This window comes from Scyliorhinus torazame, chromosome 13 (assembly GCF_047496885.1).
Source record: "Scyliorhinus torazame isolate Kashiwa2021f chromosome 13, sScyTor2.1, whole genome shotgun sequence".
Lineage (NCBI taxonomy): Eukaryota > Metazoa > Chordata > Chondrichthyes > Carcharhiniformes > Scyliorhinidae > Scyliorhinus > Scyliorhinus torazame.
In genome coordinates this window covers 26,304,818-26,438,404 of record NC_092719.1, presented here as the reverse complement: position 1 = coordinate 26,438,404, position 133,587 = coordinate 26,304,818, and the positions used below count along the sequence as shown (strand labels likewise).

The window sequence follows — 133,587 nt, the reverse complement described above, 5'->3', positions numbered from 1 at the left end:
TTTTAAAAGTTAATCCACTAATTTTCGATCACTCCTGCCAAAATTGCAGAGGGGGGAGCTTGAGTACAACAGACTTCCTTGTGGATCCTGAACCCCTCATTTTCTCTTCCATGTGGCTCCTCCATGCCTTTTCTCAACAATACTCCAGCTAGGGCCGAACAAGATTGTTTGAGATATTGAATTAAGTTTGGTGTAAATGAGAGCTTTTAGTGCAGTAGTTTGCAGACACAATGGGCTGACTAGCCTCCTTCTGTGCTGTAACAATACTGTGATCCGGTGAGTTTCCTTTTGACAGGTTCACTGAACAAGTAATTAAACTGCTCGGAGGAACAAAGCTTAGTCAATCATCTGTTTCTTTTTGCCTTTAGGCCTTGAAATCCCGATGGGAGAAATATATTTACTGAACAGCTACCTCTGCTTGTGAAAGAGTGCTCCTGTTTCTCCGCAGCGTCATACCATCACTCTGTCCAGAGATTTTCAATGATACACACAGTGCCGAGATATTGGGGCCCACATTGGCCGGTATCGGTGGGGACCAATCAGAGGTCTGGTAACTGCATTCGCTGGTAGGCTCAACAAATACAAATGAGCCTATCAACAGGAAATGCAGAGCGGCATCAGGCTGATTCGTCGAGTCTCCTTCGAGCGGGAAAACAGACTGGTCTGAATATTGAGGCAGGCGTGGGAACGAGAGGCGACAAGGTGAGGAGGGAGAGAGGCAGAGGTAGAAGATCCTGTGTTTTACGTTTGTGAAAAGATGCATCCAGCAGGTTTCCCGACCCAGGGCTGAGAGCAGGCCAGCCAGAATCAAGCCATACTAGCGTGAGAAGACAACAAGTGAGGCAGGTGGCTGGCTTGAAGACCCCAGGCGAGCGAGGTTAGTGAGATTGTGAGAATAGGAGTGAGGAGTGTGAGGACACTGTGAAGGGAATGGGGATGGGGTGGGGCGGGGGAAGAGTGTGAGGGTCATGGGAGACCAGGGAAGGAAAGTGTGTGGGGGGGGGGGGGGGGGGGTTGGGATTAGCAAGGGTGTCATACCTTTAGGGAGGGTGAGTGGGTAGGACAGCACGGTGGCGCAGTGGGTTAGCCCTGCTGCCTCACGGCGCCGAAGTCCCAGGTTCGATCCCGGCTCTGGGTCACTGTCTGTGTGGAGTTTGCACATTCCCCCCGTGTTTGTGTGGGTTTCACCCCCACGACCCAAGGATGTGTAGGTTAGGTGGATTGGCCACGCTAAATTGCCCCTTAATTGGATAAACTGAATTGGATGCTCTTAATTTATAAAGAAAAAACAAAGGGGGAAGGGTGAGTGGGTGAGGACCAGGTTGCATTTTGGAGGGAGGAAAGGTTTGTGAATTCGTGAGGGGGGATGGATAGAAGAGTAAAGTGAATGGTGTTTGAAATCAAGAATCTCAGCTTCATAGTTAAGAGATTAATCCAATTTTTGCAGAGCTTGAACTAACATGGGATTGGCTGAGCAAACATCTGCTCTTTGAGTAAGTGCATTAAAATCAAGATCAGTTTCTTTAGCAATAATATAATAATAATCGCTTATTGTCACAAGTAGGCATCAATAAAGTTACTGTGAAAAGTAGTTGCCACATGGTGCCTCTTCGAGGAGGCTGGTATGGGAATTGAACCCGCACTGCTGACCTTGTTCTGCATTACAAGCAGCTGTTTAGCCCACTGTGCTAAACCAGCCCTACAATATGAAGCAACACTATCAATCTGGCTGTCAAAAATGGAAAGAATTGGAGGCAAGGCTCCAATTTTTGCCTAAGCTAGGCAAAAAGACAGTTTGCCATTTTACTTTAAAAAGTAAAATACGATAAAAAGTGGCGCGGAGTAACACAGTGGTTAGCACTGTTGTTTCACAGCTCCAGGGTCCCAGGTTCGATTCCCGGCTTGGGTCACAGTCTGTGCGGAGTCTGCACGTTCTCCCTGTGTCTGCGTGGGTTTCCTCCGGGTGCTCCGGTTTCCTCCCACAAGTCCCGAAAGATGTGCTGTTAGGTCATTTGAACGTTGTAAATTCTCCCTCAGTGTACCCGCCAGAGTGTGACAACTCAGGGATTTTCATAATAACTTCATTGCAGTGTTAATGTAAGCCTACTTGTGACAATAATAAAGATTATTATTTTAAAAAGTCTTAAACAGTGCACAAACTGCACGTTTATCCTCACCCACTAAATGTATGGGTGAATTATCTGATGGCTTAAACTTGCCAATTTTCAGAGATACCATATCGCCTGAAAAAGTTGAAACAAGAAGTAGGGCCCAATTCAACTAATTGGGAACAAAGTGCCATAGCGAGCGCGTTTAGCCATGTGTTTCCCAATGCTCGCAACGCCGAGAACCACATGGGCTATACAACGTGAATCGCGTTGTAAAAGTGGCATTCGGTGTACATTTGCTGGTAAGACCTTACACAGTGGTCTTTCCCCATTGCACCTTGGCGGCAGCTGCCCCAAGCTTGAGTGTGTCCCTCAGCATGTAGTCCTGGCCCTTGGAATGTGCCAGTCTGCAACACTCGGTCGAGGACAATTCTTTGCACTGGAAGATCAGCAAGTTTCGGGCAGACCAAAGAGCATCTTTCACCAACTTGATGACCTTCCAGTAGCAGTTGATGTTTGTCTCGGTGTGTGTCCCTGGAAACAGTCCGTAGAGCACAGAGTCCTGTGTCACAGAGCTGCTCGGGATGAATCTTGACAAGTACCACTGCATCTCTCTCCAGACCTTCTTTGCAAAGGCACATTCCACAAGGAGGTGGGTGACCGTCTCATTTCCCCCACAGCCACTCCGAGGGCAGCGTGCAACGGCGCTGAGCCTTCGGATGTACATGAAGAATCTGACAGGGAGGACCCTTCTCACCACCAGCCAAGCTAGGTCTTGGTGCTTATTTGAAAGTTCTGGTGATGAGGCGTTCTGCCAGATGACTCTGACAGTCTGCTCAAGGAACCATCCAACGTCCTCCACAGTCTCCTTTTCCCTGAGGGCCTCGAGGACCATACGTGCTGACCACTGCTTCATTGCCTTGTGGTCAAAGGTGTTTTCCTTCAAAAATATTTCCACGAGGGACAGGTGATACGGCACGGTCCAACTACTTGGAGTATTCCGCGGCAATGAGGCCAGGCCCATCCTTCGTAACACCGGGACAGGTAGAACCTCAGTATGTAGTACACGTGGTGTTTGCGTACTGGGGGTCCACGCACAGCTTGATGCAGCTGCACACAAAGGTGGCCAACAGGATGAGGGAGGCGTTGGGTACGTTTCTCCATCCCTTCTCCAGAGGTTTGTACATGGTGTCCCTTTGGACACGGTCCATCTTGGATCTCCAGATAAATTTGAAGATGGCCAGGGTGATTGCTGTGGCGTAGGGTCGGGTAATGGGCCAGACCTGCGCTACGTACAGTAACACCGAGAGTGCCTGACACCTGATGACCAGGGTTTTGCCCGCAATGGAGAGGGAGCGTTGCTCCCACCAGCCCAGTTTCTGTCTTACCTTGGCGATGCGCTCCTCCCAGTTTTTGGTGCACGCCCCATCCGCTCCGAACCATATCCCCAGCACCTTCAGGTAATCTGACCTGACAGTGAAAGGGACAAAGGACCGGTCGGCCGAGTTCCCAAAGACCATGGCCTCGCTCTTGCCGCGGTTTACCTTGGCTCCTGAGGCCAGTTCAAACTGGTCGCAGGCATTCAAGAGTCTGCGTACAGACGCGGGATCCGAGCAGAAGACGGTGACGTCGTCCATGTACAGGGAGGCCTTGACTTGCACGCCTCCGCTGCCTGGGATCGTCACTCCTCTTATACCCGGATCCTTCCTGATGGACTCGGCAAAAGGTTCTATGCAGCACACAAACAGGGCAGAGGAGAGAGGGCAGCCGTGCCTGACTCCAGATTTGATCGGGAACTTTTCTGAATCCCACCCATTGATTGAGACTGCGCTATAGATGTTTGTGTAGAGCAGTTTGATCCAATTGCGAATTCCCTCCCCAAACCCCATTTTGGAGAGCACATCCATCATGTAGGTGTGCGATATTCTGTCAGAAGCCTTCTCTTGGTCAAGGCTGATGAGGCAGGTGTCCACCTTCCTGTCCTGCACATAGGCGATCGTATCCCTGAGTAGCGTGAGGCTATCAGAGATCTTCCTGCCGGGTATAGCACAGGTCTAGTCAGGATGGATCACCGACTCCAGAGCAGACTTGACCCGATTGGTGATGAGCTTGGCTAGAATTTTATAATCCACATTCAACAGTGAAATGGGTTGCCAATTCTGAATTTCTTCCCTTTCCCCCTTCTGCTTGTAGATGAGGGTGATGATGCCTTTCCTCATGGATTCTGACATGCTGCCTTCCAGGAGCATACTCTCGTACACTTCCAGCAGGTCAGGGCCCATCCTGTCCCACAGAGCCGAATACAACTCAGCCGGTAAGCCGTCGCTTCCGGGGGTTTTACTCGTCTCAAAGTACCTGACGGCCTTTGTCAGCTCATCCAGAGTTAGCGGTTTGTCCAGGTTTTCCGGCTCGCTGTCGCCTAAGACCTCCGTGATAGACGACAGGAAGGTCTGGGAAACAGTGATATCTGTTGGCTTCAGATCATACAGTCCAGCATAAAAGGATTGGCTGATCCTCAGGATGTCAGACTGCGATGACTTTACAGAGCCATCTGCTTCCTTCAGACTGCTGATCACAGAGGTCTCTCTGTGCACCTTTTGGAAGAAGAAGCGTGAGCACTTTTCATCCTGCTCCACGGAGCGGACTCTGGAATGGAAGATAACCTTAGAGGCCTCCGAGGTGTAGAGCGAGGCTTGCTGGCTCTTCACCTCTTGGAGATCCTCCTTGACATCCACCCCCATCGACTGCAGCTGGAGCAAATTCTGCATACTTTTCTGGAGCCTGGACATGGCCCCTCGTCTCTCTCTCACCTTTTGAACGCCCTTGAGGATGAAAAACCTTTTGATGTTCCCCTTGATTGCTTCCCACCAGAGATGTGGAGACTCAAAGAGGGGTTTCACGGTTCTGCAGCCTTTGTAATCCCTCATGAGTTCCTCGAGGTTCTCAGGGGTCAGCAGTTTTACATTCAGCTTCCATGTTCCCTTGCCTACCCCCTGGTTTTCCTGCAGGTGGGAGTCGGCCAGTAGGAGGCAGTGGTCAGAGAAGAACACCGGCTTAACATCGGTGGACCTGACCGTAAAAGCACGGGACACAAAGAAGAAGTCTATCCTGGAGCGGACGGACCCGTCTGGCCGTGACCATGTGTATCTACGCTGCGCTCCGTCTGCAGGGTTGCTGCAGATGTCGAGCAGCTTGGCGTCTTTTACCGTTCCCATCAGGCGTCTGGACGTAGCGTCTAGTTTGCTGTCGACTCTGCCGGATCATCCTGCCGCATCGATGATGCAGTTGAAGTCACCACCCAGGATGACCGGCTTGGAGGTGGCCAACACCAGTGGCAGTTGCTGAAGGACTGCCAGCCGCTCACTCTTTAAGGCCGGGGCGTACTCGTTAATGAGTCAGAGGGACGTTTTTGTATTTTGATGTCTGCTACGAGGAGGCGCCCGCCCACCACCTCCTTAACGTCGGAGATGGTGAAGTTGCCTCCCCGCAGCAGAATACCCAGGCCGGAGGAACGACAGTCGTTTCCTCCTGACCAGATGGATGGCCCGTGGGACCACCAGCTCGACCAGCGCCTGTAGTTGCTGAGGTGCGGAATTCCGCACTCCTGCAGGAACAGTAGATCGGCTTTCACGTTTGCTAAGTAGTTGAGTGTGGCTACACACCGCAAAGTATCTTTAATGCTTCGCACATTAATAGATGCAATTTTAAACCCCATTTTAAAAAGGTAGATTTACCAGTCTCAGAGTCCAGAGTCTATGCAGTTGGGTGTTCCAGCAGTTGGATGTTCCCCAGCATGCCGGTGATGCTCGCAAACTGTTGCATGGTTGCAGGGCTGAGAAAGCTGTCCTGGTCCGCACTGGGCCCGTGAACTTGATGGAGATGCATTGGGGGGATAGTGTAGCCCTGGCGTCCGTCGTGGCATTCAGTGGGTGTTGGAGTTGCAGGCCGGTCTTCACCTGGATTGTTGCTGCTTGTTAATTTCTGGAGTTGGTCTGTGACCTTGTTTTCAATGTTCGGCGTTTGGTGGCGATTGGTCATATTACTGTTCCCATCCACCAGAGGTTGATGATCTCGGCGTGTTTTATTTTCTTCCCTGTCTGTGGTCTGGGGGGGTCTGTGTATCCCGTTCTACATTGGTGCTTTGCCTCTTTATTTGAGGCCGATTCATGTCTTGTTTTCCCTGATCGGAGGAGGTGTCGGCGCTAAGCCCGTTGGCTGAAAGGTGCCGCCTTTTTGTCATTCCCCATCGGGGGTTTCTTCAGTTCATATTTTTGTTTCCGCTTTCGTTTGTCCCTGTTCACCGTTTCCCAGGGCCCTTGATTCTTCGTTCCGTCCTCTTCTATTGAGTCTTCCTCGTCAGATGAGGTTGGGGTTGAGTTGTCAGGTTGAGCTGGGGCCTCCACTTTTTGTTGAGGGCCCTTCTGTTGATTTTCAGCATTCTGTGCTGTGGTGTCTTTGTCGATGGAGGGTGCATGAACCTCCTCTGTGGTCGCCTTTTTGACCCAGTGCTAATCAACACTTGCCTGAAGTCTCCAAAGCGAAGGGGATTAATTCCAAAGCCTCAAGTACCTCTGGAATCTGCACATTAGAGTGAGACTAGCTGGCTCACTCTAATATGCAGATTACCCAAAAGGTGATCCCGCCCACAATGAGCGGGGTTTACATTGCAACGTCTCGTGAGGCGTTGTGAGTCGGGTAGATCCTGGGAGTGGAGCCTCCTGGCTTTTATCGACCATCCTGCGCCGCACGAGCTGCTTTCGGACGCAGATTGGTCATTGGTTCGCACCCGTGGACTCTGAAATGGCAATGGAATTTAAAGATATTTCTTTTTAAAATAAATTTAGAGTACCCAATTAATTTTTTCCAATTAAGGGGCAATTTAGCGTGTTCAATCCACCTACCTTGCACATCTTTGGGTTGTGGGGGCGAAACTCATGCAAACACGGGGAGAATGTGCAAACTCCACACGGACAGTGACCCAGAGCCGGGATCGAACCTGGGACCTCGGCGCCATGAGATTGCAGTGCTAACCACTGCGCCACCGTGCTGCCCTGAATTTCAAGATATTTCTGATTCTTTTGTTGAAGTGAGGAGACAAACTTACCCTGAAGACATTGCCTTATGGCCAAAATCTGTTCCACTGGGTGTGATAGAATATTTTGTACTAAATAAACCAGAATACATGGGTAATATGGAAAATGTGAGACGGGATTGGAGGCCAAAAGCAGTTTAGAAGTCTTCATAAGTCCCATTTTCTGAAGGCGAGGAGAAATGAGATGCCGAAAATGAGAAATTCCATATCCATAGAATCCCTACAGTGCAGAAGGCCATTCGACCCATCGAGTCTGCATTGACCTCTGAAAGGGCACCCTACCTACGCCCACTCCCCTACTCTATCTCTGCAATCCCACCTAACCTGCACATCTCTGGACTCTAAGGGGCAATCTTAGCATGGCCGACCCATCTAACCTGCACATCTTTGGGCTGTGGGAGGAAACCAGAGCATCTGGAGGAAACCCACGCAGACACGGGGAGAACGTGCAGATTCCACACAGACAGTGACCCAAAGCTGAAATTGAACCCGGGTCCTGGAGCTGTGAAGCAGCAGTGCGACCGAGCCGCCCATTGGTTGATTTTCGGAAGCCTCAAAGGCCATTTGCTGTTATGTTTGCAAATTATTTCCTGATCCTAGTAAAGGAAACAAGCATTCGTTGATGGGTACTCTGGCTGTAGAAATGTTGGAAGAGATATTGCTGATCATGAAACTTCCAAAGCTCATTTTAAAGCTATGTGTGCTTTCGTTCAAAGCTGTCAATGATCTGGAGGAATTGGTTCTGATAGGAGTGTTCCTGTTGGAGGAAAGTGCTGAGACATGGTGTTGCCACAGGCAAACTGCTGTCTTCTTTGGGACTACCTCTAAGAGGAACTACCTCTAAGTGGGGCCGGTTTAGCTCACTTGGCTAGACAGCTGGTTCGTGATGCAGAGCAAGGCCAGCGGCACTGATTCAATTCCCATACAGGCTGAGGCCCGCCTTCTCAACCTTGCCCCTTGATTGAGGTGCGGCGATTCTCAGGTTAATTCACCACCAGTCAGCTCTCGCCCCATCCTCAAAGGGGAAAGCAGCCTATGGTAATTTGGGACTATGGTGACTTTACCTCACCTTACCTCTAAGAGGGCATGGTGAGCCATCACTGTCAACTCGAAGAGCAATTTTTCAGCCTGCCTTGAAATTCTCAGTGAATGTGATGAGCTTCTCAAAGTTCATTTAAAAAGTTAGCAATATTGTGACTGGATGTTTTAATGCACCAAACCCACAATGACTTCATCACTGTAATGGCAGAGCTGCTCAGAAGCCAATTCACTAAGGCGATAAAAGCTGCCAAATACAATTCCATAATAGTTGATTTAACAGCGGATGTGAGTCATGTGGACCAAGTAACATTAATTTTAAGATATGCAACGAGCAATGGTGAAGTTGTAGAACAATTTATTTGTTTTGTTCAGATACAATTCTACACTTCTGAGTGTCTGAAGACAACTGTTTTGGAAATCATTGCAAATTTAGGTTTGGACATGAAATATGGCAGGAAGTAATTCAGGTCGACAATCAAGACTGCACAATGCAAGCCCTGTGCATTATTCATACACAGAATCCCATTTTTGATAATAATAATCTTTATTAGTGTCACAGTAGGCTTACATTAACACTACAATGAAGTTACTGTGAAAATCCCCTAGTTGCCACACTCTGGTGCCTGTTCAGGTATACTGAGGGAGAATTCAGAATGTCCAAATCACCTAATAGCACATCTTTCGGGACTTGTGGGAGGAAACTGGAGCATCCGGAGGAAACCCATGCAGACACGGAGAGAACGTGCAAACTTCTGCACAGTGACACATTTAGTCTAATGGGTCTGCACCGACTCTCTAAAACAGCACTCTACCTAGGCCCACTCCTCCGCCTTGTCCCCGTAACCCTGTGCATTGATCATGGCCAAACCACCTAACCTGCACATCTTTGGACAGTGGGAGGAAACCAGAGCACCCGGAGGAAGCCCATGCAGACACAAGGAGAATGTGCAGACTCCACACAAATCTCCCAAAGCCAGAATTGGACCAGAGTCCCTGGCACTGTGAAGCAGCAGTGCTAACCACTGTGCCACCATGCCACCCTCTGGAGAAAGAGAAGATCATCATTGAGACTGTCAATGTTATTTGTGATACAATAATGGTACAATTGCAGAGTAGAAGTGAATCTCTGAAGAAAATTTGATTTATTTTTCGACAGAAGTTTGGATGAGAATGGTGAAAACCACTTCAGTAAGAACTTAAGTGAATTCTACTGGGAGGACATAGACACAAAACCTTTTGTAGATGAAACGAAACAATTCATTCATTCATTGCCAATGATGAGCTCTGTGTTTCGAGACCATCAGTTGATTTGTACAGACTTGAATGTGATGGTTTGCAGGCAATCTTTCCAATTGTGGAAATCATTCTGAAAATATTTTTAACAATAACTATCACAAATGCTTCTGGTATACGTTCTTTTTCTGGATTGAAAAGAGTTAAAAATGGTTTCCGAAGTACGATGAGTACGACAAGTTCCGCAATGTTGATGATTGAAAATGAATCTTTACAAGATTTCAACCTACAATAATGTAATTAATAAGTTTTTGAAGAAAAAGTTTAGAAAAAATAGCCATCTAAATTGCCACGCCAACAAGGGATGAAGCAACACAATCTTAAAACATCTGTCCCTCTTCTATATTCTCTTGGTTAAATTCTGTTTTTCAAATGGACCATTGCTGGGCTGATATAATGGCTGCAACTGGTCACATGCTGCCCACCATCCTTCTCAAGACTGGCCTCCAAAAAGTCTCTTCTAGGGCAAAGAACAGAATCCCGCACACACAGCCACTGATATTGGACTTGGACTCACTGGGCACTCCACTCACTTCAATCTACGGCTACACCTTTGATTTTATGAGAAGTAAGGAAGTTAACTCTTGAAACTGAGTTAGACTCTGAATGGCAGCATATGCATCTTGTTGGTTGGAGTATTTGTTCCTGCACTGGCTTGTGCGGCAGTGATGTATTCAGCTGACTTTTTCCATCTCGTTGCTTATCATCAAGTTCCATGTTTGCTCGCCTCAAAACACACATCGTAAATTGACCATCTTTACCGTCATTCTGAAAAAGGTTAAGCCTGGCTTGCAATTCAACAATCATCCATACAGGTATGTTTTTACATGTGAAAAAGCACTAAAGCGGTGATCAATTTGTGTATTTTTGTGACTTGCACCTATGTGGGGTGGGGTAATGAGGAGTGTAACGTCATGGGAGGGGGTGGGCCAGGAATGGAGGCGATCACGGAGCCCCACAAAGTTTAAATCTGCCTCTGACCCTATGTATTTCTGAAATTAAGGATTGTACCAGCCTGCAATGCCTCTTTACGGAAATTGAGATAGTAGTGCATTGGTGTGGTGCTATTTTGCAGAGGCAAAGTTAGAGTTGGATATCTTGCAGGTCACACTGAACTTTCTGGAGAATTCCATTAATTCAACCTCCATATTCAAATCTTTAATTTAAAAGAAACACACTCTCTTATTACATTGGTTAGGCCCAGCTAGAATATTGCATCTAATTCTGGCACAACAGTTAAGGAAGATTTCAAGGCCTAGAATAGTCCCAACAATTCGTAACTTCAATGCCATGGAGAGACTGGAGAAGCTGGGATTGTTCTTTACATCAGGGAAGAGAAGAAACTATTTCCACTAGCAGGAGGATTAGTAACCAGAGGGCACATATAATTGGTGAAAGGACCAGATGTGAGATAAGGAGTATTTCTTTACGCTGCGCGTTATAATGATCTGGAACTCCGAAGATTGGAGGATGCAGATTCAATAATAACTTTCAAAGGAAATTGGATAAATACCTGAAGAGAATCAAATTACAGGGTTATTGGGAAAAGACAGTGAATAATTGGGCAGCTCTTCAGAGAGGTGGCATTGACATGGTAATTCTATGCCTCCATTTATCTCCCATTCCCTTTGTTGTAAACTTGACTTGACAATAGTCAGTTGGAGGATCTGGGTTCTAGCCTCTTGAGAATTGAGCTCACTAACTAGGCTGACACACAGAGCAAATTCATTCTCATAATATAGGGATGTTGATCTATCACTGGGGGATTTTAAGTATTTTAATCAAAACTTTATATTGTAAATTGTATTGACCCTCCTGACGTGCTTTCAGATGACATCTCAAGTTGGTTGCAGTTGGCATGGAGAAGTTATTTGTATATCAGGTCACTGGGGAGTAAGGGCTAATATTCACTGAGCAAGTTAGTTAGGACAAATTATTATACTTTAGTATTGAAAAGGAAACATTTGCAGGCTGTGCACGGAAGTACCTTTTTAGATAGGCACTGTTATGTAGGGAAACAAGGCAGTCAACTTGCACACAGCAAACTCAAAGATGAACATAGGAACACAGGAATTAGGAGCAGAAGTGGGCAATTCAGTCCTTTGAGCCTGCTCCGCCATTCAATCAGATCATAGCTGATCTCTTCTGGGTCTCAAATCCACCTTCTCTCCCCGCCCCCCCCCCCCCCCCCTCCCTCATATCCCTTTAACCTGTGTTTTTTAATCAGAAATATATCTATCTCCATCTTGAAACCGTTTAATGATTCTGATTCCACTGCACTATGGGGCAGTGAGTTCCACCAATTCATCACCCTCTGCGAGAAGTAGTGCCTCCACATCTGTTTTAAATCTACCGCCTCTCAACCTGTATCCGTGACCTCTTGTTCTAGATTGCCCCTCAAGGGGGAACATTTGGTCTATATTTACTTTGTCAATCCCTTTTAGTATTTTATATATCTCGATCAAATCCCCTCTCATCCTTCTAAACTCCAGCGAGTATAAACCAAAACAGTTTAATCTCTCCTCATACGTCAACCCTTTCATCTACGGAATCAATCTGGTGAACCTCCCCTGATCTGCCTCCAATGCCACCACATCCTTCCTCAAATAAGGAGACCAAAACTGGACACAATACTCCAGATATGATCTCACCAAAACCCTAGACAATTGCAACAATACTTTTCTACTCTAGTCCTTTTGCAATAAATGCTAACATTCAATTTGTCTTTCTTATTACATTTTGTACCTGCATGCACTTTCTTTGATTCATGAACAAAGACACCCACATCCTTCTGCCCAGGTGCATTTTGAATCTACTTTCCATTTAGATAATAATTTGCCTGACTATTTTTTTCAGCCAAAATGGATAACCTCACTTATCCACATTAAACTCCATCTGCCAAATTTTGGCCCAGTCTCCTAGCCTATCTATATCCAGCCTAACCTCATTAAGAAAGTTTGAACAGGTTGGTCCTATACCCACTGAAGTCAGATGAATGAGGTGACCCTATTAAAACATTTAAGATTCTGAGGGGACTTGACAGGGTGGATACTGAGAAGATGTTTCCCGTGAGCAAGACTTGAACTAGGGGGCACGGTTTAAAAATAAATAGTCTCCCTTTTAAGACAGAGATGAGATTTCTTTACTCTGAGGATTTATAATCTGTGGAATTCTTTTTTCCAAGAAAGCAATGGAGGCTGAGTCATTGAATTTATTCAAGGTTCAGTTAAATAGATTTTTGATAGACAAGGAACAGTCATAGAATACCTTCAAAGAACAAAGAAATGTACAGCACAGGAACAGGCCCTTCGGCCTCCAAGCCCGTGCCGACCATGCTGCCCGACTAAACTACAATCTTCTACACTTCCTGGGTCCGTATCCCTCTATTCCCATCCTATTCATGTATTTGTCAAGATGCCCCTTAAATGTCACTATCGTCCCTGCTTCCACCACCTCCTCCGGTAGCGAGTTCCAGGCACCCACTACCCTCTGCGTAAAAAACTTGCCTCGTACATCTACTCTAAACCTTGCCCCTCTCACCTTAAACCTATGCCCCTAGTAATTGACCCCTCTACCCTGGGGAAAAGCCTCTGACTATCCACTCTGTCTATGCCCCTCATAATTTTGTATACCTCTATCAGGTCTCCCCTCAACCTCCTTCATTCCAGTGAGAACAAACCGAGTTTATTCAACCGCTCCTCATAGCTAATGCCCCCCATACCAGGCAACATTCTGGTAAATCTCTTCTGCACCCTCTCTAAAGCCTCCACACCCTTCTGGTAGTGTGGCGACCAGAATTGAACACTATACTCCAAGTGTGGCCTAACTAAGGTTCTATACAGCTGCAACATGACTTGCCAATTCTTATACTCAATGTCCCGGCCAATGAAGGCAAGCATGCCGTATGCCTTCTTGACTACCTTCTCCACCTGTGTTGCCCCTTTCAATGACCTGTGGACCTGTACTCCTAGATCTCTTTGACTTTCAATACTCTTGAGGGTTCTACCATTCACTGTATATTCCCTACCTGCATTAGACCTTCCAAAATGTATTGCCTCACATTTGTCTGGATTAAACTCCATCTGCCATCTCTCCGCCCAAGTCTCCAAACAATCTAAATCCTGCTGTATCCTCCGACAGTCCTCATCGCTATCCGCAATTCCACCAACCTTTGTGTCGTCTGCAAACTTACTAATCAGACCAGTTATATTTTCCTCCAAATCATTTATATATACTACAAAGAGCAAAGGTCCCAGCACTGATCCCTGTGGAACACCACTGGTCACAGCCCTCCAATTAGAAAAGCATCCTTCCATTGCTACTCTCTGCCTTCTGTGGCCTAGCCAGTTCTGTATCCACCTTGCCAGCTCACCCCTGATCCCGTGTGACTTCACCTTTTGTACTAGTCTACCATGAGGGACCTTGTCAAAGGCCTTACTGAAGTCCATATAGACAACATCCACTGCCCTACCTGCATCAATCATCTTAGTGACCTCCTCGAAAAACTCTATCAAGTTAGTGAGACACGACCTTCCCTTCACAAAACCGTGCTGGCTCTCACTAATACGTCCATTTGCTTCCAAATGGGAGTAGATCCTGTCTCGAAGAATTCTCTCCAGTAATTTCCCTACCACTGAAGTAAGGCTCACCGGCCTGTAGTTCCCGGGATTATCCTTGCTACCCTTCTTAAACAGAGGAACAACATTGGCTATTCTCCAGTCCTCCGGGACATCCCCTGAAGACAGCGAGGATCCAAAGATTTCTGTCAAGGCCTCAGCAATTTCCTCTCCAGCCTCCTTCAGTATTCTGGGGTAGATCCCATCAGGCCCTGGGGACTTATCTACCTTAATATTTTTTAAGGCACCCAACACCTCGTCTTTTTGGATCTCAATGTGACCCAGTCTATCTACACACCCTTCTCCAGATCAACATCTACCAATTTCTTCTCTTTGGTGAATACTGATGCAAAGTATTCATTTAGTACCTCGCCCATTTCCTCTGGCTCCACACATAGATTCCCTTGCCTATCCTTCAGTGGGCCAACCCTTTCCCTGGCTACCCTCTTGCTTTTTATGTACGTGTAAAAAGCCTTGGGATTTTCCTTAACCCTTCAGTGCAGGAGACCATTTGGCCCATTGAGTCTGCACTGATGCTCTGAAAGAGCAGCTTACCAAGGCCCACTCTCCTGCCCCATCCCCCACCTAATCTTTGGACACTAAGGGGCACTTTAGCGTTGCCAATCCACCTAACCTGCACATTTTTGGACTGTGGGGGGGAAACCCACATAGGCACGGAGAGAAAGTGCAAACTCCAGTCACCCATGGTCAAAATCGAACCTGGATCCCTGGTGCTGTGAGGCAGCAGGACCAAACACTGTGCCATCATACCTCACCAAGCCGGGTTTCATGGGGGTTCGACATGCAAAAACCAGGGAGGCCCTCCTCACCTCGATTCTCACTAGGTCGAGGCTGTGCCATCAGCTCAATCCCCATTTCCGCCCCCCCCCCCCCTCCCCTCCCCTCCCTCCACTCATCACACTGACTCCTTCCGATTAACCTGTTACCCCATTCCAAGGGTCTGTATAACCTCACACCAGGGTGATGGGCCTGTGTTGGCACTGTCACGGGGTCACCATACAAGGCAAGCTCGGTGCTAGTTTCTGCTAAGGAAATGACTCATCTTCCTGCTGACAGTGCGTTCACACCCATCCACTGAATGGGATCTGCATTGGGGATTTGAGATCTTGGACCCACTGTGCCCAAGACAAGGGGCAAGGAAGCAGGGGGTGGGAGTGCGAGAAGGCCCGTTCTGAAGATCAACATGATAAACCTCACGTGTAACGGTTTTGCTGAAGAGGAAACATCCGTTCCATCTAACCTTGCAATCCAACAGTATAATAGACAACATGATTCAGACCTGTACCAGTGCTCTCTGCAAGCTTGGGAGTGGGCGAGGATCCTTTAGCCTTGCGCTTGCCAACCTGAATCTAGATTTAGATTGAATGTCAATGTGGCTTGGGAAGGGTTGCATGGGTTTTATTTTGTTTGGAGACTAATGCCTGGTGATTATTTTTGCTGGTGTACAAATGCCCGACCAACCAAAGGTGTAACACATACGAATTATGTGAGGTCATCAATGGTTCTGTCTGAAGATAATGGAGCATTTGCACATCAATATGCCAGGTTGTCAGCTTTCTTAAGAACTCCCATTTGGAGTTCTTAACTAGCATTTTAACCTGGTGCTTTGCTTCCCTCACCTGCCATTCTTGAGCCATTACTCATGAAGGCCCTAGCAGCCAGGTTTCTGCCACTGAGCCTGGCTCTGTGGCTCAGAAGGGGGGGGGGGGGGTGGAAAGAGAGAGAGAATAGAGAAGCAATAGTGATAGGAGACTCAATGGTGAGGGGAACAGATAGGAGATTCTGTGGTCGCGAACGAGACTCCCGGAAGGTATCTTGCCTCCCAGGTGCCAGGGATGTCTCGGATCGAGTTTATAGGATTCTTAAGGGGGAGGATAAGCATCCAGAAGTCGTGGTGCACATAGGCACCAACGACATAGCTAAGAAAAGGGATGAGGATCTAAAAAGTGATTTTAGGGAGTTAGGTTGGAAGCTAAAGAGCAGGACAAGCAGAGTAGTGATCTCTTGATCAATTAGGCCAGTGGTCCGACGAATGGCAGATGGAGTTTAATTTAGATAAATGTGAGGTGATGCATTTTGGCAGATCGAATCAGGCCAGGACCTACTCAGTTAATGGTATGGCGTTGGGGAGAGTTATAGAACAAAGAGATCTAGGAGTACAGGTTCATAGCTCCTTGAAGGTGGAGTCGCAGGTGGACAGGGTGGTGAAGAAGGCATTCGGCATGCTTGGTTTCATTGGTCAGAACATTGAATACAGGATTTGGAACGTCTTGTTGAAGTTGTACAAGACATTGGTACGGCCACACTTGGAATACTGTGTGCAGTTCTGGTCACCCTATTATAGGAAGGATATTATTAAACTGGAAAGAGTGCAGAAAAGATTTACTAGGATGTTGCCGGGACTTGATGGTTTGAGTTATAAGGAGAGGCTGGATAGACTGGGACTTTTTTCCTTGGAGCGTAGGAGGCTTAGGGGTGATCTTATAGAGGTCTATAAAATAATGAGGGGCATAGATAAGGTAGATAGTCAACATCTTTTCCCAAAGGTAGGGGAGTCTAAAACTAGAGGGCATAGATTTAAGGTGAGAGGGGAGAGATTCAGAAGGGCCCAGAGGGGCAATTTCTTCACTCAGAGGGTAGTGAGTGTCTGGAATGGGCTGCCAGAGGTAGTAGTAGAGGCGGGTACAATTGTGTCTTTTAAAAAACATTTAGATAGTTACATGGGTAAGATGGGTATAGAGGGTTATGGGCCAAGTGCGGGCAACTGGGACTAGCTTAATGGTAAAAACTGGGCGGCATGGACTGGTTGGGCCGAAGGGCCTGTTTCCATGCTGTAAACTTCTATGATTGCTACCGGTGCCACGTGCAAGTGAGGTAAGGAACAGAGAGCGAGTGCAGCTGAACACGTGGCTACAGGGCTTGTGCAGGAGGGAAGGCTTCAGATATGTGGGTCATTGGGATATTTTCTGGGGAAGGTGGGACCTGTAGATGAAGGACGGATTGGACCTAAACTGGAGGGGCACCAATATCCTGGGTGGGAGGTTTGCTAGATCTCTTCGGGAGGGTTTAAACTAGTTTGGCAGGGGAATGGGAACCAGAACTATGGATCAGAGGATAGGGTAGCTGTTGAACAGGCAGAAATAGTATGCAGCAGGTCTGTGAGGAAGGATAGGCAGTTGATAGGACAAGGTTGCACTCAGTGGAATGGGTTAAAGTGTGTCTGTTTCAATGCAAGTGGTGTCAGGAATAAGGGAGATGAACTTAGAGCATGGATCAGTACTTGGAACTACGATGTTATGGCCACTAAGGAGACATGGATTTCGCAGGGGCAGGAATGGTTGTTAGATGTTCCGGGGTTTAGATGTTTTCAGAAGAATAGGGATGGAGGTAAAAGAGGAGGGGGCGTGGCACTGTTAATTAGGGAGTGCATCACAGCTGCAGAAAAGGAGGTAGTTGAGGAGGGTTTGTCTACTGAGACAGAATGGGTGGAAGTCAGAAACAAGAAAGGAGCAGTCACTTTATTGGGAGTTTTCTATCAACCCCCCAATAGCAGCAGAGAGATAGAGGAACAGATTGGACGGCAGATCTTGGAAAGGTGCAGAAGTAACAGAGTTGTTGTCATCGGTGACTTCAACTTCCCTAATATTGACTGGAACCTCGTTACTGCAAATGGTTTGGTTGGACCGGATTTTGTCAGGTGTACAGAGGAAGGATTCCTGACTCAATATGTAGATAGGCCGACTAGGGGTGTCATGAGAACATCACTTTAAGAAATGTTTGGCTGCTCATGTTACTACAGTGATGTCAGAGTGTGGGTGGAACTGAGCTCTGGCTCCGTTTTTAGTTTCACTTTGAGAGAAGCTTGGGTGTGTCTGTGTCTTTTTGGTTTCGTTTTCAGTGTTGGAGCTGAAGCCAGACAAAGCAGGTGTACTGCTGTTCTCTCTGCCATAAAAAGACTATCGCTTGATCATTTGGTGAATTCAGAATTATAAATGTTCTCAGTAGTTACTTTAACCTGATGTGCTTCTGTTCAAGGTTATGTTTTTTGTAAGTTTTCTGGATGTTAAAAGGACAGCATAAGCATTACTTAGTGTTGTATTCTTTGGAGGTTGTATTTGAATTGATGGTTGCTAAGATGTTCACTGTATGTTTTAAAAAGGTTAACTTGAGTTCATAGAATAAACATTGTTTTCCTTTAAAAAAAAGTTCCCATTTCTGCTGTACCACACCTGTAGAGTGGGCCGTGTGCTCCCCATACCACAATCTATTAAAAGTGTGGGTCAGGTGAACTCCATGATAAACTTTGGAGTTCTCTAAACCCAGGCCCATAACAAATTGGGGGCTTGTCTGGGATAAAAGTCTATCTATTGGATTGGCTTAGTGAACTTAAAGTCAGTGAGGGCCGAGCATATTGTGGGTGCTTTTCAGGTGTGGTATTCTAGTTTAAGTAGGGAGTGAGTTGTGGACAATGGCTCTTTCAGAAGCTCAGAAGTTTTTGGGGGTGGAGACGGCCACATGCAGTACCTTACGGACAGAGACTAAAAGCAGACTGTTAGATTTGGCAAAAACATTGCAGTTAACATTACCTGACAAAATGTGAAAAGATGAGGTAAATATGGCGGTGGCTAAGCATTTAAAGTTACCTGAGATACAGTTTGACTCATTGGAAATGGCAAAAATTCAGTTACAAATTAAACAAATGGAACATGAGAAAGAATTAAAGCAGCTTGAATACGAAAGAGATAGAGAGGAAAAAGAAAGGGAGATCAGGGAAAAAGATAAAGAGAGTGTTTGAACTTCAAAAAATGGCCATGAAACAGTTAAAATTGACAGGCGTAAAGGGAAACGTACAGTTGGATGATAGTGATGAGGATAGTAAGAAAGAGCGTCATAGTCGAAGGCTTGGTGGGGATCGATTTAAATATGTCCAAGCATTGCCAAGGTTTGATGAGAAGGAGTTAGAAGCCTTTTTCATTTCATTTGAGAAGGTAGTTAAACAAATGAAATGGCCACAGGACATGTGCGTATTACTGATTCAAACAAAGCTGGTAGGTAGGGCTAGTGAAGTGTTTGCATCACTATCAGAGGAGGTATCTGAGTCGTACGAGGTAAAAAAAAATCCATATTAGGAGCATATAAACTGGTGCCTGAAGCCTACAAAGGGTTAGAAGTTTAAGGAAAGAACCTGTACAAACATACAAGGAGTTTGAAAAGATCAAACAGAGTAATTTTGATAGGTGGATAAGGGCTTTGAAAACAGACCAAACGTATAAAGCTCTCAGAGAAATTATACTTTTGGAGGAGTTTAAAAGTTCAATTCCTGATGTAGTGAGAACTCATGTGGAAGAACAGAGGGTTAAAACTGCAAGGTTAGCAGCAGAAATGGCAGATGATTATGAATTAGTTCATAAATCAAAGTTAGGTTTCCAACATCAGTTTCAGCCTGTGAGGGATAGAAACTGGGGACATGAGAAATACTCAAGTGGTAAAAGTAAAGGTGATCTGATGGGTGATAATAAGGAGAGTGTACCTCAGATTAAAAAAGAAATCCAGGAGGGTGGAAAAGAAATGAAAAGTTTCAAATATTTTCACTGTAATAAACTAGGCCTTGTAAAGTCAGTGTTGGTGGTTGAAGAAAAGCAGTGGGAAGGCTGATGATAAGGGGCTGGTTTAGCACAGGGCTAAATCGTGGCTTTTAAAGCAGACCAAGGCAGGCCAGCAGCATGGTTCAATTCCCGTACCAGCCTCCCCGAACAGGCGCCGGAATGTGGCGACTAGGGGCTTTTCACAGTAACTTCATTTGAAGCCTACTTGTGACAATAAGCGATTTTCATTTCATTTCATGTGGTAAAACAGGATAAGACAGTGGGGTTTGTTAAAAGTGGTAAAGGAAAGCCCAAGTGAAGCGAAGGAGGTGCAAAAGATTGTACAGCCTAATCAAGAGATGATTGATAAGAAGGTGCCAGATCTCTTTAAAGAATTTACTTGTGTGGATAAAGTTTACTCGTGTATCAGGAGGAGCAGGTAAAGAATTCATAATTTCAAGAGATACGGGAGCTAGTCAATCTTTAATGGTAAGAGATGAGGAGTTATGTAGTTTGGGAAGAATGTTGCCAGAAAAGGTGGTGATATGTGGAATTCAGGATGAGAGTAGTGTTCCAATATATAAGGTAAGGTTAAAAGTCCAGTGAAGAATGGTGAAGTGGTAGTAGGAGTAATAGAGAAACTATCTTGTCCAGGAATACAGTTTATCTTCGGTAATGATATAGCTGGATCGCAGGTGGGAGTGATACGAACTGTGGTGGATAAGCCAGTGGATAACCAGACAACAGAAGCGTTGAAGGACGAATATCCTGGGATTTTTCCGGATTGTGTAGTAACAAGATCGTAAAGTCACAGGTTAAGACAAGAGGAGAAATCAAAGAGTGAAGATGAAGTTGAAGTGCAATTATCAGAAATGATTTTTGATCAGATGGTTGAAAAAGAACAACAGGTGGAGGATGAGGCGGATATTTTTAGTTCAGGAAAATTGGCGGAGGTACAACAGAAAGATGTAGAAGTAAAACGGATGTATCAAAAAGCATACACGGAGGAGGAATCTGAATGTATACCAGAGTGTTATTACCGTAGAAGTAATGTCTTGATGAGAAAATGGAGACCTTTACATATGCAGGTGGATGAAAAGTGGGCAGAAATTCATCAAGTAGTATTGCCGGTAGGGTATAGAAAGGAGGTGTTGCGAGTTGCACATGAGGTACGAGTGGGAGGTCATTTGGGAATAAGGAAAACTCAAGCTAAAATCCAAAAACATTTTTATTGGCCTGGACTACATAAAGATGTAGTTAAATTTTGTCAATCATGTCACACATGTCAAGTGATAGGGAAACCTCAAGCAGTGATAAAACCAGCACCCTTAATAACAATTCCAGCATTTGAGGAACCTTTTACAAGGGTCCTAATTGAATGCGTAGGACCACTTTCTAAACCAAAAAGCAGGAATCAATATCTTTTGACTATAATGGATGTGTCTACTAGGTTTCCAGAGGCCATTCCAGTACGTAATATTACAGCTAAACAGATTGTGGAGGAGTTCAAATCTTTACTAGATATGGACTACCCTCAGAAATAAAATCGGATCAGGGATCAAATTTTACCTCAAGGTTATTCAAAGAAGTTATGGATAGCTTAGGAATAAAACAATTTAAATCAACTGCGTACCATCCAGAATCGCAGGGAGCATTAGAAAGGTGGCATCAGACATTAAAGGCAATGTTGAGGGCTTATTGTAAAGATTATCCAGAGGATTGGGACAAAAGAATTCCATTCGTACTGTTTGCAATTAGGGATGCACCTAATGAGTAAACCAAATCCAGTCCTTTTGAACTAATTTTAGATCATGAGGTAAGAGGACCACTTAAATTGATTAAGGAAAAATTGGTGAGTGAGAAATCGGAAATTGCATTATTGTATTACGTGTCAAATTTTCGGGAACGATTAAATAGAGCAGGTGAATTGGCTAGACAACATTTGAAAGTTGCACAAAATGTGATGAAACGGGTCACGGACACAAAATCCAAAGTTTGTAGTTTTGCCAGTGGAGATAAAGTTTTAGTATTGTTACCAGTGGTAGGTGAACCTTTAAAAGCAAGGTTTTGTGGACCTTATCAGATTGAAAGGAAATTAAGTGAGGTGAATTATGTGGTAAAAACACCAGATAGAAGGAAGACTCACCGAGTGTGTCATGTGAATATGCTTAAAAGGTACTTTGAAAAGGTAGGAGAGAAAAAGGAGGAGGTTTTAATGATTCTAACTCAAAGTGACAAACCAAATCCAGATGACTTTGAATTTGACATACCTCAAATTAAATTGGAAAACGAGAATATTCTAAGATTGGGATAAATTGTTGAGTTACCTACTAGAGGAAAAACAAACTGACCGAAAAGAGTTATTGATATCACATGGGCAAGTTTGTGGAGATAAACTGGGAAGTACTAAAATGGCTATACATAATGTAGATGTGGGAAATGCTGTTCCAATCAAACAACATCCATATAGACTTAACCCTTTAAAATTGGCACAGGTTAACAAAGAGATTGAGAGTATGCTTAAAAATGGCATAATTGAAGTGGGTTGCAGCCAATGGAGCTCACCCATAGTGATGGTACCTAAACCAGACGGTTTAAAAATACTTTTCCGTTTTTGCTGTACCACACCTGTAGAGTGGGCCGTGTGCTCCCCATATAACAATCTATTAAAAGTTGTGGGTTTGGTGAACTCCATGATACACTTTGGGGTTCTCTAAACCCTGGCCCATAACAGGGGGGAGGCCATCTTGGACTTGGTGCTGGGCAACGAACCAGGCCAGGTGTCACATGTCTCGGAGGGAGAGCATTTCGATGACAGTGACCACAACTCCTTGACCTTTACCATAGTCACAGACAGTATGGGAAGGTATTTAATTGGGAGAGGGGAAATTATACTGCTGTTAGACAGGAGCTGAGGAGCATAAAGTGGGAACAATTGTTCTTGGGGAAATGCACAACGGTAATGTGGTGGTTATTTAAGGAGCACTTGCTGCGAGTGCTGGATAGTTTTGTCCCACTGAGACAAGGAAGGAATGGTAAGGTGAAGGAGCCTTAGATGACAAAAGAAGTGGACCTTCTAGTCAATAGTAAGAAGGAAGCTTTCATAAGGTTGAGGAAGCAAGGATCTGGCATGGCTCTAGCGGGTTACAAGGTAGCCAGGAAGGAACTCAAAAATGGACTTAGGAGAGCTAGAAGGGGGCATGAAAAAGCCCTGGCGGGAAGGATAAGGGAAAACCCCAAGGCATTCTACATTTATGTGAGAAATAAGAGGATGATCAGAGTGAGAGTAGGGCTGATCAGGGATAGTGGAGGGAACTTGTGCCTGGAGTCTGAGGAGATGGGGGAGACCCGAAATGAATATTTTGCTTCAGTATTCACTAGAGAAAGGGATCTTGTTGCTCAAGTGAACAGTGTGAACCAGGTTAATAGACTCAAACAGGTTGATATTAAGGAGAATGTGCTGGAAATTTTGAAAAGCATCAGGATAGATAAGTGCCCTGGGCCTGACGGGATATACCCAAGGTTACTACGGGAAGCGAGGGAGGAGATTGCTGCGCCGTTGGTGATGATCTTTGCGTCCTCACTCTCCACTGGAGTAGTACCGGATGATTGGAGGGAGGCGAATGTTGTTCCCTTGTTCAAGAAAGGGAATAGGGAAATCCCTGGGAATTACAGACCCATCAGACTTACGTTTGTGGTGAGCAAAATATTTGAAAGGATTCTGAGAGCTAGGATTTATGATTATTTAGAAAAACATAGTTTGATTAAAGATAGTCAGCATGGCTTTGTGAGGGGCAGGTTATGCCTTACAAGCCTCATTGAATTATTTGAGGATGTGACGAGACACATTGATGAAGGTCGGGCAGTGGATGTGGTGTACATGGATTTCAGTAAGGCATGTGATAAGGTTCCCCATGGTAGGCTTTGAGGGTAGACTCATTCAGAAAGTTAGGGGGCATGGGATACAGGGAAATTTGGCTGTCTTGATACATAATTGGCTGGCCGAAAGACAGCGAGTGGTAGTGGGTGGAAAATATTCCGCCTGGAGGTCAGTGACCAGTGGTGTCCCAAAGGGATCTGTTCTGGGATGTCTGCTCTTTGTGGTTTTTATAAATGGCTTGGATGAGGAAGTGGAACGGTGGGTTAGTAAGTTGGCCGATAACACGGAGGTTGGGGGAGTTGTAGATACTGTTGAGGGCTGTTGCAGGTTACAATAGGACATTGACAGGATGCAGAGCTGGGCTGAGAAGTGGCAGATGGAGTTCAACCTAGATAAATGTGGTGATTCATTTTGGAAGGTCTAATTTGAATGCTGAATACAGGATTAAAGGCAGGATTCTTGGAATTGTGGAGGAACAGAGGGAATTTGGGGTCCACATACATAGATTCCTCAAAGTTGCCACCCAGGTTGATAGGATTGTTAAGAAGGCCTATGGTGTGTTGGCTTTCATTATCAGGGGGATTGAGTTTAAGAGCTGCGAGGTTTTGCTGCAGCTTTATAAAACCCTGGTTAGACCATATTTCAGCAGGACGATCAACAAGGCAAAGGCTATATCTGCCATTGCACCCGTTTCCAACCATGGCTGGTCCGACACCCCGAATATGGCCTCCCGGGACCCAGGTTGTTTCACGCGCACCACCTTGGAAATTACCCTAAAAAACTCCTTCTAGAACTCCCCTAGCTTTGGACAGGACCAAAGCATGTGAACGTGATTAGCGCTCCTCCCCCCGCGCAACGCTCACACACTTCTACTCCTTCAAAAAATCAGCTCATCCTCGCCCTCGTGAGGTGCACTCTATATACCACCTTCAGCTGCATCAGCCCAACCTCGCACATGAGGTGGAGGCATTCACTCTCCGGAGCACCTCACACCAGATCCCCTCCTCTATATAACCTCTCCCAGCTTTTCCTCTGATCCCTTCCAGTGGTGCCTTATCCTCTTCCACAATAGCTCCGTACACCGCTGACACTGCCCCCTTCTCCAGTCCCTTGTCGTCAGCACCTCCTCCAGCAATGTGGAGGCCGGTTCCTCCGGGAAGCTCTGTATCTCCTTCCTGGCAAAATCCCGAACCTGCATGTATCTAAACACTTCTCCCTGCTCCAGCCCATACTTTGCTTCCAGTTCCCTCAATCCTGCAAACCGACCCCTAAGAAACAAATCTTTTAGTGTCTTAATCCCCTTCTCTTCCCATTTCCGAAAATTTCCATCCCACCTCCCTGGCTCAAATCTGTGGTTCCCCCGAATCGGCATTTCCCTTGACCCTGCCCCCAACCTGAAGTGCTGATAAAACTGCCTCCAGATTTTCAATGAATGTTCGCTGACTTAATTGGTTCCTTGTGCAGCAAATAAAAATCTCAAATTTCAAATTTTCATCCTTGTGGTCGAATCTCTCCATGGCCTTGCCCCTCCCTATTTCTGCAACCTTTTCCCGCTGTACAACTGCTCAAAATTTATACATCCCTCCAATTCTGGTCAATTCTGCAGCTGATTTTAATTACTCCACCGTTGAGAGCGTATCTTCCGCTGCCAATGCCCTCAGCTCTGGAATTTCCTTCTTTAACATCTCCGCTCTGTGACTCTACCCATGATCTCCCTTTCCTCTTTTAAGCTCCTCAAAAACTGACATTTTGGTGAACTGCCTTAATATTGCGTGTGGTTTGATGCCATGTTTTATCCAGTAATACTCCTGTGAAGTGCTTTTTGAGATTTTACAGCAAAGCAAACACGAGATGAAGTTAAGGAATACAGCTCTTCATTTCAAGCGTATCAAGAGGCCAACTTCGATTGACAAACATCAAAGGAGAAACAAATGAGAAACTGCTGATGACAACAGAAGGAGACTGGAGGTAGATGCTCACTGCCGTGAAGTGGCAAAGAACATAAGTGGAACTAGTAAATAAAACCCATATTCTTCTGCCCGTTAGTAAAGCTCCCTCTGCACTATCCCATCAAACAACTGCTCGTCCATTTCAAAGGGCATTTAAGATATCATGTAGGCCAGACCAGGTAGTGACGGCAGATTTCCTTCCCTAAAGGACATTAGTGAACAAGATGGGTTTTTAAAGAAGCGTTTCATGGTCATCAGGTTTTTTAGCGAAGTCTAATTTCACCATTTGCCATGGCGGGATTCGAACCAGGATCCCCAGATCCTGCTCTGGGTCTTTGAATTACTAGTCCAGTGACAATATCACTATGCCTCTGCCTCAGAGACTGGTGATGCAGACGGAGTTGTAATTAAGGTTGTCAGCACACAAAAATACAAAATTCTTCATTTTCTCTGCATTCCCTGCTTTTAATTTCAGATTTCCAAAGTTTGCAGCTCCTATTTTTAAGAGCGGAGTTCGCAGTTTTGTTCTGTGGCGTGTAATTGGTGAAACACAGTCTGACCCTGCACAACCAGATGAAAGTGATTCTTGTCACTCAAGTACTGCTGGATTTACGTAAGGGCTGTGAACAAACAAAAACAACTGTTCAAAACCAAACTGCATTTATTCAATTTCGTTCTGTTTTCGGTCTTTACAGGCATTGAATTGTGTTAGATTTCTCATTAAGTTTCATCCAACAGCATGTGGCAGAAGTGACGTATTTCTGATCCATATTCAATTCTGTTGAGCGTACACTTGTGGCTACCGTATCGAAGAAATCTCAACTTTCAGCTGTGGGCATGTAACAGGCTAGAGATGTGCTTGGAACAATAGGGGGGGGGGGGGGGGGGGGAGAAGAGTAGTTGAAATGTATTGAAATGGGAAAGAGAGGTGCGATTTATTCAGAGTTGTTCTATTTTGGAGGATTGTCCCGCAACTCAAACAAACAGAACTGGGAAATGACGCATGAAGTACAGGCCCGGGATACCTTCTCACCTCCCAAACCAAACCCTCTGTTTGGTGGTGTACAGCAGTGTCCAAGGAGTGCCTCCAATTCTTGACACAGGGAAGTGAGACTTTCAAGCACTCATGTAGATCAGATGTTGTATGTCCAGCATGCCTCTGGGAACTTGAAAATAGTAAACAGCCTCCCCAGCCCTTTCAAGGCGTCACTCAACTGCCTCACTCCCTCACTTTTTGCTATGCAGTAGGGAACTAATTAAAATGACAAAACAAATCATTGCCATCATTAGGTAATTCTTCAACTGTTGTGTATGCATCAGGGAGGACTCGACAATGTAAAGCAGAATCTCCCTGAACTGCACTCCCTCCCCCTTTGGTTGACACTGGTTGTTGGGATTGAAGAATCTAATTTCTCCACCCCTCTGCTCCATACACATATATTATTTTTAAACAAAAATACAAATACTTCTGGTGACAAAAAGGACGTCGCAGCTCAGGTCTGTTCAGTGAAACTATCAGTGAAATCTTGCTATAATTAGCTTTATGCCAGGCTCATTTCCTGCCCATGGGTAGATAGGAAGTACATAGCAGTCACATCGACAACTCGCGCGCTCTCTCCGGGTGCAGTGGTGACGATGTTGCTTTTCCTCTCTCTTGCTACATTCTTCACAGCTCCAGGTTACAAAAGTCCAAGAACAAAAATAAAGGAATTGTGCATCACAAGCCAGGAGTCACAGAGCGAGGTTGCTGTCTCTGCGTGAGAGGCAGGAGGTGGTGTTCAGGGGCCCCTATGCGATTTGACAGCCAGTGGGGAGGGGACATTGGGAGCCATGGCCTGGTGGGCAACGCCTCCCTCTTCAGTGAAGCCGCTTCTCGTAACTGAAAGAGAAAATATATATATGTATATATAAACACAATAAGATGCTTGGAAAGATCAGCGCAATACCACTGTAGCCTGGATAATGAGGAATGGTCAATCATCCATCAAACTCCTCTCTTCCATCGTCCATGCGTAACTACCTCAGTCTCCCATTAACTGCTAAATACCTGGCCAAAAGATTGGTCATACATCTCATTGCTGACTGCGAGATCTTGCTGTGTCAAATTGGCTACTGTGGCTGCCTACATAATATGTGGAAATGGTGGCATAGTGGACTGGTAATCCAGAGGCCCAGGTTAATAATCTGGGGACATGGGTTCAAATCCCACAATGGCAGTTGGTGGAATTTATATTCAATTTAATGAAAGCTGATCTCAGTAATAGCGACCATGACTGCCAACCATCATCGACTGCTGTAACAAAAAATCATCTGGTTCATCTGCCATTCTCATCTGTTCTGGCCTACATGACTCCAGACCCACAGCAATGTGGTTGACTCTGAAATGGTCCAGCAAGACACTCAGTTCAAGTGTAATTAGGGATAGGCAACAAATACTGGCCTTGCCACATCCCACAAAAGAAGTAAAAAAAGTGACTGCACTTAGAAAATAGTTCATTGGCTGTGAAGCGCATTGGGACGATTGGAGGATGTAAAAGGTGTTGTATGAATGCAAGCTCGTTCCTTATGCCTTCTTTCTCTCAGCTGTTGGCACTAGTATGATGCTGGAAAGAGTCTCAACGTCCAAGCTCTGATGCACACACCATCCAGAGTCACAATCTACTCATCATCTTAGGCAGCTGTTTCATGCGAGGGTTATACAACGTAGGGCACTAGCTAGAAGACGGGCCTCTGGGAATTTCTCCACAAGTCACGTGGACAAATTATGAAGATTACACCACTTACAGAACACTGAATCCTCAATGCCTCGACTAAAAAGTCCGTCACCTCGACTGAGCAAGATTTAAGGTTGTTATGAAAAAGGACAAAAGATGGACCAGAAATAGTTCTGAATTGGGAGAAGGCTGATTTTAATAGGATAAGACAGGATCTGGCAAAAGTGGACTGGGAGCAGCTACTTGTAGGAAAATCCACATCAGAGAAGTGGGAGTCATTCAAAAAGGAAAGAGAGAGAGTACAAGACATCATATGTTCCTGTAAAGAGTGGGACCAAAATGTCCAGAGAACCCTGGATGGTCAAGGGAAATACAGGAGTTGATCAGGAAGAAAGGGAGGCTTAAGGCAGATACAGATGGCTGAAAACAATGGATGCCTTAAGGGAGTATAGAAAGCGCAAGGGGGTCGCTTGTAAAAGAAGCCAGGAGAGTGTTGAGGAGGCATGAAAAAACACTGGTGGGAAAAATAAAGGAAACTCCAAAGTTGTTTAATGTATATTAAGGGCAAGAGGGTAACCAAGGAAAGAGTCAAGCCTATTAGGGACCAAAGTGGCAATTTGTGTGTGGAGCTGAAAGACATAGGTGAGGTATTGAATTAGTATTTTGCATCTGTGTTCACTGTGGAGAAGGACGATGAAGATATAAAAATCAAGGAGGGGGACTGTGATAATTGAACAGATTAGCATTGAGAGGGAAGCGGTGTTAAGTGGTTTTAGCGAGCTTAAAAGTGGATAAATCCCCAGTCCCAGATGAGATGTATTCCATGCTTTTGTGTGAGGCAAGAGAGGAGATTGCAGGGGCTCTGACATTAACTTTTAAATCCTCTCTGCCCACAGGAGAGGTGCCAGAGGACTGGAGAACAACTAATGTGGTACCATTATTCAAGAAGGAAGCAGGGATAAACCAGGTAATTACAGACCAGTGAGTCTAGCATCCGTGGTAGGGAAATTATTAGAAAAATGTATGAGGGACACAATTAATCTCTACTTGGTGAGGCAAGGATTAATTAAGGATAGTCAGCATGGCTTTGTGAAGGGAAGATCACCTCTAACAAATCTGATCGAATTTTAAGGTGGCTAGGTGTGTGAATGAGGACAGTGCAGTTGATGTAGTCCACATGGACTCCAGTAAGGCTTTTGACAAGGTTCCGTGTGGAAAACTGATCAAGAAGGTAAGAACCCATGGGATCCAGGAAAAGTTTGATCCAAAATTGGCTTAGACGCAGGAGCCAGAGGGTAATGTTTTTGTGACTGGAAGCCTGTGTCCAGTGGTGTGCCGTAAGGATTGGTGCCAAGTCCCTTGCTGTTTGTAGTGTACATTAATGATTTGGGGAATGTGGGTAATATGATCAGCAGGTTCACGGGTGACACACAAATTGGTGTGGTAAATAGCGAGCAGGAAGGTCTTACAGGACAATATAGATGGACTGGTCAGATGGGCACAACAGTGGCAAATGGAATTTAACCCTGAAAAGTGAAGGGTGATACATTTTGGGAGGACTAACAAGGCAAGGGAATACACAATGAATAGTAGGACACTAGGAAGTACAGATGACTAGAGGGACCTTTGGTGTCAATAGCCAGGGGGCATGGGCTGGGGACATGGATTGAAGGTATTGGGCAGGAAATTTCATCCAGAGGGTGGTGGGAATCTGAAACTCACTGCCTGAAAGGGTGGTCGAGGCGGGAACCCTCACAAATTTAAGAAGCATTTAGATACGCACTTGAAACACTACAGCATAAAAGGCTACAGGACAAGTGCTGGAACATAGGATTAGAACATATTGGTGCTTGATGGCCGGCACAGACATGATGGGCCAAACAGCCTCTTCCTGTGCTGATAATCCAGGCCCTAAAAACCATCTGCCACAAAATCAGGGAGGACTTTTTAAACTGCACTGTACACAGCAGTCTTGCAGGCAGTGAGGCCAATTGTGAGACCACCTCACTAGTTAAGTCAGCACAGACCGAGCACCAAGCTGGGGGTCTTCCTGCTCCAAAAGGCGTAACTCAATTCTCCAGTGGGGTCATTCATGCCACTTGTGCCACATGCATTGGGCTCCATCCCCAAATTCCAGGTGTGCACTCAGAGTCAAATTCCAAGCTGGGAGTTTGAGTTTATATGGCTACTACCCACTGATTCACTGGGCAGAGGGATTGTACAACAGTGTCCTGTGCCTACTTGGCAAGCACATGATAGGTAGTGTATGGATGTGTTTAAACTGGCAAACATTGTTAACTATTAATCAATATTTGGGTTTACTTACATGGCACAAAAGTGTACCTGACATGTGAATGCATGAGTGAAAAAGAGAAAGAAAGACAAAGTGTGGATAAAACAGCCATCAAGGGAAAACACAGCACTAGCTAAACATCTCACCGAAAGCTACAGACTAGTAAAGCACATGCCCCACAGGAACAGTAGCCCCTTTCACATTAGAATTAGGCCACTGGTTTATAGGTTTCACAGAAGAGTGGGGAGCATGATACACACTACATAAACATCAGTTAAAAAGAGCAAAGCCTGGAATCTCATGTAACATGAGAATGTAACATACTGAGCCCCCTTAAACCAGTGGCCATCACTTGCTAATCCTACATGCTAAGGGCGGATTCCAGGCTCTGTACATGCACAACAGCAATCTCTTCTGTCTTGAAGAGTGTTTGGATGGGGGCGAGACAAGGGCAGGGCGGATTTTGAGTAATTTTCAACCATTCCTCTCAATCAAGTTGCAGGTTCCACCACACACCAGGACCAGTGAACCCAAACACCATTCAGACTCTTCATCTCTGCATCTAAACCATCCACTGCTGCAGAATTGCACAACTCAAAGGATCATCCTGCCCCCTCGGGCTGGGGTGGAGAGACCATTCAGATTTGACCCCAATCCCTGTAATACTTAACCAATTGGCTCCAATCTGCAAAGACCGCTCTTTTCCTTGGATGCATGCAAACAGCAAATTCTTGCTTGGGTAAATGAGACTCCAAGAAGACAGTTTGGAAGCGGTTGCACATCATACATGTGTAGCGACTGTGGGTGAATTCAAGTCAGTGTCTGAGGCTGTCTGTGATAGTGTGAGAATCTCAAAATCCCAGAGACTGTCTAAGGGAGCGGAGAAGCAATTGGTATCCAAAAATAGACACATTTATGTTTATTTTGGTATTAACCATGGCTCTGTGATTAGTACGTTTGTCTCTGAGTCGGAAGGTCATTGGTTCAAGTTGCATTCCAGAGACCCGAGCACAAAATCAAGACAGATACTTTAGTGCAGTAGTGAGAGAACACTTTGCTGTCAGAGATGACGGGTGAGACTCTCCGGTCCCCCAGCCATGTGTTTCTTGGCGGCACACTGTTCTCTGGCGGTGGGATTCTATCTTCCTGCCGCTAGTCAATGGTATTTCCCATTGTTAGTACCCCACACCGCTACGAAACCCGCTGGCGGGGATGTGCTGTCAGCAGGAGCAGTGGATCGCAATGACCGGAGAATTCAGGCCAATATCTTTCACATAAAATAAAACCCAATCTGCCTATCAAGGTAGACATAGAAGATTCCATGACACTGATCAAAGAGAAGGGCAGTTCTCCCTGGTGACCTGAACAACATTCATCCCTTCACCAATACTATCACATTGTTGGCTGTAGGGTCATGTCGTGCTCACACTGACCGTCACATTTCCCAAATTACAACAGTGACTACACTTCATGAGCACTTACTCAGCAGTGACAGTCCAGCCACATTGAAAACAAGTATTTTGGCCAACTGTGTAACTCAAAGCCAACCCACAGAATAAAAGGGGTGAACTTCTAACGGGATAACACCGAGTAACCTCTGGGCAGAGCTCCGACAGGAAGGAGGACGGTTCAGACAAGTCGAGATTACCCCATTTCTAATTACAACAAAGAACAAACTTTGTAATGACCATGCCAGTGTCTTATCAAAGTTTGGAGAAAATGTTGTGCAGAGCAGGACGGGACTCGAGGAACATCTGTGCACTGGGAATGAGAATGAAATTTTTCATATTAACATATTGGAGGTTAGATGAAGGGAGCAGATGAAAGCAAGAGAGGCATAGAGAGGGAGAGATAGCAAGTAGTGGGGCATGGGGAGAGTGGAGATGTGAGATGGTAGAGAGAGGATTAGAGAAGGACTGTATTGCTGATTTAGTTCAGTAGCAAACGGTTGGTTGTAGGAGGAGGGTTAGAGAAAAGACTGCAGCCTGAAAATGGACGTATAGTTTGTCTGATTTCCTAAAGGTGGTCAAAGTCACCTTGCTTACCTGCCTCAATCAAATCTGATTTTGCGACCTCCACCCCATTCCATCTAAAGATTGTAGGGTGAGCATCTCCCTGCAGGCGTGTGGGGAGATGTTGGATTTCAGATGGTGAGACAACAGAGGGGATGGGCTGCAACTAACCTATCACTACAAGCAAGAATGAAAATCTAACTAAGTAGGAAAAATGGAGACACATGTTGGGAGACTTACGAATGCAGACCATGCACACCTCCTTCTACCTGAGCGGAGATGGTTCTCTTTTCAAACTTCAACTCTCCCGAGTACATCATTGACCTGAAAAACAGCAGGGGGTGGGAGGTAGAAGGAGAGAAAGTTACAGAGTAAAGAAAGGAAGGGGGTGGGGCAAAATAAAAAGACAAGGGAAGTGAAATTAAGAAAGATCAATTATTCAAGGTATATTTTCCCAAATATTTTTACAGCCCAAAAATGCAAAGCGAGTTGTGCATTAAATGACTGTGTGACAATTGTTCTCCCGTTCCCCCCAAGACACAATCCTCAGTCCCACTACATTTAATTTGCCATAGTTTAACATACAAAATTGACAAGAAAATACCAATTGGTCCACAAGCCTCCCTAACAGTGCATCATTACCAATCACCTCCTCCCTCCCATGCAGCTCCGTAACATCCTTGGAAGAGACAAAATACTCGAAGAAAAACACAGGACTCCAAAAGAAATATTACTCTGGTCAATCAGCTGGACTGTAACTAGAGCTTTAAAATACCTGCCAGCCATTTGTTGGGTTTTCCCAATTGTAAAGCAATTGCTTGTTCTTGTCTACAAAACAACAAAGTTGAGATCAGATAGCGGGTGAAATGGGAGGGGTGGAGGGGGGGGGGGGGGAAAAGAGAGAAAAGCAGGCTCTGGCGCACACCTGAGGATGGAGAGGCTCTTGGCTCCGATGTCCTGGCATCCATGTTGTATCCCTGCAATCAGGTAAGGTGCAAACTTCTGGATCGAACCTTTGTCCTGAACCGATCCGGACACTCCCTGGGCCACTTTCACCTTATCACCTTCACTGAACACAATGCACAACAGAATTAGCATCAAGGAAAAGAATTTCACAATCTGGCTCATGCACAGAGGACAGCTGGAGTTAAATCCACTACACCTAGCCAGTTCGGAGAATAGATTAAAGTTTGTGGACCAAATAATCGCTCTTTGTACAAATGTGCAGACTGAAAGGAACAAATTGAATGAATTTCAGGTCCAAGTACAATATGGAAGGTATGGCACTGAAGTCGATACGGAGACATTAAAAGGGATATGGGGCAAAGATGGGAATATGGAGTTGGGTGGTAACTCAGCCATGGCCTCATTGAAGGGCAGACCATGCTCAAGGGACTAAATGGCTTAGACCTGCTGCTATCTTCCTGAATTAGCAGTCTCAGGAAGTGATGGTGTTCACGTATAGACTGCAACCTCAGCTGAAGCTGCATCAGACAGGAGGCAGGATGTATCTGCCCATCACCACACAAACGGATACCACAGGAAGCTGGTGATTATCCTGTTCCAGTGCTACCCCAGGGACAGCAGCTCCGACCTTACCTGAAGTAGCGTTTCTGACTGTTTGTATTTTTTTCCATTGCATCCAACGATCCCATGCCACGATATTTCTTCAACCTCACTCCGTCCGAGAAGAAGTACTCACCCGGGGCCTCCGTGGTAGCAGCCAGTAATGAACCCATCATCACTGAGAGGAGGAGAGAGACGGAGAGGTAGAGACAGAGATGCCAAGAGTGAGACAAAGCAACCAAGAGAGAAACGGCAGTGAGACATATAGAGTGAAACCAGAAGGGGAGAAAAAAAAGTGTTAATTTATTGAGGCTTTGAGCTAAATTAGGTTCATTAGAATACAATTTGTTGCTTTCCTGTTGAGCTAATTACTGTCAGTTTCCCACCCCAGCTGTATCATATGCAGTGGGTAATCATACAACACAGGTTAGATACAGAGTAGGTTCTGTACAGAATAAAGCTCCCTCTACACTGCAGGGTCATCCTAGCATGTAAAGCTAAACTCCAGCTTCTCTTCTCTACTAAAAATATTCCTCTAATATACTCCCTTCCTTCCTCCACATTCTTATCACAAAGATTGAAACCATTTGATTAGCTGCCTCCCATCACTTCCCTTCCTCCCTTTAACCCATCAAGCAAGCTTCTCATGCTCTAGCCCTGAACACTCATCTTTCTCCACCTTCTCATACATCTCCTCTCATGCCCCGCTGAGGCCATCTTGTCCATGAGACCCATGTCCTGATCCTTGGTAACTCTCACCAAACTGCTAACCACCCAAACTTCGCTTTTGGCCCCCATGTTAGCTGATGCTAACAGATTCCTCTTCCCCGTTTCCCTCCCCTTCAGATCAATCATCATGTCTCCCCTCAAGCATTTACCCTAGAGCCCTCGGTTCTTGCAAACTACTGTCCTGCCTCCAATCTCCTTTTCTTCTTCATACACCCGGAACATTTTGTCACCACCTAAAATCTGTGCTCATCTTTCCAGCAACTCCATGTTTGAAATTCACCAATTTGGTTTCCATCCATGCTACTCCTGAAAAGTCTCACGTTTTGGTGCATTGGAACCTTAAGTTTAAAATTCTCATCCTTGTGTTCAAATAACTTAATGACCTTTCGCCCATTCTCCCCCATAGTATGAATCCGTCCGAAATCTCTGCACACCAAATTTACGTCCCTATTTTCATTGGTGGTTTCATCTGCCAAGCCCTTAGCTCAAGAATTTCCTCCTAAACATTCCCATTTCTCTCTCCTTCAAAACCCCCAAAAATATTCTTCTTTGACAAAGCTCCTGATCAATTGTCCTAATACCTCAATTTTGACACCATCATGCTCCTGTGTGGAAGGTCTCTTGGGATTACTCATGAACATTACTTGTTGCAATCTTGCCAAAACAATGAAGATAAAATATCATTCAGATACCTGTCGAGGCTCCCAAGGCCAGAGCTTTCACCACATGTCCAACTGTCTGGATTCCACCATCGGCAATGACAGGGACGCCAAACCGGCGGGCATACTCGGCCACTTTGTATACTGCGGTCCCCTGAGGTCTGCCGCAGGCCATAACTGAAATGGAAATTAATTGTACAGATGAAGAAGCTCATTCTCTGCATTTCTTGTGTTGCTCTCCACTTGTCTCAGGAGTGCCAGCCCCAGGGTTGAGCTCCAAAATTAAGTAAAGCCAATGAACAATTTCCTATCCTCTAAGGGAGGTGACAAGAGACCTCTTAACCCTCTCCACCTAATAGAGTCACAAGTCATGATGGCATACCAATTAGGAGATACCAATTAGACCCATGGAGTCCATGCCTGCTCTTTGCAGAGCAAGTCAGTCAGTCCCATTCCCGCCCTATTCCTTATAGTTCTGCAAGTTTATTTTCTGCAAGTTTCCACTCAATTTACTTTTGAAGTGTTGCCTCCAATATTGTACGGTTAAATCTGTTAAATAAATGCAAGTTGATGAACAACCCACAGCTTAACACCATCTACAACACAACCGTTTGCTTGATCAGTGCCCGAGAGTGGACTCCATGCCCAGCCTGCCAGCTGTGGCTGCAGTACTTATGGTCCACAAGATGCACTGCAGCAGCTCACCAGCAATACTTCAACAGTGCCACCCTCCCCTGCAATCACAATTGCCAAGCAGGATGAGAGCAGCAATCTCATGGGTTCACCATTACCTCCAAGTCACATTTGCCGTGAAGTACTCTGCAACACCCAGAGGCCCGGAAAGGTGCTGTAGAAATGCCAGTCCTTTCTTTATCTTTCTTTCCATTGCTAGTGGGCCTGTATCCTTGAATCCCTACCTGAGCCTGTTGTGAGACCAGCACCACTACGAGGGTTTCTGATTCAAGGAAAAGGATCACTATAATCTTGACAGGACAATGAGTAACAAGCAATAAATGCCTATTGCCAATGACACCCATATCCTGCACGTAAAGATAGGCAGACCCAAATATCTGTATCATACGATACTGAAGACAAAATAAATATGTGAACTATATCAGGGCTCTGCATAGTCACTAATGAACGGGTCAATGATCACCAACACCTGGTAACTGCTCCTGAGAAACCTCCTGGACTTCGTGTTGAAGGAGTTGACAATTCTCAGTCAGTCACTCGCCTGCCTGCGATGCTGCTCAACACCTTTCAAGGGAAGTAGAAATACCGCCCAAAACAACTGCAACAGCGTCCTCTACTGGCTACACAATAGCAACTGCAGTTTGTCTCACTTTCCATCAGCTAATTCCCATCCAGACCAACGGCATTTAAAGAAAAAACATTTAAATGTCAATTGGATCCATCCCTACACACATTCCCCATACTTCTGCCAGAACACTTGAGCCAGTCTGTGCAATTTGCATTTTCAATTCAGACTCAGGTGGAGCTGTCTCTATTCAGCAGCCTCTATCACTATTACAGTATTACTTTGTTGTTGATCTCAATTTTAACAGCGTAGGTCTCTATTGATCGGGCCACTGATGCAAGTGCATAGGCTGTGACCTTGTGCCCTCGGAGAGGGTGGGCTGGTCAGGGTGCTCGTGTCATCGATGTGGGTGGGCTGGTCAGGGTGCTCGGTGTGGGTGGGCTGGTCAGGGTGCTCGGTGTGGGTGGGGCGGTCAGGGTGCTCGGTGTGGGTAGGGCGGTCAGGGTGTTCAAGGGCTCGGTGTGTGTGGGGCGGTCAGGGTGCTCGGTGTGGGTGGGGCGGTCAAGGTGCTCGTTGTGGGTGGGGCGGTCAGGGTGCTCGGTGTGGGTGGGGCGGTCAGGGTGTTCGGTGTAGGTGGGGTGGTCAGGGTGCTCGGTGTGGGTGGGGTGGTCAGGGTGCTCGGTGTGGGTGAGCTGGTCAGGGTGATCGTGGCCTCGGTGTGGGTGGGGTGGTCAGGGTGCTCGGGGACTCGGTGTGGGTGGGGCGGTCAGTGTGCTCGAGGCCTCGGTGCGTGTGGGGCGGTCAGGGTGCTCGGTGTGGGTTGGCGGTCAGGGTGCACGGTGTGGATGGGGCGGTCAGTGTGCTCGAGGCCTCGGTGTGGGTGGGGCGGTCAGGGTGCTCGGTGTGGGTGGGGCGGTCAGGGTGCCCGGTGTGGGTGGGGCGGTCAGGGTGCCCGGTGTGGGTGGGGCGGTCAGGGTGCCCGGTGTGGGTGGGGCGGTCAGGGTGCCCGGTGTGGGTGGGGCGGTCAGGGTGCCCGGTGTGGGTGGGGCGGTCAGGGTGCTCGGTGTGGGTGGGGCGGTCAGGGTGCTCGGTGTGGGTGGGGCGGTCAGGGTGCTCGGTGTGGGTGGGGCGGTCAGGGTGCTCGGTGTGGGTGGGGCGGTCAGGGTGCTCTGTGTGGGTGGGGCGGTCAGGGTGCTCGGTGTGGGTGGGACGGTCAGGGTGCTCGGTGTGGGTGGGGCGGTCAGGGTGCTCGGTGTGGGTGGGGCGGTCAGGGTGCTCGTGGCCTCGGTGTGGGTGGGGCGGTCAGGGTGCTCGGTGTGGGTGGGGCGGTCAGGGTGCTCGGTCTGGGTGGGGTGGTCAGGGTGCTCGAGGTCTCGGTGTGGGTGGGATGGTCAGAGTGCTCGGTGTGGGTGGGATGGTCAGGGTGCTCGAGGTCTCGGTGTGGGTGGGGTAGTCAGGGTGCTCGGTGTGGATGGGGTGGTCAGGGTGCTCGAGGTCTCGGTGTGGGTGGGATGGTCAGAGTGCTCGGTGTGGGTGGGATGGTCAGGATGCTCGAGGTCTCGGTGTGGGTGGGGCGGTCAGGGGTCTCGGTGTGGGTGGGGTGGTCAGGGTGCTCGGTGTGGATTGGCTGATCAGGGTGCTCGGGTCTTGGTGTGGGTGGGCTGGTCAGGGTGCTCGGGTCTCGGTGTGGGTGGGATGGTCAGGGTGCTCGGTGTGGGTGGGATGGTCAGGGTGCTCGAGGTCTCGGTGTGGGTGGGGCTGTCAGGGTGCTCGGTGTGGGTGGGATGGTCAGGGTGCTCGGTGTGGGTGGGGTGGTCAGGGTGCTCGAGGTCTCGGTGTGGGTGGGGCGGTCAGGATGCTCGGTCTGGGTGGGGCGGTCAGGGTGCTCGGTGTGCATTGGCGGTCAGGGTGCTCGGTGTGGGTGGGGCGGTCAGGGTGCTCAGTGTGGGTGGGGTGCTCGGGGCCTCGGTGTGGGTGGGGTGGTCAGGGTGCTCGGGGCCTCGGTGTGGGTGGGGTGGTCAGGGTGCTTGGGTCTCTGTGTGGGTGGGATGGTCAGGATGTTCGAGGTCTCGGTGTGGGTGGGGCGGTCAGGATGCTCGGTCTGGGTGGGGCGGTCAGGGTGCTCGGTGTGCATTGGCGGTCAGGGTGCTCGGTGTCGGTGGGGCGGTCAGGGTGCTCAGTGTGGGTGGGGTGCTCGGGGCCTCGGTGTGGGTGGGGTGGTCAGGGTGCTCAGGTCTCGGTGTGGGTGGGATGGTCAGGGTGCTCGGTGTGGGTGGGATGGTCAGGGTGCTCGGGGCCTCGGTGTGGATAGTAGTATCAGGGTGCTCAGAATTTCTCTCCACCCTCCCAGATTTATACTCCATGGAATATTCTACTGGTTAAAATGCTAAATCAGAGTAAGCACCGGATGTCATACTGACAAGCATTGACTGGTAGAGAAGTCCACTTTGGTTTTTTGCGAATTCGAATCTCCAGTATATAAATAATTGGCGAGCTGATACAAGGGGCTGAATGATTGCTTCCTGTTCCTGTATCACATTTTTTCCACCTCCCAAATTAGTTATCCTGATCTGAATTCAGAATGGTTTTGTGCTGTGACCTGGGAGCTATAGGGGCTAGATCCAGGAGTGAGGTCAGTTCATCTTTTTAAAAAAAATAAATTTAGAGTACCCAATAAGGGGCAATTTATTGTGGCCAATCCACCTAACCTGCGCATCTTTTGGGTTGTAGGGGTGAGACCCACACAGACACAGGAAGAATGAGCAAACTCCACAGGGACAGTGACCCGGGGCAGGAATCGAACCCAGGTCCTCGGCACTCTGAGGCAGCAGTGCTAACCATTGTGCCACCGTGCATCCCTAGGTGATGTCATTTCATGGTGAAACCTTACATCAAGTATTGACATATTCATCTCATCTAGCTTGCATTTGGATCTAACATGCTCCACATATTTTTATCGCCTGGTTTAACTCCTAAGCCTGGACCCACCTTCCTGAGTGATGCAGATCGAGCCACAGCCCATCCCAACCCGTAGAGCATCCACTCCCGCATCAATCAGATTCTTGGCTTGTGCTGCTGTCACCACTGTGAAAGGAGAGGATTAGAATCAATAATCAAAATAGAATGGAATCCATTCCCTAGGATTCCTCATGTGGAGGACGCAGTTGTCTTTTTGTGCAGAAACGACTAGGTGCTTCCAAATAGGCAAGGGACACGAGTGATTAAGAATATGTCATTTTGCTTGTGTGAGCACGAAAAGAGATTCAGACCAACCCCATTTGGCCACAACCGTTGATGCATTTTCCTTCAAAATGGACTTAACCTAACCATTTAATCACCGCTAACAGCATACGTCCACCCTACCATATCATAAGCTCTTACCCACCCATTTATACAGTCCAAATAAAATTTCCATTAGTGCAATGGAGTATCAACCTGGATTGTGCGCTCCAATCCTCAAGTGTGGCTCAAACCGACAACTGACGGTGAAACTTAAACTATCTGAGCAAAGCTTATGAGGGAGAGGGATGAGAGGCTCGAAAAGGGTAAGATACGGCCAATATTTATCTCCACTTACCATTCCCACCAACCACCTGCAACTCAGGATATTTTTGCTTAATGTAACGGATCATATTAATCTGGAAGACGGAGTTTCCCTGGGATGAATCCTGGAATCGATGGAACAAAAGGCAGATTACAAAACCTCTCTAGTCAATCATTCTCCCTCTGCCCTCTTTCTTCAAACAGTTCAACTTGTACCCACCTGAAAGGAAAGATAGGATCTCATTTTTAACATTTTCAACTGAATGCCAGCACTTCTGGCAGTGCAGCACTTCCTCAAAATTGCGTGTGGATTGGGGGGGGGGGGGGGTTGGATTTGAATTTCAGACCTTCTGAACCAGATGCCAATTTGAAATGCACTGAGTCAAAGTGCCATTGTCAATGGGACTGGATATGAATGGAGGCTGGTCTCAAGGTGGAGTCACTGCCAATCGCTGAGCCAATGCTATCAAAATCTCACTTCCCCAAATTCCTGATTGATTCTTACCAACACAACAGCATCCACCCCAGCCTGCATCAGGAGGTCCAGCCGGTATTTATCATCATCCCGTGTTCCGATAGCTGCGCCACACAGCAGCTGTTTACGCGAGTCTTTTGAGGCCAGTGGGTAATCGCGATTCTTCTTTAAGTCCGTCCGTGCAATGATGGAGATCAGCTCATCCATGTCATTAACGATTGGCAGCTTCCCTGAATAGAAAGACAGAATATCAAACAAGCCAAAGACAGGTTGAATGTCCGCTGGTACAGCTGGGGCATCAGCATCAGTAGGTTGGACTGGTCACTTAAGAGTCATTGAGGACAATACGGGTCACTCACACAATTCACATTTCCCCTTGTCTGCCACCCCCCAATTCCAAATGGGACGCCATTGCCACACCATAGTTCATGGTCTAGCCCTGCACCATGTTATCATGGTGCCGGTACCTTTCTTGCTGCGCTGTAGAATTTCATTGGCTTCCTTGAGGGTTACACCAGCTGGAGCAACAACTAGGTCTTCCCGCTTCGTCATCACCTGAACAAGGAAAGACCAAGAGTCAGCACATTCCCCGCACAGATAGACACCACACAGTCTTTACCCATAGCATTAACCATGTATTGTACACAAGGAATAATTATCCCTTTAATCCTGACAACATTGCTCCTCAATAGCAATCTTATATTGTAATATCAAGAGTACTTGTTATACCTCGTTCAAGGCCGTGTCGTAATCCTTCTCCGACAAGAAGTCGATATCCCGCGAGGTGACAATCCCCATCAATTTGCTTCCCATCTTTCCTGTTTCTGTGACTGGAATTCCTGAGAAGCCGTGCCGTAATTTGGCTTCGAAGACGTCCCCAACTGTGTGGTGGAGGCTCATGACTACCGGGTCGGTAATGAAGCCCTGCTCAAACTTCTGCAAGAGACAAGATGCATAAGCATGAATCACACGCAGGCTGGGGATGGGCTTTCTCACCTGAGCACGTAGCAATGTGAGAGACGGAAGCTGGATGCGGGCGAGGCCGAGGGAGGAATGGGCGAGGCTGGGAGTGGGGTGGGCTAGGCAGAGAAGCATGTTCTAGAATACAAATGGTGATTTTTCCATGTGATGCAATGCAATGCAGCATTTATTCAGCACTTTTAGATGTGGGGGGGTGGGGGTGGGAGAGGTGTACCAGCCTCGATTCAAACTCAGATGCAAGAGTGTTGGCCACTGAGCGGGATGAAAGTTTTTTCAAACTGTGTAGATGATGTACAGCAGCCTTGATTCAGCGTAAGCAATGCAATACGAGAGGTGCAAAATAAATTGCAAAAAATTCCTAATTAAATAAAATGTAATAAATATTTTGCAATGTTCTGCAATTAATTTCAGTTCTACTAAATCGCAAACCAGTTACAACAAATGAAAGCACGCGTGTGGAGCCCACCTTAACTTTGCGGACCTCATTGGCTTGAAACTCCGGGGTGCAGTTGTGGTGAATGAATCCAATTCCACCCATTAGCTAGAGCTAGAGAGAGAAAGACGAAGTAAAAACGTCACCACATCACATTTCCTATTCAAGTTATCAAAAGTCATGCAACCCTAGAATGAGGCAACCTGTATTTGCTTGCACCTAGGCTTAGCACCAAAGAGATATCAGCGCAGGGAGCAGCGCACAGAGCAGCACACCCAATACAGCATGAGTTAGACAAAGTGCAGTTCCCTCTACACGGTCTCAAAAACTCCATGGGCGGAATTCTCTGCCGTCGGGATTCTCCAGTTTGCAAGCAGCCCGGGGGTTTCACAACGGCGTGGGGCTGCCCCACAATGGGAAACCCCATTGACCGGCGAAACGGAGAATCCCGCCGGCGTGCCGCACCAGGAATCTGGTGTGACAGGACGGAGAAACCCGCCCCATATTTATGTATTACACCCCATGGGCTGCATCCATCTCTTCCTGCACCAACCTTTCTTTCAGCATGGCTGCCCAGTACAAATTACAACCCAACTATTTGGAAGAAGGGATCATGGAGGCTTCCGCCACTTGGCAGGAAGAACAGAAAAGCAGTAAATATTTGGATGGGGAGGAACTGCAGAACTCTGCAGTTCAGGAGATCTAGGTGTCCTGGTACACAAATCACAAAATGTTGGTACACAGGTCAAGCAAGTTATTAGGGAGGCAAATGGAATGTGGGCATTTATTGCAAAAGAAATAGGAATATAAAAATAGGGAAGTTATTCTACAGTTGTGCAGGGAGTTTGAGAGACATCTGGAGTACGGTGTACAGTTTAGGCCTCCTTACTTAAAGAATCTAATTACATTAGAAGCAGTAGGTTCACTCGACTGATTTTTGGAAAGAAAGGTTGAGCAGAGTTGTGCTTATACCCAAAGAAGTTTCAAAGAATGGGAGGTATTGAAACAATCCTGAGGGGACTGGACAGAGTGGATATTCAGAGGATATCTCCCTTTGTGGGAGAGACTAGAACCAGGCTCACTGTTTAAAAATAAGGAGACTCCCCTTTAAGATTGAGAGCAGGAGAATTTGTTTTCCCTGAGGGTCAAAGAACAAAGGTCATTCGTCTTTTCCCCAGTGGAGGCTTCCCCACTGACTTCACTCTCCTTACACCCGATGTAAAACCGAGGCTGAACTGGATTATAACTCTAGCCCCAAATGGAGACTACCCTCAATCAGGTGCACTCCTTCAACAAACACCCTCCCCCCCCCCCCCCCCCCCCCCCACCTGAGTTCAAGGCATCCACTTCACACAGACACTTATTTGGGGTCTGAGAAAGTTTCCCCAAGGGAGAAGACTTAATTATTACCTTTTTCTGGATAGCCTGTTAAATAACTTGTTGGCCAATATTACAGGGGTCTCTCTTCAAAAACTGTATCGTCCCGCTTTCAAAAAATACAAGGGAGGCGAGTTCTTATACTGCATGCAGATGACTACATGAGACGTTATAATTTACTAATTTATTTATAAGTTTATTACAGAACTATATAACATGCAATACACTTGAAGTGGATAAGTGCATCGCAACATTAATGACTATACAAGGTAAGAAATATAGCCTTGGTTCTAATTCAGAATCCAATAAAACTTAAAAAATACAATGCTACAGCTAATATCAGTTAAAAATACCATTAACAGTCAATGTAGGTTACCCGAATCCCTGACTGAATCAGTTGTTGGGCAGATGGACACAAAGTTGTCTGCTTTGTAATATCTAACCCCTCGACAACCAAAGAAACTTTGAGGGGGGTTTCTCAGTACCCGTCTACAATATCTTTAATTTTCTGAAAAGAAACTGGAACATTTATACCCTTCTAAACCAGATTACATAATTCTTTAGCAGCAATGGGTGTTGTCTCTTTCATGAAACTCCTGCTTCAGATTTTTCCTCATCATTCATTATTGTTTAATGGTTTTATTGTACACATGTTGTGAGTCTGATATCTGCTCATCATGTTCTTAAAAAAGTCTAAAATCTTTCCTGTTACCTTCAATTGTTTCTATTTTTCCATAATAGTGACTTTAAACTTTTAATAGTGCTTCCACTTACTACGGTCTGTTTTTCTAATTTGCAGGAAGTTATCGTCCTTTGATTATGTCGAATTTGCTGAGTTAAGTTCCCAAGAGTGTGTTCTTAATAGATAAGGAGAGATAATACCATCGTAAATGCTCCTAAAGTTGCTTTGAAAATGAATTTTAGAGCTTATCTTTACCTTATCCAAAGTTCCTTCCCTTGATGCGAAGAGAACTTGAAAGGTACTGGTGTTACCTAATGCATGGCACAGACTATGTCTGTTTAACATCTGTTAGAACCAAAGCTCGTGAGCTAGTGCTGCCCATATGTACAGGTTTTAAGGTTTGGATAAAAATGACTTTCCACGAATATCATAGAAATCAGTGCAGAAGGAGGCCATTCGGGCCATCGAGTCTGCACTTGCCCTTGGAAAAAGGACCCTACTTATGCCCTATTCCCGTAACCCAGTAACCCCACCCAACCGTTTTGGACACAAAGGGCAATTTAGCATGGCCAATTCATCTAACCTGCACATCTCTTGACTGTGGGAGGAAACCGGAGCATCCGGAGGAAACCCAAGCAGACACGGGGCGAACGAGTAGACTCCGCACAGAGTGACCCAAGCTGGGAATTGAACCTGGGACCCCGGAGCTGTGAAGCAAAAGTGCTGACCACTGTGCTACCATGCCACCCACAATATGTGTCCACTTTCTCAATTTTATAGTATAATGTCCGAAATACATATGAATTCTACCTATTTATTTGTCCATTTCCTTCACAAGGCAACATTTCTTGAAGCATTTTCAAAGAAATACGAGTTGCCAATTTGAGGGCACGATGCTCAATTCGCTGATGGGCACGGGAGCCTTCCCGACCCCCTGGAGCTAGATGGGGCTCATCGGGTCCTGGCAAGGAGACCCAAGGCCAACGAGCCGCCAGAGGCTGTAGTGGTGAGGTTTCACCGCTTTATGGATAGAGAGTGTGTCTTGAGATAGGCCAAGAAAGAGCGGAGCAGCAGGTGGGAAAAGACGGAGATCCGAATCTACCAGGACTGGAGTGCGGAGGTGGCTAAGAAGAGGGCTGGTTTTAACCGGGCTAAGGCAGTTCTCCATCGGAAAGGGGTGAAGTTCGGGATGCTGCAGCCAGCGCGATTGTGGGTCACGTTCCAAGATCGGCACCACTATTTTGAGACGCCTGATGAGGCATGGAACTTTTTCCAGTCTGAAAAGTTGGACTCAAACAGAGGGTTTGTCGTGGGGGGGGGGTGTTTACTGCGTTTGGGGAATGTTCTTTTGGTGCTGGGTGGGGATGGGTGAATGGATTTGAGTTGGGGGCTGTGGGAGAGTGTGTTGGAGGGGCAGGGCCCCACGGAGGAAGAGGGGAGGTGGAGGCCCGGGGATGGGGTGTTGGGGTAAGGCCGCAAAAAAGGAGCTGCGCCAGAGGGGGCGGGGCAGGCTCGGGCGGAAAGCGTGGCCTTTTTCACTCGTTAGGGAAGGATGGGGGCGGGGCCGGGGGAAGGGCGGTGCGGGAGAGGAGCGCACACTGATTGCCAAGGTGTGGGGGGATTCTCACACTGGGTCGATGGAATGACGGGAGGCGCCGGGGTCAGCTGACTTACGGGAGTGTCATGGGGGAGCAAAATGGCTAGATGAGGATCTAGCGGGGGGGGAGGAAACTGGGTTGCTGCTGCATTGGCCAAAGGGGAGTTGGAAGTAGGAGAGGTAGTCGGGGCGGGGGTCCACCGCCTGGGGGACTGGAGGGTGCGGGAGGCGCGGGCACATGGCTGGCCTAGAAAAGGAGATGGCTAGTCGGCGGGGGGGGGGGGGGGGGGGTAGCCCCCGATCCGGCTGATAACTTGGAATGTGAGGGGCCTGAACGGTCCGGTCAAGGGGGCCCGGGTGTTCGCGCACTTAAAGGGACTGAAGGCAGACGTGGCTATGCTTCAGGAGACGCATCTGAAGGTGGCAGATCAGGTTAGGCTGAGAAAGGGAGGGGTAGGGCAGGTCTTTCATTCAGGGCTGGATGCGAAGAACAGAGGGGTTGCAATACTGGTGGGGAAGCGGGTGTCGTTCGAGGCACTGAATATTGTAGGTCGATATATGATGGTGAGTGGTAGGTTGCAGGGGGTGCGGGTGGTACTGGTGAACGTATATGCCCCGATTTGGGATGATGCCAGATTTATGAAACCCATGCTGGGTCGGATTCCGGATCTGGAGGTAGGAAGCTTGATAATCGGGGGGGGGGGGGGGCGACGGACGGCTTCAACACGGTGCTGGACCCTGCACTGGACCGTTCTAGGTCCAGGACGGGTAAGAGGTCGGCTGCGGTCAAGGTGCTCAGGGGGTTTATGGACCAGATGGTGGGAGTGGATCCATGGAGGTTTGCCAGGCCGCTGGCCAGAGAATTTTCCTTCTTTTCCCACGTCCATAGAGCCTACTCCCAGATAGATTTTTTCATCTTGAGTAGGGCGCTAATCCCAAAAGTGGAGGGAACGGAATATTCGGCCATAGCCATCTCGGACCACGCCCCGCATTGGGTGGAGCTGGAGTTGGGGAGGAGAGGGACCAGCGCCCGCTGTGGCGCCTCGATGTGGGACTGTTGGCGGATGAGGGGGTGTGCGGGCGGGTGCGGGGGTGTATTGAAAGATACTTGGAGGCCAACGACAACAGGGAGGTGCAGGTGAGGGTAGTCTGGGAGGCGTTGAAGGCGGTGGTCAGGGGAGAGCTAATCTCCATTAGGGCCCACAGGGAGAAGAGAGAGAGGTTGGTGGGGGAGATTTTAAGGGTGGACAGGAGTTATGCAGAGGCCCCCGAGGCGGGGCTACTTAGGGAGCGACGGAACCTCCAGACGGAATTCGACCTGATGACCACGGAGGAAGCAGAGGCACAGTGGAGGAAAGCGCAAGGAGCGGCGTATGAGTATGGGGAGAAGGCGAGTCGGATGCTGGCACATCAGCTTCGTAAGAGGCAGAGAGGGAGATTGGTGGAGTTAGGGATAGAGGGGGGAAATACGGTGCGGAGTGCGGTGAGAATAAACACGGTATTTAGGGACTTCTATGGGGATCTGTACAGGTCTGAGCCCCCAGCGGGGAGGAGGGGATGCGACGATTCCTAGATCAGCTGTGGTTCCCGAGGGTGGAGGAGGAGCAGGTGGCTGGTTTGGGGGTGCAGATTGGGCTGAAGGAGCTGGTTAAAGGATTGGGGAGCATGCAGGCGGGGAACGCCCCGGGGCCGGATGGGTTCCCGGTTGAATTTTACAGGAAATACGTGGACCTGCTGGGCCCGTTGCTAGTGAGGACTTTTAATAAGGCGAGGGAGGAAGGGACCTTGCCCCGACAATGTCCAGGGCGCTGATTTCTTTGATCTTGAAGCGGGACAAGGAAACATTGCAATGTGGGTCGTATAGACCGATCTCGCTCCTCAATGTTGCCGCTAAGTTGCTGGCGAAGGTGCTGGCTACGAGAATTGAGGACTGCGTCCCGGGGGTGATTCATGAGGACCAGACGGGATTTGTGAAGGGTAGGCAGCTGAATACTAATGTGCGGAGGCTCCTCAATGTGATTATGATGCCCTCGGTGGAGGGAGAAGCTGAGGTAGTGGCAGCTATGGATGCAGAGAAGACCTGTGATCGGGTGGAGTGGGAGTATCTTTGGGAAGTGTTGCGGAGGTTTGGGTTCGGGGAGGGGTTCATCAGTTGGGTCAAGCTGCTATATAGAGCCCCTGTGGCGAGTGTGGCTACGAACCGGCGGAGGTCGGAGTACTTTCGGCTGTACCGGGGGACGAGGCAGGGGTGTCCCTTATCCCCTTGTTGTTTGCACTGGCAATTGAGCCGCTGGCCATGGCACTGAGGGAGTCCAGGAAATGGAGGGGATTGGTTCGGGGGGGGGGGGGGGGGGGGGGGGGAGAGGAACACCAGGTGTCGTTGTATGCCAATAGCCTGTTGTTGTATGTTGCGGATCCAGTGGAGGGGATGGCGGAGGTCATGCGGATCCTTAGGGAGTTTGGGGACTTTTCAGGGTATAAACTCAACGTAGGGAAGAGTGAGCTCTTTGTGGTGCATTCAGGGGACCAGGGAAGGGGGATAGACGAGCTACCGCTGAAGAGGGCGGAAAGGAGCTTTCGGTACCTGGGGATCCAAGTAGCTAACCCTAACCCTGCACAAGCTCAATTTGACGCGGTTGGTGGAGATGGAGGAGGATTTTAAAAGATGGGATGTGCTGCCACTCTCATTAGCGGGTAGGTTGCAGTCGATCAAAATGACGGTCCTTCCGAGGTTTCTCTGTGCGTTCCAGTGCCTTCCCATTTTGATCCCCAAGGCCTTTTTCAAACGGGTAAGCAGGAGCATCATGGGATTTGTGTGGGCGAATAAGACCCCGAGGGTGAAGAGGGTGTTTCTGGAGCATAGCAGGGATAGGGGGGGGCTGGCGCTGCCGAATCTATGTGGCTATTATTGGGCAGCCAATGTGGCGATGATCCGTAAGTAGGTAATGGAGGGAGAGGGGGGGCGGCATGGAAGGGGCTAGAGATGGCGTCCTGTGTGGGCACGAGCCTGAGGGCGCAGGTGACGGCACCATTGGCACTCTTGTCGACAAGGTACACCACGAGTCCGGTGGTGGCGGCAACGTTGAAGATCTGGGGGGCAGTGGAGGCGACGCAGGGGCGCGGTGGGAGCCTCGGTTTGGTCCCCGATTCGGGAGAATCATCGGTTCGTCCCAGGAAGGATGGATGGGGGGTTTCGGAGCTGGCATCGGGCAGGGATTAGAAGAATGGGGGGCCTGTTTATCAATGGGACGTTTGCGAGCCTTGGGGCGCTGGAGGAGAAATTTGGGCTACCCCCGGGAAACGCTTTCAGGCACATGCAAGTGAGGGCGTTTGTGAGGCGGCAGGTGAGGGAATTCCCGCTGCTTCCAGCACGTAGGATTCAGGACCGGGTGATTTTGGGTGTATGGGTTGGAGAAGGCAAGGTTTCGACGATTTACCAGGAGCTGCAGGAAGAAGAGGAGGCCTCGGTGGAGGAGTTAAAGGGCAAGTGGGAAGAGGAGCTTGGGGAGGAGATAGATGAGGGTCTGTGGGCTGATGCCGAGTAGGGTTAATTCTTCCTCCTCTTGCACCAGTCTCAGCCTAATACAGTTTAAAGTTGCTCCCAGAGCGCATATGACAGGGGCGAGGTTGAGTAGGTTTTTTGGGGTGGACGACAGATGTGGGAGGTGCTTGGGGAGTCCAGCAAATCACGTCCATATGTTCTGGTCGTGTCCGGCGCTGGATGGGTTTTGGAGGGGTTTTGCGAGGACTATGTCCAAGGTGGTGAACGCCCGGGTCAAGCCGAGCTGGGGATTAGCATTATTTGGGTATCGGACGAGCCGGGAGTGCAGGAGGTGAAAGAGGCCGGTATTCTGGCCTTTGCGTCCCTGGTAGCCCGGCGGAAGATTTTGTTACTGTGGAAAGATGCAAAGCCCCCTAGTGTGGAAGCATGGATCAATGACATGGCAGGGTTCATCAAGCTGGAGAGGATAAAGTTTGCCTTGCGAGGGTCTGTGCAGGGGTTCTTCAGGCGGTGGCAACCGTTGCTAGACTATCTCGTGGAGCGCAAGGAGGTGGTCAGCAGCAGCAGCCCAGGGCCGGGGGGGGGGGGGTTCCCTATTTGAGTTTTCTACTGTTATATGGGGGGTTATTGTATTTGGGGGAAATCCAATGTATAATTTCTGCTTGTGTTGTTTGGGGGGGGGGGGGGGGGGGGTTAGTTAAAAATTTGTTGAGAAATTTGAATAAATATATTTTCCCAAAAAAAACAATTGTCAAAACCTGTATCAAATCTTGGCTAAACCATACTTAGGGAGTAGTGTGCATAGTTATCATCTTCACATTACAAAACAATGTCACAAGCCTGGAGAAGGTGCAGAAAAGATTTATGATATCTAAACAAAGAGGTCATAACTTATCAGAAAAGACTGAACAGGCTGGAAATCTTTATGAAACGATTTGATAGCATAATTGCAGAAAAATGTTCCCAATTGAGTGGGAGACCCAAACTCAAGGACATAAATATGAAGATAGTTACTAATATTTTCAATAGGAAATTCTGGAGAAACTGTTTCAGCCAAAAACATTGTTAGAATGTGGACCTTGCTACCACACATATTGGCTGAAGTATCACAAGACACATTTAAGTAGAAGCTGGGACAGCACGAGGGAGAAAGGAATAGATTGTTAATAGAGTTCGATGAAGAGGGATAGCTGGAGACATGTGTGGAACATGAAGACTGGTATAAACCAGTTGGACTGAATTGAGTGTTTCTGTGCTGCAAATTCTATATATATATATCTGGTCTAAAAAGTTAGAAGTGTACGTCGAGTTAGAACATTTCTCAAACATTCCAGGTAGATACCAGACAATGAAAGACACGTGGCAGTTTCTTTGTTGCTAGCTCCAAGTGCAGCACATTTCCAAGAAAGATGTTCCGAAACAGTGAATGGATCACAAGTGAGCCTTAGCATACATTATCATAGAATCATAAAGTAATAAAGCACAGTAGACCACAGAAGGAAGTCATCTGGCCCATTCTGTCTTTGGTAGTACTGAAGCAGTCCATGCAGCAACTCCTGAATAATATTCAGACTTGCGCTATGTGACACACAAGGACCAACAAGAGAATATAATCCCTTTTACCATGGACAATTCAGCCCATTGAGTCTGCTCCGCCATCCAATGAGATCAAGAATGATCTGATATAATAATCCTCAACTCCACCTTCCCGCCTTATTCCCATTACCCTTTATTCTCTTTAAAAATCTGTCTGTCTCGGCCTTGAACATACTTAACATCCCAGCCGCCACAGCTTCCGGCAATAAACAATTTCACGGATCCACCACCTGAAAGAAGAAATTCCTCCTCATCTCTGTCTTAAATGAGCGACCCTTACACTGAGATTATGTCCTCTGGTCCTAGGCTCTCCCACAAGGGGAAACATCCTCTCGGCATCTACCCTGTCAAGCCTCCCTGAGAATCCTATGTCTCAATAAGGTCAGCATTCATTCTTCTGAATTCCAATGAGTACAGGCCCAACCTACTTACCTTTCTTCATAAAAAAATCCCCCCCCACACCCAGGATCAACCTAGTGAACCTTCTCTTGACTGTCTCCAATGCCAGCATCTTTCCTGAGATAAGAGGACCAAAACTGTTCACAGTATTCCAACTGCATTACCATCACTGAATCTCCCAACAGCCTGGGGCCACCATTGATCTGACCAGCAGTATATGTATTGTGGCTACAAGAGCAGGTCAGTGGCTGGCCATAATGAAAAAAATTCCCAACTCCCCAATATATGTCCACAATCTACAAGCACAAGTCAGGAGTGCAATGGAATACTCTCCCCTTGCCTGGATGAGTGCAGCTCCAATAACACTCAAGATACTTGACCCCATTCTGCTTGATTGGCACTTCTTCCACCATTTTAAACATTTATTCCCGCCAGCAAAGGCACAGAATGGCAGCAGCATGTACCACCTACAAGATGCAATGCAGCAAGTTGCCACAGCTCCTTTGATAGCACCTTCCAAACCGGAGATCTAGAAGGACGAGGGCAACAAGTGCTCCGTAACACCAAAACCAACAATTCATCCCATGAATAAATTTAAAAACTGTTTGAAGTTATCCAATCAATCTAACTTCTCTGCTCTTTTCTCCATAATCTTGTAAATCTCGCTCTTCACACATTTATCCAACTCTCTTTTGAATGTTATATTAAATCTGTTTTCACTACCCTTTCAGGCAGTTCATGACAACGTGCTGCTAAATAACACGACTGCACAATGTTTCCTTGGATTTGTTTATTGTCATGTGTACCGAGGTACAGTGAAAAGTATTTTTCTGCGAGCAGCTCAAACAGATCATTAAGTACATGAAAAGAAAAGAAAAGGAAAATACATAATAGGGCAACACAAGGTACACAATATAAATACATAGACACCGGCATCGGGTGAAGCATAGAGGAGTGTAGTATTCCCATGTTCTTTTGTCAATCATCTTAAATCTGTTGTCTAGTACAAATACAGCTCACTTATAGAATCCGCACGGCAAAAAAGAACACCGGCTGGTTTTCTTGACACTCACCCCCATTGCAATTGCCATGCTAGACTCTGTCACTGTGTCCATGGGAGAGGAGACGAGAGGAGTTTTCAGAGTGATTTTCTTGGTAAGAGCGGAGGTCAGATCCTGGTGGGGCAGGGGGAAATTGAAATGCTTCTCGTGAGACACAACTCAAAAATCAGTAGAGACACACACACATAAGTTGGACATAAACCCAACTTGCCCTGATCTTTCAGTGCAAGGACCTTGCCAAAAATTAAAAACCTTGCTCCCCTACCTTTCTAGTTGGAAAGCAGTGCCCTAAAATGCAGAATGGTCCCAGCAGTAGAGGGAGTAGGAAGATCACCAGATTTATTCGACAACACCCCAGTGTGCACTTTGGGAACCCCCTGCACCCATATTTCAGGTAAATAGAGTGCGATACTACAGGAGGAAAGTAACTGGAGGGGGCCCCGAAAGTGATGGGGATTTAGGGAGATGTAGTTATAAAGAGTGAGAGAGACATAACAGAGACAGATTGTACAAGAGAAGGCTAAGAAGACAGAGGGAACGATGGCGGAACGTGCGCACAAAGGAAAGGCTGTGTCGGTTTCCCGTAGTCTAGTTTGAAGATTGAGGACAGTGCTGACCTAAAATAATTCAATGACCACTCCTGCTCTCCATGCCGGTCTGGAAATGTACGATTTTCATAACTCACCACTTCATCAGCAGCGAAGTCAATGAAACCAGGAAGAATCAGGAAGTCACTGAATGGAGAAAATGGGGAGAAAAAAAAGGATAAATTACCGGATTACACCAGTCAGACATTACCAGTAGGGAGGGTTACAGAGACAGCCTGGATTAGCAGTTAGCACCTGGTTCCAATCCCACACAGGTATAATTCCCCCTTCCAGAAGACACTGACTCCTTGCTGGGATAAGTATGATTCAACTGGCCCAGCCACCATCTACTACCCCTGCCCGATGACCATTTCTCTTCCGTGACTCTCAGGCAGTGAATGTTGTTGGGCTATTCAACTGTGTGGGGCAGCACAGGAATGCACCATTCCCTTCTTTCTCAATACCAGCACACAACGTGCTTTCCAGCAGGAGTCAGAGTGATCATGGGGAGGAACTCAGGCGGAGACTTTTACCCAGAGGCTAAAATTACATTTAGCCCCCTCCATCTGACTGAATTTCTGCTCACAGTACAGAAGACAAGAGATTGACTCTGAATTTTCTTAGTCTGTACGTCGTCCACCAGAATGGGGTTGAAGCTGGATGGTGGTGGGGGAGGGGGGGGGGGGGGGGGGAGAAGGGGAGAGAAAAGAGCAAGGAAGAAAGAAAGAATGGGGTACTAGCTGTTTGCAGGTGTTAATGATGAAAACTTGTATTTAAACAATGCCATCATAAAGCAACCCAAAGTGCTTAACATGAGCCTCAGACAAAATTTGGCATTACGCCACATAAGAAAATAGGACAAGTGACAAATAACTTGATCAAAGAGGCAGGTTTTAACCAAGAGGTGAGAGAGATGGAAAGGGTTTAGGGAGGGAATTCTAGGATTTTGGATCTTGGCAGCTGAAGACATGGCTGCAGGTGGTGAAGAAATGAAAATTGGCGATGTGCAAAGAGGCCAGAATTGGAAATTGCAGGTATTTGAGGTTTGTCAGGTTGGAGGAGGTTACATGCAGAGTTAAGGAGCAGGAAAGCTGTGGAGGTATTTGGATACAAGGCAGAAAAATGTTAAACTGAAGTGTTGCCAAACCTGGAGCTAGCATAGGTCAGCTTCACATGAAGATGCTTGACAGAACAAAGTAACATGGAGATCATAAAGAAATGGTAGTTTGAGACTGCTGGCTGGGTCTGATCTGACCCAAATAAGGCTTTAGTCACTGAGACACCCTGCATTTTGTCATTCCAAGCACAAACTTGCCACAATAAGATGGCTATGGGTTTGAGCCCTACTCCCAAGCTTCAAGCAGGTAAATCGGAGGCAATGCCCCAGTGTGATACGGAGGGAGCACAAATTTCTTGCAGATGCCAACTTCTCTCACAGGTGGATGCTGAAAGATCCCATCCCACAATAGGATGGAATTCCCCTGGTGTCCAACATTTATCACTTGATCCAAGAAAGAGATGAACCATTCCTTTGTATGATCGCATGTGGGATCTCACTATGTGCAAAACAGATGTCCTTTTGCATATGGAACATTGGGACTGTTCAGCTCAAGGCTAAATTGCTGGCTTTGAAAGCAGACTAAGGCAGGCCAGCAGCACGGTTCGATTCCCGTAACAGCCTCCCCGAACAGACGCCGGAATGTGGCAACTAGGGGCTTTTCACAGTAACTTCATTTGAAGGCTACTTGTGACAATAAGCGATTTTCATTTCATTTCATTTCACTAAGCAAGGCATTTGGAACAAGGGAATCCAGAGTTGTTAGTGCTTCTTTAACAACTTATTTGCGGCTCCCAACCTTTTCCAGCTGGTCATCTTCATGAAAAAAGCGTCCAATATTAAGTCAAGAAAATTACAAATCAAAGAATCAGATGCCAACACAATTTTCCTGATCAAATTGTTCATCTGCTAATCAAAAATTTAATTTCTACACTGTCAGGCTTCACTTGTCGAAGCACCGTGTTTTATTGAGGATAAAAGTTTAATTATGCTGCAGTTTATGATTTCAAATGATTATTTTAACGAAAAACATCACACTAACTAAACTTGTTTGAATGATACAGCTACACCATGATCATATATAATGCCTATGGTGCAAGGAACAGGCTTTATGGTTGTGACCATTATTGTTTCTAATATAGCTGAGATGATAAATTATTCTCAATGTGATATTAGAAACTAATTTTTTTAAATCATGAGAATTAATTTGAAAATTACTTTACTAACAAATTATAGTTTAAAAAAATCAATTTATTACAAGATCCATTATAAAAACGCAGATTAAAAAGCATTTTTTCAGTTTTATATGCAAGTTAGTTCAAGCACATGATTTTTTACACCATAAATAAAAGCATAATATCCCTAGATTTTGAATGAACATTTTTTCCCTTAGCTACAGTTATGCCTTTATTTGATTCTTTAATTTTTTTCCAGCTTGGACATCATAATAGTTTTTGTTTTAGGCACTCGTTCTAAAAAGAAGTCCCGATCGCTAGCCAAGGCTCAAGTCGGTTGTAAATGAACTGCTGAGATGGAACATACAATGGGGATCTACCATAAATGAAAGATTTGAATGCAAATATTGTTTTCATGACTTCAAGACATCCCAAAACATTTGGCGGCCAATTAAGCACTTTGGACATGTACTCATTTTTGTAATTAAGGAAGCACAGCAGCCAATTTGTACATAGCAACAACCACCACAGCTATGCAACAATAATCATATAATCTGTTTTTAATGATGTCAATTGAGGGATAACTATTATCCCAAGACACTGGGGAAACTCCCCTGTTCTTTCTCAAAATAGCACAATGAGATCTTTTGCATCCACCTGAAGGGGCAGGTATAGGGTGTGATCCAGCGGCCACGTTGCACTTGCTCGAGCACAGTGCGGTCAGTGAATGCCAGGAGAGGCCCCTCGTGGGCTTCCCAGCAGTCTTTGCGCCTCGAGGTATCCACCCAAGTCCCGTGAGGCATCCGAGTCAGAAACACACCCACAAAGGGCATGACCAAACGGCGTGCATCAAAGCCGGTTTTAACTTACCCGGGATCCACTGGCCTCCCCAGCGAGGCCGCAGCCGGGCACCGTCCAGCACTGGTCCACACAAATGTGGGCCAGGCAGAATGGCACCCAGGGGGTCTCCTGGCAGGAAACGCCCTGAAAAACCCACCACAAATGAACTTAGAAATTTTTCCAGCGAATTCCCCATAGTGTCTCAGTTTAATATCTCATCTGGCGCTCGCACCTCTGGCAATGTTGCTTGCCGTCAGAACTACACTATGGAGCGTCAACCTAGAGTTTGTGCTCAAGTCTCTGGAGTGGGTCCCAAATCCTAGACCGAGTGTGCTACACACTGACCCATGGTTGACAAAGTCTCATGTAAGAGGAACTGTAAACCTAGAAGAGCGTAGCATATCCCAACAGACTGACAGCTACAGGAGTCATCGCACAACCCAGACACAAACATAAGGCTTTCAGCTCAAGGCCAAGCCTGGAGCCAAAATAATCGACTAATTTGGTTTGTTTTGCTTTTTGAAATGCATATATTATATAAAAAACAACAAGCAGTCCCCACCTCCTCCACGTGAACTTCAATGACCAGTAACATTAGTCTCAGAACAGAAACAAGCCACTTAAAAAATAAAACCAAATGCAGCTGCCAGCTGCTGAAATGGGTTTCCCACAGGTTCCTCAAGAACCCAAGGTTAAATATTTTGCAGCTGGCCGGAGCAGGTCAGGTCACTGCAATCTGCCCTGAGCTGATGGGATAAAAGTGACTGTTAGCTGAAAAGTTTGTTTGGGGCTGTGATGTTTCCAGCATGCCAGTCACAACTTCCGTAGATATTTGCCGGGGTACATAGGAGGTAGTAACTCCCATTAAAAATCCTTATTACAAAATCTACAGCACCAAAACAGACCATTCAGCCTGACTGATTATGCCTATGCTCATGCTCCACGCAAGGCTCCTCTCTCACAAATTACATCTTCTTCATGCTATACCTGCCCTGGGAGTTTTTGATGGGGCAGTGCAGAGAGAACTTTACTCTGTATCCAATCCATTCTGTACCAGCCCTGGGAGTGGTTGAAGAAATTAGGCAATCATGGGGGATGATTAATACACAAGTCACAGAGGACATCTTGGTAATTCTGTCTAGGGCAGTCTCCATACTATGACTTGGGCACAAACACAACTGTATGTAGCCAAAGAGATTGTTCTGGGGCTGATGTCGGAGGAAGTAATTGGCAGTGTCAGCTAGCATAAGGATTAGTAATAGTAGCTGTGATCGGGAAGGTATCCAATGGGATACGTTTGATGGGGAGAGGAGAAAATTGTGGTACTCCTGCTATCAACATCAATCTAAATGGGCATCTCCAACTGCAAATCTGTACCTGCCTCGAAAGGGGAAAAGATGAGGCGAGTAGGGCATTTTAAAAAATTCTTTCATAGAATGCGGGCATCGCTGGCAACGCTAGCATTCATTGCACGTCCCGAATTGCCCTTGAACTGAGTGTTTGTTAGCTATTTAAGAGTCAACCACATTGTTGTAGGTCTGGACTCGCATGTATGCCAAACCAGCTAAGGAAGGCAGAAAATTGTGATTCTGCAATGCCTAGTTTGGATTTCCGAAGCCAGTTGATGGCAAAAGGGAAGAAAGTTGAAGGGCAGATTTCCATTTAAGGTTCTGGAAATTAATGAATTTAAAGTAGAACTCAATAAATTTCAATTTAGCAATCAGGGTCCAGAAATAAGGAAGGAATATGTTTATGGATTCCAAAGGCAAATCCATCAAATGTTCTCAAATTACTTTACACTCATGAACAAAGTTAGAAAACTTATGATTTAGGGCATTCATAATTATAAATAATAATAATCTTTATTGTCACAAGTAGGCTTACATTAACACTGCAATGAAGTTACTGTGAAAAGTCCCGAGTCACCACATTCCGACGCTTGTTCGGGTACAGAGAGGGAGAGTTCAGAATGTCCAAATTACAGCACGTCTTTCGGGACTTGTGGGAGGAAAGCGGAGCACCCGGAGGAAACCCACGCAGACACGGGGAGAACGTGCAGACTCCGCAGACAGTGACCCAAGCCGGGAATCTAACCTGGGACCCTGGAGCTGTGAAGCAACAGTGCTAACCATTGTGCTACCGTTATTTGTGTCTCCAGCCAGGAAAGAGTTTAATTTTGGGGGAAAATTACCAAGATCTGATTAATCTAAATAGACTTTCCTTTCAGGACCTGACAGTTAATGGTGCTGTTGCGGAGATGAGGAGGATTATTTTTACTCTCAAGTTACGATGATCTGGATGGTGGAAGCAGATTTTATACTACTCTCAGAAGGAACCTTTGCCTCTACTCAAACAGAAGAAAGTTGCAGGGCTATTGGGAAAGAGGATAGTTGGGCTGATCACATAATCCTTCCCCTTCTTCATTTTCTCCTACATAATTCAGATTTTTGAGAACCCATGCGGGGTGTCACCAAACACAATTTAAGGAAGGTTCTCGGAGCAAGGGGCTTGTAGACATCCACACATCAGCTCCCTGCCCTTCAGCTTCTCATACTCCCACTAAGGGGCAGTTTAGCATGGCTAATCCATCTAACCTGCACATCTTTGGACTGTGGGAGGAAACCCGATCACCCAAAGGAAACCCATGAAGACAAGGGGAGAATGTGCAATCTCTACACAGTCACCCAAGGCCAAAATTTAACCCAGGTCCCTAGTGCTGTGAGGGAGTAGTACTAACCGCTGATATAACCACTGATGATATAATGCAGAGCTTCCCCCCACCCACAAAGTAGGACACGGGTTTAAAAAAAAAACATCAGCACAATCAGCCCCGACTTCTCGGCAAATCGTACAGCATCCCAACATTAGCCATTCTTTTTTTTTAATAAATATTTTATTGAAAATTTTTGGTCAACCAACACAGTACATTGTGCATCCTTTACACAATATTATAACAACACAAATAGCAATGACCTATTTTATAAACAAAAAATGAATAAATAATAACAAACATGAAAACTAACCCTAATTGGCAACTGCCTTATCACAAGTAACACTCTCCAAAAATATAATTTAACAGTCCAATATATAATTATCTGTCGCAACGACCTATACATATTATACAGAATATATTAACAACCCCGAGAGTCCTTCTGGTTCCTCCTCCTCCGCCCGCCCCCCACCGCCGATCCTGGGCTGCTGCTGCTGCATTCTTTTTTCCATTCCATCTATCTTTCTGCGAGGTATTCGACGAACGGTTGCCACCGCCTGGTGAACCCTTGAGCCGACCCCCTTAGAACGAACTTAATCCGCTCTAGCTTTATAAACCCTGCCATGTCATTTATCCAGGTCTCCACCCCCGGGGTCTTGGCTTCTTTCCACATTAACAATATCCTGCGCCGGGCTACTAGGGACGCAAAGGCCAAAACATCGGCCTCTCTCGCCTCCTGCACTCCCGGCTCTTGTGCAACCCCAAATATAGCCAACCCCCAGCTTGGTTCGACCCGGACCCCCACTACTTATGAAAGCACCTTTGTCACCCCCATCCAAAACCCCTGTAGTGCCGGGCATGACCAAAACATATGGGCATGATTCGCTGGGCTTCTCGAGCACCTCGCACACCTATCCTCCACCCTAAAGAATTTACTGAGCCGTGCTCCAGTCATATGCGCCCTGTGTAATACCTTAAACTGAATCAGGCTTAGCCTGGCACACGAGGACGACGAGTTTACCCTGCTTAGGGCATCTGCCCACAGCCCCTCCTCGATCTCCTCCCCCAGCTCTTCTTCCCATTTCCCTTTTAGTTCATCTACCATAGTCTCCCCTTCGTCCCTCATTTCCCTATATATATCTGACACCTTACCATCCCCCACCCATGTCTTTGAGATCACTCTGTCCTGCACCTCTTGTGTCGGGAGCTGCGGGAATTACCTCACCTGTTGCCTCCCAGAAGCCCTCAGTTGCATATACCTGAATGCATTCCCTCGGGGCAACCCATATTTCTCAGTCAGCGCTCCCAGACTCGCGAACTTCCCATCCACAAACAGATCTTTCAGTTGCGTTATTCCTGCTCTTTGCCACATTCCATATCCCCCATCCATTCCCCCCGGGGCAAACCTATGGTTGTTTGTTATCGGGGACCCCCCCCCCCAAGGCTCCAGTCTTTCCCCTATGCCGTCTCCACTGTCCCCAAATCTTCAGTGTAGCCACCACCACCGGGCTTGTGGTGTAGTTCCTCGGTGAGAACGGCAATGGGGCTGTTACCATAGCCTGTAGGCTAGTCCCCCTACAGGACGCCCTCTCTAATCTCTTCCACGCCGCTCCCTCCTCCTCTCCCATCCACTTACTCACCATTGAAATATTAGCGGCCCAATAATACTCACTTAGGGGGGGGCTGGCACTACCGAGCCTATCCCTGCTACGCTGTAAGAATCCCTTCCTCACTCTCGGGGTCTTCCCGGCCCACACAATACCCATGATGCTCTTTTCAATCCTTTTTAAAAAAGCCTTCGTGATCACCACCGGGAGGCACTGAAACACAAAGAGGAATCTCGGGAGGACCACCATCTTAACCGCCTGCACCCTCCCTGCCAGTGACAGGGATACCATATCCCATCTCTTGAAATCCTCCTCCATTTGTTCCACCAACCGCGTTAAATTTAACCTATGCAATGTGCCCCAATTCTTGGCTATCTGGATCCCCAGGTAACGAAAGTCCCTTGTTATCTTCCTCAACGGTAGGTCCTCTATTTCTCTACTCTGCTCCCCTGGATGCACCACAAACAACTCACTTTTCCCCATGTTCAATTTATACCCTGAAAAATCCCCAAACTCCCCAAGTATCCGCATTATTTCTGGCATCCCCTCCGCCGGGTCTGCCACGTATAGTAACAAATCGTCCGCATACAAAGATACCTGGTGTTCTTCTCCTCCTCTAAGTACTCCCCTCCACTTCTTGGAACCCCTCAACGCTATCGCCAGGGGCTCAATCGCCAGTGCAAACAATAATGGGGACAGAGGGCATCCCTGCCTTGTTCCTCTATGGAGCCGAAAATATGCAGATCCCAGTTCATTCGTGACCACGCTCGCCATCGGGGCCCTATACAACAGCTGCACCCATCTAACATACCCCTCTCCAAAACCAAATCTCCTCAACACCTCCCACAAATAATCCCACTCCACTCTATCAAATGCTTTCTCGGCATCCATCGCCACTACTATCTCCGTTTCCCCCTCTGGTGGGGCCATCATCATTACCCCTAACAGCCTCCGTATATTCGTGTTCAGCTGTCTCCCCTTCACAAACCCAGTTTGGTCCTCGTGGACCACCCCCGGGACACATTCCTCTATTCTCATTGCCATTACCTTGGCCAGGATCTTGGCATCTACATTTAGGAGGGAAATAGGTCAATAGGACCCGCATTGTAGCGGGTCCTTTGCCTTCTTTAAGAGAAGCGATATCGTTGCTTCAGACATAGTCGGGGGCAGTTGTCCCCTTTCCTTTGCCTCATTAAAGGTCCTCGTCAATACCGGGGCGAGCAAGTCCACATATTTTCTATAGAATTCGACTGGGAATTCATCCGGTCCCGGGGCCTTTCCCGCCTGCATGCTCCTAATTCCTTTCACCACTTCTTCTACCTCGATCTGTGCTCCCAGTCCCACCCTTTCCTGCTCTTCCACCTTGGGAAATTCCAGCCGATCCAAGAAGCCCATCATTCTCTCCCTCCCATCCGGGGGTTGAGCTTCATATAATTTTTTATAAAATGTCTTGAACACTCCATTCACTCTCTCCGCTCCCCGCTCCATCTCTCCTTCCTCATCCCTCACTCCCCCTATTTCCCTCGCTGCTCCCCTTTTCCTCAATTGGTGTGCCAGCAACCTGCTCGCCTTCTCCCCATATTCGTACTGTACATCCTGTGCCTTCCTCCATTGTGCCTCTGCAGTGCCCGTAGTCAGCAAGTCAAATTCTACATGTAGCCTTTGCCTTTCCCTGTACAGTCCCTCCTCCGGTGCTTCCGCATATTGTCTGTCCACCCTCAAAAGTTCTTGCAGCAACCGCTCCCGTTCCTTACTCTCCTGCTTCCCTTTATGTGCCCTTATTGATATCAGCTCCCCTCTAACCACCGCCTTCAGCGCCTCCCAGACCACTCCCACCTGGACCTCCCCATTATCATTGAGTTCCAAGTACTTTTCAATGCACCCCCTCACCCTTAGACACACCCCCTCATCTGCCATTAGTCCCATGTCCATTCCCCAGGGTGGGCGCCCTCCTGTTTCCTCCCCTATCTCCAAGTCTACCCAGTGTGGAGCGTGATCCGAAATGGCTATAGCCGTATACTCCGTTCCCCTCACCTTCGGGATCAACGCCCTTCCCAGCACAAAAAAGTCTATTCGCGAGTAGACTTTATGGACATAGGAGAAAAACGAGAACTCCTTACTCCTAGGTCTGCTAAATCTCCACGGGTCTACTCCTCCCATCTGCTCCATAAAATCTTTAAGTACCTTGGCTGCTGCCGGCCTCCTTCCAGTCCTGGACTTCGACCTATCCAGCCCTGGTTCCAACACCGTATTAAAATCTCCCCCCATTATCAGCTTTCCCATCTCTAGGTCCGGAATGCGTCCTAGCATCCGCCTCATAAAATTGACATCATCCCAGTTCGGGGCATATACGTTTACCAAAACCACCGTCTCCCCCTGTAGTTTGCCACTCACCATCACGTATCTGCCCCCGTTATCCGCCACTATAGTCTTTGCCTCGAACATTACCCGCTTCCCCACTAATATAGCCACCCCCCTGTTTTTCGCATCTAGCCCCGAATGGAACACCTGCCCCACCCATCCTTTGCGTAGCCTAACCTGGTCTATCAGTTTCAGGTGCGTTTCCTGTAACATAACCACATCTGCCTTAAGTTTCTTAAGGTGTGCGAGTACCCGTGCCCTCTTTATCGGCCCGTTCAGCCCTCTCACGGCCCGTTCAGCCCTCTCACGTTCCACGTGATCAGCCGGGTTGGGGGGCTTCCTACCCCCCCCCCCTTGTCGATTAGCCATCCCCTTTTTCCAGCTCCTCACCCGGTTCCCACGCAGCTGTATCTCCCCCAGGCGGTGCCCCCCCGCCCATCCCCTCCCATACCAGCTCCCCCCTCTCCCCAGCAGCAGCAACCCAGTAATTCCCCCCTCCCCCCCCCCCCCCGCTAGATCCCCCGCTAGCGTAATTACTCCCCCCATGTTGCTCCCAGAAGTCAGCAAACTCTGGCCGACCTCGGCTTCCCCCCGTGACCTCGGCTCGCACCGTGCGACGCCCCCTCCTTCCTGCTTCTCTATTCCCGCCATGATTATCATAGCGCGGGAACCAAGCCCGCGCTTCTCCCTTGGCCCCACCCCCAATGGCCAACGCCCCATCTCCTCCACCTCCCCCCCCCCCCCCATCACCACCTGTGGAAGAGAGAAAAGTTACCACATCGCAGGATTAGTACATAAAACTCCTCTTTCCCCCCTTTTTAACCCCCCTCTTCGCCCCCCACATTCGCCCCACCACTTTGTTCAAACGTTCTTTTTAATAACCCGCACATTCCAGTTTTTCTTCCACAATAAAAGTCCACGCTTCATCCGCCGTCTCAAAGTAGTGGTGCCTCCCTCGATATGTGACCCACAGTCTTGCCGGTTGCAGCATTCCAAATTTTATCTTCTTTTTATGAAGCACCGCCTTGGCCCAATTAAAGCTCGCCCTCCATCTCGCCACCTCCGCACTCCAGTCTTGATAAACGCGGATCACCGCGTTCTCCCATTTACTGCTCCGAGTTTTCTTTGCCCATCTAAGGACCATTTCTCTATCCTTAAAACGGAGGAATCTCACCACTATGGCTCTGGGAATTTCTCCTGCTCTCGGTCCTCGAGCCATCACTCGGTATGCTCCCTCCACCTCCAACGGACCCGCCGGGGCCTCTGCTCCCATTAACGAGTGCAGCATCGTGCTCACATATGCCCCGACGTCCGCTCCCTCCGCACCTTCAGGAAGACCAAGAATCCTCAGGTTGTTCCTCCTTGCGTTGTTCTCCAGTGCCTCCAACCTTTACACACATCGTTTCTGATGTGCCTCATGCGTCTCCGTCTTCACCACCAGGCCCTATATGTCGTCCTCATTCTCGGCTGCCTTTGCCTTCACGACCCGAAGCTCCCGCTCCTGGGTCTTTTGTTCCTCCTTTAGCCCTTCGATCGCCTGTAGTATCGGGGCCAACAGCTCTTTCTTCATTTCCTTTTTGAGCTCTTCCACACAGCATTTCAAGAACTCTTGTTGTTCAGGGCCCCATGTTAAACTGCCACCTTCCGACACCATCTTGGTTTTTGCTTGCCTTCCTTGCCGCTGTTCTAAAGGATCCACTGCAATCCGGCCACTTTCTCCTCCTTTTTTCATCCGTATCCAGGGGGGATTCCCTTCTGGTTTACCGCACAGTGTTTTTAGCCGTCAAAATTGCCGTTGGGGCACCTATCAAGAGCCCAAAAGTCCGTTTCACCGGGAGCTGCCGAAACGTGCGACTCAGCTGGTCATCGCCGCACCCGGAAGTCACATTAGCCATTCTTTTATCATCACAGAATCAAAGTCCTGGAACTCCCTCCCTAACATCACTGTGGGAGCACCTTTAACAATAGGACTATAGTGGTTCAAGAAGACTCATCGCCACCTTCTCAAGGGTAATTGGAGATGGGCTATAAATGCTGTTTTTACCAGCGACACCCACAACCCGAGGATGAATTAAGGAATTCTGAACTGTTGAGCTACAGTAGGCCAAATGTTGTACCTCATCCAAAATTTATCGAGTAACAGGTCATTCAAGGTTTTCATCAAGTCCTATATCATTTTCAAAACCTGAAATAAGTATGCTGGCCATCCTCAGCTAGATTGCTTAATTTTTAAAAATCTATGAAATCATTCCTGTAGCTCTAGAATGGTGGGCAACTTGTGGGAACTGCACACACCAAATAAAAAGATAACTCTGAAATGGAAAAGTAATAACAGTTCCTTCAAGGCTTGGGATTAAAGGCAAAATTCTCAAAAATTAGAAACATAATATGCCGCATGTTTTCATAACTGAGAAACAGCTAACAGCCCAACTAACTGTAAACCCTCTTGATCCAAGAGGTAGGTTAGCTATACCCTTGGCAACTGGGATGCAAGCCACACACCCCTGAGAGGGCAAGAAACAGGTGGTAACAAAGATTGAAGATCCCACCAGAGGAAACAATTGTCCTGGAGCTTAACACGATAGCCTGGCAGTTTCCAAACATGCAGACCTGAACTATCACGGTCAGAAGATTGTTGGTTCAAGTCCTACTCCAGGCATTTTGAGTATTAAAAAAACCTGGGCTGATACATTAGTACAGTACTGAGCGAGCCCTGCACCAGATGAGGTGCCAGCTTTCAATAAGACAGTGAAATGGGGCCCTGCGTGCTCTCAGGCAGATCAAATGCACCATACCCTGGCCAATATTTATCTCTCATCCAACATCATGAAATAAAGATGATCTGGTCATTATCACATCGCTGATTATAGGAACTTGCTGTGTGGAAATTGGTTGCTGCATTTCTTACATTACAACAATAACTTTACTGGCAATAAAGTGCTTTGGAACAACACAAAGTCATGAAAAGTACAATGTAAATGCAGGGGTTTTTTTCTGGCTGAATGTGCTGGATGAGATGGGAAGGAGCTCTAAAACGGATGATTTCAGGAAACCTTTTGAAAAGTAAGGAAAATTAAGCAATTAAGGGGTTCAACGAAGAATGTTGACTGTGTAATGGATGAAGATTGGGGACTGAGGTGGTTAGGGAGTTGAGAATCCCATCACAACTGTGAATTTGATAAAAATGCTCTCATATGGTTTGTAATTTCTGAATTAAAGCGCAATGTTCATCTTTCTAAAACTATTTTTGACCTGATATCCAACCGTACACAACCCCCTTGCAAGAAGCCTCTTCCTTAAGCCACATGTCCGACTGAAGCTACATCCCGTGCTGGCAATTTAGCCCACCCTATGAATCCAATTTACTCATTCGTATCATGGGATTATTATTTCATTAAATTATGCTTAAAACAATTTAGCAACATTCCAGTGGATTAAAAAGGAGAAATTCTCAGAATTAGACATACCATTCATAATGTAAACTTTAAAAAAATTAAAACAATTACCGATCTCAAAATAGAATACTGATAACACAGATCAACTTGAATTAATTAGGAGCGTTCTCAGAGAAGTAGATTATCTTCTCTGATGCACAAGGTTGTGGGTTCAAGCCAAATTCCAGGATGTTTTGTCATGTTATATAAGGAAGTTATTGAGTTCAAGGGCTTCCAGCAGGGGCCAGTGGATATTCCACTAGTTTCCCAATCTCCCCCGAACCCCCCCACCGCCAAACACACAAGGTTGAGGGGCTTGGTGGCTAATTGCTGTAATTGGCACTGCTGATCCACAATCTGAAGCTGGAACCTTCCAAATCTATACAGCCACAACCTCTGAAGGAGACATAATATTTTACTGATTGATTGTTGAGGGCTTTCCTGTGTGCGACTGAGGTCTTTGTTTTACATCAGGAGGAAATTGCTCAGCAGTAACTTGGAAGAGGGGCTTTGTGAGATTTTCATAGCATGTGCTAAAAGTCATTAGCGGATCATCCCATTAATAGGGATAAACTGATGGAAAGCCATGGGAGTGATAGGACGGGAACCATAGGACTGAAATCTCAAAACTTAACTTGGAAGCATTATCAAAATTCAGCAATTCCGACAGAACCCTTCTGAAAGGAAATCAGGGTCAACTGAAAAAAAACCTTGGTGAATGGCTCACCAGCAAGAATTGGGCAATGCCACGTTTGGCTTTAAAAAGCCTGCAGATTGCAAAAGGAGAAGGAAGAAGAATCTCAACAGTATAGGAGGCTATATAGCCCATCAAGCCTGCAGTGAGTTCCAGTTACAAGCGATCCAAGTTAGAAATGGCACAGTCAATCGTCATTTAACATAGCCGGAACACAGCAAAGACAAGGTGCATGTAGGATGGATAGGTGTAGCTTAGGAAGAAGGAATGTTGAAAGGAAGATTTATATTTATAACTTTCCACAATTCAGGATGCCCCAAAGCATTGTACAAATAATTTGCGAGTTTTACAGCTAATCACAGTTTTTGGTATTCATTCTTGAGAATGAGAACATCACTGTCATGCTAGCATTTGTTACCCGTCCCTTATTACCTTGGAGATGGTGGTAAGCTACCTCCTTGAGCTGCTGGAGTTCATGTGATGTCAGAGGTAGTTCCAAGATTTTGATCTTTCAGGTTTATTTAACAGATACATACCAGTATTTGGATGGAGGTGGGGCTGGGGTAAGAAAGCAAAGCTTATACTTGAAGCAAAGCTCTGTTTCACGTGGAACGCTCTTAATTGAGCATCTCAAACTGTGCCGAACATGCATACTGAACCTGTGGCAAACAGGGTTTCATCCTGTGTTTATCAGCTCAAGATGCACTCGCCTGATAAGTTTAGAAGGAATAATTCTGTAATTATACCGCTGGCAGTTTTCACCATCTAATTGACACAATACAAAAATGCACAAGTCAGGAGTGTGATGGAATATTCTCCACTTGCCTGAATTAGTGCAGTTTTCCTCAATATCTAATTGAAGAAAATGTATACTGGGTGTTGATTAAGTAGTCTAATTACTTAACAACAATGGGGGAGTCGAGAGAGGTAATGATGAGGTAGAACTGTGTCATCAGTACAGGTGAAAACTAACACCGTACTTTCAGATGATGTTGCCGAGGGGAAAGAAATGTGGGTATGAAATAAGAGGGGGGCAAGAATAGATCCCTTGGGGGGCAGCACGGTGGTGCCTCACGGAGCCGAGGTCCCAGGTTTGATCCCGGCTCTGGGTTACTGTCCTTGTGGAGTTCGTACATTCTCCCCGTGTTTGCGTGGGTTTCGCTCCCATGACCCAAAGATGTTCAGGGTAGGTGGATTGGCCACGCTAAATTGCCCCTTAATTGAGAAAAATGAATTGGGTACTCTAAATTTTTTTTTAAAAATAGATCCCTAGGGGACACCAGAAGTAACATTGTAGAAGCAGAATGATAGGCCATTACTAGTGATACTTTGGCTATGATTAGATAGGTAAAAGCAAAGTGAGAGCAGTCCCTCTCAGCCGAAGAGGTGCTGGAGGAGCACAGTATGGTCAATCATGTCAAATGCTGCAGACCGGTCAAGGCGGAGGAAGGGGATATTGTACGTTTGTCACAGAGCCATACAATGTCATATGACTTTGATAAGAGCTGTTTCGGTACAGAGGCAGTGGCAGAATTGGAAGGATTCAAATGTGGAGTTTTTAAAAAATATATATTTATTCAAATTTTTCAACAAACCCCCCTAGCAAAAAGAAAGAAACAAGACGACAACAATCAGAAATTATACATTGGATTTCCCCCATATACAATAACCCCCCATATAACATTTAAAAACACAAATAGGGAAAAAAATAAACACCTTCACCCAAACACCACCCCAAAGAAACCCCGCCCACCCTAGGGCTGCTGCTGACCTCCTCCTAACGCTCCGCGAGATAGTCTACGAACGGTTGCCACTGCCTGGAGAACCTTTGCACACACCCTCGCAAGGCAAACTTTATCCTCTCCAGCTTGATGAACCCTGCCATGTCATTGATCCAAGCTTCCACACTAGGGGGCTTCGCTTCATTCCATAGTAGCAAAATCCTCCGCTGGGCTACCAGGGACGCAAAGGCCAGAATACCGGCCTCTTTCGCCTCTTGCACTCCCAGCTCGTCCGCTACCCCAAATAATGCCAATCCCCAGCTCGGCTTGACCCGGGCGTTCACCACCTTGGACATAGTCCTCGCAAAACCCCTCCAAAACCCATCCAGCGCATGGCACGACCAGAACATATGGGCGTGATTTGCCGGGCTCCCTGAGCACCTCCCACATCTGTCCTCCAGCCCAAAGAACCTACTCAACCTCGCCCCTGTCATATGCACTGTGTGAGTAACTTTGAACTGTATTAGGCTGAGCCTGGCGCAAGAGGAGGAAGAATTAATCCTACTCAGGGCATCAGCCCACAGACACTCATCTATCTCTTCCCCAAGCTCCTCCTCCCACTTCCCTTTAACTCCTCCACCGAGGCCTCCTCCTCTTCGTTCAGCTCCTGGTAAATCACCGAAGCCATGCCGTCTCCAACCCATACACCCGAAGTCACCCTGTCCTGAATCCCACGTGCCGGAAGCAGCGGGAATTCCCTCACCTGCCGCCTCACAAACGCCCTCACTTGCATGTACCTGAAAGCGTTTCCCAGGGGGTAGCCCAAACCTCTCCTCCAGCGCCCCTAGGCTCGCAAATGTTCCATCGATGAGCAGGTCCCCCATTCTTCTAATCCCTGCCCGATGCCAGCTCCGAAACCCCCCATCCATCCTTCCCGGGACGAACCGATGATTCTGCAGAATCGGGGACCAAACCGAGGCTCCCACCGCTCCCCTGTGTCGCCTCCACTGCCCCCAGATCTTCAGCGTCGCCGCCACCACCGGACTCGTGGTGCACCTTGTCGGCGAGAGCGGTGCCGTCACCAGCGCCCTCAGGCTCGTGCCCACACAGGACTCCATCTCTAGCCTCTTTCATGCCGCCCCCTCTCCCTCCATTACCCACTTACGGATCATCACCACTTTGGCTGCCCAATAATAGCCACACAAATATGGCAGCGCCAGCCCCCCCCCCCTGTTATGCTCCAGAAACACACTCTTCACCCTCGGGGTCTTATTCGCCCACACAAATCCCATGATGCTCCTGCTTACCCGTTTGAAAAAGGCCTTGGGGATCATAATGGTAAGGCACTGGAACACAAAGAGGAACCTCGGAAGGACCGTCATTTTGATCGACTGCAACCTACCCGCCAGTGAGAGTGGCAGCATATCCCATCTTTTAAAATCCTCCTCCATCTGCTCCACCAACCGCGTCAAATTGAGCTTGTGCAGGGCCCCCCAACTCCTAGCTACTTGGATCCCTAGGTACCGAAAGCTCATTTCCGCCCTCTTCAGCGGTAGCTCGTCTATCCCCCTTCCTGGGGATAGTTATAATTTAGAGGATATCTAAGCCAGAGATCGGAGGATATTATAGTTAGCTATCGCTTTTCTATTAGAAATCTAGTGCTAGGAAACAGATAGTTGACAGTAACTTTGTAATTTAAAAAAAAAAGTATTTATAAAAAAAAAAAAAGAAAAATTTTAATTTTAATTAATTGACGCAATGTCAGTTAGAGGGGTGCTGTGCTCTGACTGTGAGATGTGGCAGGTCCGGGAGGCTTCCAGCGTCCCGGATGGCTTCATCTGCAGAAAGTGCACCCAACTGCAGCTCCTCACAGACCGCATGGTTCGGTTGGAGCAGCAATTGGATGCACTTAGGAGCATGCAGGTGGCGGAAAGCGTCATAGATCGCAGTTATGTAAGTGTGGTCACACCCAAGGTGCAGGCAGAGAAATGGGTGACCACCAGAAAGGGCAGGCAGTCAGTGCAGGAATCCCCTGTGGTTGTCCCCCTCTCGAACAGATATACCCCTTTGGATACTGTCGGGGGGGATAGCCTATCAGGGGAAAACAGCAGCAGCCAGAGCAGTGGCACCACGGCTGGCTCTGATGTTCAGAAGGGAGGGTCAAAGCGCAGAAGAGTAATAGTTATAGGGGACTCTATAGTCAGGGGAACAGATAGGCGCTTCTGTGGACGTGAAAGAGACTCCAGGATGGTATGTTGCCTCCCTGGTGCCAGGGTCCAGGATGTCTCCGAACGGGTAGAGGGAATCCTGAAGGGGGAGGGCAAACAGGTAGAGGTCGTTGTACATATTGGTACTAACGACATAGGCAGGAAGGGGCATGAGGTCCTGCAGCAGGAGTTCAGGGAGCTAGGCAGAAAGTTAAAAGACAGGACCTCGAGGGTTGTAATCTCGGGATTACTCCCTGTGCCACGTGCCAGTGAGGCTAGAAATAGGAAGATAGAGCAGACAAACACGTGGCTAAACAGCTGGTGTAGGAGGGAGGGTTTCTGTTATCTGGACCACTGGGAGCTCTTCCGGGGCAGGTGTGACCTGTATAAGATGGACGGGTTGCATCTAAACCGGAGAGGCATAAATATCCTGGCCGCGAGATTTGCTAGTGTCACACGGGAGGGTTTAAACTAGTATGGCAGGGGGGTGGGCACGGGAGCAATAGGTCAGAAGGTGAGAGCGTTGAGGGAGAACTAGGGAATAGGGACAGTGTGGCTCTGAGGCAGAGCAGACGGGGAGAAGTTGCTGAACACAGCGGGTCTGGTGGCCTGAAGTGCATATGTTTTAATGCAAGGAGCATTACGGGTAAGGCAGATGAACTTAGAGCTTGGATTACTACTTGGAACTATGATGTTGTTGCCATTACAGAGACCTGGTTGAGGGAAGGGCAGGATTGGCAGCTAAACGTTCCAGGATTTAGATGTTTCAGGCGGGATAGAGGGGGATGTAAAAGGGGAGGCGGAGTTGCGCTACTTGTTCAGGAGAGTATCACAGCTATACAGCGAGAGGACACCTCAGAGGGCAGTGAGGCTATATGGGTAGAGATCAGGAATAAGAAGGGTGCAGTCACAATGTTGGGGGTATACTACAGGCCTCCCAACAGCCAGCGGGAGATAGAGGAGCAGATAGGTAGACAGATTTTGGAAAAGAGTAAAAACAACAGGGTTGTGGTGATGGGAGACTTCAACTTCCCCAATATTGACTGGGACTCACTTAGTGCCAGGGGCTTAGACGGGGCAGAGTTTGTAAGGAGCATCCAGGAGGGCTTCTTAAAACAATATGTAAACAGTCCAACTAGGGAAGAGGCGGTACTGGACCTGGTATTGGGGAATGAGCCCGGCCAGGTGGTAGATGTTTCAGTAGGGGAGCATTTCGGTAACAGTGACCACAATTCAGTAAGTTTTAAAGTACTGGTGGACAAGGATAAGAGTGGTCCGAGGATGAATGTGCTAAATTGGGGGAAGGCTAATTATAACAATATTAGGCGGGAACTGAAGAACATAGATTGGGGGCGGATGTTTGAGGGCAAATCAACATCTGACATGGGGGAGGCTTTCAAGTGTCAGTTGATAGGAATACAGGACAGGCATGTTCCTGTGAGGAAGAAAGATAAATACGGCAATTTTCGGGAACCTTGGATGACGGATGATATTGTAGGCCTCGTCAAAAAGAAAAAGGAGGCATTTGTCAGGGCTAAAAGGCTGGGAACAGACGAAGCCTGTGTGGCATACAAGGAAAGTAGGAAGGAACTTAAGCAGGGAGTCAGGAGGGCTAGAAGGGGTCATGAAAAGTCATTGGCAAATAGGGTTAAGGAAAATCCCAAGGCTTTTTACACTTACATAAAAAGCAAGAGGGTAGCCAGGGAAAGGGTTGGCCCACTGAAGGATAGGCAAGGGAATCTATGTGTGGAGCCAGAGGAAATGGGCGAGGTACTAAATGAATACTTTGCATCAGTATTCACCAAAGAGAAGGAATTGGTAGATGTTGAGTCTGGAGAAGGGGGTGTAGATAGCCTGGGTCACATTGTGATCCAAAAAGACGAGGTGTTGGGTGTCTTAAAAAATATTAAGGTAGATAAGTCCCCAGGGCCGGATGGGATCTACCCCAGAATACTGAAGGAGGCTGGAGAGGAAATTGCTGAGGCCTTGACAGAAATCTTTGGATCCTCGCTGTCTTCAGGGGATGTCCCGGAGGACTGGAGAATAGCCAATGTTGTTCCTCTGTTTAAGAAGGGTGGCAGGGATAATCCCGGGAACTACAGGCCGGTGAGCCTTACTTCAGTGGTAGGGAAATTACTGGAGAGAATTCTTCGAGACAGGATCTACTCCCATTTGGAAGCAAATGGACGTATTAGTGAGAGGCAGCACGGTTTTGTGAAGGGGAGGTCGTGTCTCACTAACTTGATAGAGTTTTTCGAGGAGGTCACTAAGATGATTGATGCAGGTAGGGCAGTAGATGTTGTCTATATGGACTTCAGTAAGGCCTTTGACAAGGTCCCTCATGGTAGACTAGTACAAAAGGTGAAGTCACACGGGATCAGGGGTGAACTGGCAAGGTGGATACAGAACTGGCTAGGCCATAGAAGGCAGAGGGTAGCAATGGAGGGATGCTTTTCTAATTGGAGGGCTGTGACCAGTGGTGTTCCACAGGGATCAGTGCTGGGACCTTTGCTCTTTGTAGTATATATAAATGATTTGGAGGAAAATGTAACTGGTCTGATTAGTAAGTTTGCAGACGACACAAAGGTTGGTGGAATTGCGGATAGCGATGAGGACTGTCTGAGGATACAGCAGGATTTAGATTGTCTGGAGACTTGGGCGGAGAGATGGCAGATGGAGTTTAACCTGGACAAATGTGAGGTAATGCATTTTGGAAGGGCTAATGCAGGTAGGGAATATACAGTGAATGGTAGAACCCTCAAGAGTATTGAAAGTCAAAGAGATCTAGGAGTACAGGTCCACAGATCACTGAAAGGGGCTACACAGGTGGAGAAGGTAGTCAAGAAGGCATACGGCATGCTTGCCTTCATTGGCCGGGGCATTGAGTATAAGAATTGGCAAGTCATGTTGCAGCTGTATAGAACCTTAGTTAGGCCACACTTGGAGTATAGTGTTCAATTCTGGTCACCACACTACCAGAAGGATGTGGAGGCTTTAGAGAGGGTGCAGAAGAGATTTACCAGAATGTTGCCTGGTATGGAGGGCATAAGCTATGAGGAGCGATTGAATAAACTCGGTTTGTTCTCACTGGAACGAAGGAGGTTGAGGGGCGACCTGATAGAGGTATACAAAATTATGAGGGGCATAGACAGAGTGGATAGTCAGAGGCTTTTCCCCAGGGTAGAGGGGTCAATTACTAGGGGGCATAGGTTTAAGGTGAGAGGGGCAAAGTTTAGAGTAGATGTACGAGGCAAGTTTTTTACGCAGAGGGTAGTGGGTGCCTGGAACTCACTACCGGAGGAGGTAGTGGAGGCAGGGACGATAGGGACATTTAAGGGGCATCTTGACAAATATATGAATAGGATGGGAATAGAAGGATACGGACCCAGGAAGTGTAGAAGATTGTAGTTTAGTCGGGCAGTATGGTCGGCACGGGCTTGGAGGGCCGAAGGGCCTGTTCCTGTGCTGTACATTTCTTTGTTCTTTGTTCTTTGTTGGTCCACTGAATGCACCACAAAGAGCTCACTCTTCCCTACGTTGAGTTTATACCCTGAAAAGTCCCCAAACTCCAAGGATCCGCATGACCTCCGCCATCCCCCCCATTGGATCTGCCACATACAACAGGACATCGACATACAACGACACCCGGTGTTCCTCTCCCCCCCGGACCAGTCCCCTCCATTTCCTGGACTCCCTCAGTGCCATGGCCAACGGCTCAATTGCCAGTGCAAACAACAAGGGGGATAAGGGGCACCCCTGCTTCGTCCCCTGGTATAGCCGAAAGTACTCCGACCTCCGCCGGTTCGTAGCCACACTCGCCACTGGGGCTCTATATAGCAGCCTGACCCAACTGATGAACCCCTCCCTGAACCCAAATCTCCGCAACACTTCCCAAAGATACTCCCATTCCACCCGATCAAAGGCCTTCTCCGCGTCCATAGCTGCCACTACCTCCGCTTCCCCCTCCACCAAGGGCATCATAATCACATTGAGGAGCCTCCACACGTGTGTTTAACTGCCTACCCTTCACAAATTCTGTCTGGTCCTCATGAATCACCCCCAGGACACAGTCCTCAATTCTCGTAGCCAGCACTTTCGCCAGCAACTGAGCGTCAACATTGAGGAGTGAGATCGGTCTATACGACACACATTGCAATGGATCCTTGTCCTGCTTCAAGATCAAAGAAATCAGCACCCTGGACATTGTCGGGGGCAAGGTCCCCCCCCCATCCTCACCTTATTAAAAGTCCTCACTAGCAACGGGCCCAGCAGGTCCACGTATTTCCTGTAGAATTCAACCGGGAACCCATCCAGCCCCGGGGCCTTCCCAGCCGGCATGCTCCACAATCCTTTAACCAGCTCCTCTCAAATGTGGAGTTCATGGAAAGATGGGGATGGACACAGTTGAATGATGTAACAGAGGAGTAGAGGATTGAGCCAAGATCAGCAAACTGACACACTTCAGAAAGAGGAATCATAATTCTGCAGACTGCTCCAGTGTGGAGCTAGTACCGGTGCAATGGCCCAATAGGCTTTCCTTTGCACCAATAGAATTCAATGAGCAGAAACAGATAGTGCAGGCTCTTCCACCATCCAAGTCAGCTTGTGAGCAATTCCCTGCCATTCCAGCTTCTGAAACACTCCAATTCCACCTGGAAGCGAGAACAACTAATGGAGTGTTAATTATCAGCCTAACAAGGCCCTGCACAGGCATCACTTGCTACCAATTCACCTTGATGTCCTCTCTACTGCACTTCATCCAGTGTCAACTTCAGTTTTCTCATCCACGTTATCCATTTAAATGCAGGGACCAGTCAAATAAAAAGCAGTTTGATGTTGGGGAATGGAAGGAGCAAAATTACTTACATTTATATCAAACTTTAACATATCACTGGAAATGTTTGATGGGGCAATGCAGAGTGAGTTGTACTCTAGCATAAGAGCTTTTCAGCACTCATTTAAGTAAAGATAAACTAGAAATTCACACTTGTACAAAGAACCAACTAAAACTTAGCCCAATCACATTCCGTTAAAGTCTTTACACACCCTGTAATAAATCACTGCAGGCATGGGTCACAATGACACTATCCCTTGAAATAAAGAAAAGCACCGAGAATAGCATGGGCACAGAATGTACTCAGTATAGGGGACTTCAATAATCATCAAGAGTGACTCAGGAGGACCACTTCTGGCCGGTAGCACAGTAGTTAGAACTGTTGCTTCACAGGTCCAGGGTCCCAGGTTAGATTCCCGGCTTGGGTCACTGTCTGTGCTGAGTCTGCACGTTCTCCCAGTGTCTGTTGAGTTTCCTCCGGACACTCCGGTTTCCTCCCACAGTCAAAGATGTGCGGGTTAGGTGATTGACCATACTAAATTGCCCTTAGTATCCAAAAAAAGGTTAGGTGGGGTTACTGGGATAGGGTGGAGGTGTGGGCTTAAGTAAGGTATCCTTTCCAAGGGCCGGTGCAGACTCGATGGGCCGAATGGCCTTCTTCTGCACTGTAAATTCTATGATTCTATGACCGTGTCTGGACATATTTGCCAGACTGGGCCTGCAACAGGTGGCATGAGAACCAACAATTTACATTTATATAGTGCCTTTAACATCGTGTAATGTTTCAAGAGCATTATAAAACAAATAATACCAAGCCACAGAAGGAGAATTACGTTAGATGGCCAGAAAATTGAACAAAAGGGGGAATTTTTAAGAAGAGTTTTAAAGGAGGAAATCAACGTAGAGAGGCAGCAAGGTGCATGGAGGGTATTCCCTAGAAGTTGGGGCCAAAGCAACTGAAGGCCCGACCACCAATGTTGAAACAATTAAAATTGCAGATGTGCAAGAGGCCAGAATTAGGGAAACAGAAATCTGAATGCTGTGGGGTGGGAGGGGATTAGAGAGATAGGGAGAAGAAATTCCATGGAGGAATTTGAAAACAAGAATGAGAATTTTAAAATCAAAATATGGCTTGACTGGGAACCAATGTATGACTTGCTGTGAGTTAGTGAGCAGAGGTTTGGATGACGTCAAGTTTACAGAGGGTAGAATGTGGCAGACCAGCCAGGAGTCACATTGGAATATTCAAGTCTAAAAGCAATAAAGACATTAATGAGGGTTTCAGCATCAGCAGAGCTATGATTAGCTAGGTAAAAGCAAAGTGAGTGCAGTCCCCCTCAGCCGAAGAGGTGCTGGAGGAGCACGGTATGGTCAAACATGTCAAATGCTGCAGACCGGTCAAAACGATCAGAAGACGGGCAGATTCGGGTGATGCTACAGTGGTGGAAAAAGGGTTCCTAGTTATCGTTCTATGTTCTATGATGGCTGGAATGAGGTTGAAAGCTAATCTTGGGATCAAATAGGTCACAAGGGTGCAAACAAACTGTTTTGTTGCCAGGAAGAAGGATGCAGTTGATAGTTAGGAAACAGAATTTGGACTTAAGCCTTTTAAAAATTCATTTAAGGGAATTGGGCGTCGCTGGTTAGACCAGCATTTATTGCCCATCCTTAGTTGCCCTTCAGAAGGTGGTAGGGAGTTGCTTTCTTGAACTGCTACAGTCCTTGAGGTGTAGGTCCACTCACTGTGCTATTAGGGAGGGAGTTCCAGGATGTTGCCCCAGCGATAGTGAAGGAACGGTGATATATTTTCAAGTCAGGGTGATGAGTGACTTGGAGGGGAACCTCCAGGTGTTGCAGTTCCCAGGTATCAGCTCCTCTTGTCCTTCTCGATGGTAGTGGTCGTTGGTTTGGAAGGTGTTGTCCAAGGAACCTTGATGAGTTACTGCAGTGATCTTGTAGATGGTAAACTGTTCGGCGGTGGTGGAGGGTTTGAATGTTTGTGGAAGGGGGAGCAATCAAGCAGGCTGCTTTGTCCTGAATGGTGTTGAACTTTTCAAGTGTTGTTGGAGCTGCACTCATTCAAGCAAGTGCAGAGTATTCAATTACACTCCTGACTTGTGCCTTGTAGATGGTGGACAGGCTTGCGGGAAACAGGAGGTGAGTTACTCTAGAATTCCCAGCCTCAGACCTACTCTAGTAGCTACAGTATTTATATGGCTGATCCAGTTCAGTTTCTAGTCAATGGTAACCCTCCAGGATGTTGATAGTGGGGGGGGGGGGGGGGGGGGGGGGGGGGATTCAGCGATGGACTGGAAATTGTGACTCCATCCATCACCTTCAACATTCACTCCCTCTACTACTGACACAGAGTTGCGGCAGTGTGTAGCATTTACAAGATGCACTGCAGCAACTCAATCTAGCTCTTTCGACACCACCTTCCAAATCCATTTCTTTTATCACCTGAAAGGTCGAGGGCAGCAGATATAGGCGGTAAATCCCCCTCCAACCTATACCATCCTGCATTGGAACAATTTCACCATTCCTTCACTATAACTGGCTCAAAATCGCAGAACTCTCTTCCCAACAGCACTTGTGTATCTACAACATATGGACTGCAGCGGTTCACAAAGGCAGCCATTGCTACCATCTTAAGGGCAATTCCTCTGGCCCAACTACCGTCAGCCGTCCCTCCATCACAAGGTCAGAAGTGGGGACGTTTGCTGATGATTGCAGAATATTCAACACCCATTCACGACTCCTCAAGACAATGAGGCAGTTCATGGGCAAATGCAGCAAGATCTGGACAATATCCAGGCTTGGGCTATAAAGTGGCAAGTAACATTTGAGCCACACAAGTGTCAGGCAATGACCAACTCCAATAAGAGAGGATCAAACCATCACCCTTTGACATTCAATGGCGTTACCATCACTGAATCCCCCACAATCAACATGCTGGGGATTACAATTGACCAGAAACCGAACTGCAATAGCCATCTAAATACTAATAGCAGGTCAAAGGGTAGGAATCCTGCAGCAAGTAACTCATCTCCTGGCTCCCCAAAGCATGTCCACCACCTACAAGGCACAAGTCAGGAATGTGATGGAATACTCTCCACTTGCCTGGATGAGTGTAGCTCAACAACACAAGAAGCTTAACACCATCTGGGACAAAGCAGCCCGCTTGATTGGCACCCCTTCCAAACCTTCACTCTCCACCACCAACTCACAGTAGCAACAGTGTGTTCCATATATAAGATGCACTGCAGGAACTCACCAAGGCTCATTAAGCAGCATCTTCCAAACCCACAACCACTACCATCTCGAAGGACAAGGTCAGCAGATACATGGGAACACCACCACCTGGAAGTTGCCCTCCATGTCACTCACCATCCCGACTTGGAAGTATATTGCTGTTCCTTCACTGTCATTGGGTAAAAATCCTGGAACTCCCTCCCTAACAGCCAGCACTGTGGGTGGTTTAAGGCGGCGGCAATCAGGGAGGACAATAAATGCCCACATCTCACAAACAATTGTTTTTAAAATCATGCCTCCTCGGATACTGAAGCAGTCCATGCTTGAATATGCAAGAACTGGACAAAATTCAGGTTTTGGGTTGTTAAGTGGCAAGTAACACATGCCACACAAGTGCCAGGCAATGACCATCTCCAACAAGAAAGAATCTCACCATCACTCATTGACATTCAATGGCATTACCATCACTATCCCACAATCAACAGATTGGAGTTACCACCAACCAGTAAATGAACTGAACCAGCAATGTGAACGCTGGCATTCTACAGCAAGTACCCCACCTCCTCAAAGCCTGTATGATGGAACACTCCTCACTTATCTGGAGTTCAGCTCCAAAGCACAAAATGCATTAAGTCATCCTGGACAAAGCAGCCACTTTAAACATTAGCTCCTCCTCCAGTGATAGACAAGGGCTGAAATGCGTACCATATTTTGTTATTCGAGTCTATTTGTTCATGGGATGTCGGCGTCGCTGTTGCCCATCCCCGAGGGCATTTAAGAGTCAACCACCTTACTGTGGATCTGGAGTCACATGTAGGCCAGACCCGGTAAGGACAGCAGATTTCCTTCCCTAAAGGACATTAGTGAACCAGGTGGGGTTTTCCAACAACGACAATGGTTTAATGGTCATCATTAGATAATCATTAAATAAATTCCAGCTTTTATTTTTATCGAATTCAAATTTCACCAACTGCCATGGTGAGATTCAAACCCGGTCCCAGAGCATTACCCTGGATTACTAGTTGAACAACAATGCCAGTGTCCCACTGCCTCCCCAAGATGCACAGGCCAAGGCTCCTTCAAAAACACCTTCCAAACAAGTAACAACTATTATCTTGAAGAACAGCGCAGCAAGATACAGAATCAATTGCAAATTCCCCTCAAAGTCTCACACCACCATGCCAGAAATATATATATATGTTAATTTAAAGCATCCAATTATTTTCCTTTTCAATTAAGGGCAGTTTAGCATGTCCAATCCACCTAACCTACACATCTTTGGGTCATGGGGCGAGACCCACACAGACACGGGGAGAACGTGCAAATTCCACATGGACAGTGACCTGGGGCCAGGATCAAACCCGGGTCCTCGGCAGCGTGAGGCAGGAGTGACAACCACTGCGCCACCGTGTCGCCCCGACCCTGCCAGAACTATATTGTGATCCCTTCACTGTCACTGGGTCAAAAGCCTGGTCCGGCCTCCTCAAACACACAGTGGTTGAGTCTGCACCACATGGACACCAGCAACTCGGGTTCAACTCCAATCTTGGGCGACTGGGTGGAATTGCACGTTCGCCCCGTGTCTGCCAGTTTCCTCCAGGTGGTCTGGTTTCCACTCAGTCCCAAGATGTGCAGGTGAGGTGGATTGGCCAAGCTAAATTGCCCCTTAGTGTGCAACGGTTAGGTGGTGGAGGTGGGCCTGGGTGGGGTGCTCTATCGGAGGGTCATTGCAGACTCAATGTGTCTGACGGCTTTCTTTTGCACTGTGGGGATTCTATGATTCAAGGCTGCGGCTCACCACCACCTTCTCAAGAGCAATAAATGCTGGCTCCTCCAATGACTCTCATCCTATGAACGATTAAATAAGAAAACTGCTAATTTCATGAGGTATGGGGAAACAGAAGGAAAAAGATCTGGCAGGTTTCTCACCCTTAATTGTTATGCAGTAATGTCTGCTGGAAGTGGTGTTATATGCATATAGGATGTTACTCCCCTCATTGTTAATTAGCCTGCTGGCTCCAACAGTCTCTGGCCACCTGAATAGACTGTTGATTTGGTTTGCCATTACCAAAAGACAATTCCACAGAATCCCTTTCGTGTAGAAGGACGTCATTTAGCTCATCTAGTCCGCACCGACCTTCTGAAAGAGCACCATACCGAAGCCCACTACCCCGCACCCCACCTAACCTGTACATCTTTAGACACTAAGGTGCAATTTAATAATAATCTTTACTAGTGTCACAAGGCAGAAGGCAGAGTTGGGATAAAAGGTTCTTTTTCGGAATGGCAACCAGTGACGGGTGGTGTCCCGCAGGGTTCAGTGTTGGGGCCACAGGTGTTCTCTTTATATATTAGCGATCTAGATGACGGGACTGGGGGCATTCTGGCTAAGTTTGCCGATGATACAAAGATAGGTGGAGGTGGAGGGGCAGGAAGTATTGAGGAGGTGGGGAGGCTGCAGGAAGATTTAGACAGTTTAGGAGAGTGGTCCACAAAATGGCTGATGAAATTCAACGTGGGCAAGTGCAAGGTCTTGCACTTTGGAAAAAAGAAGAGAGGCATGGACTATTTTCTAAACGGTGACAAAATTCATAATGCTGAAGTGCAAAGGGACTTGGGAGTCCTAGTCCAGGATTCTCTAAAGGTAAACTTGCAGGTTGAGTCCGTAATTAAGAAAGCAAATGCAATGTTGTCATTTATCTCAAGAGGCTTGGAATATAAAAGCAGGGATGTACTTCTGAAACTGTATAAAGCACTAGTTAGGCCCCATTTAGAATACTGTGAGCAATTTTGGGCCCCACACCTCAGGAAGGACATACTGGCACTGGAGCGGGTCCAGCGGAGATTCACACGGATGATCCCAGGAATGGTAGGCCTAACATACGATGAACATCTGAGGATCCTGGGATTATATTCATTGGAGTTTAGGTTGAGGGGAGATCTCATAGAAACTTACAAGATAATGAATGGCTTAGATAGGGTGGACGTGGGGAAGTTGTTTCCATTAGCAGGGGAGACTAGGACCCGGGGGCACAGCCTTAGAATAAAAGGGAGTCACTTTAGAACAGAGATGAGGAGAAATTTCTTCAGCCAGAGAGTGGTGGGTCTGTGGAATTCATTGCCACAGAGGGCGGTGGAGGCCGGGACGTTGAGTGTCTTTAAGACAGAAGTTGATAAATTCTTGATTTCTCGAGGAATTAAGGGCTATGGAGAGAGAGCGGGTAAATGGAGTTGAAATCAGCCATGATTGAATGGTGGAGTGAACTCGATGTGCCGAATGGCCTTACGTCCGCTCCTATGTCTTATGGTCTTAAGTAGGCTTACATAAACACTGCAATGCCGTTACTGTGAAAATCCCCTAGGCGCCACAGTCCGGCACCTGATCAGGTACACAGAGGGAGAATTCAGAATGTTCAATTCACCTAACAAGCACGTTTTTCAGGACTTGTGGGAGGAAACCGGAGCACCCGGAGGAAACCCACGCTGATACGGGGAGAACGTGCACTCTTCACAGACATGGCCAATCCACCTAACCTGCACGTCTTTAGAAAGTGGGACAAAACCGGAGCACCCAGAGGAAACCCATGCAGACACGGGTCAAACTCCACATACGCAGTCACCCAAGGCTGGAACTGACCCCGGGTCCCTGGCGCTGTGAGGCAGCATTGCCAACCACTGTGCCACCGTGCCACCCATATCACCTGCAGACACCATACGCCAGTGAGAGCTAGCAGACTCAACAACTTTGGGTATTTGTACACTGCCTTCAACATAGTAAAATGTGGTAAGGAGCTTCAAGGTAGTGACTAACAAAATCTCACATTGAGCCACATGAAGAGATATTAAGACAAGTGACTAATGCCTTGGTGGAAGAGAAAGATCTTAAGGAGCAAATGAAAGATAAACACAGAGGTGGGGTGGTTTAAGAAGGAAATTCCAACGCTTAGGGTCCAGGCAGCTTAAGGCATGGCCATTAATGATAGGATTGTAAAAATTGGAAATGCACAGGATGCCAGGGTAAGAGCCAGAAGTTTTGGAGGGTTGTAGGACTGATGGACATCAGAGGATTGGAAAGAGGAGCATATTAAAATTATGGGGTTGCCTTAGGTTAAGCAGAGAATTTAAACACACCATGACTCTTCACAATAAACAACCAGAAAAAGCAATAAGTTCATTGAATATTTCATTAAATACGCAGACTTGACCAGCAGTTAGGGTGCAGGCTCAAGTGCTTTCTTATTTTCTGCCTTGTGTAAAAAAATCAACTACTCATATTGAAGATCAGAACAGCAAAACCACAGCAAGTCATCTGGAAACATTTACAAAGTTGAAGAGACAGTGAACATTTTGAAAATCAGAAAATGCTGGAAAGAGGCAATGGAAGGGAGAGGTGTAAGTAAAAGCACACCGAGGGTGGTGGTGGTGGTGGGTGGGTGGGGGGAAAGAGAGAGCGTGGAGATGAGCGCGAGGAGGTGGGACAGGCAACAGGGCAATAGGAGGTGGGCAAAGGGTTGCCAACAGGAAGTGGGTGGGAGGCGGGCGAAGGGCCGCGCGACAGGCGAAGGGTGGGTGACAGAAGGCGGGCGAGGGGCGGGAGACAGAAGGCGGGCGAGGGGCGGGAGACAGAAGGCGGGCGAGGGGCGGGAGACAGAAGGCGGGCGAGGGGCGGGAGACAGAAGGCGGGCGAGGGGCGGGGGGAGACAGAAGGCGGGCGAGGGGCGGGGGGGAGACAGAAGGCGGGCGAGGGGCGGGGGGGAGACAGAAGGCGGGCGAGGGGGGGGGAGACAGAAGGCGGGCGAGGGGCGGGAGACAGAAGGCGGCCGAGGGGCGGGAGACAGAAGGCGGCCGAGGGGCGGGAGACAGAAGGCGGCCGAGGGGCGGGAGACAGAAGGCGGCCGAGGGGCGGGAGACAGAAGGCGGCCGAGGGGCGGGAGACAGAAGGCGGCCGAGGGGCGGGAGACAGAAGGCGGCCGAGGGGCGGGAGACAGAAGGCGGCCGAGGGGCGGGAGACAGAAGGCGGCCGAGGGGCGGGAGACAGAAGGCGGCCGAGGGGCGGGAGACAGAAGGCGGCCGAGGGGCGGGAGACAGAAGGCGGCCGAGGGGCGGGAGACAGAAGGCGGCCGAGGGGCGGGAGACAGAAGGCGGCCGAGGGGCGGGAGACAGAAGGCGGCCGAGGGGCGGGAGACAGAAGGCGGCCGAGGGGCGGGAGACAGAAGGCGGACGAGGGGCGGGAGACAGAAGGCGGACGAGGGGCGGGAGACAGAAGGCGGACGAGGGGCGGGAGACAGAAGGCGGCCGAGGGGCGGGAGACAGAAGGCGGGCGAGGGGCGGGAGACAGAAGGCGGGCGAGAGACAGAAGGCGGGCGAGGGGCGGGAGACAGAAGGCGGGCGAGGGGCGGGAGGCAAGGGGCGATCACAGGAGGCGGGCGAGATGCAGGCAACAGGATGGGTGACAGTAGGCTGGCAAGGGGCGGGCCACGTGAGGCAGGTAATGGGAGTGGTGGGCAGCAGCGGGGGCCGGCAGTGGGCAGCAGCGGGGGCCGGCAGTGGGCAGCAGCGGGGGCCGGCAGTGGGCAGCAGCGGGGGCCGGCAGTGGGCAGCAGCGGGGGCCGGCAGTGGGCAGCAGCGGGGGCCGGCAGTGGGCAGCAGCGGGGGCCGGCAGTGGGCAGCAGCGGGGGCCGGCAGTGGGCAGCAGCGGGGGCCGGCAGTGGGCAGCAGCGGGGGCCGGCAGTGGGCAGCAGCGGGGGCCGGCAGTGGGCAGCAGCGGGGGCCGGCAGTGGGCAGCAGCGGGGGCCGGCAGTGGGCAGCAGCGGGGGCCGGCAGTGGGCAGCAGCGGGGGCCGGCAGTGGGCAGCAGCGGGGGCCGGCAGTGGGCAGCAGCGGGGGCCGGCAGTGGGCAGCAGCGGGGGCCGGCAGTGGGCAGCAGCGGGGGCCGGCAGTGGGCAGCAGCGGGGGCCGGCAGTGGGCAGCAGCGGGGGCCGGCAGTGGGCAGCAGCGGGGGCCGGCAGTGGGCAGCAGCGGGGGCCGGCAGTGGGCAGCAGCGGGGGCAGGCAGTGGGCAGCAGCGGGGGCAGGCAGTTGGCAGCGTGGGCAGGCAGCGTGCAGCAGCGAGGGCAGGCAGCGTGCAGCAGCGAGGGCAGGCAGTGGGCAGCAGCGAGGGCAGGCAGTGGGCAGCAGCGAGGGCAGGCAGTGGGCAGCAGCGAGGGCAGGCAGTGGGCAGCAGCGAGGGCAGGCAGTGGGCAGCAGCGAGGGCAGGCAGTGGGCAGCAGCGAGGGCAGGCAGTGGGCAGCAGCGAGGGCAGGCAGTGGGCAGCAGCGAGGGCAGGCAGTGGGCAGCAAGACAGGCAGTGGGCAGCAGTTAGGGCAGACAGTGGGCAGCAGTTAGGGCAGGCAGTGGGCAGCAGCAAGGGCAGGCAGTGGGCAGCAGCAAGGGCAGGCAGTGGGCAGCAGCAAGGGCAGGCAGTGGGCAGCAGCGAGGCAGGCAGTGGGCAGCTGCAAGGATGGCAGTGGGCAGCAGCGAGGGCCGGCAGTGGGCAGCAGCGAGGGCAGGCAGTGGGCAGCTGCAAGGATGGCAGTGGGCAGCAGCGAGGGCAGGCAGTGGGCAGCAGCGAGGGCCGGCAGTGGGCAGCAGCGAGGGCCGGCAGTGGGCAGCAGCGAGGGCAGGCAGTGGGCAGCTGCAAGGATGGCAGTGGGCAGCAGCGGGGGCAGGCAGTGGGCAGCAGCGAGGGCCGGCAGTGGGCAGCAGCGAGGGCAGGCAGTGGGATGGATGGTGTGGTAAAGAGGGGAGGGGGATGTGTTGAGGAAGGCCGGGGGTGCGGTAACTGCTCAGCTGTTTGGCTGCTCTTCACAGTTAACTTCCCCACACTGAGGCAGAAGGATGGCGGCCTCCCTGCCAGCCCCCCCCCCCCCGCCTCTCCCACAACGTGGAGCGCGGGCTGTGAGCAACGTGTCCTCATGGGGGGCGGGCGGCTCTTACTTGTAGGTGAGTCCGTCAGCGGAGGCGAAGAGTATCTGAGCGGTGAGCCCGTCCTCGGGCACATAGCCGGTGCCGCCGCTGATGAGGTAGTCGGCCATGCTGCGGAGAGACAGAGAGAGAGAGACAGAGAAAGGCGCTGAGTGAGTGATGGAGCGAGTGAAGCCCGCGGGCGGGGCCAGCCGGGGGGGGGCGGGGCCAGCCGGGGGGGGCGGGGCCAGGCTACTGGCTCCAGCACGCGCCGCCCTTGCCCGGCTGGCGGCCCGAGCCGCGCCTGCGCGAGAGCCCTCCCTCCCTCCCGCTCACCTCCTCCCAACCGGAACCAGATCCCAATGCGCCTGCGCGCCACTTCATTCCACGTGGTCTGGTTCCAACGTTGCAAAGTGCTCGGTGGTCAATGTCACATTTACAATGCAGCAGCAGTCAATGTGTTGTCAGCAGCGGAAGCGGCTGTTCATTGATGTCTCACAAGCTGCCACGAACAGTAGTATAATAAACACCAGATAATCTTTGGGTTTGTTTTGGGCGAAAGAACATGGGGCGATAATGTAAAATAAAGCCCGGAACTCTATAAACTGGGCGCAATACAAATAAAATAACGAACTAGTTAAGAAACAAATCAATGTTGACAGCCCCTTACAGGGTAACAAAAATCAAAACGGTAAGGGAAACATATTTAAGATGCATCATCACCCCCTGAAATATTACTGGCACCTGTCAGTTGGAGAAAGTCGCAAACTAACTGGCAGAAATCCTCTGCACCCCGCGGTGGAGTTAATCATGGCAAAGAGTCGGGACAAATTATATCCTCAAGGGCGGCAGGGTAGCACAGTGGTTAGCATTGTCGCTTCACAGCTCCAGGGTCCCATGTTCGATTCCCAGCTTGGGTCACTGTGCGGAGTCTGCACGTTGTCCCACAGTCCAAAGACGTGCAGGTTAGGTGGATTGGCCATGCTAAATTGCCCTTAGTGTCCGGTGGGGTTGCTGGGTTACGGGTATGGGGCGGAGTTCTGGGCCCTTTCCAAGGCTTGATGGGCCGAATGCACTCCTGCACTCTATGTAATCTATGTAATTGTCCCATTGCCGTTTCTGGCCACCTTCGCCAGGCCAAAGAGCAGGCAAATGAGGAGAACTTACATAGACATAGAATTTACAGTGCAGAAGGAGGCCATTCGGACCATCGAGTCTGCACCGGCCCTTGGAATGAGCACCCTACCTAACCTACACCTCCACCCTATCCCCGCAACTCCACCTAACCTTTTTGGACACTAAGGGCAATTTAGCATGGCCAATCCACCTAACCTGCACACCTTTGGACTGTGGGAGGAAACCGGAGCACCCGGAGGAAGCCCATGCACACACGGGGAGAACGTGCAGATCCGCACAGACAGTGACCCAAGCTGGGAATCGAACCTGGGACCCTGGAGCTGTGAAGCAACTGTGCTAACCACTGTGCTACCGAGCTGCCCATCCGATCTTCCCATGTTCCGATCTGCATGCCAGTTGACCAAAGATCAGAAGTTTGGGGCTGAAATGCAAGCAATACCCGAGAAGCTGCCTTTTCAAACAAATGGCAGAACCTATGTACATGTGGGAAATCGACTCCAAGTCCTGGCAGTCCATGAACCACCTTAATCGTTTGTTGTAAGGGGCTCCCTCCGTGCCAAATCCTCAATGGTAAAGGGGAAGACTCCCACATGGAGAACCTCCCACCAGGGGAGGCCCCAGCCATGTCTGGACAGCAGGACAGAACACTACAATGTGTGTAGATGGCTGATACGGGAACTGCCCATACAGGAAACATCTCCATGCAGAACATAATGGTATGGAGGGATTTTCCGCGAGTCGGCTCAAACATTGGGACTGAGGTTGCCAAGGGTGGTTTGACGGCCCAGGGCCTATGTGAAATTCTGTCCATTCAAGGGTCAGCTCAGGTAGCAGTCTACTGCACGCTTGAGATGCCTTAATATCTTGTGTGAAGTCAGGGCCAAGCACCATATTCATAAGGCTTTGGCAAGAGTTGGATACCAACAGATGCACAGGTTCTTGTTGTGTCATCCAGCCCACTCCTCCACCATCCAGCACATCCCAAACTCTGGTCACCTTTGCAGCCCTCAGTCAATAGCTGTTAGGCCTGACAGCAGGAAGCTCCGGCTTGAGGAAACCATAAGATAGGTAATTCCCACAAGGAAGCACGGAGACCTCCCCAGTTTATAAACAGGAGCTGCTGGTCATAATTGAGGCGAAGAACCTGGAGAAAGGAATACTTCGCCAGTACGTACCATCTGTGAGGGGACTCGACATAAAGGTATCACTACAGGGTCTGAAGGCGGAAAGTGACCACCTGGGTGCGAAGGCACACCAGTGCCTGACCACCATCCCTAAACAGGAGACCCAGCAGCCAGTGCATCCTGTTGTGCCCAGAAGAAGTCAGTGAGCTTCTTCCATATCTTAGTGATTCAGTCCTGGGGAATGATCAAAATGACTAATCAGGGCAACAACATTGCAGCCATGTTGCTGTGACCAGCACTCAAAAAACTTTTGCCTGGACATAAGGGACAAGACCTTTGTTTTCTTTTGAATGGTTCCACGGGCTCTTCCACAACCACCTGAGAGCACATAAAAGACCTCAGTTTAACACGAACCCAGGTTCGTGACTTATTGCATAAGGAGATCGCTTCATGTCCCTTGGCACCTTCCACCTCCCTCTTGGTTTTTTTCCTTTTTTTCTAAATTTAGATGACCCAATTATTTTTTTTCCAATTAAGGGACAATTTACCGTGGCCAATCCATCTAACCTGCATATCTTTGGGTTGTGGGGGGTGAGACCCACGCAAACACGGGGAGAATGTGCAAACTTCACACAGACCACCCTCCCTCTTGAATAGGATCTTATCTCTGGTCGAGTTGGGTGAGGGGAAGATTTCTGACATTTATGGCCAGATCCTGTCAGCGGAGCAGGCTCCGTTGGATGAGGTGAAGTGGAAGTGGGAGGGTGAGCTGGGTCCGGTTTTGCATGGGGGGGGGGGGGGGGGGTGGAGTGCAGCCTTCAATGAAGTTACTGTGAAAATCTCCTCGTCACCACACTCCGGTGCCTGTTCGGGTACAGTGGGAGAATTCAGAATGTCCAATTCACCTAACAAGCGCGTCTTTTGTGGGAGGAAACTGGAGCACCCGGAGGAAACCCACACAGACACAGGGAGAATGTGCAGACTCCGCACAGACAGTGACCCAAGCCAGGAAGGTTCCTTGGCAGTGTGAAGCAACTGTGCTACCGAATATTGAATCCAGAAGGTGCCTAATCGAAAGATGAGCTATTCCTCAAACTTACGTTTTTGGAGACAAAGGACAGAGAGCTCAGAGTGGGTGTGGAGCAGAGATATAAAATGGCAGACACAGGGTCACACTAAAAAAACAATTGTGTGGCTTTTTTTATTCATGTGGGCTGGGCCGGCATTTATTACCCATTCCTAATTGCCCTTGAACTGAATGGCTTGCTAGATCATTTTTTTCTTGAAAATTAATTAATTAAAAGATCCACATTGCTGTGGATTTGCAGTCACATGTAGGCGCCACCAGGTAAGGATGACAGAATTTGTTCCTTATAGGACATTATTGATGCTCATCATTAGACTTTTAATTCTAGGTTTTTTTAATTGAATTCAGATTTTACCACCTGTCCAAAGATGTGCAGGTTGGGTGGATTAGTCATGATAAAATTGTCCAGGGTTTTACAGGTTAGGTGGGGTTACAGGGATAAGGCAGAGACATGGGCCTAGATAGGGGTCAGAGAATCGCCGGGGCCTGGCGTGAACCCCGCCCCCGCCGGTTGCCGAATTCTCCAGCACTGGATATTCGGCGGGGGTGGGAATCGCGGCGTGTCGGTTGGCGGCCCCCCCCGGCGATTCTCCGGCCCGCGATGGGCCGAAGTCCCGCTGCTGGAATGCCTGTCCCGCCGGCGAGAATCAAACCACCTCTCTTACCGGCAGGACAAGGTGCCGCGGGGGGGGCGCGGGGCAATCTGGCCCCGGGGGGTGCCCCCACGGTCACCTGGCCCGCTATCGGGGCCCACCGATCCGCGGGCGGGCCTGTGCCGTGGGGGCACTCTTTTCCTTCCGCCTTCACCATGGTCTCCACTATGGCGGAGGCGGAAGAGGCCCCCTCCACTGCGCATGCGTGGGGATACCGTGAGCGGCCGCTGACGCTCCCACGCATGCGTTGCACGGCAAAGTAATTTCCGCGCCAGCTGGCGGGGCACCAAAGGCCTTTCCCGCCAGTTGGCAGGGCGGAAATCAGTCCGGTGCGGGCCTAGCACCTCAAGGTGAGGGCTCGTCCCCTCAAGATGTGGAGAATTACGCACCTTTGGGGCGGCGTGATGCCGGACTGATTCGCGCCATTTTTGCCGCCGGTCGGTGGACATCGTGCCGATTGCGGAGAATCCCGCCCAGGGTGCTCTTTCAGAGGGTTGGTGCAGATGCAATGGGCAGAATGACCTCCTTCTGCACTGTAGAGATTCTTTTTTAAAAATATGTTTTTATTGGTTTTGCATTTAACTTGTGCAACATTGCTGAAGGAAGTTTAAATATACAACAAACAGTCCAAAGAGTCTGTCCAGTCGGGAGTGTCCTGGTGGCTGGGGGAACGTTGCGGTCTCCTTGCGGAGGAATTTCCTTAGTTGCATACATTGTAACCCGTTCCCTTTTGGGAGTTGTAGTTTGACCGTCAGTTCCTCCCCGGGTTGCTATCCGTCACTGTTCTCTCGTCCTGTCTTTTTAAAAAATGAATTTACGGGATGTGGGCATCGCTGGTTCCGCCACCCGGAGCAGGGCAGTGGAACCAAAGGGCACCGAAGGGCAGATAAGCGAGGAGGTGTGGCCATAGCATCAAGAGGGTGCACCTGGGGAACCCCGAACAAGCTCCTGGTATGTTCTAACGGAGAAACTCTCCTCCATTTTTACCCAATTCGCTCCCGGTTCCTTGACCCATCCCCGTACTCTCTCTGCAGTGGCTGCCCAATGGTAGAGTGGGAAGTTCGGAAGGGCCAGCACCCCCAATGTTTCTCCTTCTTTGTAGGATGCTCTTGTGGATCCTAGGGTTCCTTCCCCCTGACAAAACGCCATAATTACTTTGTCTAACTTGGTGAAGAAGGCGTTGGATATGAAGATCAGGAGGGATGTGAACAGGAAGAGGAATCTGGGCAGTACTTGATCGTCTGCACTCTACCTACCAGGGAAGCCTTGACAGGGTCTATTTTTGGATCCGTATCCACTGACAGTAGTTCTATGGTTGGGGCCGTGGAGTACCGCTGGTCCACCTCCAGAATGGAGCAATCAGTCCTTACCTAGCCGCCTTCTCCTTCCTGTCCCTGAGCGCCTTAAAAGCAATTATTTCCCTTCTTATCACTGCCTTCAGTGTCTCTCAAAATGTGGAGGGAGAGAACTCCCCATTCTGGTTGCAGGATACATATCCATCGATGGCTTATGACATCTTCTTGCAAAACGCCTTATCGGCAAGAAAGGTTGTGTCCAGCCTCCATGGCGCCTTGGGCCCGTGCTGTCTCCAGTCTCACATCCACTTAGTGCGGAGCGTGGTCGGAGTTTTACTATTGCAGAGTATTCCACCCCCTACCTCTCCTGAAAGCACCAATTTTCCTCGTACAAAGAAGTCAATCCGGGTGTAGACTTTGTGGACCTGGGCGAAGAAGAAGAACTCCTTCTCCCTCAGGTGTGTGAACCTCCACGGATCCACTCCCCCCATCTGCTCTAAGGCATTCAGTTCCCTCGCCATCGCCAAATGCTTCCCCGATTTGGGGCTGGATTTGTCCATCCGTGGCTCCTGTACGCAGTTGAGGTTTCCCCCATGATGTTTGTGGGGTGGGGGGCGGGGGTCGAGGTCAGGGACTTTTGCCATGGTCTTTTTGACAAAATCTGCTTTGTCCCAGTTAGGGGTGTATACATTCACAAACACTACTGGTGTCCCTTCCAGGACACCGCTGACCATGACATATCTCCCCCCTGAGTCTGTCACTGTATTCTCCGCTGAGAAGGTCGTCCTCTTGTTAAACAGTATGGCTGCCCCCTAGCCCTTGTCCCATAGCACGCCTGGCAGGTCTATCCTAACCAACTCTTTCTTACTCTCAGTCAGTCCTTCTCCCGCAGGTGTGCCTCTTGGAGGAAGACTATGTCGGCCCCTGAGACATTTCAAGTGGGCAAAGACTCTGGATCTTTTCACCGGGCCATTGAGTCCCCTGATGCTCCAGGTGATTATTCTGATGGGGGGCTTTTGTGCACCCCCCCCTCCCCCACAGGGTCGCCATTCTCACCACATGGACTTGCTCCTGCACTGCCCCTTTGTACTGGGGACATCCAAGATAGCCACCATTGTCTTCTTTGTTCTGGTCGTCCCCACATGTGACTTGTTGTAACCAGCATTCTACCCTCCCCATTCCCCTCCACCATGTTTCCCCCAATCCCCCCACCCCCACCGACTCCCGCTACTCTCACCAATCTCCTCTCCACATGTCCCTATGGGCTCCCCGCTGCTGCCCCTCCCTCCTTTGCCCTTCTCCCCCCTTTCTCTCCGATCTGACCCCCCCCTTCTACCAGGCACTCACTCCGTTTGGGAGTTGCTCTATGGTACCCCTTCTCCTCTTACCTTGTGTGCTTGCATACTCGCTAGACCAGTGGCTCCCCCCGGAAGCTTTTCCTCCTGTCTTTTGCCCATTTTATTCCCTCCCTTCCCATTTCGGTGTCCCTCTGCCTTACCCTCTTATCGGGACGTGCAGGTGATCGTTCCAGTGAGCACCAAAGACATATAGTAATAAAGTAATAGAAACGACAAAGAAGATTATCAGTGGTCGATCTATGTCCCTGTTGCTGTCTTCCTGGCCAGTTCCTCTTAACAAATTCATTCTCCCGGTGTATTAAAGTAGTATTCATAGGTGCCAAATGTCACCCAAAGTTTTGCCGGGTACAGCATCCCGAATTGCACTTTATTTTTAAATAGGGTTGCTTTGGCTCCGTTGAACCCGGCCTGGCGCTTGGCTAGGTCAGCCCCAATGTCCTAATATATATAGGTCATATGCCCTTCGCATTTACAGGATGACATGCTCCTTTCCCAGTTCAAAATTAGTTCCTTGTCCTGCAACCTGTGGAATTTTGCAATGATCGCTGTTGGAGATTCCCCTGTTTGGGGCCTTTGTCGAGGCAACCTGTGGCTCCGTGCACTTCTGGGGGCTTGGGGAAGCTTTCTCACCTGACTAACATCGCCAGCATCTGGGCTACGTTGTCCATTGGGATCCTGACCCCTTGTGCCCTCAGGTAGCCCGACGATCCTGAGATTCTGGCGGGGGATCTATTTTCCTGGTCCTCCACCTTCCCCCTCAGCGCTCCCTGGGCCACCACCAACCTTGCCTCTAGATGACTAGATTACTAGTCCAGTGACAATACCACACTACGCCACTACCTCCCCTTATTCCCCAATATAGGGGGACTGCATCGAGAGAAGCAAAGGCTCCTACAATGTTTCTCAAATTTCCGCAGATGCTGCCAGACCTACTTGATACAATAACCTTTGTATAACACAAATAATTACAACACCTCAATAGGATATTTGGCCCAACCAGCCTCTTGGTGTTCATCCGTATTTCCTGCATGGCAACAGTGACTAAGATACATGATCAGCTATGGGGTGCTTTGGGGCATGGTGCGATTGAGAGAGATGCAATGCTATGTTTTAAAAATAAAACAAATTCTAGTTGTAAAATTATCACTCCAAGATCGTTCAAAAAAGAGAGATTACTGAGAAACACTGCTGTCTTGGAATTGTTATGAATGTTGGTTACCTCTCCGTGCCTCATCACCTTGTGACTACTGAAGGATTTGTAAGTATGGCCACAGAAAAAGTTGGCTTTGACCAGCGCAGTAGACATCACCTAATGCCAGATTGCACACACAGTAAGGAATGATTGTTGCTGTTGCTTCTACCCCAGTGAACCAAACCCAAATAAAACAGTAACAGAAAGCAAAGCATGGGTAGAATCAGATGGACTGCGAGAGAGAGAGAGAAATAAAGGGTGATGGATAAAAAGACACAGGGTGGGAAATAGAAGAACATAGAATAAAGTCAGATAGATAAACAGGAGGTCAGAGACAGAAATGAAAGATCAGAGAGAAAAATAGATAGGCATAGGGAGACAAACAAATGAGATGGAAATACGTCAAACAGAGATAAAAGGATAAAAACAGAAGCAAATGTTAAGTGGGCGCTAAAAGGTGATAGAGAGGAAAACAAATAGAGCAACAGTTTGGAGACAGATGGACAGAAAGGTTGTTGGAAAGGATCTGAAGAAGGCAGCTGCTCCCCTGTGAATATGGTCCAATGTAAGGTCCAATATGTTACCATCGTCCTAATGTTTATAATGTATACGAATTAAGGAGCTGTAAATAACTCTGTAAAAACTGAAATGAACCAATGGTGGAACGCTGGGGGTCTGGGCGGCCAGAATATCACGGAAGCTCCTGCCAACCAGCATCACCAAGAACCAGAACCATTTTATATCTGCTTTTCAAAAGGCAAACTAGTTAAATTATTGCTCCTGAATTATTCGTTGAGAGGAAATGGGGAAACAACGCCGAGTTTGCAGAAACAACATATACACAAAATGTCACCAAAATGAAGCAGCAAATAAAACAGGGAAGCATGTGCTCTTTATTAGAAGGATCCCAAAACACTTAACATAGAATGAGGAGGTTTCATCCAGCCCATTTTAATTCCACCGTCCAACAGGTATTGATCATCCGACCCTGCAACCCAGCATCCAGTCACTGCTCGAATGATTCCAGAGCTTATGCTGCCGTTACTCTATCTGCTAACTTAGGTTGGGGTCCATGATTCCAAACATTGGCAGATACAGGAACCATTTCTGCTTGAAGCAGCCTCATCGGGATATTGGCCCTTACACTTATAAGTACAATCTCACAAACATCCATTTGAAGGACTTTTATGTAAACTCATTAAAAGGAGCAAAAGAAGAGGGAAGTGAAAGAAATGAAAGAAAGAAAAAGGAAAGACCTACATTTATATAGTATATAAATTTGCAACCTCAGGCCATCACTTAATTAATTACTTTTTTGAAGTGCAGTCAATTATGTAATGTAGGAAACATGGCTGTCACTTTGTACAAACAGGGTCATAGCAACCTGATAATGACCAGATAATCCATTTTGGTGATGCGGATTGACAGATAAATAAATCATTTTGAAGTGCAGTCATTGTTGCTTTGTCAGAAAGCAGAACTGGATAATAGTGTTCAAAACTGTGGGATAAAAAGAGTAATGCTGAGAGATGTGGGGACACATTGCATTCAGCCCCAGCCCCGTTGCGGGAGAGGCCTAAAATGGGTTTCATATCGGGCCAAGTACAATGCCCCTGACCCACTACATCCAACATGATCTGGATCACACTCTCCCTGGGCGTCATCCAGATAAGCATATTTAAATGAGTAATTAGGCTCATTTAAATATGCATAGCCGTTCGAGGTGCAGTTTCCCAGCTCCCAGTACTCAACGGCTCCACTGACCAGGTCTCCTGTCGGCCAGGCCTCCCAACAGCCAGGCCTCCCACCGGGCAGACCTCACGCCAGCCAGGCCTCCCACCGCCCAGGGCATCCCGCCGGCCAGGCCTCAAACTGTGCAGGCCTCCCACTGGCCAGACCCACCATCGCCCAGGCCTCCCACCAGCCAGGCTTCACACAGCCCAGGACTTCCACCGCCCAGGCCTCCCACCGGCCAGGCCTCCCACCGCCCAGGGCATCCCGCCGGCCAGGCTTCCCACTGGTCAGGCCTCCCATCGCCCAGGCCTCCTATCGCCCAGGCCTCCTATTGCCCAGGCCTCCCACCGCCAGGCCTCCCACCGGCCAGGCCTCCCACCGCCCAGGGCATCCCGCCGGCCAGGCTTCCCACTGGTCAGGCCTCCCATCGCCCAGGCCTCCTATCGCCCAGGCCTCCCACCGCCAGGCCTCCCACCGGCCAGGCCTCCCACCGGCCAGGCCTCCCATCGCCAGGCCTCCCACCGCCAGGCCTCCCACGGGTAAGGCTTCCCATCACCCAGGCCTCCCACCGGTCAGGCCTCCCATCGCCCAGGCCTCCCACTGGTCAGGCCTCCCACCGCCTGGCCTCCCATTGCCCAGGCCTCCCACCGCCTGGCCTCCCACCAGCCAGGCGTCACACAGCCCAGGCCTTCCACCGCCCAGGTCTCCCACAAGACAGGCCTCCCACAAGACAGGCCTCCCACCGCCCAGGCCTCCCACCGCCCAGGGCATCCCGCCGGCCAGGCTTCCCACTGGTCAGGCCTCCCATTGCCCAGGCCTCCCACCGCCAGGCCTCCCACCGCCAGGCCTCCCATCGCCCAGGCCTCCCATCGCCCAGGCCTCCCACCGGTCAGGCCTCCCATCGCCCAGGCTCCCACCAGTCAGGCCTCCCATCGCCCAGGCCTCCCACCAGTCAGGCCTCCCATTGCCCAGGCCTCCCACTGATCAGGCCTCCCACTGATCAGGCCTCCCACCGCCCGGCCTCCCATTGCCCAGGACTCACACCGCCCAGGCCTCCCACCACCCAGGCCTCCCACAAGCCAGGCCTCCCACCGCCCAGACATCCCACCGGCCAGGCTTCCCGCCGTCTAGGGCATCCCGCCAGCCAGGCTTCCCACTGGTCAGGCCTCCCACCACCCAGGTCTCCCACCACCCAGGCCTCACACTGGCCAGGTCTACCACCGCCCAGGCCTCCCACCGCCCAGGCCTCACACCGGCCAGGCCTCCCACCGGCCTGGCCTCCCATCGCCTAGGCCTCCCACTGGTTAGGCCTCTCACCACCAGGCCTCCCATCGCCCAGGCCTCATACCGCCCAGGCCTCCCACCATACAGGCGTCACACAGCCCAGGCCTCCCACCGGCCAGGCCTCCCACCGGCAGGCCTCCCACCAGCCAGGCCTCCCACCGGCAGGCCTCCCACCGCCCAGGGCATCCCACCGGCCAGGCTTCCCACTGGTCAGGTCTCCCATCGCCCAGGCCTCCTATCGCCCAGGCCTCCCACCGCCAGGCCTCCCACCGGCCAGGCCTCCCACCGACCAGGCCTCCCACCGACCAGGCCTCCCACCGACCAGGCCTCCCACCGACCAGGCCTCCCACGGGTAAGGCTTCCCGTCACCCAGGCCTCCCATCGCCCAGGCTCCCACCAGTCAGGCCTCCCATCGGCCAGGCCTCCCACTGGTCAGGCCTCCCACCGCCTGGCCTCCCACCAGCCAGGCGTCACACAGCCCAGGCCTTCCACCGCCCAGGCCTCCCACTGGTCAGGCCTCCCATCGCCCAGGCCTCCCACTGGTCAGGCCTCCCACCGCCTGGCCTCCCACCAGCCAGGCGTCACACAGACCAGGCCTTCCACCGCCCAGGCCTCCCACAAGCCAGGCCTCCCACCGCCCAGGCCTCCCATCGCCCAGGCCTCCCACCGCCAGGTCTCCCACTGGTAAGGCTTCCCATCGCCCAGGCCTCCCACTGGTCAGGCCTCCCATCGCCCAGGCTCCCACCAGTCAGGCCTCCCATCACCCAGGCCTCCCACCGCCTGGCCTCCCATCGCCCAAGCCTCACACCACCCAGGCCTCCCACCGCCCGGCCTCCCATTGCCCAGGCCTCACACCGCCCAGGCCTCCCACCACCCAGGCCTCCCACCGCCCAGACATCCCACCGGCCAGGCCTCCCGCCGTCCAGGCCTCCCACCGCCCAGGCCTCACACTGGTCAGGCCTCACACTGGTCAGGCCTCCCACCGCCCAGGTCTCCCACCACCCAGGCCTCACACTGGCCAGGTCTCCCACCGCCCAGGCCTCCCACCGGCCAGGCCTCAGGCCTCCCACCGGCCTGGCCTCCCATCGCCTAGGCCTCTCACCACCAGGCCTCCCATCGCCCAGGCCTCATACCGCCCAGGCCTCATACCGCCCAGGCGTCACACAGCCCAGGCCTCCCACCGGCCAGGCCTCCCACCGCCAGGTCTCCCACCGCCAGGCCTCCCACAGGCGCACCGGCTCCAAAAACGGAGACCGGAGGGACTCGGTGGCCATTGGAGCTCCCGGGTGGTCGGGGACAGGGCAGGGAAGTGCTTTGGCATTGTCCCTGGCACCCAGGCAATGCAAACCAAGCACCCTAACAGTGCTGACCTGGAACTGTAGGGGTGCCAGGCTGGCACTGCCAGGGTGCCAGGGGCAGTGCCTGTGTGCCAGGTAGGTATTGCCAAGGTGCTGGGCATGAAGGGGCTATACCCGTGAAAGGTGGGGGTGAAGGGCAGGGTATGAAGGGTGGGAGGTGAAGGGGGTCTAAAATGGGAGGGGATCTAAAAGGGGGGGCACCAAAAGTGGGAGGGCCTTAAAGGTGGGGGGTGGGGGGGGGGCTCCGTGACCCCATAGCAGGCGGGATTACTTTTTGGCAAATCTGTATATTAGAGCGAGACAGCTAGTCTCACTGTAATGTGCAGATTCCCGAGGTACCGGAGGCTTTGGAGTCTTTCCGCTTCGGCAAGTGACATTCAGCACTGGTCTCCAAAAATGAGGACCAGATGGAATGGCACTCATGGGTGTCTCACAGGGGATTGGAGGCAGCTGCATGCCCTGTGGATAGTGCCAAAAAATGACTAAGGGCGCAACTCAACTAATTGGAAAAAAGTCCCATGGCGAGTGCGTTCAGCTGCATGTTTCCTGGCACTCGCAGCACCGAGAAACATGACAATGCAACTCGCGTTCACAGTGGGGAATGCATGGCTGAGGCTGCACATAGCCCCATTTTATACACTCCCCAGGGTGGCAAGAGCTCTCCGAGGCCCCTGAAGCAACCCTCATCTCCCCCCTCATTCCAAACACACTAGGAGAGGGTCACTGGCAATGCATGGACACTGCCAGGGTGCTAGGCTTGCAGTGTTAGGATGCCCAGCTGGAACCAGCAGTACCACCCTGCCGGAAGGACATGCACCTCCAGCCAGCCTCCAATCCCCTGGGAGCCCCTCACAAGTACCATTCCATCGGTCCCCAGAGGGATCCAGTTTTTTTCTCTCAAAAAAATATACTTTATTCATAAAATCTATACTAAACATTACAGAACATTTCAAATTGTCTTGACTGTACATTTCCATCAGAGTTACACATTCCCTTGACTTTCTTCCATTCAATTTTGATAACATTACACACATATCGCTCTTTACGTTACAATTCCTTCTCAAACATTTACATCGTCATGTTTCTTTTATACATTGGAGTGTTAATGGCCCAGACTAAGGGGGGTTTACACTGTTACCTGCCCCTCGGTGTACATTTGCTGGTAAGACCTTACACAGTGGTCTTTCCTCATTGCGCCTTGGCGGCAGCTGCCCCAAGCTGGAGTGTGCCCCTCAGCACGAGTCCTGGACCTTGGAATGTGCCAGTCTGCAACATTCGGTCGAGGACAGCTCTTTGCACTGGAAGATAAGCAAGTTTCGGGCAGACCAAAGAGCATCTTTCACCGAGTTGATGACCTTCCAGCGGCAGTTGATGTTTGTCTCGGTGCGTGTCCCTGGAAACATTCCGGAGAGCACAGAGTCCTGTGTCACAGAGCTGCTTGGGATGAACCTTGACAAATACCACTGCATCTCTCTCCAGACCTTCTTTGCAAAGGCACATTCCACAAGGAGGTGGGTGACCGTCTCATTTTCCCCACAGCCACTCCGAGGGCAGCGTGCAACGGCGCAGATCCTTCGGGTGTACATGAAGAATCTGACAGGGAGGGCCCTTCTCACCACCAGCCAAGCTAGGTCTTGGTGCTTGTTTGTAAGTTCTGGCGATGAGACGTTCTATTAGATGACTCTGACAGTCTGCTCAGGGAACCATCCAACGTCCTCCACAGTCTGCTTTTCCCCGAGGGCCTCGAGGACATTACGTGCTGACCACTGCTTCATTGCCTTGTGGTCAAAGGTGTTTTTCTTCAAAAACCTTTCCACGAGGGACAGGTGGTACGGCACGGTCCAACTACTTGGAGCGTTCCGCAACAATGAGGCCTGGCCCATCCTTCGCAACACCAGGGACAGGTAGAACCTCAGTATGTAGTGACACTTGGTGTTTGCGTACCGGGGGTCCACACACAGCTTGATGCAGCTGCACACAAAGGTGGCCATCAGGATGAGGGAGACATTGGGTACGTTTTTCCCTCCCTTATCCAGAGGTTTGTACATGGTGTCCCTTCGGACACGGTCCATCTTGGATCTCCAGATGAATTTGAAGATGGCCTGGGTGTCTGCTGCGGCGTAGGGTCGGGTAATGGGCCAGACCTGCGCTACGTGCAGTAACACCGAGAGTGCCTCACATCTGATGACCAGGGTTTTCCCCGCAATGGAGAGGGAGCGTTGCTCCCACCCGTCCAGTTTCTGTCTTACCTTGGCGATGCGCTCCTCCCAGTTTTTGGTGCATGCCCTGGCCGCTCCGAAACATATCCCCCGCATCTTCAGGTAATCTGACCTGACAGTGAAGGGGACAAAGGACCGGTCGGCCTAGTTCCCAAAGAACATGGCCTCGCTCTTGCCGCGGTTTACCTTGGCTCCTGAGGCCAGTTCAAACTGGTCGCAGGCATTCAAGAGCCTGCGTACAGACGCGGGATCCGAGCAGAAGATGGTGACGTCGTCCATGTACAGGGAGGCCTTAACTTGCACGCCTCCGCTGCCTGGGATCGTCACTCCTCTTATACCCAGATCCTTCCTGATGGACTCGGCAAAAGGTTCTATGCAGCACACAAACAGGGCAGAGGAGAGAGGGCAGCCCTGCCTGACTCCAGATTTGATCGGGAACTTTTCTGATTCCCACCCATTGATTGAGACTGCGCTATAGATGTTTGTGTCGAGCAGTTTGATCCAATTGCGAATTCCCTCCCCAAACCCCATTTTGGAGAGCACATCCATCATGTAGGTGTGCGATATTCTGTCAGAAGCCTTCTCCTGGTCAAGGCTGATGAGGCAGGTGTCCACCTTCCTGTCCTGCACGTAGGCGATCATATCCCTGAGTAGCGCGAGGCTATCAGAGATCTTCCTGCCGGGTACAGCACAGGTCTGGTCAGGGTGGATCACTGACTCCAGAGCAGACCTGACCCGATTGGCGATGAGCTTGGCTAGAATTTTAAAAACCACATTCAACAGTGAAATGGGGCGCCAATTTCAAATTTCTTCCCTTTCCCCCTTCCGCTTGTAGATGAGGGTGATGATGCCTTTCCTCATGGACTCTGACATGCTGCCGTCCAGAAGCATACTCTCGTACACTTCCAGCAGGTCAGGGCCCATCCAGTCCCACAGAGCTGAATACAACTCAACCGGTAAGCCGTTGCTTCCGGGAGTTTTACTCGTCTCAAAAGGACCTGACGGCTTTTGTCAGCTCTTCCAGAGTTAGCGGTTTGTCCAGGTTTTCCCGCTCGCTGTCGCCTAAGACCTCCGTGATAGACGACAGGAAGGTCTGGGAAACAGTGATATCTGTTGGCTTTAGATCATACAGTCCGGCATAAAAGGATTGGCTGATCCTCAGGATGTCAGACTGCGATGACTTTACAGAGCCATCTTCTTCCTTCAGGCTGTTGATCACAGAGGTCTCCCTGTGCACCTTTTGGAAGAAATGGCATGAGCACTTTTCATCCTGCTCCACGGAGGGGACTCTGGAACGGAAGATATTCTTGGAGGCCTCCTAGGTGGAGAACGAGGCTTGCTGGCTCTTCACCTCTTGGAGATCCTCTTTGACATCAACCCCTATCGACTGCAGCTGGAGCAAATTTTGCATACATTTCTGGAGCCTGGACATGGCCCCTCGTCTCTCTCTCACCTTTTGAATACCCTTGAGGATGAAAAGCCTTTTGATGTTCCCCTTGATTGCTTCCCACCAGAGATGTGGAGACTCAAAGAGGGGTTTCACGGTTCTCCAACCTTTGTAATCCCTTTTAAGCTCCTCGAGGTTCTCTGGAGTCAACAGTTTTACATTCAGCTTCCATGTCCCCCTGCCCGTCCCCTGGTCTTCCTGCAGGTGGCAGTCGGCCAGTAGGAGGCAGTGGTCAGAGAAGAACACCGGCTTAACGACGGTGGACCTGACCGTGAAAGCACGGGACACAAAGAAGAAGTCTATTCTGGAGCGGACGGACCCGTCTGGCCGTGACCATGTGTATCTACGCTGCGCTCCGTCTGCAGGGTTGCTGCAGATGTTGAGCAGATTGGCGTCTTTTACCGTTCCCATCAGGAGCCTGGACGCAGCGTCTAGTTTGCTGTTGGCTCTGCTGGACTGTCCAGCCGCATCGGTGATGCAGTTGAAGTCACCGCCCAGAATGACAGGCTTGGAGGTGGCCAACAGCAGCGGGAGTTGCTGAAGGACTGGCAGCCGCTCACTCTTTACGGCCGGAGCGTACACGTTAATGAGTCTGAGAGGGACGTTTTTGTATTTAACGTCTGTTACAAGGAGATGGTGAAGTTGCTTCCTCGCAGCAGAATACCCAGGCCAGAGGAACGACAGTCGTTTCCTCCTGACCAGATGGATGGCCCGTGGGACCACCAGCTCGACCAGCGCCTGTAGTTGCTGAGGTGCGGATTTCCGCACTCCTGCAGGAACAGTATGCCGGCTTTCACGTTTGCTAAGTAGCCGAGTGTAGCTACACACCGCAAAGTATCTTTAATGCTTCACACATTAATAGATGCAATTTTAAACCCCATTTTAAAAAGGTAGATTTACCAGTCTCAGAGTCCAGAGTCTATGCAGTTGGGTGTTCCAGCTGTTGGATGTTCCCCAGCGTGCCGGTGGTGCTCGCAAACTGTTGCATAGTTGCAGGGCTGAGAAAGCTGTCCTGGTCCGCACTGGGCCCGTGAACTTGATGGAGATGCATTGGGGGGATAGTGTAGCCCTGGCGTCCGTCATGGCATTCAGTGGGTGTTGGGGTTGCAGGGCGGTTTTCGCCTGGGTTGTTGCTGCTTGTTAATTTCTGGAGTTGGTCTGTGACCTTATTTTTAATGTCCGGCGTTTGGTGTCCGTTGGTCATATTGCTGTTCCCATCCACCAGAGGTTGATGATCTCGGCGTGTTTTATTTTCTTCCCTGTCTGTGGTCTGGGGGGGTCTGTGCATCCCATTCCACATTGGTGCTTTGCCTCTTTATTTGAGGCCGATTCTTGTCTTGTTTTCCCTCATCGGAGGAGGTGTCGGCGCTAAGCCCGCTGGCTGAAAGGTGTCGCTTTTTGCCACTCCCCATCGGGGGTTTCTTCAGTTTATTTTTTTGTTTCCTCTTTTGTTTGTCCCTGTTCACCGTTTCCCAGGGCTCTTTATTCTTCGTTCCATCCTCATCCATTGAGTCTTCCTCGTCAGATGAGGTTGGGGTTGAGTTGTCAGGGCGTGCTGGGGCCTCCACTTTTTGTTGAGGGCCCTTCTGTTGATTTTCAGCATTCTGTGCTGTGGTGTCTTTGTCGATGGAGGGTGCATGAACCTCCTCGGTTGACGTCTTTTTGACTCCGCCGCTGATGATTTGTGCGTACGTTGCCCCGCGTTTTGGGCAGGCCCTGTAAAGATGGCCGGCCTCCCCACACAGGTTGCAGCACTTGTCTTCCTTGCAGTCCTTTGTCATGTGTCCCTCCTGCCTGCAGTTTTTGCAGAAGGTGACATTGCAGTTGGCGGCAACATGCCCCGTTTTGCCACAGGTGCGGCATATTCGTGGCTGTCCCACGTAGTAGAGATAGCCACGATTTCCTCCAATGGCGAAACTGGAGGGGGGATGCAGGATGGTTCCGTCACCGTCTGTTCTCAGAGTCATCTTGATCTGGTGCTCACTTGTCCAGATGCCAAAGGTGTCCTTCAGTTGCACGCTGTTACTTTTCAGCTCAACGTACCTGGCGAGGAACGTGGGCACATCAGACACGGGGACGTGGGGGTTAAACGTGTGCAGTGTAACAACCTGGTTTTGCTGCGAAGGTAGCGTAAACAGAGGCTCCGCAGTCAGGATAGATCGGGGGCTCTGGTTACCTTTTTCCTTGAACACGTTCAAGAATTTGATGCAAGCTGCGACACTCTTGAAGGTGACGTCAAAATATCCATTGTTGGGGAAGTCTTGCAAGCAGAAGATGTCTGTTGCTTGAAACCCGCAGCACTCGAGCAGCACCCGCTTCACGAAGAAATTTCGGTCCACAGGTGACTCCCCTTCCGACTTCTTCGCTGTGACTCAGACAGTGTTTCGCACTCCCCAGCCTGGTGGTCGGGATGCAGCTGCAGCCATAGCTCACACGTTGAGTCTAAACTGTATCGGCGTTAGGCCTAAACCAGAGGCTTAGACCAGCATGTAGATCCACCAATAGCAGCCGAGCTCTAAACGTTTCCTCTTCGACAACTTTAATCCCTCCGTGTTCTCCAATCCACGATCGACATCGAAATCCTCTTAGCCAAAAGATCGTGGTTTCACCAAGTTGTGATGGTTTCACTCCTGCCAGGTAAGTATCCAGTTGTGAACGGCGCTCGGCCAAGGTCACGGAGGTGACGGGGATAAAACCCAACGCTGTAGGTGCCTCGGGAATCTGCACATTAAAGTGAGACTAGCTGTCTCACTCGAATATGCAGATTTGATCAAAAGTGATCCCGCCAACAATGGGCGGGATTTACATCGCAACGTCTTGCGAGATTGCATTAGATCCTGCGAGGCAATGCAAGCCGGGTAGATCCCAGGAGCAGGGTCTCCTGGCTTGTACCGACACCCTGTGCCATGGTGAGCTGCTTTTCGGACACAGCATGGCCATTACATCACTCCCCAGAGCTCAAGAAGTTAAAAATTCCATGATTATAAGGCAAAGCACAGATTGAAGGGGACGGCAACCAGCTATGCAGATCAGGGGTTGGTTATCTCAGCTCAGCTGAATTGCATTTCACTGAATGAACACCTTTATGTTGACAGATGCCCACAGTGTGATCTCACAGGTACCGGCTACACCCGAGAGACTAAACCTTTTCTTTGGAGAATTCTGGGGTCAACAATAAGTGTACAAAGGGAGACAGTGACATAGTGGTGATGTCATGGGATGGCTAGTCCAGAGGATGCGCCAGTGTTGTCAGGACATGGGTTCAAATCCGACAATGGCAGTTGGTGAAATTTGAATTCAATTAATCACCTGGAATTGAAAATCTGTCATCAGTGATGGTGACCACAAAACTATTATCGATTGTCATAAAAACCTATCTGGTTCACGGATATCCTTTAGGGAAGGAAATATACCATCCTTACCTGCATGTGACTCCAGACCCACAGCAATGGTTGGCTCTGAGCTGACCTTTGAAATGGTGGAGCAAGCCACTCAGTTCAAAGGCAATTAGGAACGAGCAACACCCGCATCCCATGAAAGAATAAATAATGACACAAATACAAATCAAACAGGCAGCATTCATTTCCTATTGACAACCATTCAATTTTACAATTTACCCCTCATTACACTCCAAAATTATTCTAATCCTTGCAATCACAAGAGGATGAATATGGAGTGGTAATCAATATACCAACCTGCAGTAATTGATGGAAGTATTCTTCGAGTCTTTTACCTCTTCCAAAATTAAAGGTATGATCAACAATGAGAACAAGTTGATCTTCTGCCCTCAATCACATTTCAGTTCATCTTGACTTGCATTTTGGCTTTGAGAGTTACACAATATATCATATATGAGATTAGCACAGTGGGCTAAATAGCTGGCTTTTCAAGCAGACCCAGGCAGGCCAGCAGCAAGGGTTCAATTCCTGTACCAGCCTCCCCGAACAGGCGCCGGAATGTGGCGACTAGGTGCTTTTCACAGTAACTTCATTTGAAGCCTACTTGTGACAATAAGCGATTTTCATTTCATCTCAACCATGTCCAGAGGTACACTGAAACCATCATCTGCCCAGGACTCAGATGGGACAGCCACACTGGGAGCAAGAAGTTAAGCCAATGCATGTGATTCTCTGGCTACAATTCCTTAGATAAGAATGGAACCACATGAGAGCAATCACACCCAACTGGATGACAGTGGAGAGGCAGTGGAGGAGGATGGCGTGGTCAACTCTGCCAAAAGCTGCAGGTATCTCAAGAAGGATTGGAAGAAGGATTTATCTTTGTCACGGGATGTCATTTGTGACATGGGATTGTGTCTATTACTCCAGTTATGTTTTCCCTTCAGAAATAGTGGTAACATTTTGTCTTGAACACTTTTTAAATGAGTTGTGATGCTGTCTGGCCAGTTGGCGTGGTCAGTGTGAAATTTACTAGTGCCTCTATCAGGGTTGAATTTGGTATGAATTGACATATTTTAGTTACAGTCAATGCGCTATCGAAAAGTAGTTAATGTAGTGCAGACTGAGTACAATACTCTGATAAATAAAGATTTAAACTATCCCGAATTAGCTTTTTAAGTGTCTCTGTTGTTTAACTCAATTGAGTGTGTGTTTTATTTCTGTTCCGTAATGTAACTTTATACTTGTGACAATAAAAGATTATTATTATTAGTAGTCGTATGGTGGGGGAGTTGGGACACGTTAACACAAGGGAAGCAATTGCTCCTGCATTTAGTAACGCACAGAGAAATAAAATGCAAATATATTCAATTAAAAATATTTTTGTGATCACAATTTCTGCACCAACAATCTGGTCATGTGGAAGAACTTGTAAATTTACAAATAATTTGAGGTCTTGTTTCACAGGCTACTTGTACTAGAATGATTGTTGGTTTACCATTTGGATCTTTTGTTCCATATGGTCAGGAAGAGGTTTGGCAATCCCGGTACAACGTCACATTAATGGGACTAAGTTATAAATATGTAAAGGAGGTCACTTCTTGCAGGAATACGTAATTCCATGAGCAGTGTTCTAATTCACAGGAGAAGCTATTGCAGACAATGATGATGATTACAATGACAATGATGATTACAATGATGATGATTAAGATGAAGAAAGTGAAGAAGCAGATGATGAGCCAGAAGAGGAAGACCATGAAGGTTTATTTAGTTTATTTGGCATCAGTGCCGAGGTTGAAAATGAGATTGCAACAGCAGATAAATTGGCTGAGAGCACGATGATTTATCCTATGCCCACGGAATAGGTCCTGCAGTGAATTCCCAAGTACTCAAGGCCAGTCCATCAAAAAAACATGCAGCAAGAATAGATGGATACATATTCGCGCAGTTCTACAACAGACGAAGCATGTATCATTATGCCAAATGAGGATGAGCCACTAGTTGAGGCTAAAACATAAAGTGAAGAAGTTATACCTAATATTCAGGACATTGATCCAACTAAGATACTGGTATGCAAGGGTTTGCAGATCATTCCTGAAGTCGCAAACTTGCCGGCAACTGCAAAAGCGTCCAAAAAGTATGCGGACATTGGATGCCTCACCAGTTGATGGGCATGCAGCACAGCGTTCGAGCGCAAGCACCATGGGTCAACCAAAACTCCTTAATCCAGCAAAAGCTCCAGAATCAGCTATTGTGGCAGAAGATCCAGAAACAACTTTCACACCAGCAGATCCAGAAAAAGCTAATACAGCAGACGATCCAAAAGCAGCTACTATAGCAAAAGATATAAAAACAGCCATTGCAGTAAGGGATGCAGACACAGCTAATCCCTTGGTTGAGACCAGTAGCAAGAATGATGCTCTAGGTACACAGGCAGATGTGAGTGTGAACCGCACCAATTTCACGGATGATGTCACTAAAGCTAAGAAGAAAAGGAGAAGGAAAGAGCTGATTATAAGAAAGAGAAGGAAGGGTAAGAGAAGAGTCGAGGACACAATTGGTCAACCGGGTGGCAGCCGCGACAGTGAAGACATACGCATCGGCAATAAGGCCAATATATAAGAACACACACGGAGTAGGAAGTATCGTTTCAAAAGGGTGAAAGAATTGGTGACTCAAAGACCAGCCAGAAAACTGGTCTTTCGAAAAATGAAACAAGATCACGTATTCAGGAGACCAACAAGAAGATGTTGTTAACCTGAAAGACTGAACATGTAATGAACTGTGTACAAGGGACACTTTGAAATTGTTATGCATATCATGTTTTGTATATATGACATGTTTGAAATTGTTATGCATATCATGTTTTGTATATATGACATGTTTGAAATTCTTATGTATATCATGTTTTGTAGGGCACAGTTATATTTGTTAAACACTCACATTTCCAAAGGAAGGGGGGTGTGGTGATATGCATATGCACAGTAATGCATATAGTTAGATATACGACCTCGGACTTCCGGTGACGGTGGGCGGGAGGCGGCCGCACAATGGAGAGCCCCCGCTCGGGAATGGCAATTTCGGGGCTTTAAGCCCGGTCCCAGGGTCCGCGGAGGCGGCAGAAGGCACGGAGGAGGCACTGAGAAGACACAGGAGGGAAAAAACCCCCAAAGAAAAATGTCGAAGGTGAGCAGAAAAACGGCCGAAAAAAAGCCAGCTGGAGGTCCGTCGGGGAGTGGAAAGGTCACCGCGGGGTCACCAGGATAAATGGAGGCTGGAGCACCAGGGAAGGCCGCACTGCTTACAGCTGAAGAAATAACCAAGGTGATGGCTGCGGAATTTGAAAAGCAGTTGGCGCAGATTGCGAAATGCATGGAGACGGTGAGGAAGGAGATGAGGGAGGTTTTGAGTGTGCTGGTGGAGCAGGCGGTTTCCCCGGTGAGGACGGAGGTGGTGAGCGCAGTGGCGGAGATGCGAGAGCAAGGGGAGGCGCTGAAGGAAGTGGAGGAGACGTTATTGCAGCACGGTGATCAACTTGCCTCGATGGGGAGATGCGGAAGGTGATGGATACTAATAAGGATCTGCGAGGAAAAATGGAAGACCTGGAAAATAGATCCAGGCGACAGAACTTGAGGATTGTGGGGCTGCCCGAAGGAGTTGAAGGACCAAAGCCGACTGAGTATTTTTCCGCGATGCTGGCAAAACTACTGGGGGAGGGGGAGGATCCCTCCCGATATGAACTGGATCGGGCTCATCGGTCGTGGAGGCCTGTACCAAAGGCGAGTGAGCCGCCAAGGGCAGTGACTCTGTGCTTCCGTAGGTACAGGGTGAAGGAGAAGGTCCTGAGCTGGGCCAAGCAGAAGCGGGTGGTGCAGTGGGCTGGAGCTGGTATACGTGTATACCAGGACTTTACGGTGGAGCTGGCAAGGAGGCGGGCTGCCTTCAACCGGGTGAAGAGGGCACTGTACATTAGCAAGGTGCGGTGCGGCATTGTATATCCAGCGAAGCTGAGGGTGACTTACAAGCTCAGGGACTTTTATTTTGGAACGGCGGAAGCAGCGGAGGAGTTTGCGAAAGCAGAAGGACTGTGGCAGAACTGACAAACTGAGGAATGACCATGTGCCGATGTAACCTCATGACTGTATTTTCTTCTTTTTTGTATCACTGCGAGCGGGTGTAGAGATTAAAGGAGCCAAGGTGGTATATATTTGGACGAGGGAAGGGACGGGACTTTCACTCGAAATGAGAGTTCTTTGGGGTGTAGATGGATATGCGGGGTTTGTGTGCTAAAAGGGGATCTTTGGGCTTTCCTGGGGCCGGGCAAGTGGGAAAGGGACCCGGGCGGGGGCCTCCACGCTGGCCGGTGTGTGCCGGCCAGTGAACGGGAGTGAGGTGGGGGAGGGGCTGCGGCCATCGGAGCCTGGCATAACAGGGTCCGAGTGGTCTAGCCGGGGTGGAAAGTTGGGGGGAAGGAACCGAGGGTAGGGGGAGGAGTTTTACAAGAGGCAGTGGACGGGAGGAGCTGGAGACCTGGGGTGGGTGGGGGGGGGTGGGAGCTGTGTAAGATTAAGGGTGACTACGGGTAATCCCTGATTTATTTTTGTCATTTGTTTATGTAAACATGCGGGTTGAGGTTTGGGGGTTGGTGGGTAGATGGGATCGTTGTTGTTATTATGGGGACTGACATATCTTGCTGATTATTGTTTATCGTTGATGGATGTAAATGTGGGAGAAAATGTGAAAATGGAGGAGAATTTAAAAAAAAATTTTTTTTTTAAAGATATACGACCTCTGACCAGCAGGTGGGGACAGAGATCCACCATGTGACTCCAGAGAACCAGCAGTTGATAGTAAGTCATACTAGAGGACAGTCGCATAAGAAGTAGTTCCAGGAGAATTCACTTATTCGTTACCGTTTGTATTATAGTTGTTAGTTATCTTTCCACATGTTCATTTTGTTAATAAACTACCTCACTCGTCAAACTAGATGTTCTGTGTGCATCTGTACCACGGCCACAACACATAACATAACAGCAGGGATGGAACCTAATTGGAGGGATTCAAACATGGAGCTGCAGGTAAGAAATTTGAGAGGCCACAACATATTCAAGGACTTTGGAGAGACAACGGAGGTTGGAGATGGGATGGTACTTTGCAAGGACAGTTGGGTCAAGGGCTGGTTTTTTGAGAAGAGAGCTGATGACAACAGATATAAGGTTGACGGGAAAACACCTAAAGAGTGAGAACTGTTTACAATATTGACTATTATGGGGACTAGGAGGGTACGTTGGGTGATCAGCAATTGAGTTGAAATAGTTTCCAAGTAGATCTCATGGCCAAGATGATCTGAGAGAGAGCAACCAAAGAGATAGGGGATAAACGAGAGAATGATGTGAGTTCAGAGCTTGGGCAGGAGGCCGCATTAAAGGAAGTTTAGCCAGGTGGGCTGGAGGAAGGAAGGGATGTGGCAGAGGCAGCGATTGGACTGTCCCGCTCCCAGTAACAAATAAGTCCATGAGCTGCTCACATTTATTGTTGGAGGTGAGGATGAAGGGGACAGAGGAGAGGAGTTTAAGAGCACAGACTTGCACTTGTGATTCTCCCATATGACTTGGGATCTCAGTTTGTAGCTGTGATTCTAACACAGTGATGAGTCATGAGGCGCGATTTAACTAAATGGGAACGAAACGCTAAGAAACATAATGCTATCGAATTGCACTCGGGTCAGATAGGGGGCCTCATTGGGGAACGCAGGTCGAGGACGCACAAAGCCCCATTTTCTGCACTGAGGAGCTGCATTTTTAAATGGCATCCTGATCTCTGGAGCCCCCAATGCGACCCCCAACCCCAATTCACTATGTGGGATTTCCCAGGCTCCCCAGCATCCCCCCCAAACAGGGCAGCCCAGCCTGATCACTGCCACACAAAAAATGCCAGCATGGTACCTTGGCATTGCCAACCTGGCAGTGTCCCAACCTGGCTAGCAGTGCCAAGGTATCATCAGTAGTGCCAGGGAGCCACCCTGCCCAAAGGGCATGCATCTGGGGGCTTCCAATCCCCTAGAAGACCCCCATGAGAACCGTTCCATTTGGTCCCCATTTGTGGAGAATGGCACTCGCCATTCCCACAAGGCAAAGGGGACAGATCCCAATTCTTCAGGTGCCTCGGGAAACTACATATTAGAGTGAGACTAGCTGCCTTGCTCAAATATGCAGATTTGCCATTGTGGGCGGGATTTACATCGAACATCACACAAGATCATGTTAGATCTCATGAGCTGGGTAGATCCCGGGAGCGGGAGCTTGTAGGACACAACGTGGCCATTCGATCGCGCCCATGGCGTTTGACTGTGATTCCCCACATAGTGATGGTACATGAATTTGCTGCACATTCAATCATATCCCTGTGGACTGTTATTGACTACAGGTGCAGCACATGGGAGGTAGAAAACAGAGGAGAGATAAAGGAAGATTTCTCAATTTGTCGTGGTGTTCCCCATGGATCTATACAAAGCCTTGAGCTTATTTACATCATATACATCAGGGACTTGGAGAAAGTAGAGAGTTGAATAATGCAAGTTTTGCAGGTGACACGAAGGAGGCACAGCAAGTTGGGTAAATGGAAGCTGAAAGTTGCAAAGGGACATGGGCAAACTAAGTGAGTGGACAAAACTATGGTCGATGGAGTTTGTTGTGGGGAAGTGTGAGGAAATCCACTTTGAGTCTGGGAAAGAAAAATCTGAATATTTTTCATAATGTTAAGAGATTAGAAACTGAGGGCTTTGGGTATCTATGTCCGGATAGAAGAAGGTTAATGGAATGTTGGTCTTTAAATCAAGGCAGCTGGAATCGTAAAGTGTGAGGAAGTTGACCAGATCTAATTTGGAGTGCTACAATCAGCTTTGTGTACTGTACCTTAGGTAGGCTTTATTAACACAATCTTCAATTAGAGCTCAGCCATTTCAGAGGGAAATCAGGAAGCACATCTCCACAGAAAAGATGGTGGAAATTGGGAAGTGACCCCCGCACTGCTTCCCCAAGCCCCCCAGTCTCCCCCATATACACACACTCATTCACACACACATACACGCTTACACACATACACACACACACATACTCACAAATATTCACACACACTCCCACTCACGCACTCCCACATATACACACACATATAAACACAGACACACACACACATACTCACACTCCCACCCACGCACACTTCCACACACATACACATAAACAGACATTTACACAGACTCACACATATTTACACACACACAAACATACATACACTCACACCCACACAACCATAAACACACATCAACACGCTCACATAGTCACACACACATACATACTCAGACACACACTCACACAAAGACACACATTCACACTCACACCCACCCACAGACACACATACAAACACACACTCCCACACACACATAAACAGACTCACACATATTCACACACAAATACACATTCAGACACACACACATTCACACACCCACATAAACACAGACTCACACATATTCACACACATACACACAACTCTCACCCACACTCACACATACTCCCACACACAAACACTCACACACACATACACACACAGGCTGTGAAAGCTTAATCATTGCATTGTCATAGCCCAGAGGAGGCTTTTTGGCTTTACGTGCCCATGTTGACTCTCTGCAAGAGCAACTCACCTAATCCCACTCACCTGTCACTTCTCCATAACCCTGCAATTTTTATTCCCAGAAGTCTGAGAACCACATCATCACTGTATCTTCATTTTCCCAGGGGCAACATCCTGGGATTCCCTCTAAACACAGTGAGTGTGCCTACACCTCACGAGCAATCTGGGTTTCAATTGGAACTTTCCAGAATGGGCAAAATTGATTTTTGGTCAGTAAAGTGTCAAAGGGCATAGGGCTAAGGTTAGTAAATGGAGTTGAGATACAGATCAACTATGATCAAAGTCAATGGTCGAACAGGGTTATGGGACTGAATGGCCTCCTCCTGTTCTTTTGTCTGTGAAGAAAAATGTTGTGTGATCACTATTCTATTAAATAGTTCGTGTGACCTTTCCCTGGATCGTAGGAAGCTGGGATTACCCTGCCCTCGCCGAGTTCCCTTGTCATCTTTGGCGGCAGCATCAAAGAAGGAGAAGCACGGCCCCTCATTTTGGTTAACATCCCACAGCCAGATAGGCCATGAAAAGAGGCGAAATACGCATCAAGAGAAATACTGAGAGCTATGCACAAAAGGGTGTCCGTCGCTAACAGCCCCCAGCTACGAGTAGCTGCTCTTTAATGGAAAGAGATAATGGAATATTTCAGACTGTTACTGCCCCTTCAGGTAAGAAAATACATCAATTTGAGTGCTGTATGTACCCAAGCAACTGCTGAAAGGGGCTCATGCTTGGCTGGACAGCTTCTAATGTCGTTTCTGATGTCTATTTTACAACCTGAGAAAATTTAGAGGCTGTAGGAAACACTGAGTTTTAAAGTGCTCCAGGTTTTAATTCCACTGATTCCCAGTATATAAAAATCAGGAGAGATGTAAAACAGACAAGGGTTAAACCAACAAAGTTGCTAATTGTTCTTTCAACTGGTCCCTCCATGGTCTGTCAGAGAAAAACTTCAGATTTGCTGTTTGCTTGATGTGGAATCCATTTAAAAAAAAATCACCGATAGAATAAAACCTCCCGGAAACATTCCCGACCCGTTCACACATTGCAATTTCCCCTCCAGATTTCGCTCAAGCCCCACTCAGTTTTCTGACGGATTCCAGCAGAGGTTGTTTGCAAGTGGATGACGAATACCGGCCATTCGCCAGGCTGGATTTCTCACTGAACTCTGGCCAGAGAGGTACAGATGATTAAATTATTTAGCACAAAAGCTTTTAAGTTCAATTTTCATTCTGACCTGCAATTCCTGATCTCAGCCGGCTGATATTAGCCCCAGTGTTTCTGGGCGGGGGAGCAGAATCTTAAGCATAAGTAATGACCTTCCAATAACTCTGATGACGAGAACTCAACTGACATGTTATGGCTGAATGCTATGGTGCGGTCGTGGTGTGTTGTCACACGCTCACTCTGTGTCTCCTCCACACCTGTTCTGTCTCTGCCCTGCACATAACAACCTCCCCCCCCCCCCCCCCCGTTACGTGCTCCATATCTCCCAAACACCTGTTCCGTCTCATCAGCACACTTGTTGCAACTCACCTCACATCTGTCCATCTCTTCCCTCCACCTGTTCCATCTCCCACTTGCTTTTACCATCTCGCTGTATACCCAACATCTGTTCCATCTCTCCACGCGCCTACTTTGTGTCTCCCACATAACCTGTTCCCTCTCCAACATACCTGTTCCATTCCTCCCACACACTTGTCCATTTCACCCCACCTTATATCCCCCACATACCTGTTCCATCACTTGCCCATACCTGTTCTACACACACCATTTAAAAAATATATATTTTTATTCAGATTTTTATTTAAACAAAATTTTTTACGTAACTATTAACAACATTTAACAAAACAAGGTGAACGTTAACATTATATAAAGAAGAAAAACAAGAATATGAGTGAACATTCCTCCCCCCTCCCCCTCCCCCTCCCCCCTCCTGGATTGCTGCTGCTGCTGACATTTTAATGCTCTCCCAGAGAGGAACGGCTGCCACCTCCGAGAGAACCCCGCCATGGACCCTCTCAAGGCAAACTTTATTTTCCCCAGACTGAGAGACCCAGCCATGTCACTAACCCAGGTCTCCACACTCGGGGGTTTCGAGTCTCTCCACATTAAAAGGATCCGTCTCCGGGCTACCAGGGAGGCAAAGGCCAAAACCTCGGCCTCTTTCGCTTCCTGAATCCCCAGATCGTCTGACACACCAAAGATCGCTATCTCTGGACCTACACACACCATTTTAATTTCTAAGAATTCTTTCATAAGATGTGAGTGCCGCTGGCAAGCCAGCGTACATTACTGTGAAGAAGACGCATACGGACGTGAAATGTTAGCTCGACTTTCTCTCTCCACAGATGCTTCCAGACCTGGTGAGATTTTCTCGCATTTCTGTTTTCATTCACTATCCTTGAACTGAATGGTTTTCTAGTCTATTTCAGAGGGCAGTTTTCTAGTCTATTTCAGAGGGCAGTTTTCTAGTCTATTTCAGAGGGCAGTTTTCTAGTCTATTTCAGAGGGCAGTTAAGAGTCAACCATCAACTGTGGATCTGACATCACATGTAGACCAGACCACGTAAGGGTGGCTTCCCTAAAGGACATGTGTTTCTACAACAATCAATAGTTTTGTAGTCATTTGCATTCAATTCCAGATTTTCCTTTTTAATTAATTGAATTTAAATTCTACCAGCTGCTGTGACGAGATTTGAATCCGTGTCCCCAGAGCATTAACTTGGGCCTCTGGATTATTAGTCCAGTGACATTACCACTACACCATCATCTGGCTGTTTCCTTTCTCAAAACAACTGTTTCCACTCTCCCACACACCTGTTCCTTCTGTCCACATCTGCCCTTCTATCAGTCAGTTCTTTTTAGACAAACCCTCCTTAGCCTGCTTTTAGTCAAGGAATTAAATGGTAGACGCAACACAGGATCACACAAATTACTCCAATTACTCCATTATCATGTGAAACTGCAGCAGTAAATATGAAACAGCAGAAAATGCCTGGTGACAACACTACTGCACTGTGACTGTTCAAATAGCAAGACAAGCATTTAGGCAGCTTCTGACATCACAAGAGAGAACAGTATTCTACTTAAAACTACCTGGAACAAAAGCTCAAAGTAACACTCTTTATTCATAAATACTGGGTGCAATAATTACCATACAGTATGAGAAGTACTAATTATGGGTAATGGGGTTGTTAATCTGGGGTCTACTGCCTCCATAGTAACAATGACCGATTATTAATAGGGGAAATACTGATCCAGTAGTAACAAATATTTCATTTTCTTATATATGCTGTGCACTTTGCTGCACCAGAAATGCATAGCCTCAGAAAATGTACACCACTATCTAATTACTAAATGGTGGATAGTATTTAATGCAAGTGTTCATTTGTAATGACAAAAGTCATCTTAACACAGCATTAATAATAGCAGATTCGCAGATTTTCACTGATACTTGTGAACATTGTATCTCAAGTCTCCTCATTTATTTCCCAACTCTTTGTTTTTCTCTTTTACAGTGGCAGCTGTCTTCTGGGATGTGAATGGGGACTCTCCTTATATCTGCGGCCTTTGTTGAACCGATGGCACCGGCTGGGGGTGCCACAAGCATGCAGGTTAGGAGAGTCCCAGGTTCAACTCCAGCTTTGTGCTAGATTGTCTGAAATTGGCTGGTATGCATGTGCTCGCCGATGGGCACCAGTGACCTGCCAGTCTGTCCACTGTGGCAAAAGTCCCCCTGACAGTCACTGAAAGTAATTTTGTTTTGCTCAGTACTTGTTCTGAGTTCTCAACATTTTTATTTGGATTCAGTTGATGTCATGAAGTGATTGTACTTGCATGTGTTTGATATTGTTTCCCTTGGTGGGATTATTTGCCTTCAGGATACAGTATTTACATTTATCCCGATCCCCCCCCCCACCCCTTACCTTTCAGGTGCGTAGCCAGCCTGAATTCTGGTGGCAGTATATCGCTGTGCCGCCGTTTCATGTCCTTGCCCGTGGTGGTACCCACTCAGATGCCCCCCGCCGGGGGTGATCTGTTCGTCTCGGGGCTGAGTCGGGTCCATCTCCCCCACAATTGCCCGATAATCAATCCGGTAAGGATCCTGCTCTAAGTCACTAAATCCAGCGTAACACGGTCTGTCCATTCCACTCTTCTCAGGAAAGTGACTTCCGGAATCTACCAAGCATTCAGGTGCACAGCTCACCAGGGAAGGTGGGCGGCGGGAGCGGAATCCTCTCTCAAACTGTATCCTGCCAGGGTGAGCTTGCCACTCAGAATCAACAAAGTACCAAGAGTTACGCCCTAAACAGTTCAGGGAATGAAACTTTCCACCACGCTGCCCAGAGGTCCAGCAAAAACAGCAACAATTTCGAAATACATACAAATTAAAAAAAAAAAATCTCTTAGAAAAATAGATGGTTTCCAAACGTATTGAAGTGAAATGCTTGAAAATAGATAATGTTCGATTTTGAATAAATGTCCATGGATGGATGCTCTCTCTCCTTTCCCTCTCTCCCGTCTCTCCAGCACTCAGCTTGTGTACATTGCAGAGTATTTTTGTTCTGCAGCCCAGCCCTACAGCTTCAGATTAGCCTTATTCTGACAGTGCCAGACGTCACTTTGTTAAAGAGGATTGGACACTCAAGCTAAACACTGGCGTTCTCACAGTTCCCACCCCTCGACAAACACACACTCATATCAACTATTCCCATTGGTATTCTTACTTAATACCTCTGGGAGCAATGCAGCAGCTACAAGTGTGAATATGCAATGATCAGCAGCATAACACTTGAACAGGATAAAACTCAAATAATTCTTACAGACTGGGGGGAAATGACACGCACCCCATTCTCTCCTTTTGCTATCTGTGACCCAGGTCTATATCTAGAATTCTGAACACTCTGCTAAACAAAGCCCAAATCATTACAAGCAAATGTGAACAGTGAAGATAATTAAGACCCAAGCATATCAACTAATTCAATTTCAGAACAAATAATATGTCTTTCTCTTAGCTGTACACATTAAGCATGTTTTATCAAGTTGTAGTCACAGCTGGAATCATCAGATGAATGTCGGCCCAGTGCATTCTCACTGTTTCCATTGAGCATAACTAAACTCATTCTGACGTGCTCCTCCAATACACTGACTCAGTGTTCCCCCTCCAGTTACTCCTCCAATACACTGACTCAGTGTTCCTCCTCCAGTTACTCCTTCATTACACTGACAGTGTTCCTCCTCCAGTTACTCCTCCAATTCACTGACTCAGTGTTCCTCCTCCAGTTACTCCTCCAATACACTGACTCAGTGCTCCTCCTCCAGGTACTCCTCCAATACACTGACTCAGTGTTCCTCCTCCAGTTCCTCCTCTATTACACTGACAGTGTTCCTCCTCCAGTTACTCCTCCAATTCACTGACTCAGTGTTCCTCCTCCAGTTACTCCTCCAATACATTGACAGTGTTCCTCCTCCTGTTACTCCTCCATTACACTGACTCAGTGTTCCTCCTCCAGTTACTCCTCCAATACATTGACAGTGTTCCTCCTCCTGTTACTCCTCCATTACACTGACTCAGTGTTCCTCCTCCAGTTACTCCTCCAATACACTGACTCAGTGCTCCTCCTCCAGTACCTCCTCTATTACACTGACAGTGTTCCTCCTCTATTACACTGACAGTGTTCCTCCTCCTGTTATTCCTCCAATACACTGACTCAGTGCTCCTCCTCCAGTTCCTCCTCTATTACACTGACAGTGTTCCTCCTCTATTACACTGACAGTGTTCCTCCTCCTGTTACTCCTCCAATACATTGACAGTGTTCCTCCTCCAGTTACTCCTCCAATACACTGACTCAGTGTTGCTCCTCCAGTTACTCCTCCAATACATTGACTCAGTGCTCCTCCTCCAGTTACTCCTCCATTACATTGACTCAGTGCTCCTCCTCCAGTTACTTCTCCATTACACTGACTCAGTGTTCCTCCTCTATTACACCGACAGTGTTCCTCCTCCAGTTACTCCTCCAATACATTGACTCAGTGCTCCTCCTCCAGTTACTCCTCCATTACACTGACTCAGTGTTCCTCCTCCTGTTACTCCTCCATTACACGGAGTGTCCCTCCTCCTGTTACTCCTCCAATACATTGAACCAGTGTTCCTCCTCCAGTTACTCCTTCAATACACGGAGTCAGTGTTCATCCTCCTGTTACTCCTCCAATACACTGAACCAGTGTTCCTCCTCCAGTTCCTCCTCCATTACACTGACTCAGTGTCCCTCCTCCTGTTACTCCTCCAATACATTGAACCAGTGTTCCTCCTCCAGTTACTCCTTCAATACACGGAGTCAGTGTTCATCCTCCTGTTACTCCTCCAATACACTGAACCAGTGTTCCTCCTCCAGTTCCTCCTCCATTACACTGACTCAGTGTTCCTCCTCCTGTTACCCCTCCAATACACTGACTCAGTGTTCCTCCTCCAGTTTCTCCTCCAATACACTGACAGTGTTCCTCCTCCAGTTACTCCTCCAATACGCTGACAGTGTTCCTCCTCCAGTTACTCCTCCAATTCACTGACTCAGTGTTCCTCCTCCAGTTACTCCTCCATTACACTGACAGTGTTCCTCCTCTATTACACTGACAGTGTTCCTCCTCCTGTTACTCCTTCAATACACTGACTCAGTGTTCCTCCTCTATTACACCGGCAGTGTTCCTCCTCCAGTTACTCCTCCAATACATTGACTCAGTGCTCCTCCTCCAGTTACTCCTCCATTACACTGACTCAGTGTTCCTCCTCCTGTTACTCCTCCATTACACGGAGTGTCCCTCCTCCTGTTACTCCTCCAATACATTGAACCAGTGTTCCTCCTCCAGTTACTCCTCCAATACACGGAGTCAGTGTTCATCCTCCTGTTACTCCTCCAATACACTGAACCAGTGTTCCTCCTCCAGTTACTCCTCCAATACGCTGACAGTGTTCCTCCTCCAGTTACTCCTCCAATTCACTGACAGTGTTCCTCCTCCAATTACTCCTCCAATACACTGACTCAGTGTTCCTCCTCCAGTTACTCCTCCAATACACTGACAGTGTTCCTCCTCCAGTTACTCCTCCATTACACTGACAGTGTTCCTCCTCCAGTTACTCCTCCAATACACTGACAGTGTTCCTCCTCCAGTTACTCCTCCATTACACTGACTCAGTGTTCCTCCTCCAGTTACTCCTCCAATACTCTGACAGTGTTCCTCCTCCAGTTAAGGAGGTAGGGCAGCTGAATAGCAGGAGAGGCCAACAACAAGAACCGCGCGAGGCACCAAACAGTTTGTGATGCAAACGGCCCACTCCTATAGGCAAAATCGGGATCTCGGCAAAGCGTGGCGAGAATTCAATTATCACCACTTCAGCCCCAATTCCATTCAATTAACGAAAGCCACCCCTTATCCAACGGCCTCCCATCATTCAGCGGCCTCGCCAGCAAGTGGTCACATTGGTGCTGAATGGTACTCCTTTTGATAAATGTGAACATGGTGGAAGGGCTTCTGTGGGGAGCCGAGGTGAGTAGCCATCTTTGCTCACAGGAAATAAGCCCAGGGGTGCTGGTCTTGCCATCCCAGTGCTCAGTGGGAGGACCCTCGGCTGGGTGTGGGGACCCTCTGTAGGGGTGGGCCGCCTTTCGAGGATGGCGGGGAAGGCGTTGGGGTGGCAACCAGGGGGAAACCGCTCGCGGCACCACCATGCCAACTCCTGGATCGTTCACCCTGCCACAATGACCACCCATAAACCCTGCCGACTGCCGAGGCCTCTGGCCGTGCGGTAAAGGGTATTGGCAATCGTGGTTAAGTGAGCACTTCACGTGGCAGCACGGTGGCGCAGTGGGTTAGCCCTGATGCCTCACGGCGCCGAGGTCCAAGGTTCGAGCCCGGCTCTGGGTTACTGTCCGTGTGGAGTTTGCACATTCTCCCAGTGTTTGCGTGGGTTTCGCCCCCACAACCCAAAAGATGTGCAGGGTAGATGGATTGGCCATGCTAAATTGTCCCTTAATTGGAAAAAATGAATTGGGTACTCTAAAATTTAAAAAAAGTGAGCAGTTCACAGAACCCAAGTGGATTACCGTGGGTGGATAGGCCATTAGCATGCGGGAGACATTGCCTAGCATCCCAATCACACCTTGAACTGCGGGCACCAACCTGGAGGAAGAGGCACTGCGTGCCAACCCGGACCCATCCCATGGACTGGCGATGGTGGCCACCAACTCCCCCGAGTTCCACCCCTCTGATGGCCGCATCTCATAGTCAGCACACAGGACAAGGCGGCACGGCTGTGCATGTGTCGCTGACATGTGCGCCGGAACACATGCGTGGTTCACAGTGGGGGGAAAGGAGGTGTGAAGGAATGGTTGGGAGCCGCATGGGGAGTGGGGGTGGGGGGTGGGGGGAAGGATACTCCCTTGGAGGGGGCATTGGTGTCTACTCACTCGTGCTGTCCGGTGTAGGAAGTTGACCTTTTTAGACACTGGAGGCCAGTCCTCGGCCACTATCCGAGCTCACAGCTGCCGCCACCTTATCCCAGGTAGCACTGGCTGCCCTATGGCCTACCCTGTGGGACCTCCAGGAAACAGGCATACCCCCTGGCCTCAAGCATGTCTAGGAGCCTCCCCAGGTCAGCTTCCCCGAATCTTGGGTCTTCTGGGCGCCATCGTTGCGAGATAGCTGAGGTTGTCTGAGCAAGTGCAGCTTAACTGCGGCTCGACTTTGTTAGCAGGGGGTTGGCGAGCGCGGTGCCGGCAAATCAGTTGGTGAGGCCTCCTGCCCCCCCGCACTATCCCTTGCCAACCCCTTGATGCTCTAAGCGCCATTGCCAATGGCTCTATCACCAAGGCAAAAAGCAACGGGGAGAGTGGGCATCCCTGTCTCGTCCCACGATGCAACCTAAAATACCCAAAACCCACCCGGTTCATCCGTACAGTCGCTGCCGGCTCCTGGTACAATAGCCGGACCCAATCCACAAACCCCTGCCCAAACTCAAACCGCCCCAGCACCTCCCACAATTAGTCCCATTCTACCCGGTCAAAGGCCATTTCCGCATCCATGGCGACCGCTACCTCCACATTTCGTCCCTCTGGGGACATCATTATAACGTTTAACAAACGACTAATATGGGCCGACAGATGTCTCCCCTTTACAAATCCCGTCTGGTCTTCCCCCATCACAGTCCTCAATCCGTGAGTCCAAGATCTTAGCCAGCATCTTGGCATCTACATTCAGCAATGAAATTGGACAGTAGGACCCCCTGGACGGGATTCTCTGATCCTGAGACTAAGTGTTGACCCCGTTGGAAACGCCGTCGCGTTTCTCGACGGCGTCAACATGGCCTCAGGACCAGCAATTCTGGCCCGTACAGGGGGCCAGCACGGCACTGCAGCGACCCACGCCGCTCCAGCTGCTGATCCCGGCGTCAACTGGGCGCCGCGGGGTCCGCGCATGCACAGTGGCTCCCTTCTCCGCGCCGGCCCCGATGCAACATGGCACAGGGTTAAAGGGGCCGGCGCGGAAGAAAGGAGGCCCCCAGCCAGAGAGGCCAACCCGCCGATCGGTGGGCCCCGATCGCGGGTCAGGCCACAACAAGGCCCCCCCCCCACCCCCCCCGGGGGTCAATCCCCCCTCCCCCCCACAGGCCGCCCCCAGACCCTTCCACGCCGAGGTCCAGCCGGCTGCGAGCAGGTTAGACGGCGCTGGCGGGACTCAGGTTTGTTGCTATGGCCGCTCAGCCTATCCCGGGCCGTGAATCGGCGGGGGGTGGGGCGCCGTGTAGAGCGGCCCCTGACCGGCGCCGCACCGGCCACGCAGGTGCCAATGGCGCCGATTCTCCACTCTGCGGAGATTCACGTCCCGGCGTCGGGGCGACGTCGCGCGATTCGCGCTGGTAGCGGGGATTCTCCGGCCCGGCCCCAGGGCTGAGAGAATCCCGCCCACACTGCTCTGGGTCCTTATCCTTCTATAAATAAAATAAATCGAGGCCTGCGATAATGTGGGGGGGGGGGGGGGTCCTAGGTCCCCCGAGAACGTTTTATAAAATTCAACCTGGAAGCCATCCGGGCACGGGGCATTCCCTGCATGCAACTCCCCCATACCCTCCAACATCTCCACTAATTCAATGGGCATTCCCAGCCCCTCCACTATGTCCTCCTCCACCATGGGGAATTCCAGCCGGTCTAAAAAAACTCCCTCCATCCCGGCCGGGGGGTCTGAATCATGGAGCCTCTTGTAAAAGTCCTCAAATACCCCACTGACCCTCACCAGATCTAAGACCATATTACCCCTCGTATCCTTCCCATTTCTTGTTTTTTAATAAACATTTTATTGAGGTATTTTTGGTATAGTAACAACAACAAAATAAATATAGATGAAACCATAAACATAGTACAAAAGCCATTTACCTTTTGTACAGGTCCCACCCTTATTACCCCCCTACTCTAACCTAAGCGACCCCCCCCCCGCTGATGATTAATTTCCCACAAAGTAGTCGACAAATGGTTACCACCTCCGGGTGAACACTAACGGTGAACCTCTCAAGGCAAACTTAATTTTCTCCATACAAAGAAAGCTAGCCATGTCCGATAGCCAGGTCTCCGACTTCGGGGGCTTTGAGTCCCTCCATGCCAATAGTATCCGTCTCCGGGCTACCAGGGAAGCGAAGGCCAGAACGTCTGCCTCTTTCTCCCCTTGGATTCCTGGGTCTTCTGACACCCCGAAAATCGCCACCTCTGGACTCAGCGCCACCCTTGTTTTTAACACCGTGGACATGGTCCCTGCAAACCCCTGCCAAACTCCCTGAAACTTTGGACATGTCCAAAACATGTGGACATGGTTCGCTGGTCCTCCCGCACATTTTGTGCACCTGTCCTCCACCCCAAAGAATCTGCTCATCCGGGCCACTGTCATGTGAGCCTGGTGAACAACCTTAAATTGTATCAGGCTGAGCCTGGCACATGTTGTGGACGCGTTGACTCTACTCAACGCGTCTGCCCATAGACCATCCTCTATCTCACCTACCAGCTCCTCCTCCCACTTGTGCTTCAGCTCCTCGGTCTGTGTCTCCTCCGACCCCATAAGCTCCTTATAGATGTCCGAGACACTCCCTCCCCTACCCACCCTCTGGAAATTACCCTGTCCTGAATGCCCCTTAGCGGTAGGAGCGGGAAGGTTGACACCTGTTTACGAAGGAAGTCTCGCACCTGCAGATACCTAAATTTGTTTCCCCTCGCCAGCCCAAACTTTTCCTCCAACGCCCGCATACTCGGAAAGCTCCCCTCTATGAATACATCCCCCATCCTCTCAATCCCTGCTCTCCGCCATAACCGGAACCCCCCCGTCCATACTCCCCGGGGCAAACCGATGATTATCACAAATTGGGACCCAGACCGATGCTCCCACTGCTCCCACATGCCGCCTCCACTGGCCCCAAACTCTCAGGGCCGCCACCACCACGGGGCTGGTAGAGTACCATGCCGGCGGAAACGGCAGAGGCGCAGTTAGCAACGCCCCCAGACTGGTGCCCTTACAAGAAGCCACCTCCATACGTACCCATGCCGACCCCTCCCCCACCATCTACTTCCTGATCATGGCTATATTCGCCACCCAGTAATAGTTGCTAAAATTTGGCAGCACCAGTCCGCCCTCTCCCGACTCCGTTCAAGCATTACCTTCCTTACCCGCGGGGTCTTGCCTGCCCAGACAAAGCCCATGATCATTCTGTTGACCTGCTTAAAAAAGGACTGCGGAATAAAGATGGGGAGACACTGAAATGACGGGAGGACCGTCATTTTCACCGTTTGCACCCTCCCGCTATCCATCACCTTTCTGATCTCCCTCGCCGCCTCCTGCTTCCTCAATTGTGTGCCAACATCCTACTCGCCTTTTCCCCATATTCATAAACTGCCTCCCTGGCCTTCCTCAGCTGCCCGACCTCCTTACCCGTAGATATCAGTCCAAACTCCACTTGGGAGTTTCTGCCGCTCTTTCAACAGTCCAGCCTCCGGGGCCCCCGAATACCTCCTATCAACCCGCAGGATTTTGTCCACCAGCATCGCCATCTCATTCCGCTCAGTCTTATCCCTATGCGCCTGTATCAATATAAACTCCCCCCTGACCACTGCCTTCAGCGCCTCCCATAGTGTGGCAACCGAGATCTTACCCGTAACTGGGCAAAATCGCTGGCTTTTAAAGCAGACCAAGGCAGGCCAGCAGCACGGTTCAATTGCCGTACCAGCCTCCCCAAACAGGCGCCGGAATGTGGAGACTAGGGGCTTTTCACAGTAACTTCATTTGAAGCCTACTTGTGACAATAAGCGATTTTCATTTTCATTCCATTCATCATTCTGCTCCACATACTCCCGAATAGTAGCCCTCACTGCTCACAAACCTCCTCATCTGCTAATAATCCCACATCTAACTTCCACTGCGGATACTGCCCGCCCGCCCGCGATCCACTTGCAAGTCTACCCAATGTGGCGTGTGGTCTGAGCCCACAATTGGCGAGTACTCCGAGCCGAGCACCCCCGCCAGCAAAACCCTATCTATCACAAAGTAGTCGATCCGGGAATGCACCCTATGTACATGGGAGAAGAATGAAAATTCCTTCGTCCTTGGCCTTTCGATTCTCCACGGATCCACTCCTCCATGCGCTTCAGAAACCCTCTCGATTCCCTCGCCACCGCCGATACCCTCCCCGACCGCAGACTCGACCGATCCTATTTCGGCTCAATAACCGTATTAAATTCCCTCCCCCATTATCAGCCGGTGCGAGTCCAGGTCGGGGATCTTATCCAGAATCTGTCTCATGAATTCAACATCGTCCCAATTTGTGGCATAAACGTTCACCAGGACCATCAGCATCACCCCCAATTTCCCACACACCATTACAAACCTTCTCCCCGAGTCTACTAATATATTCCCCACCTCAAACGCTCCCTGTTTATTTATTAGGACCGCCCCTTTATTAGGACCGCCAACCCCCACGTCTTCATATCAAATCCTGAGTGGAAAACCTACCCACCTTGCCTTAGCCTGTTCTGGTCCCTGATCTTCGGGTGTGTTTCCTGCAAGAATGTGGCATCCACCTTTAAGCTCCTCAAACGCCAAACACGCGGGATTTCTTGACCAGCCCATTCAGGCCTCTCACATTCCATGTGATCAGCCTGATCGGGGGACATCCCGTTCTCCGTCCACCGATCAACCGTAGCCCGCCTTGGGCCAGCCCTCGGCCCGCACCACGCACCCCTCCATAGAACATGACCTGTGAAACCACTCTAAAGCCCATCTACACTATTCCCTTATCGTCCATATGTCTATCCAATGCCCTTAGTGTTGGCGAGTCCACTACTGTTGCAGGCAGGGCATTCCACGCCCTTACTACTCTCTGAGTAAAGAACCTACCGCTGACATCTGTCCTATATCTATCTCCCCTCAATTTAAAGCTATGTCCCCTCATGCTAGACATCACCATCCGAGGAAAAAGGCTCTCACTGTCCACCCTATCCAATCCTCTGATCATCTTGTATGCCTCAATTAAGTCACCTCTTAACCTTCTTCTCTCTAACGAAAACAGCCTCAAGTCCCTCAGCCTTTCCTCATAAGATCTTCCCTCCATACCAGGCAACATTCTGGTAAATCTCCTCTGCATCCTTTCCAATGCTTCCACATCCTTCCTATAATGCGGTGACCAGAATTGCACGCAATACTCCAAATGCGGCCGCACCAGAGTTTTGTACAGCTGCAACATGACCTCATGGCTCTGAAACTCAATCCCTCTACCAATAAAAGCTAACACACCGTACGCCTTCTTAACAACCCTCTCAACCTGGGTGGCAACTTTCAGGGATCTATGTACATGGACACCGAGATCTTGCTGCTCATCCACACTGCCAAGAATCTTACCATTAGCCCAGTACTCTGTCTTCCTGTTATTCCTTCCAAAATGAATCACCTCACACTTTTCTGCATTAAACTCCATTTGCCACCTCTCAGCCCAGCGCTGCAGCTTATCTATGTCCCTCTGTAATTTGTAACGTCCTTCCGCACTGTCCACAACTCCACCGACTTTAGTGTCATCTGCAAATTTACTCACCCATCCAGGTCATTTATAAAAATGACAAACAGCAGTGGCCCCAAAACAGATCCTTGTAGTACACCACAAGTAACTGGACTCCAGTCTGAACATTTCCCATCAACCACCACCCTTTGTCTTCTTCCAGCTAGCCAATTTCTGATCCAAACTGCTAAATCACCCTGAATCCCATGCCTCCATATGTTCTGCAATAGCCTACCATGGGGAACCTTATCAAACGCTTTACTGAAATCCATATACACCACATCAACTGCTTTACCCTCATCCACCTGTTTGATCACCTTCTCAAAGAACTCAATAAGGTTTGTGGGGCATGACCTACCCTTCACAAAACCGTGTTGACTATCTCAAATCAAATTATTCCTTTCCAGATGATTATATATCCTATCTCTAAAAACCTTTCCAAGATTTTGCCCACAACAGAAGTAAGGCTCACTGGTCTATAGTTACCTGGGTTGTCTCTACTCCCCTTCTTGAATAAGGGGACAACATTTGCTATCCTCCAGTCTCCTGGCACTATTCCTGTAGACAAAGATGACTTAAAGATCAAAGCCAAAGGCTCAGCAATCTCCTCCCTAGCTTCCCAGAGAATCCTAGGATAAATCCCATCCGGCCCAGGGGACTTATCTATTTTCACACTTTCCAGAATTGCTAACACCTCCTCCTTATGAACCTCAAGCCCTTCTAGTCTAGTAGCCTGAATCTCAGAATTCTCCTCGACAACATTGTCTTTTTCCTGTGTGAATACTGATGAAAAATATTCATTTAGCACCTCTCCTATCTCCTCGGACTCCAAGCACAACTTCCCACTACTGTCCTTGACTGGCCCTACTCTTACCCTAATCATTCGTTTATTCCTGACATATCTATAGAAAGATTTAGGGTTATCCTTGATCCTACCTGCCAAAGACTTCTCATGTCCCCTCCTGGCTCTTCTTAGCTTTCTCTTTAGGCCCTTCCTAGCTAACTTGTAACTCTCGAGCACCCTAACTGAACCTTCATGTCTCATCTTTACATAAGCCTCCTTCTTCCTCTTGACAAGTGTTTTGACTGCTTTAGTAAACCACGGTTCTCTTGCTCAACCGCTTCCTCCTTGCCTGACAGGTACATACTTATCAAGGACACGCAGTAGCTGTTCCTTGAACAAGCTCCACATTTCCATTGTGCCCATCCCCTGCAGTTTTCCTCTCCATCCGATGCATCCTAAGTCATGCCTCATCGCATCACAATTGCCTTTCCCCCAGATATAACTCATGCCCTGCGGTATATACCTATCCCTTTCCATCTCTAACGTAAACGTAATCGAATTGTGGTCACTATCACCAAAGTGCTCACCTACCTCCAAATCCAACACCTGTCCTGGTTCATTACCAAGTACCAAATCCAATATGGCCTCGCCTCTCGTTGGCCTATCTACATACTATGTCAGGAAACCCTCCTGCACACATTGGACAGAAACGGACCCATCTAAAGTACTCGAGCTGTAGCGTTTCCAGTCAATATTTGGAAAGTTAAAGTCCCCCGTAACAACTACCCTGTTGCTTTTGCTCCTATCCAGAATCATCTTTGCAATCCTTTCCTCTACACCTCTGGAACTTTTCAGAGGCTATAGAAAATCCCTAACAGGGTGACCTCTCCTTTCCTGTTTCTAACCTCAGCCCATACTACCTCAGTAGATGAGTCCTCAGCAAACGTCCTTTCTGCCACCGTAATACTGTCCTTGACTAACAATGCCACCCCTCCCCCTCTTTTACCACCTTCCCTGAGCTTACTGAAATATCTAAACCCCGGCACCTGCAACAACCATTCCTGTCCCTGCTCTATCTATATCTCCGAAATGGCCACAACATCCCAGGTACCAACCCATGCCACAAGTTCACCCACCTTATTCCGGATGCTCCTGGCATTGAAGAAGACACACTTTCAACCACCTTCCTGCCTGCCGGTGCACTCCTGCAACTTTGAAACCTTACTCATGACCTCACTACTCTCAACCTCCTGTATACTGGAGCTACAATTCAGGTTCCCAAGCCCCTGCTGAACTAGTTTAAACCCTCCCGAAGAGCATTAGCAAATTTTCCCCCCAGGATATTGGTACCCCTCTGGTCCAGGTGTAGACCATCCCATTTGTAGAGGTCCCACCGACCCCAGAATGAGCCCCAATTATCCAGAAATCTGAAACCTGCCCTCCTGCACCATCCCTGTAGCCACGTGTTCAACTCCTCTCTCTCCCTATTCCTCGTCTCGCTATCACGTGGCACGGGTAACAACCCAGAGATAATAACTCTGTTTGTCCTAGATCTAAGTTTCCACCCTAGCTCCCTGAATTCCTGCCTTACATCCCTAGCCCTTTTCCTACCGATGTCGTTGGTACCTATGTGGACCACGATTTGGGGATGCTCCCCCTCCCCCTTAAGGATCCCGAAAACACGATCTGAGTCATCATGCACCCTGGCACCTGGGAGGCAACACACTAAACGCGAGTCTCTCTGATTCCCACAGAATCTCCTATCTATCCCCCTAACTATGGAGTCTCCAATGACTAATGCTCTATTCCTCTCCCCCCCTTCCCTTCTGAGCAACAGGGACAGACTCTGTACTAGAGACCTGTACCCCATGGCTTACCCCTGGTAAGTCCCCCCCCAACAGTATCCAAAGCGGTATACTTGTGACTAAGGGGAACGACCACAGGGGATCCCTGTACTGACTGCTTCCTCCCAGCCCCTCTCACCATCACCCATCTATCTTTATTCTTTGGAGTAACTACATCCCTGAAGCTTCTATCTATGACCACCTCTGCCTCCCGAATTATCCGAAGTTCATCCAGTTCCCATATGCGGTTTCTGAGGATCTGGAGATGGGTGCACTTCCCACAGATGAAATCAGCAGGGACACTGACGGAGTCCCTCACCTCAAACAGTCTGCAGGAGGAACATTGCACTACCTTCCCTGCCATCCCCTCTAGATAAAAAAAGAAAAAGAGCTTACCTGTTATTCACTCCCCTTCTCAGCAAGCTGTCACTCAGCAACCTCTATGCCCCTCACGATAACACCTGAGGGAAAAGAAAAGAAAAACTACTTACCAGTCACCAGCCAATCCCTTACCTGCAGGCTGTGACGTCACGGTTCAACTTGTGTCACTTGACAACAGCTCCTCCACAAACCACCTTCAGGTTAGGGTGAGCACACGGGCGTATACAAATTTCCCCTGCAACAGCCAATCAGCAGCTCCGCTCTACTGCCCTCTGCTGGATCTCCAAGCCCACCCTTGGATGCCCACCGTCGCTGATCCCCTCCTTATCGCACTTCAACAGCCCCACCCCAAAGCAAAACAACAATCCCAACTCCCTCTAACATTATAATCACCTGCTCACCCCCCACTGCGCTCCCGTGAACTGGCCCGCCCAGCCAGCCTGGCAGCCCCCACCCATGGCACCAAACATCCTACACCCCCCCCCCCCACACTCTCCCATGGTGCAAACAATAACAATAAGAAAGAAAGAGAAAAAGGAGAATAACACACAGGAAAATAAGGGTGCACTCACCCAACACGACCCTCCAGCATCTCGTCAGGAAACCCCACAATTAAAAAGAACGACCCCTGGGTGAAAAAAGGTCTCCTCCAACCCGCCCCCCCTACAGAGAATCAGGAAAATAACAACACCAATAGTAGGAAAAAAAAACTCCTCAGCAAGGGGGCCAGAGGGAACCAACACCCCAAATCAGCTCCTCCAAAGTTCAATGTCCTCCTTCTCCTGCCAGTCCATTGTTTCTAGCAAACTCCATCGCCTCTTCCGGTGTTCCAAAGTAATATTCACGACCATTGTGGGTCACCCAGAGGTGGGCCGGGATCCACATCCCGAACTTCACCCCCGTCTTAAAGAGGGCAGACTTAACTCAGTTGAAACCCGTACTACTCTTGGCCAGTTCCACACCCAGGTCCTGATATACCAGGAGTTCATTACCTTCCCAGGTACATCTCCTCGTCTGCCTGGCACACCTCAAGATCCTTTCCATATCAAGAAATCAGTGTAACCTCACCCCCATTGCTCTCGGTGGCCCGTTCGTCTGCAGCTTCCTCATCAACGCCCTATGTGCCCGATCCACCTCCAGGGGCCTGTTGAAGGCCCCTTCCCCCAACAGTTTCTCCAGCATTTTTGCTGTATAGAGCCAGCGTACGCTCTCTCGATCCCCTCTGGCAACCCACAATCCTCAAATTCTGTCTCCGGGAGAGGTTCTCCAAATCCTCCACTTTCTCCTTGAGCCGCTTCTGGATATCCCTCAACATCCCGATTTCAGCTGCCAATGAAGTAAGCTGCTCCCCATGCTCCCCCACCGTCTTCTCCACCTGGTTCGCCGGACTTTGGGTCTCCAACCTCAGCTCTACACAGTCAATCCCCGCTTTCAGCGGGTCTACCGTCTACGCCGGGTCCTCCAGAGCTTCCCTACTCTGCTGGCTGAACTTTTCATTCAAAAAGTCCACCAGCTGCTCCATCGACCATTGAGATGGTTGGGCCGACTCCTTGCTCTCCGCCACCTTTCCCTCTGTCACAGGACGGGTTTCTTGCTCTATCAGCTCCTTTCTTCTAAAACCACTTCTGGTCCACGAATCCATTCCCAGTGGAGTATCGTCTTCCTCCACCACTCCTGCACCTTTTTCCTTCAAAACACCCGCCGTTAAACAGGGAAAAGGACCAAAATAACGTCTCGAGTGGGAGCTGCCAAATGTGCGACGACTCATACAATGGCCGGCACCGGACGTCCCACAGCTTTCCAGACGTAACATTGGAGTTCAACAACTTCAGACTCTGAACTCTCTCCACTACCTTCACCCCATTTTTATTTCTATCAATTAATTTTCATTTCTTCCATCAATCCATTTTTATTTCACCACTGCCCCCCCCTCCCTCTATCCCACTTGAGCCGACCGATCCCTGTTCCTAGTTGCCTTTTGAGTTGCTTATTTTTGTTCTGCCATTAACACATTCTCTTAATGTGCCATTATCAGCAGGCACCCTTCTTAGCCATGAACACCACCATTTACGTTCCCTTCGTCTTTCTGTCCACGACATGTGTGTCAATCTCTACTTATTGCTGACCCTCTCTCCAGCCCCACTGCTCCATGCCGCCACCCCCCCCCCCCAAACAGCATAAATCTCATCCTATTTCCAATTCCCTCTAGCTTTGAGAAAGAGTCAACCAGACTCAAAACGTTAGCTCCGTTCTCTCTCCACAGATGCTGTCATACCTGCTGAGTTTGTCCAGTATTTTCTGTTTCAGATTCCAGCATCCGCAGTAATTTGCTTTGATCTTTGCTCAAAAAACGAAATTGGTGACAGCATTGCAGTACAATGATAGTCAGTGAGCTATTTGACTTCAGAAGAATCACAGTCTTGTTCAGCCCTTTTCCAGCAGGAGGTCATTAGCAGCCTATCTGGGATGATGACCCTGACTGATAATTTCCCTCTCTGATTGCCCAGAGGTGCTGGGGTCAACTTTAGATATCCCCATCCCCCCTTGCCTGGCTTCCATCCTGACTGTGATTCCTGGACACGGGAACCTGTGTTCAGATGCTAGATATTTTATAAATTTGAGGAAAAGATAAAGCCTGGGAACATTTCCTAATTGCTGGAATCCTCTGAATTAATGATAAATAAACACAGCAATTGCAATCGTCAGATATTTTTATAGTGTGCACTGTTTTGTATGGAAGCTCCTCCATTGCTCTTCATAACCACTTATAACCTGTTGCTGCTTCCCCCCCTCACTTGTTTTTCCATCTTTCTCAGCTAACTGCCCTAGTGACAGGTTTGTCATTGGGGGAAGTTCTACAATAACTGCTGCTGGCTTGTTAAACAACTCCTCGATGGTTTCAGCTACAGGTGACTGGTTGCAGCTGAGTGTGGCAGGGGATTAATTGTAACAAGCCTCTTACTGATTGAAGTGTCCTGTGTTTGTAAAGAGACAGAGATAGAAATAATGTGCACATACATATCACAATGTATGTCTCCATGGGTACGTGCAGCTACGTGTGTATTAATAAATGTGCAAATTTGTGTATGAATGAAATGAAAATCACTTATTGTCACAAGTAGGCTTCAATGAAGTTACTGTGAAAAGCCCCTAGTCGCCACATTCCAGTGCCTGTTCAGGGAGGCTGGTACAGGAATTGAACCATGCTGCTGGCCTGCCTTGGTCTGCTTAAAGCCAGCGATTTAGCCCAGTGAGCTAAACCAGACCCTTGGCTATGCATTTGGGTGTGTGCATCTGTGTATATGGATTGAATGGTGTGGTGTGAGTCTGTGGTGTATGTGGAATATGAGGGTGGTGTATTTGTGTCTGTGTGTGTACATCTAAGTGTGTGTTTCATGTCTGTCAGTGTGAGTGTATTTATGAATGTGGGGTGTGTGTGTGTATGTGAGAGGGTGTGGACCCGCCTCTTAATCACCTAACAGATGTACAAGTGTATCTACAGGTATGTAGGTAAGATACGAGTTTATTTATGAATGAGTGTGTGTGGAATGGTGTGTGTACAGGTTTGTCAGTGTTTTTTAAAATTCATTTACGGGATGTGGGCATCGTTGGTTAGGCCAGCATTTATTGCCCGTCAGAAGGGCGTGATGT

General features: G+C 48.9%; 1 protein-coding gene across 5 annotated transcripts; it reads right to left on the bottom strand.

The window, feature by feature from the left end:
- Window positions 1-26,228: 26,228 nt before the first annotated feature.
- On the bottom strand, window positions 26,229-117,143 carry impdh1a (IMP (inosine 5'-monophosphate) dehydrogenase 1a). 5 transcript variants are annotated; one of them, XM_072471203.1, is made up of 16 exons: window positions 116,777-117,143; window positions 85,915-86,013; window positions 53,148-53,196; window positions 52,475-52,576; window positions 42,282-42,356; window positions 41,564-41,770; window positions 41,302-41,389; window positions 40,865-41,064; window positions 40,394-40,484; window positions 39,805-39,900; window positions 35,592-35,735; window positions 34,204-34,348; window positions 33,530-33,673; window positions 32,845-32,928; window positions 30,626-30,642; window positions 26,229-27,464 (listed from the first exon to the last, which is right to left on the bottom strand). In XM_072471203.1, exons 1-16 carry the CDS (start codon window positions 116,995-116,997, stop codon window positions 27,364-27,366), a joined length of 1,863 nt encoding a protein of 620 aa, XP_072327304.1. In that variant the 5' UTR covers window positions 116,998-117,143; the 3' UTR covers window positions 26,229-27,363. The 5 variants fall into 5 exon arrangements, with proteins under 5 accessions (XP_072327304.1, XP_072327308.1, XP_072327305.1 ...); XM_072471207.1 differs by having other exon boundaries at window positions 32,874-32,928; window positions 116,777-117,142; XM_072471204.1 differs by lacking the exon at window positions 30,626-30,642 and having other exon boundaries at window positions 32,864-32,928.
- Between the last annotated feature and the right edge of the window lie 16,444 nt (window positions 117,144-133,587).

What these genes read in the sequence shown, in the direction of transcription:
- impdh1a (XM_072471202.1), bottom strand. Translation starts at nt 116,997, where the DNA reads ATGGACAGACCGTGTTACGCTGGATTTAGTGACTTAGAGCAGGATCCT. An exon ending in GCTGGCTACGCACCTGAAAG is followed by an intron (nt 86,014 to 116,776) that starts GTAAGGGGTGGG and finishes GTCTCTCCGCAG; the next exon opens with CATGGCCGACTACCTCATCA. An exon ending in GCATGGCAATTGCAATGGGG is followed by an intron (nt 42,357 to 52,474) that starts GTGAGTGTCAAG and finishes CTCTAGCTCTAG; the next exon opens with CTAATGGGTGGAATTGGATT.